Below are 121,896 nucleotides of genomic sequence, written 5' to 3' on the forward strand. Positions count from 1 at the left end.
AAAGGGGGTATAAGATTTCAAGCATGGATTTTCCTGGCATGAAAGTTTTCAAATTGCCCAATTTCCTTCTCCTGTGGACCTGTCAAATCCAAAGCAAGACAACAGTAACCCTGACCTTTCCTGCCATTTCCATGCTGTGGTAGAGGCAGTCCTATCTACAGGTTGTGAGCTGGGAAATCTGGGCTTCAACGACATAAGAGAAAAAATAACCCAAATATCCAAACTGAAATATGGGTACAGAGGGAATCTGTTTCGTGACTGCTTGGTCTTTCTGGCTCAAGGTAACTCCTGTGCTCTTCATTTAGGTTCCTGAGTTACTGCTCTCTGCACAGAACTAAAAACCTCCAAGTTTTACTCCCAGCTGTGATAATTATTGTTTTCATTTTGTGCCATTAATTTTACTTCTATTTCTCTATCCATGAAACTTCACTTAGATTAATTCCCAGTCTCCCAATTATGTTGCACTGACATTTTTCACATCAAGATGTCTGTCAGAAATCTTTTTCTTTAACTATATGAGGTATATTTTTGTAAATAATTGACCTCATGCTCATTTCTAGTATTTTTTTCTTTAACACATGGCAACACATGGATATACTATTCAAAACTTAAGCCTACGTTGCTTTAAGTAGTTATAAAACTATATTTAGTAACTGAATTTTCAATAAATAAAGGAAAATTTTCTAAGATAACATTTTGCCAAAGAAAGAAGCTATTTCAGGTATTATAACAACTCCAAAACCAACGTATCTCACACATTTTGAAATGTTTCTTCTGCAAACACTATTAAGAAGGGTGCAGAGAGATTATACATCTCTAAACATTCTAAAGGTGAAAAATAATTTTTAGAAGTTGAAACATAGCAGCTCCACACAACTCTTATGATAAATGTATACCTTTACTTCATGTATAATCATATAAAATAACTTGCAATTGTGTTAATGTGCTGGCGTTCCTTTCTTTTAGCAGGACAAATTAGTATGCATTTATTTAACCTGTCATTACATCATACTGAACATCAGTCACTATGCAATTACAAAGGTAATGGTTACCATGTAATACTGACAAAGCCACTGTTTGGCTCTTGTAATTGGTAGTCACTAAAATGCATTTTCCATATGATGAATGAAGTAGCCAGCAAAGCAGTCAATGCTGCATGAGATTTGCCAGAACAAAGATTAGTTTTAGAGTCCTGCATGAGCTTGAGCATACAATAGTGTGTCTGTTTCTTGTTTTTTCAGTTCTGTTACAAAACTCTATAGAGTGAGTTCAGCAGGGGAGAGCAGTGAAGGGAAAAAGAGCGTATTTGGGAGAAGAGAGAAGAGGAAAGGGGAGGAAAGAAACTCAGAAGATGAAATTTGCCATGTGTAAAGGTCAGTCCAAGACCCATGTCAGTCTTAAATCACATTATTTTAATTTAAATCCCTTCTCTTTCTGCAACAACTCTGCAGTTCCTTGACTGAGACAGGGATGCTAGGACCAAAGTGAGCCATTAGTAAGCTGCAGCTGATGCTATGCACAGTCAGGATATCTTCCCACAGCTAGACTGATCTCTCTTCCAGACAAATGAAGACATGCTACCTTTAATTGCCAGTTAAACTTGGCTGTCTTCCTTCTGTCACGTCTTATGAATTTGCTCCTGCAAACAGATAAATCCTCTTGGAATCAGTTACTTCAAGCATTTGTGAGGGACACATTCATACCTTTCACACATACCAGTTGACTCATTGGGGAAATATTGTGATGCTGCAGGGAGGGATTTTGTCCTTTGTCTTGAATTACATTAACTTAATTAGTGCAAATTATTGATGGTGCATGTTTTGAAGAGTAATTTGTGTCAAATTTCAGAAGTCTTTAGGAATCTGAATTTTAATTCAAAGTATGCATTGCAAGCCTAGTTGGGTAAGTGTTATTTTTACCTAAAATCCATAGGAGTGAGGCACTTTGTGAACAGTCTCCTGCTGCTCTGTGCCCCGTTGAGCCCAGCCCTTGTGTCAGCTGGTGTGTCATGAACAGGCGGGGTGCTTGGAGACCTTCCGTGGGGTTCCCCTCAGCAGCCCAACCCAGCAGTTTCACCAAGGCACCAGGATGTCAAAGGTTTAAAATAGGAGCATGTTGAAAATGTGGAAGCTGGCATGATAACAAGAGTGGTTCCTACTCCCGTGCTGCAGTGCTGTAAAAGCCTTCACACTCACCTCAGAGGGAAAAAGGCTAGGAAGTGTATTGCTGAGTTGCCTGACAGCATCAGTCACTTCTCACAGAGATGAGCTGTAAGCCATGGAGACTGCTTTTCTAATCCTCAGACTTTCTACAGCATAAAACAGAGGACCAGCTCTAGTCCTAAAGGATCAAAGGGGCAGAGATCAACTTTCCCCATGCAGCAAGTCAAGCCTTCACGGGCTCTGTCAAACAGCAACCTGAGCCCTGTCCTTTGAGCCCCTGGCCACCCATAGCATTTCCCCAATTAGGACCAAACTAAGCAACTAGGAAAAGAGAAACACCTCTCATATGTCCCCCCTCACAGAGCTGGTGGAAGTGCCTGGCTCTACAAGTTCCTTTTAATTGGCTTCTTCTTTCATCTCTCACACTTTGCAGAAAAGCAAAGAATATGAGCAGCTTTGGGGAAGGAGGGAGTTTGGAAGCTTAAAACTCCATGTTTGGATTTTGTCAAGAAGCAGCCCATATGGACAGGGCTTTTTGAATATATATTCAGTGACGTTTCAGTAGTATGCATTAAGACTCCATACTTCCATGCACACCGAAAACAACATGTCTTTAAACAACACCAAACCTAAACTGTAAGCTATTGGCAGTACCTCTTCTGAGCTATTTGCCTGAATTATTTCTGCAGTAAATCTCTAGAAATGTCCACTTAAACAGTAACAGTCATAAATATCTCATGGAAGCCATAAAATACAACAGAATTTTGGAAGTCATAATTTTAATGGATAAAACTGTGCTATAAAAGAAGGGCCTCTGGGACTGAGGCTAAAGTAAAATTTATCTAAGCGAGCTGTGATGCTAATCCGTCTGCATGTGATAAATTATCCTATGTCCCAGGTGTGACATAATATCCAAAGGGTGCATAGTGATTAAGGACACAAAGGTATAGATGTGGCAGGGGTCCAAGAAGCCCCAAGCAATTAGTGGTGACTGGAAATTGTCAACAATTGCTCTGAATGTTTGATAGTTTCCTCTATGCTCCAGTTTGCCAAGGCATACATTCCCCAGTGTATGAGGCTGGGGTCTGAGGCACGGTGGCAGGACCTGTCTGGGCACTCATGTAGCTCTAAGCAGGATGCTTGTAGTCTTTTCAACAAGATACTAAGACATCCTTCCCAGGCTCCTGCTGAAGTCAGAGGGTCAGGCCAACACTTAGGGGAAACAAAAGAAAAAAAAAAGGGAATGCTTATTTAAAATACAATAACTAGAAATATTTCTGTTTGGTCAGAAACAGAAAAAAAACCACCCTTAAAAAAACCCCCAACCTTTCTGTTCTAAAGAAAACAAAAGTAATTCTTGGAAATGCTGAATTGCATTGTGGTATCATTATAAACTGCTGTGATTCTGAGAGGCCTTTTGGAGAGGCCAGCAGAGTCCCCATAAATTTACAGCAATAAAATGTTTAGACAGCAGGCAATCAGAGCGTGTTGGACTGGATACCCAAATGAGTCCATGTTATTATACAAACTGATTATGTTTCAAACAGCAAAAATGGCGAGCTGTTAACGGCAGCAAGAGTGTTTACATAACTTGGTGTCGCTGGAGAAATCGGAGACAAACTCCTCAGATTCCCTTATTTGAAGGGAAGATGAACAGGATCCAGATGAACAGCTCACCCAGCGAAACCCCAGGCGCATGCACTGCGGGAGCCACATGCTCCCAGAGCAGGCTGCCGCTTGGCCAGACAGCCTGGGTGAAAGCTTCATCTGGCTGATGATGCACTCATTTCTGGAAGGGGTTGACTGGATTACCAACTTTATCCAGGGGGAGAGGGTGAGCAACGATATTTGGGGTTGCTTTTGGCAGTTGAGAGCGTGTGGTGTGAAGAAGGATGATACTCAGTGAATAAGAAGAAGCCTTGGATTTGAAACTGCTTTCTGCTTCACACCCAAACCCACACTGCCAAGGGTACACAGCCAGGCCCCACAACAGCTCTGTGAAGCTTTCCCTGTGCACCATGGCCCACAGGAGCCCACTCAGTGACACAGACTGGGAGCAGCACCTCAGTGCTCATTCCTGCTTTTCCCCAGAGCCATTGTCTACTTGTCCCCACTAACTACAGCATGGGAGCGGGACAGCTGCAGCACTGCATGTGTGCATTGGCCCTTGCAGAGAACATTGCAAAGGGGCCTGTCTACAACTGGTCCTTACCACTTACATTCCCAAATCTACCTCTAACTAAGGTGTTTAAATACTACCAGCTGTTTCTGGAACACATGAGGAGGGAATGCTAGAAGAATTTCAGACAGACAGGGCATAGCATATTTTTGTTTTGTTTTGAGAAGTAGTCCAATAGTATGAGTCGGGGTAGAAAGTGACCTATTGCCTTACAGGGAGATAAGCGAGGGTCCGAGAGCGGGAGAAGGGTTATTTTGGCCCAGTCACCATGACTAGGCATTTCTGCCCTTAGGTGACTGCCCGCCAGAGGGGCCTACCAGGCCTCACGGCTGCCACAGCATATGATATTATGAACACAGGAAGAGATAACATTGTTTCACTATATGGCTAGATGGGGAGCTGGGTCCCAAACCAAACTGTGTCAGTTTTGACCCCTGTGACAAGGTATTTTTCACCCTTGCTAAAGAATTCAAAAATCCCAGCAGACTTAGGATAACATAGTCATACTGAAAGACTCGTGACTCTTGAGAGTTTCCCTCCAACTGCCCATCAGCCAGTCACACCTCACAGTCTAGCCTCTCCTCTCCTAAATCCCTGGGCCTCTTCAGACCCTGCCTTACCATGGACAGATATGCTGACAGCCCAGTCAATGTCTGACTTACTGAAAATCTGGCAGCTCCTATTCTTCATATGCTTCTCTGTTTGTTTTTATCTGAAATAAGTTGGTCCCTATTTTCACAGCAGGATGCTATATATCCAGTTGGAAGGGTTTGAGGCTGTTTATCTGCCTCGCTATATTTTCACAAACCACGGCTCTCATTTCCATGCAATTACACATGGGCCCGTTCCCCAAGAAAAATGTTACCTGTGGCATGTTACTTACATTCTGCTCTTACACAAATAAAATTACCTAAAGACCTAAAACTGTTAAATTACTAAAAGGTAATTCTCACAAAGTGGACTTTCCTGGCTGTTTCCCATTCTCCTGAGCTTTGACATCCTTGTTGCTGCTGATTTCCATTGGATTAGTTCACCCCTGGAAAAAATACCAGCATTGGAAAGTTGCTAACCTGGGCTGCATCAAAGATTTGTGACCAGCTGTTTGAGGGAGGTTATTCTCACTCTGCTCTTGTGAGACTCCACCTGTAGTGCTGTATCCAGCTCTGGAGATGCAAACATAAGAGCACAGACTGGTTGGAGCACGTCCAGAGCAAGGCCATGGAGATGATCAGAGGGCTGGAGCACCTCTCTTAAGAAGACAGGCTGAGAGAGTTGGGGTTGTTCAGCCAGGGGAGAGAAGGCTCCAAGGAGACCTTGTAGCAGGCTCCCAGTACTTCCCAGGGCCTACAAGAGAGCTGGAGAGGAAGGGGCATGTAGTTATAGGACAATGGAGAATGGCTTTAAACTGAAAGAAGTTTAAAGAAGGTTTACTTGGGATGTTAGGAAGAAATTCATCACTATGAGGGTGGAGAGACACTGGAACTGGTTGCACACTGAAGGTTGTCCCATCCCTGGAATTGTTCAAGGGCAGGTTGGATGGGGGTCTCAGAAACCAGGTCTAGTGTGAGGTGCCCTTTCCTACAGCAGGGGTGTTGGAACCAGATGATCATTAAGGTCCCTTCCAACTCAAACCATTCTATCATTTTATGATTCTTATTTTATACCATACATTTTAATAAGTTAAACATAATGGTTCATTTCATTTATTTTAATCCAGATGCTGAAAGGCCATGTGTAGACCTGAGTGAATGCATTTTTGACAAATATAAAATTTATCTGCTTTATAATGCAACTACAAACTGATACACTTGCTCCACTCAAAAAGATGAAGATTTAGATATTTCTAAAGTCTAAATGTTTTGTTTCAGCCAGAGAAGAAAGTTTATTTTGCCATTTCAGGATACCAATTTAATTTTGAAGTTGGGCTACATGTTAATTAAATGAGATAGGAGTTTAATTGCCTTAAAGCAGAGTGGGATACTTTTGTGTTCTCACAGATTTTTTTTTTTTGAATTATTGAGGGGCTGATTTGCTTTGGCCAGTAACAGTAAACTTGTGCTATGACTCCAGACCCAAGAAAATTGATTAGCCTTCCCCAGATCCAATCTCTCCCAGTGACCTACACAGGGACTTTTCCTACGTCTCTCCGGCAATTTCTTCTTGCATGGCTGGGCTGAGAGCTCCCTGGGGACAGGCACTGTTGTCAGATACCTACTCATGCAGCTCCTGGCATGCTGGGGTTTCTGCTTGCATACATGCTGCTGCAGCGGTAGCACGTTAATAAATGTCTCCCCTCTCATCTAAATGTTATTATAACTGGTGAGTATTGTAGAAAATCCCACACCTGTCCTCTCCCAAGACTTTGAGAAAGAGAAACACAAACCAGCTGCAACTGGAAACCACAAAAGGTTTGATCAGAGTTCATCTCTGAGGTAGCAATACCAATCATGCTATTATAACCAACATTTGAACCTGCAATGGTAAACAAAGCTGACATTTGTGCCCAGGAGAGGCTGCTAACATGTCATGCACACATGAGCCATGTGGGTGTTCCTGCAGATTCTCACACGCTGTTACAAAAGGCAAGTATCAAATCCAGGCTGATGCCACCTCCCTGCTTCTGTCATGTAGATGTAGCAGGTGGTTGGGTAACGTAGTGTTTGGATGTCTTCAGTCCTCCAAAATTAGCCATGAGGCTTCGCTAAAAGGCTTCCTGAACTGGAACATAAAAATAAAATGTCATGCATATGCCATACAAAAAAGGAAACAAAAGAAAGGCTGTAGTTATAAATGTAATATGAGCTTACTGAGGTCCAGGCTGCCACGAACACCGGTGTTGTAGGTTTTAATGTGCTTTGAAATAGAAACCATTAGCATCTCAGGTATAACAGTTCTAAATATACAGCGATTTTTAATCTCACCACAGAGATCATGGTATAAATCATTAATGTATTTTAGCACATTTTAGAGGCAGTGGAAGAGGGAATGCAATGATCCTGCTCTCTGCCAGAATCCCCATTGCTCCCATGATCCCCATGAACATCACATGACAGAAAGGGACATAAATGGGGCAGAAGAATCCAGTCAAGCAGTTTTCACTCTTTTTTTTGTTTGTTTGTTTGTTTAATTTTTCACAGCCTATGACCCATCTCTCTTCCCAGAACACAAGCACTGACAATAGAGTCAGCAAATGAGGCAAAAGTGTTTGAGGGGTCCCTTTCTCCTTGATACCTCTTCAATTGCCTTTACTATTTCAGCAAGTTGGAATTATGCAGTCAGAGGGCTGTGTTTCACTGCAAACAGTACTCTTGATGCCTGTGTTCCACTTTGCTGCTTCTCTCAAAAGAGAGAAACAGAGCAATTCTTCAGACAGATCGAAAAATGTCCCAGATCTGGTTCAAACTTATGTACTCATCACTAAGAGTCAGACTTCAAATCTATTCCAGAACTGTAGACTGTGAAAAATGTGGTATGATGGTTTGGAGGACTGACTGTCCTGAAACCAGAACTCTCATTCAAATCCCACCTAGATGATAAGGTATCAAGACCGTGGAACATGTCTTTTATTTGGCTACAAGATCTCAGGCAAATTTATTAAAAAATAATTGGTTGTGAGCTCTGCAATACCTGTTTATTGAAGCTCAAATTGGAACCTTTGTCAGAGAAAGTTTGTGTGGTATTACTAACCAAGTGTGTGATATTACATATCCTACATGATGAGAAACAGTGAAATGAGAAAACTTCGCGTGGTTAGTGAACAGTTGTCACAAGAAAGAGGAGAGATTCTGTTTTTTGTATTTTTCCTGTGTTGGACATAAGCAGCCTTCCTCACAGGTGGCATAACATGATGAGGTTTTTCTGAAAAACTCGATCAGTTTTCAGGTTCAGCTTTTTCTATAACCTCTTTCCATTTACTACTCATGAACCCTTTGTCCACTTCTGCCATCACCATTCCCCACAGCTCATCACCATGATGCCATTAGGCTGATCTCCATCAAATCTCCTTCTGTTTCCCCATCACAGTTACAGACCTCATTCCAAGGGCTCCTTTCTCAGCTCTTCCAAATACAGATGCCAGTTCCTTTTCTTTCTGTTCTTTGCACTCCTCACACCTACCCTTCAGTTTTTCTGCCTCTCCTGCTCTGCTCTGGATCTGGACTCCTCCCTTCAGCTGATATCTGTAATTCCTAGGTCCTCTCCAAAAAATTTCAGAGAATCAGTATGGCTTTATGTTGCTCTCCTCCTTGATCATGTCCCTTGGATACCTGTATTCTCCTTTCTATATTCTCCTCTCTGCCCATCCCCTCCTGTCCCTCAGGACAGTCATAGTGGACATGTTCTCTCCTTTGTGGGATGTGGCCCTGTGCTTTACCCTCCATTCAGCAGCACTGCTTTGGTCTGCTTCTCCTCTGCAGCTTCCTTCCACCTGCCCTTTTTCTGGGTGTACATGTCTCCCACCTTCTGACTTCTGGTTCTCCTTTATTCTCTCCAGCCATCCTATGAAAGACACACACAGCATTCTAGAGCGTAATTTCCTTCTGTGATTTCCTATAGTCCTCTGGCCCTGGTTTAAGTTCCTCACTCACTAAGAGCAGCTGACCTACAACTTCTGCTGCACTTTATCAACCAGAACACAAGCTTGGATGCCTTTGAACAGTGCTAGACTACTGCATTGATGATTTCAAAGAGAAATCACTGTTCAGCTCTCCAAATCAGTGCTGTCTGTCTTGGCATGTGATAGCTGAAGACTATTTGGTACAAGCCCATTGCAACTGGCTTCTATTTTGTTTCATGGTGTTGCAGTCAGTGGTGTCATGTAATCACACAGAGGGAAGCAGTAGGGCACACAGTGAGTTTAGCAGTCACGCAGGTAAGTTGCGGGCCAGACTGCTACACATTGCATTAACTGTGCCTACCTGACAACTCTGAATGAGGCGTAAGTAAAAAATACACTCTGACTCTTCCCAGAAAAATTATTTCTGAAATTTGTTAAAATGCATGTGCACGTTAAGTCTGGAGAAGTAAGAATATCTGAATTTAAAGACTTAAATAGAAGATTGCAAGGCAAGAAAAGGTAAAGCTGTCATGTGTAATGAAGATAAAGTGCCTTTGCAGTAAATTTAATTATGCAATAAAGTGCCAGTGTGGTGCGCAAGGCATTTGCTCAAGCTTCCCAAGGTAGGCTTTCATTCATTTTATCTTGCATTCTTGAGCATTAGCAGCCAGACTTACAAGAGAGAAGGTTAAAGAATGTATATTACCTCCCTTCATTATTTGTCTTTTTAAAGTGTACCAGAGACAATATACATGATCTGGCTAAAGCAAACTCTTCAGTTTAAGAATGCAGAAGCCAAGAAGAATTTATTTAAAGTATTTACTTGGTTTCTGCATAACATGTTCAAATATAACATTTCAGCTTCTTCAAATAAAACTATCAGTGGTTTATTTCACTGCACACTTTTCCACAAACATATTGAGCCATGTCTTTTGTACTCTGGTTCAGTAATACAGATCTACCAGATAATTTATCTGTGTGAAAAATATGATTGTAAACTTGGTGATAATTCTTCTGTTTCATGTGTATTCAGTCAGCTGCTATGAACAAGGTACTTGGGGAAGGGCCATGCAGCCTATACAGAAACAAGATCATAACTGAAATGGATGTGATTTTCGCTGGGTGTCTGATTTTTAGCCACAAGTTAACAATAGGTCTTTATACATATTTTGGTATGATGACTAACATTTCATGCTGATATATCATAGAATCATAGAATCAAAGAATAGTTTGGGTTGGCAAGGGCTCTTAAAGGTCATCTAGTCCCACACCCCTGAAACAAGCAGGCTGCTATAAAGTCTCCCTGGAACCTTGTCCCCTCCAGGCTGATCTGCCAGGAAATTCAGCCCACTTTTCATTAGGATGATTTATAAATATTTCCCTGAGAAGGCAGGAATAGTCTCAGTATCTTCCTTGACACAGTCCCTTGAGTTGCAGCCCCTTCTGTTGCCTGTTATGTTGGGCATTCCAGAAGGCAATCAGGTGGTCTGTGGACATCCCACATTTTGTTCTGCATTTGGTCTGCAAACTGTGGTGTTCTGCTGTACAATCTTGTGGCTTGCTATATACAGATTTGGGCTTGGCTTGTACTCACTGTGGTCTAAAGTCATGTAGGAAAGATTAGAACTAGAGTCTCAAGTCAGAAGATGGTTACGAGCCCTATGGAACGTTTCTCATGGAAAGGGAATAAACTGTCCCACACAATCATCTCTAAAGAAGGGATTACCTGTTTTCATTTACCACTGAGACTAATCCAAGCATCTCTGAGATGCTTTTGTGGCTAATATACAGCTGGTATTGTGAGAAATACTGTAAATTGTGGTCAAATTTTCTTCTCAGCGATGCCCTTGTAAGGCTCAAATGACTGCTGTTTGCTGAAGGAGTAATGAGGTTTTACACTGTGATAACTGGGTGCAGAATTTACCCCAGTGGTTGAATGTCTTTGTCCCAATGAAGAAACTAAACACAGTCAAAGCAAAGCAGTAAATGAGTATTCCTCAGAGGTGCACTTATTTATATTGGTTAAAATTGTCCTTCATATTAAGCCATAATTTTGGTCCTTATCCTACACTGGCCTAAGGCAGTAAAGGAGGTAAAACATACTGATTTTCAAGCTGATACCCCTAAAATTGTAATGCTCATAGTGAAGACTTTTGAGGAGTTTCTACCTGTGCTCCAGAGCAACAGAAACCTGGATTGAGCACTGAGGGTCAAAGGGACTGCACGCCTGTGGGAGGCAGCCAGGTCTGCAAGTATGGCAGGATCAGAGGAAGACCCTGGAGGCTGCAAGCAGGGCAGTGGCATGGATCAGTTCTGCATCATGTCTGCAACTGGGAGTGATTTGATTAGGTCCATGGTAAGTTCAGCAGGCTTCACCTGTCTCCTTTAGAAAGTCTACACATGTTCTGTAGTCTCTTCCCAAGGTCCCATCTTCTGGGCACCTGGGAAAATGTTTGCTGCAAAAACATGGTGAAACCAATCTCTTTTTTGGTTTTGTGCCAGACACAGCATTTGACCATATAGTAAGGAAAACCCTATGACATGCAGGATATTTGGAAGATTTTACACTGGCGTGTAGAAATTAGGAACTATACTAAACTGAACACCCAGGCTCCATGGGCCTGTGTTTTGATGCACAGTTGGCCCCAGGTTCTCCCAAGCCCAAATAAAAAGAAGTTATTCATCTATGCTTTTACTTTTGTTGCACATAGAAACTATCCTTCTACTGAGGTATCCAGCTAAGTGTGTTCAGAAAAGAATTGCATCTAAACTAGCATCAGAGTAGGATTTTGGCAATGTTATGTTTCCTGCAAAGCATGACTCAGAGCATGAGTATCATTCAGTGTCCAGCCTCTAAAACTCATTGGCAAAGACCTGTGAACTATAAATATCTGTACAGTTTGGGAGATATGGGTCTTTACAGAGACATAGATTGGACTTTTGGGTGGCTGTGCATCAACAGCTGAAAAAGAGTTTGCTGTCAATAATAGCATGGGTCCTCTGTTCCCTCATCACTAAAAAGTGTTAGTGGGAGATGTAGCACGAGAGTTATGTCTTCCATAGTAGAATATTGGTAGAATCAGGTATTGTGCAGGCTAGAGATTGGAGTGGGTAGGTTATACAATTTTCAAGAGTATATAAAAAATGTCTAAAGTCTTATACTTTACATCAGGAAAAAAACATATATATATATATATATATATATATATATATATATATACACATATAAGGTATGCATTCCCCTGTTTTAAGCTCTTCCTGTTCCAGAAGTGATATACCTCTCTCTTTCTTCAACTGACAACATAGATTTTTAGACAAATTTAATAGTCTTTTTGCATTCCTGCCTGTTTCCCAAAGGTGGATTTGACCCTTGTGGAGATGAGGTACACAGAACTATACTGCTTGCTCTGCAGGCATGCTTCCTATGTAAGCAATGTACTTACTTGAGACTATGCATGTTTTACGTTTCATCACAGGACTTCTAGGGTCAGAGATAAAGCTTGCACACCATGCTGTTTGCAAAACATCTCAGGGTAACTAGAAATGTCCTGGAACAGCCCTATTAAACCCTATGGAGCCACAAAGATTTGCTTCCAGGGAGTTAGCGCTGCTTGGAAAAAGAACTTGTACTGACCACTGTGTAGTAAATTACACATTCTTTTCAGAGTCAACCTCATACTTTGTTTTCCCTTGACACCCCTGAGAATTTCACAGGCCGTGACTTGTTAATGCATCTCATGTAGAGGACTACTTTTATTACAGATGTTAAAATGGCATCATACTGACTAGGAAGTTAAGACACATGCTCTGAAATCAGCCTTTACAACTGATTATGTACCTGTTTTTTTCAGTGGGCACATCCTTGCAGCATGAGACCAGGGATGCTCGTGGGACAGCACAGCATAATGCTCAGCAACCAGCACAAGACAGTCCCTGTTGGGTGTGGTGGCTCTGCTGAAATCCTACCATTTGGCTAAAGCATCCTTTCAAAACCCTTTACAACCTGACCCAAAGTCTGCTGGGAACCTCTTCAAGGTTTTGCATCAGAACACCTCAATCTGATTGTGACTAAATGTGTGTAGGTGAATACACAGTGTGGGACCTTTGAGAAAAGTCAAAGTACCATAAAAGAATATTCTTATCTGTTGAGTAGCAGGCAGGATCAGTGAACTAACTGAATTCCAAGGAGTTGCAGTAAAGCATGATTATATTCACAGGCATGTTTCACGGCTCTGTGTTTCCATACTCCGTTTAAGGCGGAAAAAATGCAGTGTATGAATCCAAACATTTATAATTCAAGGAAATCTCTTTTCAAAATTCCCTGTCAGAAAATTGGCAAAATTCTGCCTGTATGGACTTTTTGTATATAACAAAATGCAATAACATGAAATGTTGCCTTAGGAGCAGAGAGACAGGTTCCATGAAATCTCTTTGCAGAAGTGTAGGTATTTGCATAAAAATCCATTGAATAGGTCTCTTTGGAGCTTTTGTCTTTTTCTTTTTGTCCTGCTTCACTTGATCACATTCTCCCAGTTGCTCAGGGAGTGTTACCATATTGCTTTTACATTATTTTGCATTGAAAGAAAGGAAACATAGTTTGGAGGAACTCAGAACATATTTTGTGCAAAAAATTTTTCTCTTTCCCCTTCACGGTGAGAGAGTGTGTTGAGTTTTGAGGGTGTTTGAACAGCTTTAATGGAGCTGATGTTAAGGCAGAATTAGAGTTTATATATAGCAACTTGGAGCAGTTAGAGAAAGCAGCACATGTGCACTGGAGGGACAAGGACAGAGGTACCTAGAAATATGACATATGAGAAAAAGGCTTACCGTAGTAAGGAGCGAAATTGCTATAAGGATGAGTGTTTATTTTTCGAGTTACAAAAGGTATGTTTTAGAGGCTATTAGTCAAAAAAAAAAAAGGGGGGGGTAGATTTCGTTCAACATCTAACCACATGCTTCTGCCTGCAATGCAGGGAAACAAGGAGAGCATTGGATTTCACAGATAGCACCACAGACAGTTATTAAGGCTTAATCCAGTGTCACATTTCTGCTTAGAGCTGGCTAACTACCAGCCCAATTTGCTGGCTTCTCTCTCCCTGTGTTTCTTCATTGTTTCAAGCCATGCAGAGACTTATCCTAATAATGGGTCAGCCCTCAGCCAAATGTGTTCAATTGAAGGCCACCATGGGAGAATGGCAGGATATTGTCTTTCCAACAGCAAGTGAATTTCAGGCAGCTTAAGGCGGTATCCATTTCACTATAATGCTGGTTTATGTTACAGCCCTTTTCAAAGTTCTAATTGCCCTGTACTGCTGACATTTATAGACATCCCCGACTTTAAATGAAAACACAACACTGAGGTCAGGAGGAGGTTCTGGGACAGCAAAGATCCCAGGTGAGGCCAAAGGAGGAAATTACTTCAAAACTTCCAAATGCCAAACAAGTTGTGGAGAGGGGAGGAGAAAAGAGAGAAGAAAACCCAGAGGTGAGGGACATCCTATTCACAGCCCAAAAGGTATGGATGGATGCCTAATAGTGCCTCTGCTTATCCACACATTCAGCGCCTGGAGCACAGCTAATCCTCTCCTCAGTTTCTCTCCCCTAGGTATAAACGTTTTAAAGTATTTATTCATCTGGATGTTTGTGACTCTATTTTGGCCCAGCTCTTCATTTGTGTCACATTGGGTGAGTTCCAGGGACGTCAGTGTCTTTATGCCAGCTGGGAAAATGGTCTGCCTATTACAGAGACAAAACCCACAGTGCTTCCTTCTTCTGTCCATGTTCCCTCATCTCAGGGAAACTGATTTAGCAGCAGTGATGGTGGGAAATATTGCTACACAGGCTGGCCCTTGCCTTGCAATTCACTGCACAACCTGACAGCCACAATGTGGGATAAAATCAGAGTTAAAAGGACCAGGTGAAGAAACAAGGCACGTCTCTAATTTGTGCAAGGAGTGATCTGTTCAAGTGGTAGACTTTGCTTGCTTTAAATTGCACCACTCCTGTGGTGCAAATGGCTCCATTTTTCCAGGGTAAAAATGTCTTACAAGAAAAAAAGAGAAGTGATTCTGCTGTGGTTTTGTGGACCGTTATTTGTTCCCTTCTTCCTACGACTGTTCTTCCAGATTTCTAAGGACTTTGAAGCCTGGTTTGTGCTCCCAGCTTTTTTGACATCCCTGAGGCCATGGCAGGCATGTTAGGGTGGCAGAAATCAGGGACAGTACTCAGGAATGCAGTTTATTCATCCAGCCTCTTCAAAAGATGTCTATATCTTCAAGATATCACCCCATCCTACACAAGGAAACTTACATCAGTGAGAAATGGTGAGGAAGAAACTCTGCAGAGCTACAGCCTTGGCAGCCAGTGAGAATATATTAAGAATATGTTTAAAGCTTTCAATTTTGTTAATTGAAATATAATCAAGTTTACACTTAATTCTTTATTTCTGCAACAACAGGCTGATATTACTAATGGATATTTATAATGCTTTTTAAATAATGTTTCTTGTAAACATAACTGTGTGCTGATTTTCAGGTCCTATGATTTATGCTGTCCATAGATACTCTCCTACACCTTTTCTGGAGTCTGGCAAACTATCCAGTGGATGTGTGCCAGCCATTATGCAAGATATTCAATTGCTGTATGGTGAGAGTTTAGAGTATTAAGACCAGTTATTTAGGTTGCCAATAATGATAATGATCCAAATCAATCTCCAGTGTCTTTTAGTAGGAGATGAGTGACAAAACACTTTTGAAAATCCTGTGATAAATGTCCTAATGTGTTTGATTCAGTTGCTCATGCATAGATACTTAGTGTCACTCCAGAGACCTTACTGTGTCTGAGAGGAACTCTACTACTAGCAGAGGACTAGCAGAGGATAGGATCTTTGAGAGAATCAGACATTTCTGGACCACAGCATGAATATTTATGATAAGGGCAAGGCAATGGGGGGAATGCTCCCATATGTTTAGGAGAATTGAGCCCTGGATATCTGACAATGCCTATATTTCTGACCTCTCCTGATCACAGCAAGTTTAAATTCAAAATTATCAGACCAAAGGCAGTTTCCGATAACGAAATAAAGCCTGCTGTGTGGAGGAAGAAGATAATTTTATTTTATTTGTTGAAAAGAAACATTGCTGCCACATAGCCAGATAGTAAAATTCAGAGGGGATCTAATCACTTCAGTGGGAATATTTTAATATGCCACACTTAAGCAAAGGGCATTGCAAAATTCCTCTTCCTGAGATGGTTGCAACTACACAGAGTCAAAGAATGGAATATTACTAACTTGTGATGAGAATAGACAATGAGGAGAAACTCACATTCTTCTGACTTGGTGTTTGTCTCAATTTTAACAAATGCAATTCAAGCTTTAAATAACAGCCTGTTAATACAGTGAAGTTTCAGACTTCAGTGACTTTTAGGACCTTGTAAAATAAACCTGGACCTAAAGCAGGTATTTCTCCCTAGGACTCTGTCTGTTTCTATCTCCAGGCACTGACATAAGATACTGAAGTTCCTGTTTACAGAGAGGACAGTGGAGTCCCATGGTACTGGTGTGTTACTTTGTGGACTGGAATATAGGTGTGGAAGTTATTCCTGAGCAGAATGCACAGGACACATCTCCTTCATTCCTGAAACTGCTCCTCACTTACAGAGCTGAGACTTAAAACCTTGCTTTTCTTCCAGCATCCCAGTCTTGTGTCAGGGTTAGCCAAGTAACATTTATGCTGTGTAAAGCTCTTGGTGGCTTTTCTGCTGACACCTTGGGAGGCCTGGGCTGGGGCAATCTTGTCCAGCTTCACTCTGCTTAATCCATCCTTGTCCTACACAGCATGGGAAACTCCAGAGCTGGAGAGAGGAAAAGCAGAGGGAAATCTCTTTCAAGTGTATTCATGCAGTATCCCATTTTTGATTCTTTCCAGAGCTATGGCAAACTGAGTATCTATTATCAATAGATCCAGTGACTACAAACTCATCTACTATTTTATTTTACTTTTGTGAGAGAATATATTTTAATCAAAAATTTTCCAACTCAAATTATTTACCAGACTATGAATAATATTTTCTATCTCCTCTTTCTCCTCTACATTTCTACCAAGTGCCAATACTGTCTTAGGAGGGAAAATGTTGTCCCACTAATATGCTGTGCCAGTTCCCTTAAGCCCTTGGTAGATTTTATTTGAGGCTTTTATTCTAGTTGAATTTGAGGCTGATTCTAGTTGCTCACTAGAAATATGTCTCTTCAAAAATAACTTAAAAATACATAGGATTGGGAAGCCTATTTCAAATACAGCTCCTTGTTGTTACACTATCATTTCTGAGCTGAAATTCTGATCTATGTTTCCACTGGTTTCAGATTTCATCTTTTTAAAGGGAGTATTTTGTATGTAGCACAACATTTAGCCAACACTTCATTACATTTTGGGATCCAATTACTCATGCAGGGTTTTGGTTTTGTTTTTTGTAACTTGGTGTAAGTTTCCTTTTCCTGATGAGGTTTTACTTTAATTTCTTTCAGTCTGCAGTGTCCTGCAAGTATTTTGTGCTATTTTTTAAATTGTGGTGGAGATACAGAATAATTATTTCCTTTTAACAAATCTGGAAAAGAACCAAATCCTGATGAAATGCATCTCCAAGATTTTTGAGTGAAAGCAACATTAAAGGCTATCTAATTGGACCTACAGTAATAACATCACCATCCTTGTTACGGGACATATATGTATATAAAAGCTTGTGATCTGCTGAGTTAGGAAGTTAGCAAGCTGGAGGGTCTACCACAATTTCTGAGTGCCCAATCAGCTACACCACATATTACACACACCATGGAAATTATAACCTACTCCATAGCTTTTGTGTAATCAATTTGGAATGACCAGATTTGGTCTCAAAACAAGACTTCCAGGATGCAAAAACCACAGATCTGAACAAACCCACAACTCTCTATATGCAAACTATCACATTTTTATATAGTACAGTGAATCCAAAGAATTTAAAACAAGATGCAGAAAATCTGAAATGCCAGCAAACTGGTTGTGCTGTTTGCCTATGACCACATAAAATGACTCAATGTCCTACACAGCCTGGAACTTTTAAAAGAACATTTAATGGGTACATAGGAGTTGCCATCTATGAATCCAGGCATATAGCCTCACCAAATCCTAAGATAACATCTCTTCTGCTTGTAGTTGCTCAGCTCCTGAATTCCAACACAATCTTTAAATGGTAAACTTCTTTACTCTCCGAAACACTGATCTGTGCCTATGAATTTGAAGTAACATCTGTTCTTAAGAAATTCAATTATTTTGCTCAGCACCAGTGTAAACTGTTGGGGTTTGGGTAAGCAGCTTGTTTTTAGTTTCCTCCCTCTACTGCATCCATTTGTCATTTTATGCAAGTTCTGATGGTTTTATTAATCTTGGCAAAAGCTACAAAATGGAATATCTTTAATAAGAAAGTCTAGACATTTTGGAATAGCCCAAGGCTGCGAAGCTGGCATGATGGACCAGTTCTGTTCAAATAGAGATACAAGGCAGCATCTTATTTTGTAAAAGCCTCATTTATTTTGCCACTTTTCTGTTGCCTTATCCCATTTGTCATGAATGTGGTGAAGTTAATGAAGTAAAAAAGAACGCCAGAGGATGAATTTATACCATGCATTGCAAAGTCTGCTTTCAAAATATATTCTGAACTATATTTCTGCTTAATACTCATGTCATTCCAGTGAGGGATGGGGCAATAAGGTCTGGTGGGCTTGTTTTAACAAATTGACAGGGCAGCAAACTGATAAACTACTCTAGATAGTTGAATAAAATTATGTCTGTCCATATCCTTGATCCTTCAGGCATAAGTAGGAATTTTGTTCACTTTCCCCTCTAGCACACATTAAGCATGATGATGCCTGCCTGTGGTGACTCTATACTGTAAGAACAGGGACAGTCCTTGCTTCAGAAGAGGTGCATTCCTTTATAGCAACTGGCCTCCACATTTTTGAGGCTAAATTTTCAATATTAAAAATTCACATCATGCTAACAGTAACCCTGATTTTTCAGGCCAGTATGCACAGTCATAAAAATTCCAAGTTTCTTAAGGTCATAAAAATCTAGTCATTTGACACAGCATGTATCAGTCCCTGAGCTGCCCATTTTTGCTTCCCTTTACAGCCTTTTAGGAGGAAAAGAAAGATGTTTACCATGACTTTTTTTAATGACACTTTTTAAAATTGCCCAAATCCCTTTTTCAAGGAAGGACAAGAATATATAGAAGCTATCTGGGAGTTGTCTTCATTTTATTGTTCAAATCTTACCCAAAGAGGCAGCTGGGGTGAGGGTCCTGCAGGAGGAATGCATTTAAGACAGAGGTAGCTGAAGCTCTGATCTGAATGGAGAGGCTGTACAATTGTGTGGCCACAGCTGCTTGATGTAATACAGGGGCACATATTGTCCAGATTGATGGCTCAGAGAACTAAAACTGTCTCCTCTCACCTCTGTGATAAATCCATGCTTGCAAGTGATGGCTGCTTTAGAGCAGAGAAATAAAAGACAGGGAGTTACAAGTATCTGGTTAGAGAAATAGTCGAGTAACCTGAATCAGCTTGCAACACAGACATGTCTGTTTTGACACACAATAGCACAGTAGGTATAGTCCTTTTCTAAGCTCCAGGAAAATGCTCTGCTTTCTTCTGAGCCCAGTGAAATAGATCTGGATTCTCTGCAACCCTTCTGTTATCACTGAAGTATTTAAACACCTTACCTTTTATCTCCATCATGCTGTGAATCAAAATGACAGAGTCAATGATCTGAAAGTTTAAGCCATTAGTCTAGAGTTATTAAAAATTGTTTGCATATAAAGTCAATAAAGAAACAGTTTTACTGCTTTGCAGGAAAACAAGATGAGGGGAATGGCACAAGATTTCCTTTGGTGTGTGATCAATACCGGGGCAAATAATGGTTAAGGCCAAATCATGTCTTTCTCTATCCTGCAGCTTTTTTATAGAAATCAACACATTTCCTGAGCACTAACAGGAGTTTCTGATGGTTCACTGTTCTCAGACAAAAACGATTGCCCAAGGTTGGGAGCCCAATGGTCCTGTCCTTGGGGCAGAGCTGTCAAGATTTAAGAGAATTTGCAGAACACTTCTTTGTTTTACTGGAAGTGTCTCAAATTCATTGCGTTTTCAAGGAAACAAATGCAAACATTCCACAGAGAGGTTCTGTCGTCAGGAAAATATTGACTGGATGCATTCATGGTAAAGAGCAAAAGCATAAATATTAAAAAAAAGAAACCCTGACAAAGAAAGGTATTTAAACATTTTGAAGAATGTGTTCAGAGTAAAACATCTACATAATCACTTGGTCACAAGTGATTCCAAATAAAAAATACAAAATTCATCTCTGATTTTTCCAGAGGTGAAGTTGAACAATGTGGTTCTAGTTTTTGATGTGTCCTGTTGTATCCATCACACAGCTTAATACAGTACAAAAACTCTGTCACAGGAGAACAGAAATTCCCCACACAGAAATTATCAATCCCAGAATACAGTTTTTGCATTATATATATGTACAAAGTCATCTATACATATATATCTAAATGCATTTTCATTACTTCCTAAGCTCTTGCAAGGCATAAGAAATCAACTGAGTCAAATAGCCCACCACAGCACATTCCCCTATCAAACAAAATGTGTTTACCAAACAGAAACATATGTAAAAACTGCAGTGTAGCTTCACGCAGCTTAATCAGATGTATTATTTAGTGGTGAATTTCCTGGGTGGGCTGGTGGGGACCAAAGAAGGTCCTAAAGTTCCTCTTGTACCAGAACCTTGAGTGGTGTTTCCCAGAGTAGCAGCTATACCAATGAGAAGCTTATTTGCTCTCATCATATCTGTTCCCACCACTGTCATTTCTCCTCTTTGCCCAGACAATTCCTTTCACTGTGCATGAAGACCACTCTAGTATAATTTTCAGTCTACAAAAGGAAGTGCTTTAAGGAGATGGTCCGCATGTAACCCAAAAATTTTGAAATTTTTGTATCATGGGTAGCATCTATTCATTGTGGATGGGAAGTGGGGGAGGGAGGGTCTGAATTGTAGCAGCAGATGCTCAATTACACCTTATGTGAGCTACCCTTCTATGGAAATATATGTGGAAAGATGTGAAGGCAATACATGCTACCTTGCCTATGCCTGGAAACAGTTGTGCTTTCACTCATCCCCCCTAACTTTAGACATCTGCCAATGTCAGTGAACTTTTCTCTCTCTGCTGGCAGAAAAAGAAATTTAGAAAGCCTGTAACTTAAGCAGCATTGCCAATGATCCAAAATAGGTGGGATGATTCTAACTTTCTGTGGGGTCCTGCCGTGGTCCATCTCCCCTTAAATGTCTGGAAGCAGCTTCAGCAATGAGACATTTTAATAATTGAAATTGCCCTTGCCGAGCCTAAGATTACACACTGCTCTGTACCCATTTGTTCATGATGGTTAATGCTGAGAATGAGCCTAGCAGGTAGCCGTGCATGGCACTTCATGATCATATACCTTGGACATGTAGCCTAGCTTTCACACTGACACAGTAGCTAATTATAAAAACAAATTGTAAGCCTATCTGTTTGTCCTTGCTGTTGCCAAGTAATGTTTAGTTTGATGTGGGACAATAGTATCAAAATGCCTGAACCAAGGTTGATATATAATAAGAGAATGATGCTAAGAGAAAACAATTGCAATAAGTAACTTTCCTCATAAGGAAAAGAATCAGAAAGCTATAAACTGTTCTACCATTTTACATGCTTTTTAATTTTAGCCTTAGCTTGTATGTCTGAGGATAAATTTCATTTCATGTATTAAAGCTAGGACTATCATTTCAGCTTCTTCAATATTTGTAACAAATGAAAAAATATTAACTCTCTTTATTGACTTACAAAATCTCAATAATTTCTTGACAGTTACATGCCCAACCCTGAGATCAGGTAAACTTTTTTGTTTATAAAAATCACAAAGTTAATATGGTATAGACTGTCCAAGAGAAGTTTGGATCCATGACTCTAGCGCTGTCTGCTTATTTTGTGATTTTGATCCAGCCAATGTCTACAGCTATGCATAATTTTACATATTCTGACCCTCATGTTGTCAGGGAAAAAGATGCAGCTATTGCATAATCGATTGCAGATTTACATCTTAATCATTATCACAACACAAAAGAGATCCTTTTCACCTTCATACATCTTTTCAAGTTGTGATAACCTGACTAAAATTAACACACTTCTTAAGGCATGAGAAGCAAATAAAAATGAAACCTTGCTCAGAATATATGTTTATTTTTCTTCTCTAGGATTTCTGAGTAAAGCTGAATCCACCATATCCAAAATTTCTGATTTTTTTCCAAGTTTAGCCATTTATTTATACATGTGTTGTGTTCATGTTTATATCCTATATCCACAAGTTTTTAAATTGAGCCTCTTAGCATGTGGGAGACTTCAGCTGCCTTTTCTATTAATGCTGCCCCCCTACTGACAAGTTCCTAATGTGCAATCTTTTGCCTCTTAAATTCTATTTGGTTGCCAAAACCCAGGCAAAGATTGGAATTAACTGTCCATAGGTAAAATTCCTAAATTTCTGTTCAGTTGACAGTATCATAGTCTTTTTGAAGTTCTAAGAATTATGAATCCTGTGTATTTCCCTTGCTTAGTAGAAAAAGAAAACCTCTGTGGCTGAGACTCAAGTCACAAGCACCATGGCTTCAAAACAAACAAACAAAAAGCAGGAAAACAGTTATTTTCTGCATTCTCTCCAATTCATAACTTCTCCATCTCTTTAGGGCTTGGTCTTTCCACCCAACCTTCTGGAGGCATTTTTGTTCCTCATGACCCTTCAGCATTTTTTCTGGATGTCTCTGCCTGTAAAGAGAGGTAGGCTTGGCTTTCGATTTGTCAGCTAAGTCTCTGATGAAAATGAAAATGCTTTTCCTGTTGTGGTGGAGAAAGAGTGCTTGCAATGGCTTGGCCTGTCCTGACAGCCCTCTGTGTTTACTAACTTGCCTGAAACTTTTGTTTTGGGATATCAGCCATTAATCTCAATCAATGTTGAATTTTTTATAGAAGACCTCTGGAAAACAGTTTTCTGTTAGAATTGTTCTAGCTTTATAGGAAAATACTTTTATATAGAAAAATCTGAAACAAAATAGTTTATATATGTTAATATTTTGTTAACATTATGTATTGTTGGACTTTGTTTAATCACATCTTTAATTTAAATGAAAATCTGGCTCCTCACTCTGATCAGAAGAAAAAATACATCCACCTCCACCATGTTTTGACCAAAGACACCTTAGCAGGTTAGGGAGACAGTACAGTCTATTTCTGGAGAGCAGATGCTCTGTAGTGTGATCATTATTCATTGGCTGCAGGGATTTTCAGGCAAACTGCCAAACAGCCCATGTGCCTCTGCTTATGGCCACATTTCTTAAAGGCAGGTTTTTAATTGGGAAAGGAAGAGATCATGTGTGATTTGTTATGCAGTTCTTGACAAGTAGTATTTTACATTAAGTTCTATGCCACTTTTTCACATTCAGGGAACTTTGGAGAATGTGATCTCCAAAAAGTACACATTAAACTATAAAGCTCCATAGAACACAAGTGTTCCTAAGATGAGGGGAAAAGTGGGAAATTATTGACACTAGGTTGTAGTTCAGACCCTTAGATAAGTGTGTGCAAAGTGCACATATCCACCATAGAGAGCACGTGGTATGTTCATGAATGCATTCCTTCTCCAAGGTAAAGTACTCTTACCAGGCACTTTTAATCTCTACCCAGACCTGTATTTTCTTCTGTATTTTGTACAATATACCCTGCCCATATGGCAGTGGATAAAACAGAGATTTACAGATGAGTTTAGTTCCAGGATTTGATGGGCAAGACAAACATATGGTTTACATCTTCTAGACTTCATCTAAGATTTTACAGATTTCCAGATCACCAGATCCTTAGGTCTTGATCTATAGATGTAGGATGTAGCCCTATAGGGATAAAACTATATGATTTTGTCTTCGAAAAACTAATATACAGTAAAAAGATGAATGCATTTCTTCACTGCAATCTTGAAAGGTGTAATTTTCACATTTGAATGTCTAGAACAAATAAATCGATTTCTAGATTTTAGCTCACCTCAGGTTTGTAAGACTTGATTTCAACACCTCCAAATGAAAATATCATGTGGGTATATAGATGTCTTAATAGGGACTTAGTTGGGCTTCTTCTTACTTCATGTGTGTGCCAGCAGTGTAGATGTACATCTGAACAGGTCACCCAACTCTTCTTTCAGACAGTTAGAGAAACAGGCTGCTGCAAGGCCCTTATCATGTCTCCCTGAAGCAGAATTTTAAAGTAGACCAGTAAACCACATCCCAAAAAAGTGTCTTTTTTGTTTGTTGTTTGAGTGCTTTTAATTTAATGCATTGGCAGGAAAGAGAAGCCAGGGATTTACTCCTTGTGTAGATATCCGTCTTGTGGATACCACACACACCTTGCGTGCTAACCCACAGAGCTAATGAGAAACAACCAGGTTTAAAAACTAGAAGCAAGAGGGATGTGATATGAGGACAGAGTAGAACTGGTAGGACATTAATGCAGCCTGGTTCTGCTTTTACACAAGCCCTCCTTCATGTCCTTCAGCATCACAAATAACAAGCAAGAAAGAAAATCTTATTTTTCTGATGTGCTGCAGTTGCCCAGCTTTGCCTACATCATCTGACTGGAAGTAAGACTGAGCCTGCTCACAGACTGCTGGGGTGAGCCCATCTCTGAACGTGGGAGGAGTGACACCAGAGGGTACCAGCATCCTACCTGCATTGTAATGCAACCACGGGGCCCTGCAGGAGCTGCTGCCACCTCTTGTGCTGGCACCCACCTCTGAGGGCACCCTTTTCACCATCCTGTAGATATCAGTTTAAATTATATAGACCAACTCTACTAACCTTTCAGATTATATTTTTTGAGTAGGCATCATCCTCCTCCCAACTGGAGAACATTTTGGTTTTCCTTTCCTTTATGCATCCTGATTGTTAAGGTATGGGGGGGGTATGCTTTAACAGAGTTTACTTTGGCCATGTGAAAAATTAGTTGCATAAAGCCTAAAAAAGATGGAGAAAGTCCATTGTAGGATATGATGCTGAACTGGCACAGGACAGGTTAAAGTCATAGTGGCCAAACCTGGGCTACTGGAGGCTGCTGTGTGTTGTCAGTTGGCAGGGATTTTCTCGTGTATATTACCACTGGAAAGCATCCTAGAGAGGGAGAGGAGGGACAGAAGCTCTTTCCCATCCTTCTGGGACCATTAAAGGATACTGCTGCTGTCATGGGAAGGAGAAGGAGAGTGGGTTCATCAGCCAGGAACATCAGGAGTCCAAGCTGCTTGCCCTACTCTCCAGTTCCCCAGATAAACCAGGGGTCTGAGGAAGGCAGGAAGGAAGGAAGGAAAGGAAGGAAAGGAAGGAAAGGAAGGAAAGGAAGGAAAGGAAGGAAAGGAAGGAAAGGAAGGAAAGGAAGGAAAGGAAGGAAAGGAAGGAAAGGAAGGAAAGGAAGGAAAGGAAGGAAAGGAAGGAAAGGAAGGAAGGTCCCTGAAGAAAAGGTGTCTGCAAAAAGTTCTCAGACACCTAACAAGTCTATGAGGATAAAAATAAAAAGGAAAAAATCCCCATAGTTTTATGTCTGGTCTGAATGATTAAGCAGCTTTTTCCGTCTCTGATATCTATGACTTCATATTTGTGTGTCGAAATACAGACTCCACTAGAACTGATGAGGAAACTCCTACTGAATTCCAGGAGCTAGGCTTTTATGTGTAGTGTCTAAGGAGAACTTTTTACTATTTTTAAAAGTGCTAGGTGCCATTTGAGGAATTTCCAGCTGCCATAAAAGCTAGGGTTGTCTTCCTAGTACTGCAAGCACACGACCATTTCAAAAGAGATCTGTACAAATATAAGTATTTCCATCAGTCTTCTTTTCTGCTTCTTATTGTCTTTAACAATAGATATTTTCACTGATCAGCCTAGACTTAAAAACTCATTGTCTTACAGATGGGTAAGTAAAACTTAATGAAATCAAAGATTGGGTCTTCAAGGCTATTTGGTCTGCCTATCACGGTTTTTATGTTGCTATTTCCTGCTACTCACAACTGACAGCCTGACATGGAGATCTCAGGCTCCACTGGTCTACAGCTATAAAGGGAATAAGGGAGAGGGAATCAGGAGAAGCCAATTCATTCCACACAGATGTGTCCATTGCAACTACTATGAAATCTGGAAAGTGGGAGAATTCTTTCATTGTTCTGTCTCCATGCTAAGCTCCCTTCTCAGCACCACCATGGCACAAGTGTCCTTCTGGGTCTCATTTCTTTCCCTACCTGAAAAAAATTATGACATCATTTCTTTTGTGTTCCTACAATTCTTTTTCTTTTATTTGTTTGTTTGTTTTGGTGAGGGGAGAACTAATGAGGGGAATGCATCATTTAACTGGCAACAGTTTAAGTTTTTGGTTCAGTATTAAATATTCACGAACAGGGTAAGAAGAAACTACTGTGGATGCGCCTGTGCAGTTTAGAGCTTTTTCTTCGATGATGAGAAGGGGAATAAGAACCTTCTCAGGACAGGAGAACATTCAATGATGCTCACACTTCTTGAATGCCATTGCACACTGCACATTCTCTGGAGACAGCAAGGACAACTGTTACCACTTCCAGTTGTCATGAGAGGGAATGGCTGAAAACACTGCTTTCCACAGACCTAGTTCATGTAGTCATTTTCTCACCTTTGGGTGAAGAAGGCATAACAATATCCAGCCTGTGGGTTTCAGAATCTCTTAGACCACGAGTTACTTGGGCTTTCTGGACATCATGATTTTCTTGAGATACATACCCTTCTCATAGTTTTTCCCCTTCTACAACTGCAGCAGGCACTGGAGCATTTCCAGTCCATCCTCTAATGATGGAATGTTCAAACGTCCACTCCTGGAAGGACCCAGATATTGCATGGACCATCATCAGTTTCAAAAGACACATATTTCCTCACCATGCTTCCTCATCTGTGTCCAGATTTCCACTTTCACCAATGCTACCTGGTTACTCTTGGGATATAGTCAAACTTGGCTCCCAAGAAATACCAAATGCCTAGAGCAGATCAAAAAGGTTGGGTGTGCTCAGTCATCCTAGTTTGCAATTAAAGAGAACAAAAAATAAATGTGCAACAAGAGTGACAGTTTGTCACAGCACAGCACAGCATGTTTGTGTTTGCTCCTGGTTTCATCCAGAAAATATCATTTGACTGGACCCCTTTCCACATCATCTGTATGGCAATGTCACTTACTGTCCTTTCATCACTATCTGATGTGGTTGATATCTGCACAGTTTCATTCCTACAAAATACTAGTTGCTTTTGCCATTGATTTTTGTGCAAGACACTTTTCCATGTTCTTTCATTTTTAATTCATTCTCTTCTTTGCTTGCCTTGAACAGTCCCATGTGGCTATAATTGCTTTTAGCGAATCTATGCTCCTTAAGAGAAGCATAAAAGTCAGCATGCTGGCACAGCCCACAGCAGACAGATTGTAAAGTTGTGTTTGAGTGTGTTGAGGTTTCTTTCCTTATTGAGAGAACTGAAGAATAAGATCTGAAAAGAGCAAAGCTAACTTCAGAAAATCCTAGTTCTGTCCTGCAAATGCCAATTTAGTCTGCCATTTTTGTAATCTTACATGTGAAATAGGGGGGGAAAAAATACCAAGTCTGATTAAAAATGTGCACACAGCAATATGAACAACAGATAATATGAATATCATTAACAATCTTTCTATAAAAGTGTTGGGAGTTGTTTCCTTTCAGTTTTCCACTTTGTATAAATTATCATTATTATCTGTTTTTTTTCCAACATTGAAGCCTCCTAAAAAACCTTTAAATAATTGTAAACTCTACCAACCCTAAAGCAAAGCACAAATCTTTTGATTAGAGAAGAAACAGTGTTGCAAAGAATCTTCTGTGGTAACCAGCTTTCACCTATATTTCCCAAGATTAACAACTGTAAGACTATGAGGGTTTGGTGCCTCTAAATTTATTCTTGGATCCTTCTTCCTTAGATATTTAGCATGGGATATATGAACTAATCAAAATGATACATACTCGCCAACCTTCCCTGTGTTATAAAATAATTAAACTAAATGCATTAGATTATCACCATACAAATTATCAATAAGTCATTTATCGTCTTGAATGGATTTGTACCAATTTGGGTGTGCTGCAAGTCTGGCCAAACAAGAATAAGTTCCCTTTTCTGGGGAAATTCCTTGGCATCAGTTCTTCCCATATTCTAAGAATAAGAAATTAGTTGTGTGTGTTTAAAAGAGCAAAATAAAAATTCATGGAAGCAAATAGCTCTTCCCCACAAATGCTTACAGAGTGAATATCTTGAGAGAGAATTCTTGAGATACTAACAGTAAAATTGCATGTGACAGAAGAAATATTTTTTTACTAGAAAAAGCAGCAAGAAAAGAACCAAAATGATGTCTGGAAGTAACAGAAAGCAGAACTACTAGGAAAGCTTTTTGCCATATAACAGACTGATTTCTAGCAAGAAGAGAGAGCTAAAGAATTATGATTTATGCATATAAGTCAGGAAACTAGAAAGTAATAAATAAATTGCATTAACACAAAATATAAATAAATGCTATGATTATATTTGGATGCTGGAAAAAAGTACTGGCACTTAAATGAAAAGGTAAGATTTTTTTTCCACTGCTCTGAATACCTCAGTACCTTAGAAAAATGCCTAGAAAACTCTCAAAACAAGAAAGTGAACCCTGCCTGTGCTGAATGGACTCATATTTGTTGGAGAGAACTAAGGTCACACTACTAAACAGAATTATATTTTCTATAGTGGGTTTAGTAGCCAAACAGCAGAGAATACATTGGAAATGTATAGTGTACTTGTCAGTTAGATTGTGGTTTTCTGAATACTTCCAAACTATAGACATGGAAAAAAGCTTCCAGGAAGTAAAATCTCACTATACTTCCCCAAAACCCAGACAAAATACAGAGAGATATTTATGAAAGGCTTAGATTTCACTCTTCTGTGTATTAGTGTTTGGACTCCATACTTATGAGAAAGCTCAAAGAATGTGTATCTTACAAGCTAATGTGCCATCTTTGTTGCAATGAATTATGATATGGAAAAGTTTCTCCAGTCTCTGTGCAGGAAAGTTTGCTGTGGTGGAATCAAGACTGTCTGGGAGAGCACTTAGCTTCATTTACTGTGAGATTATCCCTTCCTTGAGATCTCCTTTTTCACTACAAACTTGTCATATTCTGCTGCAAAGGAACCAGGAATCTCGGTGAATAAAAACTGTGTTCCTGTCACATGACTGTGTTTCAACCTCAGCATAGGTATGAGGGCCTGCTTAAGCTCTTGATCTGGTCTAGCAAAAAGAGGATGAGAGGAAAGGAAAGAGATAAAAATAAAACAATTAAATTAAATTAAAGAGAAATGGTAAATTGGAACATTAGACAGAATTCCCAGTGTCTTCTTTAAAAAGAAGTGTATAAAAAAAAGACCCTAAGATTAGCTCAACTGGTTAAAACATTGTGCTAATAATAACAATGTTTGAGGATTCAATCCCCACAATTATGAGTTGATGTTCTTTGTGGATCCCTTTCAGTTCGTAATATTCTGTGATTCTGTGAAAGCAACCACAATGTCTGTAAAAGTTTTGAGTTTTTCTTTCCTTTTTAAGTAATTTAGTTTTTAAATTGGAATAACATCAGAGTAACTTGATTTATAGTGCAGGTTCAGAAGCACCTTTCCCTAGCCTACCTGAGAGAGTCATGAGCTTCAGAGCAGGAGGACAAGGTACAGTGAGGAAATGAGTGCAGGGAAAGGAAGCAAAGAATGCCTGTCTTTGCCATCAACATTTTTGCTCATGTAATTGTCCTGAGAAAATATGGTATTCTAACTACACATTTTCTGAAAAAGCTGGATTTTGTATTGTTGTTTGGAATTCCATTCTATTGGGCATTTCCAGAGCTACAAGAAAATCCCCACACAACCTTCTATAAGACTTGAGATCACCTATTCTAAATTAATCCATTCTTGCTCTAACCAATAAAGCTGAGAAAAAAAAAAGAGTACTTATCCTTTATAATAAGTGTAGAATTTGTGCTACTAGATTAAATTTAGAACTGCAACAATCTCATTTTTTAATTTCCTACAAATAGCAGTATCATAAAATGTCATGATGCTTATTCTGTCAGCATGTCAAAATGTCACATGAGAAGTGCAAAAGTTTTTGAAACATTTACTAAAACTTGGGATTTAGTACATGACAAACCTCAGTGGCATCTTTAATTTGGGCAAACCTAACAAATCAGTTGTGCCACACAACAAATAGATCTTTCATCAGCTTCAGTGAGACTTCCTGAGCTTCTTCCCTAATTAAAGGGAAGATAGGTACTAAGTTCTGTTCTCAGATATATTTAAACAAATCTAGAATGATTCCAGTTTAAGTCAATCAAATTAGTTTAGTTTCCTAAAGACGCTGCCCTGTGATGTAATTGATATCATCACTCAATTTCCACTCAAGGGAAACATATTAATACTGCCCACAATCTGCAAGCCTCTTCTAAAGAAATTAATTCATACAAATCTATACACAAGTGGAAAAGTGTTTTGAGGCTTGCATGTAATCATTTTGTTCTCTGAATTGTGAAGCTTTCCTGCATTGTATCATGGTCATACTTTGCATACCAAGAGATATTACTAATGGCTGTTAAATTATCCTGTCATTAAAAAAAAATTACAAAACTGATGTGACATTTGACAGGATTACTGTTTGCAAGAAGAGAATTACAAACACAAGAAGCTGAAAGGATGATCGTTTTCTGTATTTCTTCATGTTAACTTTATTGGATATTAATCTTTCTATGCTGTTTCCAACACAGGGAATTATGTGGGAGAGACTGTCAAATGTGTTTTCTGTCTGCTCTTAATTGGCTTCCATTGATGCCCATGAATTTAGACATTCACTTTAATAACAGATTTTGTTGAACATTAGGCATGTTTGGAAATTGCTTCTGCAAGTTACTAGTGATTGGGAAAAAATGTTTTCCTCAGGCTGAGTCCTCCTTTGGTTAAGTATTGCCTCAAAATAGATCCCACAGTGGGACAAATGTGTTTGTTGCTTAGATATGGTCTGCCAGATTTTCATGTGGAATATTTCAAGCCAAGAAGGGAGGATGACCTGTACCGTGCAAGTTCTTCATGGGCGTTTAACACCCACAGTTTGAAACCCTATCTCTGTTTATTTTCTCAAATGAAAACCGAGAGCGTGTTTCTGGGTCCTAGGTTTGGACCAGACCTCCCTGCCAGTGAGGCCTGGCAGGAATGACTGAATAAGCAACCGTTTTGGGTCACGCTGAAGTAACCCCATTTTGCTGGCTGGGAAGAGCAGCCAGAACTGGCAGTTGCTCCTGGGCTGGCTGACAACCGAAGCCTGTTGTTGCTAGCCCTTCCCCTGACCTTCAGCTTGACTTTTGGCTACTGACTTTGTTTTGGTCCCTGAACCCAGATCCTCATACTAAACACTGGTTTGTACTGTGTGTGTCCTATTGCTTAAACAAAGGTCATGTGATAGGCTTTTCAAGTGTGGAGAGTAAATCTTAAGAGTTTCATGTCTTTGCAGAATGTATCAGGACAGGCCACCCCTAGTGAACTTAGTGCAGGTGTTCCCTGGTATCTGGGTTAGCTGAGCATGGATTTGAACAGCTACTGCAGAAAGCCATCCTCTCATCACTGCAACCAGATGTGAACACCTCACATGAGGTTCTAGGACTCATAAGGACAGATCCTGTGGCTCACAGTGCAGAATTAAGTGGCACTACCCTGAATTGTTTTCGTTATGTATTGGAAAAGACCCTGTTCCTTTCCAGATGCCTATGCTGAGTGCTCACAGCCCACCAGCTTAGCAACATTTCCTTCCTATTTGTTATGTTCCATATTTCTGTCTAGGATTTTTTTCTAACAGATGGTAAGACACACACTCTACAGACCTGTTCTAACTGCTGACATTAATCCAGCTTTCATTCCAGAGCCTGTGAGCATATTTTGAGGCTCGAGGTGTACAGCAGGGCAACTGGCATCTGAAAAGGCAGCTTGGTTTTGTTAAGGAGATCACAGGGATTACAAGTGGATACAGCAGATTTTAATAACTATAGCATTTCCTCATGCTGAATGTCAGTATTGGAACAGAGTGCCAGGGCTGCATTGCCATGCTTTCTGGGGTAGGCTTTAAGCAGTTGCATGAGGGGCATGCTCCAACCCAGATAAGGATGCACAAATCAGTAAAAAACCATCAAGCCAGGTTATTTTTAAACAGCTCTCTATAAACTGACCTTCAGATGGCCAAAGCTTTGTGGTTTAAAACAGTTTAATGCTGCCAATTGCAAAAGACTGTAGTAACAGGTAAATCACTGCTGTCATATTGGCACAGTAGAAGACTTCTAAAATTCCTGAAATCCTCACAAAATTCAAATTTCAGAACTTCCATGTGGTTTGCTGAGCTGGATGTTTTAAGAGAAAAGAGACAATAGAGTAATAATCCATAACTAGCCTAAAGTGCTGCCATACTTTGAGTCTCCATTGACACTAGGAGAGCTGACCTTAGCTCAGAGTAGGCCTTTGATAGGAGCATATCTACCTGTTTGTGGGCCTCTTTTAAGCTTTGGTGACAGAGTACAATGAATACTGAGGAAATATGTGTGTTACAAAAAAAAAAAAAAAAAAAAAAAAAAAAAAAAAAAAAAAGCCAGGAGATCATTCTCCAATGCAGTGCCTTGAAATTTCTGCTACAAAGAAATTTGCCCAGCACCACTGTGCCAGCAGGCATCGAAATTTGGGTGTATAAGAACAAGACTCTAAGTGACGTTGAAGAAACTCAGTCCATTGCAAGATGCTGTGAGACCTGTGCACTTTGAAAGTGCTTGGGGCTCAAAGTGATCTCAGGTCAGACAACAGACTAAAGTTAGACACTGAGCTTTCAACCCAAATTCTCTCTGAAACCTCAAGTAAGTTAAAAAAACCCAGAAACATATGGATCAATATACCTATAGTAGTGCATCCTGCAATTTCACTTGCAAAAATTGTGGGATTTCTATCGCTAATGCCTGCATTGTACTCCATTGCATACTGTAAACTATTTCTTAGGAATTTGATGATGTGATGCCTCTACTTAGAGGCTGCCCTGAGTCCCTAGGGACTTGCTAGGGACCAAAAGTGAAACAAAGAAAATGGAGGTCCTACACTCAACTAAAGCTTTATGTAGAAAATCTCAGTTTAGCTCAGGGAATATTTTCTATATGAATAAGTGATTTCTCAGTACTAGGAAAGATTTGGAGCTGTTAATGGCCCCATAGTAAGAATAAGGAATGTGGTCTCTACATTGCTGTGTGGATGGCTTTTCTCCATTGGCCTCTCCAGTCTGGTCTTCCTTCTTATCTGTACAGGGGTCAAAGAATCCTAACTTGGGGTTGTCTTGACTGAAAACTGCTTAATTCCCTCTTTCCCAATGCTGCTAATTGCCATTCCAGCTCTGCTTGTCTTTCTGTCTCTAGCTGAGTTCCAGTGGCTTCCATTTTTCAGAATGAGATGAACTTATGGAAATGGTAATTGGTCCAGCTCATCATAGTATAGACAGGCTCTTAGTGAACTATCAGATCAAAATACAGGTTGGGTTTACAGACACCAGGTACATTAGGTGCAACAGATTTATAGGGAAATTCTGGGGCAATTCCAAGAGCAAGACAGTGCAGACAGATTATTAAGAACAGTTCTGAGGAAGTCTTGAATGAAGTTCAAATTACTGAAATGACTAATGCACTTCAGATTTGGCCAGGAAGCAGCAGTAAGCTGTCATTTCCAACAGAAAGGCACCAACCATTAAACAATGAGTTCTCTTTGACACAACACTTTTTACCAACTTCATTATTGCAGGAATTTAATCATTGGTTACTTTTACTATCAAGGCAAATGGCTATGTGAGGTTTGGGCACAGATAAGATATTTGTTTCTTATGTCTAAAATATCTTTGCTACAGGCTGGATTTGCTGCTAAGTAGACAAACCACATCTGAAGCATTAATGCTCTCATAAACTGACTTCTGCTTTGTGATCATTTCTTTTAAACACAGCTTCTATTCAGCATCAAAAAATATTAGCACTTTTCAGAGAAACTAGATCAGTCAGCTTTGACACATGATTTAGCACCCTGGTCATTACACAACACATGGTTTCAAAGTGTCTTTTGCAGTTTTAAACATGTAATGTTACTTTGACTACACTGTATTTTTCTCAGACTTCCTTGGGAATTTTATTGTACATGTTTTCAATCATGTTCCCTGACATTTGAGTATAGTTTTCTCAAATAGCAGGAACTATTGAAATGCTACATGAAATAGCATTATGCAGTGTGGAGAAAGCAGGTGCCACTTTTCTGGCCTGTACACAGAGGTGTTGTGAAGTCACAAGTATTTTGAAATGGATATCTCTTACCCCATTTTTGACATTTGGAGATAATCTGACAACAAGCAAATGCCACAACTGCTGGGGAGCAAGTTGTTTTCTGCCCTTTTAATTTCCTCCTTTGGTATCCTGAGATATTTATGGGAAGCAAACCCTTCACAGAGACAGATAGAGCACTTGCTTATATCAGTATGGAGTTTTCCATGAGCAAAGGAGTGGGTGAGGGAGTTTAGTAAACCATGGGGAGCCTTCTTTGATCCAGCTCACCACAGGCCCACATAAGTGCTAGTAACACACTGGGGAGGGCTGTGGCAGTGAAAGACTTAGCCCACAGGACAGCATGAGAGCTCCACTCTCAGCAGCAGATTGAACTCCTACCAGATTCAAATGATCCTGGAGGTATGGCATGAGTAATACTCATGGCTGACAGCCACTAGAAAAGCCAAATCAGCACAGCCTGTGCTTATTGCTGAATCAACTCCTTTCTTAGAGCTTCAGAAACACAAAGCTGTGCTGACTGCCAGCAATGAGAAAGAGTAAATATGGATCAGAAACTTCAGCCTGTGAGAGGATGAAGGAACTGAAGCTCTCTGGTCTCCCCTGTGGGAAGAGGAGGCAGGATATAAGCGTTGGTGGGAACAGAGCCCTTTTGTTGATGAGCAGGTGCTGACAAGGATTTCTCCTTGACAGAATGTTCCTGCACTGGCTATCTTGATTGTTCATCCCTCCCAGTGGCAAGATTTGTGGATCCACAGCACTATACATTTTCAAGAAACCTTGAATCCCTGCCTCTGCCCAGTGTGGCACTGCCTCGTGGCACACACCTACCCCTTGGTAAGGGCCTGACTTGAGCTATCTGAAGGCCAGCTGCATACTTCACAGCTGTGAACTGGGACTTTCCAGCAGAAGCTGTGTTTCATGAAGCCATGTGTTCATGTCAGATTTGCTCACTTTGGCCAGACAAAGAAACCGATGAGGCTTCCGAAAAAATCCCTTTTCCTGGGAGTGCATTGTTCCCACCAATTTCAGTAACATAGTCTGGTAAATAAAAGGCAGAATTTATTCTTAACTATCCTAATTTGATCAGGTACCATTTCCAGGGCTACTCCAAAGTAAATAGGTCAGGGGTACCTGCCAAAATATCAACCTCTTTCACCTTGTTACTGCTCCCTGATGTGCCTTTGTTTCAGGAGGAGCAGGTTAATAAGAGTCCACTGCACAACCCTAACCAGCTGAGGTAGGGATATGGTGCCCTGGGGGCTAGCTCCAGTCATCCAAGCTTTCCTGCAGACATTAACACTAATTGGTCATGAAAATGGAAGATGTAACTATTCTGAAATTCAGCACAGTGAGATGAGCAAACCACCATGGGCTGCTTCAAACCCACTGCTGCAGATCTACAGAACAAAAGCAAATCTCACCTTGTGGGTGAAAGGATATAATGGGATCACTGTTAGTGGTATTTTACTAGACCAAGAGTTCTGTGTTGTAAAGACTTGGCTGGAAGACATATGTTTGCTTTTTTGAGAGACTGAAAGGATCTGGTTTAAAATCACACAAGAATAGAAAGCTGCAAAATGCATTAAGCACAAAATTCTAAAACACAGAACAAGGTGTTGTTAGTTTGCAATTATGTGTATAATATGAAGGTCTAATCTCAGCTGGTTTTACCTTTTTCAAGCAAGACATAGACCATGGATCTATGACTGTGAAATTTTGACAAAAATTGGGATTTGAGTCACGACAGTAAACTCTACTTATCAAAATAAGCTCTGGCACTTTTGAAACATGATTGCCTGAGCCGTGGAAATACTTTTTTTTACTTTAAAACTTATTTTCTACCCATGCTGTTTTATCCTCTTCTGCTCTTTGTCAATAAGGCACTTATCACTATCACCAGTATGAATCCAGGTTGACCTGGTGGTTTGTTTCTCAATGGGAGGCCTCTGTCATTGCAGGCAGATGATGTGAGATGAATCATGATAATATAAGATGTTATGGGGTTCATAAGATAGCAGTCAAATCAATGAAATCATCATCTGCCTGAAGCAGAAAGCAAAACACATGTGAAATAAATTTTAAGCCAGCAGAAAAAAAATCCAGTGCTGTCATCACCCCAGTGCTCTATCACCTGTAGAGAAACAGTGCATCTTGCACTGGGGCTTCTTGCCACCCACCTCATAAAATCATGTGCCTGCTGACCAGCGCTATCGTAAAGCAGAATTTAAACATTCTGCAGCAGAATGTGCAGAGAAAATAATCAAAGGCTTTGGAAGGTTTTTGGACTGGATTTCAGGGGCAGCAATAAACCTTCATTCACAAGGGAAGTGTTCTTTGATATAAATAGCTTTATATCTCTTGAGTTTCCTTCCCACCTACATAACTATTTCTCTGCTGTTGGGAACTGTTACTGTTCCATGAGGAATCCAAAATATGGGTAGTGGGTTTTAATTGTGGGAGAAATACCATGTAATACAGTAGCAGCTATTTTTATTATGCTTTGGTGTCATTTTTCTTTTCCCGAGGGGTGTCACAGGATGATAACAAGGCTGGAATTTTCCCAGATAATGTAAAAGCCCTGACAAAATGAGGCAGAGGATCAGCATAGTGAGAAACACTGAGACCCTGACCACAATGTCTGCCTGGAATTGGAGCTAGTTCCTGCTCCTCTGCTTCCTTCCAAGCTCCTTCTGTGCCTGACTATGGGTCCACAATGACAACACCAGATCTCAGTCCTCTCAGGTCATCTAGATATGAACATTTTATCTGGATGAAATGTCTGCAACCCTTCTTCCTGCACATGAACATTTTTTTTTGAGTTTATTAATGTTATCCTTTCAAGGTGGCAACCACAGGATGGACAATGCCAGAGCCACATAAACCTAACTGATGGGAAGATAAGCCAACACATTAATACTACAAAATTCAAACTCAACAAATTAATACTACAAACATGAGTTTATTCACTAGTAGGGCTAATCACTATTTTACATTATGTTTTTCTGGTACCTTTTGATCTGGTAGGAGGAGCCTTAAAGGTGGAGTTATTGTGTTGGTGAACACCAACCTCAAGCAAATTACTGCACTGCTCAAGTCATTAATAAACCTTCTGGACCCCAATATGCCAGGAGTGCAGGACAGAGACCTTTATTTTGTCCCTTCAAGGTATCAGAATTAGCTTGTCAAGATTTATTAGCCTGGATGACATTGAAAAGTGGCTGAGTGATCTTGGAAGAAGCACAGTGAATTACATATCACAAAGCCTGATTTCATTAATACTGCTAGATTAAAAGTAGTGATGCATGGGTCTGCTCTGGGGTTTCTGCAGTCATGGCTGGCTAATTGAAAGTCTAGATAAATGATGTACAGATAAAAGCCAATGAGGTCAGAAATACCCACCTCATTTATCGGCAATCTCTATCTTCCTATTCATCAATTTCTTGATAATTCCTCTCCCTTCTCCAGTTTTGTGCATTTCTAGTGCAGGATTGTGGGGCACAGTGCAATGTCTTTGGCATACTTGAGAAAGAAAGGGAAAAGCCACCCATGCTTCCAGATGTATCTTTCCTTAAAAAAAAAAGGAGAGGATTATTTTTCTACGTGATGTGTTTGATTTGTCTCCATTCTTCTGAAAGGAGAGATAAAACCTACAGGCCAGATGCTTCCTACAAGCCTCTAGTATCCCCATTCCATAAGACAGAGCAGTGTGGAAAGATAAAAACTTACTAAGATTTGGATGTTGAAACAAATCCCTCTGCATCCCACTGTAAAGAATGTTTGAAGTCCTGCTCTGATTTTGCATTGGCAGCAATGAGGGCTTTTTGCTCTACAGTTCTGCCCTGGAAATGGCAGCTATCATCCAGCCAGACCTTATGTCCTTACATTACCTCAGAGCACACTCTCAGTGCTGCATGGCACCGTGCAACACCACGAGTGACAACACCAGAAACAAGATAGGCAGCAGAATGCAGCACTGCAGTGAGACACACCTCCCAGACTCATTTGCTTGGGTCCTGTGCCATACCAATGTGGCAATGCTCTCTCTGTTCCTGGAGAAACCCCTTCCACTGCCAGCCCAGACATCTGGCACCGAATCTCAGATCTGTATGAACTGTGTTATTTATGAATGGTAATTATCAGTCCACATTTCTAATTCCCTTTACTACTTATGTATTGGCTGAGAACTGGGCAGGGTTAACCATAGGTACTGGTAGAAGGGCTGAAGTTGGGCTCACATCTCTGAACCTGGAGTTCAGTGCACACAGTGAAATTTCTTGTCTGCAATTTTCTCTCATATTTCTTCTTCACCCCTTCTTTCTTCTTCCAGAATGTGCAGATCTTCTCATATAGGCAGAAAGCCACCTGCAAGAGACACCAGTGTCAGCTGCTCATGGAGTTTGGAAGGCTGGCTGTTTGATCTGCTTCTAGACACAGCACCAGTCACGAATACAATCACTGAAAACTGGTGTATCCTAGCAGCTCATATTTCTTATCTCCAGGGTTTTCACAGCACACATTCATTTTTACCAAGGCAGATTCTTTTCTCCACAACCACAGAAAATGTGTCTGTGCCCACTGATGCTCAGTGCCATTATACCACTTAACACGCCTCTTAGTGGGGTTTGGCAGCAGTAAAGGCCTCAAAGCTGAAGGAATATACTTAGAACACTGCTTGTGTGAAAGCCCCACTGGTTTACTTTTCTCTGAGGAAATCAATGACCACACAACATGCCCAGATGAAGGAGCAGTCATGAGGAGGACTCTGTCACCAAAGCTTTCTTCCCCCTGATGACAGTAACATGACTCATGTGCCCTTGAACCTGAGAAAAACCAACCTTGTGAAAACCTCTGGGAAATTCAGCAGTGGTGAGTCTTTTGCTGCATTGAATGCCAGCACAGCAAACTCATCTCTGTAAAATGTTCCAACTTCGCAATATTTCAGCTACATGCTACTAGAAGGCATGCCAGATGCCATCACCTCTCTCACCAGAGACAGGCTTCCCATTCCTCTGCTTTTGCAAAGGCAAAAGTGGGTAACTTCATGTGATTTATAGGCAAAACTCATCTAGTTAGAGTGCAGTACATGGCCTGTGCCAGCAGCAGTAAATCCAAACCCTCTGTGCTCTCAAGGGAATGTCTGATGCAGTAGCCTGAAAAATATGTGCAATGTCTTTGAAAATCCTGTTGTTTAGGGTTGGTATTTCTCATCACCATCCTGTATGCCTACCTGCCTGTGCTGAGAGATTACAACAGCAACAACTGCAAAAATTCCATGGAATCAGATTTTACATCAGACTACCCAAATCATTTTTGCATATAGGCAGAAGGTTAAAAAGCTTATTTCTGTATATAACTTTGTTTTTGGTTTTCTTTTTCTCTGTATATCAGAGTTGGGGAGAAAAATAAAGAAAGGTGATTATATCTAGCATTGAAAATAGCACTTCCGTTGCAGGAATGAAATGTTTAAAGTGCCATTCCAGAACTTTGCAAGTAAAATGAGTCTGATGAGCAGGCAGTGGCTAAAGAAGGCAGTGAAAGGTACTCAGGAAAAGGAGGAATTCAACTGCCTGTCATCAATTTTAAATTGTGTCCACTTTTATTTAAGGAAATGGGTTTAAAAACTGTTCAGCCCTGAACAGGAAAAGGAGTTCATCCCTTGCCATCTAAATAACCCCCACAAAGGGCAGAGGAAAACATGGGAGGTGAATTACTTTCCCAAAGTCAAGCTGTGGGATAGCAGAAGAGCTAAGGGGAAAGCAGATCCCCGTTGTGCAGTGTTGAGCATCCTGACCCCCAGCACCTCCAGCAGCCAGGCTACAGCAGGGAAGGTCATCCTGGGGATGAGCAGGCAGCAGAGCAGCTGCCTCCCATCCTCCCCAAACAAAACGTCTGGCCCTGCTGCGTTCAGAGGCTGCTCCCTTTGCTTCTGGGTCAGCAGTGAGAGTTTATTTCTCCCTCTGCACAGAACGGACTCTTCCATGTACAGTCTCCTGGGAAGATAAAATAGATGTCACTTTATAAAGTAATGGCATTTGCCCCCAGCCAAGACAATATAATCACCTCTGCAGAGGAGAAAAATTCAACCCCTCAGAAATCTGGGAGATAGCAGGTGTTAGCCTCTTGAATAGGAGTAATAAAAATAATTACTTCTGTTAATATTAGGTATCTGATTTCCAGTGTTGAACAGGAAAAGTGCAATACCTGCCATTTTAAATTAGTCTGTCATGTTTTCATTCCTTCCTCACCCCTGGGATTTCAAAAATCTTGATGAAATATGTGTTCACTCTTCAAATATTTCCTGAGGCCAGTGAGGTCCATATGTTCTTAGGAACAAGTTTTTCAGTCTTCAGGTTGCTTTTCATGACATTTAAATTTTCTGATTTGTATATATCAGCAGCACAAAGCTAGATGATGATGGGGTTTTCCCCTCACAAATATAATGCTATAGTTATAATGCAGCTTAAAGGCAGCAAGAAAGTAATATAATATTTTATAAAGATTAGGCAGAATACTACAGTGTTCACATTGTGATTGCAGCACTGGCTCCTAAATTGCAGTGTCATTGTCAAGGTAAGAATGATATTTTATTTAAACTGCTGCTGAACATATGGTGTTATTTATGTCCCAGACATGCACAGAAGAAAGAATTTTCTAAGTCTAATTTAAGCTGTTAGAGAGTAGACAGCAAAAAGATGAGACCTCACTGTTTTTACTAGCTAACAGTGCTGGCTTAGATTAAAATAATTAAGGGATGTATTTTTTTAAAGGAAAAAAATTCTGTATGGATTTGTACAGAAACCATGACTAATGAAAATGTAGATCTGTATCCTTCCTCTGCTGTCAGATCTTGCCCATGACATCATCTCGGGTAGTCCTCAGCTACCCACTGTACATCACATCCCGTGACCTTTCCCTCTATCAGTATTTTTTGATGAAAGGACTGTTCGAAGAGGTTGGGGCAGATTATGTGTGACAGGGAACAAACAGGGATTCTCAGCACATCTCTGCATGTGCTAAGAATCATTTGCTCTTTTGCTTACATGGAAGATGAAATTGAGCTGAAGTCAAATTCCAGGTTCACTTTACTCCTAAGTAATGGCAAATGGTACGGGAGGCTTTGATTCAGAGCACTCTGGGGATTATTTTAGTTTCTATGAAAAACAGGAACTGAGAGAGTACTTTAGAAAAGAGGCTTATTCTTTAAAACAATTTGAATATATTTCAGCTCTTAGTCCTCTCTTTTCTTTCCTCACCTTCCCTGTACCAAGTTAGGACAAAGAGGAGAAGATAAAATCCACTGTGCAACTAGAAATCGATGACCTGATTGCCATAACTGAAATTTGGTGGGATAAATCCCATCATGGGATTGCAGCTTTTGACAGCTACAGGTTGTTCGGGAGGGACAGGAGAGGAAGGAGGGGCAAATGGGTTGCCCTCTACATCCAGAAATGGATAGAGTGTGAAGAGCTGCCTCTGAAGAGCAGCAGACTGAAAGCTTATGGGTGAGAGACAGAGACTGACACAACAAAAGAAACCTTGTGTCTGTCTCCCACAGGGCAAGAGTGCAAGAGCTCTCCATCCCCATGCACAAGAAATTGGGCAAGAATGGCAGGGGATTGGCATGGCTGAGTAGAGACCTGCTGGCCAAAACAAAGGGAAAAAAGCAAATGTACAGGCAGGGGAAGCAGGGACAGGCACTCTGGGATAAGTATAGGAATGCTGCTCAGTTGTGCGGGGATGGGGTCAGGGAGGCCTAAGTGCAGCTGAGGTTGAACTTGGAAAGGGATGCAAGGAAGAACAAAAAGGGCTGCTACAGATATGTTAATCAGAAAAGGAAGATCAAAGAAATCGTACCCCCAAGATGGACAAGACCAACAAACTGGTAACAATTGTCAAGGAGAAGGCTGAGGTACAAACCAACATTTTTCCCCAATATCCAGGGACCCCTCAGGGATCCATACTGGGACCAGTACTGTTTAATATCTCCATCAATAACATAGACAATGGGATTGAGTGCACCCTCACCAAGTTTGAGACTACATCAAGCTGAGTGATGTGATTGACATGTCTGGAGGACAGAATACCATCCAGAGGGACCTGGAGAAGCCCAAGGAATGGACCACTGGGAACTCCTTGAGGCTCAACTAAGCCAAGATCCAGGTGCTGCACCTGGGTTGAAACAATCCCAAACAGAAACACAGGCTGGGGATACAATGAATTTAGAGCAACTTTGCTAAGAAGGACTTGGGAATGCTGGTGAACAAAAAGCTGGGCATGACCTGGCAATGTGAGCTTGCATTGCGGAAAGACCAACTGTATCCTGGGCTGCATCCAAAGCAGCATGGCCAGCAGGTCTAGGGAGGTGATTCAGCCTCTCTACTCTGCCCTGGTGAGACCACACCTGGAGTGCTTTGTCCAGCTTTGGAGCCCTCAGCACAGGAAAGACATGGGCTTCTTGGAAAAGATGCAAAGGAGAACCATGAAGATGATCAGAGGGCTGGAACACCTGTCCTACCAAAACAGGCTGATAGAGTTGAGATTATTCAGCCTGGAGAAAAGGGGACTCCAGCCTTTGATTATTTAAAAACAGCTTATAATAAAGATGGAGACAAACTTCATAGCAGGGCCTGATGCAATAGGACATGGGGCAATGCTTTTAAACTAAAAAATGGGTATATTTAGAGAGATATAAAGGTAGCATTTTTTATGATGAGAGAGGTGAAGCATTGGCACAGGTTGCCCAGAGGAGGAGGGGAGGTTCAGGTTGCTCAGAAATCACCAAAATAAGTTCAGGTTGGACATCAAGAAGAATTTCTTCACAGAAATCGTTGTTAAACCTTGTAATATACTGTCCAGGGAGGTAGTGACGTCACCATCCCTGGAGCTGTTCAAGAAACAACTGGACATAGCACTTAGTGCCGTGGTCCAGTTGACAAAGTGGGGATCAGTCAAAGGATTGACTTGATGGTCTAGAGGTCTTTTCCAACCTAAATGATCCTGTGATTCATAGAGGTGGTAGATGCCTCATCCCTGGAAACCATCCTGGAAGGCCAGAGATGGGGCTGGGGCCCTGAGCAAGCTGATCTAGTTGTGTCCATGCTAATTGCAGAGGGGTTAGTCTACATAACCTTTAAAGGTCCTTTCCTACTCAAGTTATTCTGTAATTCTGTGGTTCTAAGACTTGAGCCTGAGTATTTCATCTTAATGCACTTCTTAACTCAGCTTTGTAGGTGGCCTTTAGAGTTACAAAAGTTCACTTCGTTCAAAACTTGATCCAGGTACTTGTTTCCCGGAGAAAACAGATTTAAGTGTTAGCACTTGTTCATATTAAAGAGCTAGGTAGGGATCTGCAACACAAAAGATCCTCTAAAGCTTTATGCAAAATTGTGATATTAATCATTCAAAGGGAGAATGGTGAAAACAGATAGGAATGGACACAGGAATTCTTTTATTCAGACAAAACGTCTAAGGTTTATCTTATTTGCATATTTCTTAGATCTGTAAAAATTACATTACACATGTGTAGATTGGAAAAAGATCTAATTTATGTTTTCCACAATGCTATTCATTTGCATTATTCAGTGGCCACCCCCTGTAGCAGATACAGGCACTGTGCTGAGAGGTCTCCACATCATGCCATGGCATGGCTGGGGAGGAAGGATGGGCAGAAAACACAGCAAAGCAGAGCTCCCTGAGTTGGCCACACTGTCAGAGGTGTCCATGAGACTGCCTTCCTGCGGGACAGTCAAGGGCTGGATTTGGTGCTGTCCCCATGCTCCAAAACCCTCAGATATGACCCAAACTTCCCGAGCAATGGCTTCTAGCCCGTTCTCACTCACAGGCTCACTGGCAGCCTCCTCCTGCCTGTGCACATCCCCATCATGAGCTCAGGGAAGCACTAAGCTTTCGGCAGGGCACTGCCATCTCCCTCCTGGGGCAGTTCAGCCAAAATGACCATCAGGACAGGGTAGCTCAGTGTTTCTAAATTCTGTTTTGCCAAGTGAGACTGTTCATAAAAACTGGCGTAGCATTTCCTTCTGTTGTTAAAAAGTCACATGTTACTGTGGATTATTTCAGCTAATCTTTGCAAAGTGCTTAAGTTTCATGTTCAAAGATGTTAAGCACATGTTTATATCTAATTCAACACCATTATTAAGGATTTTCAACAGGATTTGAGCAAAGGCAATAAATCTGGAAAGCAGCCATTTGACAAGTGCTATGACTGGCAGTGAGGACATCCAGCAATAACACAAACAGGGGCTGTGATGTTTTCAAAGCACTGTATGGCAACACCAGACTGCATGAGTAGGTAGTGTCATTACTCCAGCACCATGTGGGCCAGCACACTATCTCTTTCTCGCAGTGGCTGGAGAAAAGGTCTTTTTTTTTCTCAAATTACACTGTTGAATGAGGGGACTTCCATTTTCACTAAATTCTCCAGTTCACTGGTCAGCAGATCTATCAGAGGTGGTTTTGCTCAGGTACTAGAACCAAGAAAAGAGAGACCTGACATCCCATTACCTGCGAGAATGAATCCAGACCCCATCTTCCTGCTGCTGTTTTGCATGATTTTTTTTTCTTATTTGCTCCCCTGCCCTTGTAAATCTTCTTTGAAGCCTTTAAAAAAGGTATTTTTATTTCTTTAGAGATAATTTGTTCAAAATTGTAGTGCACAGGATGGGCTTTTTGAGTTGTTTATCTTCGAATTCTGTGTGTACAGAGCAAGTGTGAGATGCAGATATGTGCCTGTTACTGACGCAGATGTACACCTGCAGACTTAGGGAGTCTCCCAACTGGTGTTTCACACAGTGCAGTATGTGTGAAATGGTCACATTTCAAGAGAATCTGCAATTTATTTGCGCCAAGTCCACCACTTTTAAAAAGCTTTGATTATTTTAAACCCTACCATGTGATTCTATTATTTTTATCTCTTGTAGACTGGTGGAAACCCCAAATATCTTCACAAATGAGACATCGATGCTGATCTGGGATAGGCTAGGTCTGTCTCTGACAAACCACCTCGGCTCTAGAGCCAGGAGAGAGAATAATGACTTAATTCTGTCATGAACTGGCAGTTCCCCTATTTGTTTGCTTTGTTTTGAGGAGTGAGGGTGAATCTGAGGCTTTGTTCTGACAGTGAAGGGCCGATAGTGTTAAAGCCATTTGCAAAAAGACTCTTGACTTGCAGCCTTAAACACCTGAGCTATTCTCATCCTAAACTTCTCCTCAGCAGATTCTGCCAATCATGACAAACTACGTGAAATTTGTGGTGAATTTGTGATGTGCAGAAAAGTCCACGAGGGACTAATTTGACACCATCAGATGCAATTTTCCTTCATTACCCTAAGGCAAGATTTAAACTAGTTTCCAGGGGTGAGAGGTTATTCCATTAATCCAGGGCGCTTGCCCCAGCAGGCTGCCACCTAGACAGTCTGGGGCATCATTAAGTGGATATATTTCTCCTGATTTCTTGGTCTTTTCTGGGGTTTTTATTTTAGAGTGGCACTTTCATTCTTAGCCTTCAGATAGATGCCTCTTTTCATAGGCAGACCAATCTCTACCAAAGCCTTTCCTGCAGCCTGTTTTTGCAGGAGAAAACCAATATTTAGGCTCAGTCAGCCCAACAAATTCGGTTAACCCTGTGTTGTCTGGAGTGGAGGGTGAGGAGAGCAGGGATCCTCAGTGAAGCTCATATAACACAGGGAGGCAGAGATGAGTGAGAGTATGTGGAACACAGAGGCAACTCAGGCTCTGTAGGGCAGTTCCAGCCATCCCAAAACAAAGCCACCTCTGCACACACTTACTCTGTAAGTATCTGGGCATCTGGGAAGAGATGAGAGCTTTAGCACAAGGCCAGGCTCAGCTAAGCATCTGCCCTCATGTGACCTTGTGCCTGAAGCACTGCATCATCTGGTGTCTTGGCTCAGCACAAGGCTCTCCAAGCAGTCTCCCTGCAGGACCAGCCCCGGTGCAGCAGAGCTTCCCAGCTTTGGAGTCATCCTCAAACAAAGCAGCTGCCTGGCTTCTGGATCCCAGCAGGCACTGGAAGAAGTACAGCCCTGTTCCCATGGGATTATCCCTGAGTGACAAGCCTTTGTCACAGTGTCTCTAACCATGGCACAGCTACCCTGCCAGCCACAGAAACTGCACAACACTAACCAAAGCTGTGCAGATGTTAATGCTGACCAGCACCGGGTGAGACTGCAGAGTCCTGTCCCATACCCATCTTATATTTATTCTGGACCCCGTTCTACCAAAATCCAGCACAAAAAGTTAGTGCCTCAAGGAAGAATGGTATTTGCAATAGCTCAGTCTATTAAGCTTTTTTTCTCCTTCTTTTGGGTTTCTCCTTTAGCTTCAACTTGAAGAAAGTTGAGTTTAGTTTAGTTCTGTGTCTTTGTGCCTCTCCCTTTCGCACATGCCAGGGAACATACTGCTTGTGTGAGATTTTGCAAAGGACAGAAGGAGAGCTCCTCCTCTCTGGTTTTGGTAATGAGCTAGGAAAGCAAGGACAAAAAAACAGAGAACTTTACTCTTTAATCCTGGGTAGGAGACAGGACCTTCTTAAGGTTCTCTGTGTAAGTGGTTTAGTTGAACCAGGGAACTTTTGGAGCAGCAGAGACATAACAACCCTGAATCTGTGAATATTGCAGTGTTTGTCTTTGGCAGTAACTTGGAAAAGGCACTGCAGAGGCAGGAACAAGAATCCCCAAGAGGGCAGATGCAACATAATCTGCCCCAGTACAACATTCTATGCGGTTTTAATAGCTGGCATAAATCCCAACTAGTGAGGTAGTTTCACCTCTTTTAAAATGCCTTTTTAGTTGTCAAGAAGAGCTGTTAAGTGAATTAAAATGAGCTAGTATTAAGAAATGAAATAATATTTATATAGGGCTTGGATGGGTTTGACTTCACCTCTCCAACTAAACTGGGTGAAGGCAAAATGTTGGGAACTGATGATTACTGAAAAATAATCTGGTTGAGGAATGTTTATTAATTTAAAGTTAATTACCTGTCCCTAAAGGGTTTTATATATGGTTTTATATATATGTGAAAATTCTTGTCTTGAGGCAGACAACTCTGCAGTCTGGATCACCTGAGAGTACAAATCTGGGCCACAGTACTTCTGATGACAGCATTGCATTTCTATCGTTAATTAGCATCTCATGGAGCTAATGCTATTCACTGTCTTTCAAAAACTGCTCAACAGACCTGATTTTTGCCACTGGTTCTCTGCCTTTTCAGCCCTCCAAGGCACAATGGGAAGCAGACCCCATTGCCACGTAAGAGTGCTTGTAACACACGCTTCCACAGGAGGAAGAAGACAGGCTTGGATGCATCTGCTTTCAAGATCAGCAATTGATTTGAGGGAAAAAAAGAAGGGGGAAAAAAAAAAAAAGAGGAAAAGCCATTTGAACTGAATTACTGGCACTACTATTTTCACCTCTCCACAACCTAGCTATGACTTCCAGTGCATCCTGAGTTAAGAGTTCATCATTCCAGCTGAACTTAATGGGAGTATTTTCACAAGAGTTGTGTTGCAATACCTAATAAGCTTGGTTGTGGGCAAATGTCTTTTGCTGTGTCTGTACTGATTTTAGTCTAAAGAACATTCCCACTGCTGCAGTTCCACCAATAGGTAGGAATATTTGTAACCGCTGTGACTGATCACTGTTAATTCAACCACCATTTTTGTATCTTCTTTCCATGGCCCAGGGCAGATTGCAGTGTTTGCACATTGGTGGCTGCTGCTGCCTTGTCCATGCCAGATCTCCCACCATCAGTATCACAACAGAAGTTCTGCTGAGAAACAAGTCATAAAGAAAATGAGATTTTCATCAGGTTCTCTCTGTCTCCACTTTCTTCATGGACATGATAAAAAAATTGTTTTTCTTGAGTTCACTGTGAAGACTAACAAGTCAACACTTATAAAGGCCTTTGAAGATGAAAAGTGTGAAATATTCCACTCAGTTATAAAAGCATAGATGAGGTCAAAGCAGCAACCAGTCATCTAATTTGAATAAAATATCCTTTTATAATGTTCTAATATTATAGATGCTGCTTTTTGAATTTGATGGGCAGTAGTCAATCTCTGTGTATAAACAGTGACACCAGAATCTGCACTTCCTCCTTTTGAACTTTGGAAAAACTGATCCATCTCATTTAATAATGAAAAGAAAAAATTGGGAAGAGAGAGAAAGAGAGAAAAACAAGGCAGAGAAGAAAAATATGTTCTTTGAGCCAGTGTGAGGTGGAGGGCAATGTTTCATATTAACCCTGGTTTCCTCTTTATACATCTGATTTCTTTGAAAAACACAACCATAGTTCATCCACCGGTCCTATGGCCCACATTGTTCCTAAGGGAGACTCAATGCTCTGGCTAGAAAGAACTAAAAGGAAATATATTGCTGAGGAATTTAACCAATTTTTTTGAGCTAGCAGCTTAGTAAGAACAGAGGATGCACTGAAGCTAAAGTTTCTTGTGAAAATCATGGTGTGTTCATTGATGCTACCTGGAAAGTTTGAAGTACTTTCAGCCAGGGTCAAACATAAACCATTGGATTGCATTTGGTTGGATTGGGTTAGGTAGGGTAAGGCACCTTCTGGAATATGGAGAACTAGAAATCCAACCCTTGTTCCTCTTCTCTCCAAACACAGATATCAAGGTGGCTCTCCCTTGATGTAACCAGTGATGTCTGATCAATTATTTCCTTTTTCCAAAATAAGCTAGGACTTTTCCATCAGGGAGACTGACACAGAGGAAGGGACATCTTCCAGCCTGCAGTGACAGGGATGCTCAGCAGCTCAGCAGAGAGCTGGACAGTGAGAGGAACCTGGGCAATGTGCTATACCTGGACCTGGAAAGCTGGAAAGAACAAGGACAGTAAGCTGTAGATGATGGGCTAGAAAAGCCTGTGTCCATGTGATGCAAACCATCAGGTAGGATGTTGCTTTCAATTTCTTGCTGTGGAGTCCATAGCAAGTGTAATGGCAAAGAGGGGCATGGGCACGGACTTCCCACAGGACAGACAAGCTTCCTCATCACCCTAGGAGACAAAGGCACGAGAGGAGGGAGGGAGTGGTGCTTTCCAGGGATTTATGCAAAATGCCTCAAGCCTGGGTGAAAAAAAGCTAACAAGAATGATTTTGGAAATCGGAAATGTCAATGAGCTTAGAGTTTATTTCTCATACTCTATCAGTTGCCTGACCTTTCCTCTACACATTTCTTTGTCTATACACAATAGTGCAGAAGGGAACTTATTTCATCTAACTTTGGGCATTCACATATTTTAGGACACTATTCAGGTCAGCTCTTTTAGACATAAATCACAAGATGAATAAATCAGTTATAAAATACCTGTGTCTTTCCACTGACTACAAAAGCAGTTGAGAAAACAACTTCATATACAGATATGTGGTCAGGTCAATTTTAACCCCATGTCTACACCCCCCACATCATTCTCATTTCCCCCATGAAAAAATACAGATCCCCTCATGGCACAGAGCTCAGCACAAGCAGGGCTCTGCTTGCTGAGTTTCACCAGGTTGTGTTCACTGATGAGTGAAACCAGGTTGAAATTCAACTGCTAGCTCTAGCCTCCCACTCATTATCTCTGCTGAGTGTTTAGATCTCAGGGAATTTGTGGAGTTTCTGAGTTTCCAGACACCAGATAGTCTTTTCTGTGAGGCAGTGGGCATAATTCCTTCAATGATTGTGGAGGAATCTCTAGAGGGGAACCTCATGAGCATTGTTCACTCTCTCCTCTAAGGGAAGAAATTGAACTTGGTTTTCTGACAAATGCTTGTTTTCTGCTGTTGTCAGAAAGCCAGGAGACATTTAGCAGCTGTAACAGTGGAAGCTAAATAAAAGCAGAAAATTTCCTGTCTGCTGCTACTCTAGATAACTATGCAAAGTGAGGTTAAAGAGAGGTAGATCTGCTCCAGGAGACACTGTCACCCAAAATAATTTTTGAAGGGGCACAGTCTTCCCTCCCCTTGCCCTTTGATATCGGTTTAATTCCATAAAGCACAGTCCAGTGATCACTGTAAGCTAAGGATAGTTGTATATTCAAACTATATATTAATGTCAAAATGAACTTGTTTTTTAAGTAGAATATGGCCACAGCCTTCCTCCAAGATACCAGTGTGCAATTGATGTGGTATCAGTTTCAGAGTTATGTTTCTACTATAAAGTTCCCATGTTATAGACCTGGTGTCAATAGACACTGTAGTCACACGAATTACAGTAGAAAATTGACTTTGATACAAGCAATAGCACAATTTCTTTGAAATATGAAACTCTTTCATTTTCTTTTCTACTTTTGTCTCCTAGGGCTCTGCTTCCTTCAAAGATAAAACTGATTGCTGGTTTCAAGGGCTTTTTATTGGCATGACAGTGACATGTCACTCTGAGTATTGCCTCTTAAGTGCTATTAGCACCTACCTGATCTGAAAAAGTACAAACATTCAACGAAAATTGCTGTATTAATAGACAAGCTTAAAATAAATAAACACGAAACAAACAGAACCTTTTAAAAGAAGGAACTGCAATTGAAATACTTTAAAGATAAATAAACTTTTAGATTTGACTCCCTCTAGAGTATATTTAAGGAAAAGCTTGAATCAGGAGATCCCTTTTTTGTTGCAGAAACTCACTGCAGTCCCACCGAAGTTCTCTCCAAGTGCAAGAATCCCTCTGTGCCCAGCAGCCTCTCACCAACAGAGCTCTCTGCCAGTTACAGCCAAGCCCCTGCAGCACTCAGACAAGAGCACGGCAGTGCCTCACTGGCACCAGAAAACAAAGGTTTATCTTCTTTTTCAGTAAGAGGTGATAGAGCTGTAACTGTGCATGCCTATATTTTCCAAAAAGGAGACCAAAGCCTTCTTGTCTTCATCAACTAAATGCAGTAAGAGGTCTCTCATTTGGTCTGCAGTGATGAGTCAGAGGAGACCCAAATCTCTGGGGAAGGTGTGGAACAGGACCTTCATTCACTTTGGCCTCTGGGAATTCAAACAAACTCAACACGGTGTTGCAACATCAGAAGATCCCAAATGTCTTTTTTTTTTTTTTTTTTTCCTAAAATGAGAATCAGTTGCCCATTTCAAAATGAGCAGAGCCAGTGTAGACACTTAGGTCATTACAAGCCTTTTGGTGAAACTCACTCAGTCCTGTTGTGAGGACAGGAGACACCAATTTACCCTCTCTCTGTATCTGCTGCCACTCTGGGGAGCTGCACAGGTTTGTTTACAGGTGATAGCGAGATACTGAACAGAAGAAAAGGTAGCACAGAATAAACAACTGAATTTTTGAGAAAGAACCCAGTGGTAACAAGGCACAGAATCTCTCAAAGCATTTATGTCTATGTTTCTAATGAAAAACAAGCAGAACATCAAACACATTCCATAAGTTTCATATGTAATAATGAAGAGGCAATACAGAACAGGCACAATTTTCCTTCTCTCTTTGCCAGAAAGTAAGATGAAAAAATACTTGGGTAAGAAAAAGAAAAAAAGACAAAAAAGCGAAAAAGCAAAAAAGAAAAAAAAGAAAAAAAGAAAAAAAAAGAAAAAAAGAAAAGAAAAAAGAAAAAAAAAAAAAAAAAAGAAAAAAAAAAAAAAGAAAAAAAGAAAAGTGTGAACTTACTGAGCTGCCTGGATGTGAAAATAGAGAAACTGGATTTCTTACTAACCAGGTCCATTACTTTCCAGCATGTGATGGATTCTCAATTGCTAGGGCTTTTTAAGCCACAAAAGAAAGGGAAGAAGAAACCCAAAGTTTGCCATCTCTTGCTGCATCAATGCATAGATAAATTCAGTCTGATTACAAGACATATACTGTACAGCAGTACCTCCAGGAATAAATTTGGATCACTATGCCATAGACTCCAGAGAGTCAACATGATATATTGCATCACATCCCCCTACACAAAGAGAATTCACTAACAAACATCACTTCCAAAAGTACCCCTTTATTCCACTTTTACATTATAGTTTCTTATGAGATATCTCAGTGGATGACTTTGGTGCTTTGCCACATTTCCCTCAATCTATTTATATATGTTTGGTTGGAAAGAAAGTAAACATTGCAGGACAAACACTTTATGAACCTTTGCTATTTTCATTTAATACTTGAACTGGAATTAGTTTTGCTTAAAATAAATAATAGTCCTGGAGTGGTCTGCAGAATGACACAAAATCTCCAAAGTTTGTTAAAATAAAAATAAAAAAGAAAAGAAAACAGAAAATAAGAAGGCATAAACCAGTGATTTATTTCTCATCAGAGAACACAGAAAATTATGTCTGTTATGAGGGGGGAAAAAAACCAAAAACCAGCCTGCCAGGTAGACTTTATCCTGCACAATATGTCGCTGGTAACAGCCTTCGGGGCAATTACTGCTCTTTGATTATAAATCGAATTGACTAACATGCCACCAGAAAAGCGGCAGCGTCGATGACTGTGTGATTCCCCTGCGCCCCAATAATGGATTAAACAAATGTTTCACACCTAAAGACTCTGGTTGCTTTTGGGAAAGCACAACTGGTTTCTCACAGGCAGAAAAGTGCTGGCTCACAGAGCATGTTGCTGCTGCCTGCTGCTCCCTTCCCACCTCACACACCCAGCGACTTGCTGCTTGTTTATTTAAATGACACTGTTGTTTGAAATGATGGGGGCTTCTTATCCTCTTGAGTCATGCATTCTCTGTCTGCGATCCTCTGTTTAGGCACTTTTAGCACCTCATTAATTACTAACTGCAACAAAGTCATGCTGTTTTGCAACTCTATTGCCTTTGTTAAGAAATCTCAATCCTGTGTTAGAATGTGAAAGGGGACTGTTATCTACCATATGCCCTGCTTGACTCCATACCACAAAATTAGCTTTCTAGTTCCTGAAAAACCTATACATGTGCTCCTTATTGCATACCCCATGGTTAAAGCCTGGATTCTGCTAAGTAGCCTGCCAGGACCAACTGTAGAAGCTACTGTTGCAGATAAAGCCCCTTCTTAACTCCACACACTATAAATAAATGTTTCATCGAAGAATAAACCATTTCTTAACAATGCCCTTAAAAAGTCTTAATAATGTCCTTATTAAGCCTTATTAATAAGTCCTGTTTCAAAGTGCTATCCTAGATGCCTTTCTATGAGTCTGTGGGTACTAAAACCCTCTCAGTTAACTATTAAAGATAAGTAACTAACAGATTAGGCAGTCGGAGATACTATTTCACACTTAGATGGAAGGTTGGGGGGACAATATCATGTAAGGCCGATGAAAGTCTTCCTTGTGATGCTCTGAATGTTATCACTGTATGTAAACTCTGCAGGCACATTGCAGCAGATTGATGCGAGAGGTAAGATCCAAAAGGGATTTTGATAGCTGTGCCGAAAGCTGTGATTTAAGAATCATCTTCAGCAGCAGCTGAGGCTGGAAGAACCTAATTAAATTCACAATGTCCTTCCTTGTTTGGGGTGAATGCTCCTCAGAGTACAGCTCCTGCAGAGATCCAGAGCCAGCACAGGCAGGACTCTTGCGTGAGCAGATTGTCGGCCAAACAGAGCTAAATTCACTGAGGATCTAGACCCAGCTACCAGGGGAACCAGGCCCCTCTCAGCAAGCAGTGTGTAAAAACTTGTTTACAAAACAGGGACAGAGAAATAGAAATGGTAACAATAGCAACTTTTCTTTGTGGTTCGGGTATATGCAGCCAGAAGACACCAGTTTCTGCTCATAAATTTCCATTTAATGTGAAATGTGCAAGCATACTTTCAAAAAAGAGACAGAAAATAAGATCTCCCTTCATGTGCTTTAAAATCAATTCCTCCTTATCATCTGACACCAAGAATGTTTATGGTGGCACAGATGCAGCAAAGCAGCCTGTGAAGCAACCTCAGCCAAAGAATCGCATAACTGAGAGCTCAGGGTGTGGGGTGCAATTGCACCCTGAATCATACTCCCATGGAAGGTACTCATGGAGTGTGGGTCCACATAGCAGCCAAGTTTCATTGCCATTGGGCTAAAGGGAACTCCAGAAAAAGACACAGCTGACCCTTTTTTTTGAAAGAAAGGATCTCAATTTCTCCCCTGATGGAGGAGGCTGGCTGACTCAGGCATGAATGGATATTTAGAAAATCCTAACTGGTCTGAGTGTTTCCTTATTGCTAGCTCCTGCTTGCTCTCAATTCAGGATGAGTGTTGATTCTGAGCAGATTGGAAAGAACACCTATTGCGACAGTTTATTTGGAGAGTTTAGACATCTAAATACTGAATGTTGGATGTCACTTGCAAAGCCATATACCTACAAGATAGGATTTGCTCTCCTAAATTGAAGAGGTTTCCCTGTTTCATGAGATCTTGGCTTTCAAGTTGTAGCTATCTGATGCCTGATTTGTAATTTGTTCAATGTAGCAGATGTAGATATTAGCTTAGCAGAAGATCCACATCACTAAATCCTTGTTATTCAGTGACCAGTCATCAGCCTCATGCAAAAAGAGAACTAAGTTCAGAAGTAAAACACAGTGTGGTTCTTTCCATTCATGCACAGTGGTCAGAAATATGCTGGAAGGTACACAAAAAAGGGTAAGGCTCTCACTAGGGAATGTCTGTCTCTTCAGAAAAGTACAAGGGCTTTTTTCAGTTCAGATGAACTGAATGCAAAATATGAACTGATGCAACATATCCAATTGCTTCAAGCTCTCCAGGCATAGTGATGTACATCAGCTTAAAACTCCTTCTGAAGAGTATCATGTCACTGATGCACCAGAGTCAAGCAGAGAATAATATTCTTCAGGATTGTCATTTTGCAATATTCCAGAATTTCGGTTTACGCCTTGAAATAAGCAACAAGAGCATCTGGGTACAGAAGTGTTCCAGGCTACTCAGCACTATCTGCCTAATACTGAAACATCCCATAGAATAAGTATCAGTGGCACTTTTACCAATGTCTAGTGAAGGACAGGGCAGGGTAACCCATGGCTGCACATTCCGTTCCTCATGTGGAGACAGTGGCTGCCCAGTTCCTTAGCTACACCTCCTACAACCCCGTAATACCTCTTATGACTTCAGGCCACTGGAGCTGAACTGCTTCAGTATATTCTGGCACTGGGATGGCCTTGTTGAGGACAGCTGGAACTGCAGCACTGTTGATGAGCTTCATCAACACTGCACCATCATCCTTCTTCATGCCCACCTGCTCCTCAGTATGAACACCAGGCAACAACCCACGCCATGTCAGGATGAGCACACACATACAGAAATGGGCTTGTTCCCTTGTCCCTGCCTTTCCAAGGAACCCGACATTTGTAATTTCAAATACAGTAGTGAGATTGCTTCACTGACCTATTTGACACACTCCCTGCCCTTACTGTTTTCCATGTCAGGTTTTTCATTTCCTCATAGTCTATCAGACCAGGAAACTGAGTATGCTGAAAAAATTCTTTTTTGTGTTTCATTTTTTAGCTGGATGTTTCCCAAACCCTTGGTCCAACAGAGCCCAGGAAGTGGGAATGAGCAAGTCACTTGGGCAAGCGTGGAATCTACTTAGACGGACATTAATACCAAAGAAATTCACAGGAAACACTTCCAAAGTGAGAAAACAGCTCCTCCCAAATACTGAAATCATAGAGAAATCAATGCCTAGACAAATGGATGTGTCAGACTGTGAACCTTTGTTGCTTGTTACTCACATCCTCCAGCTTTACCCAGTGATAGTTCCACCCTGTGGGCTGTCACCACAGGAGAAGCAGACTTGGGCAAACTGATGCATGAATTTAAGCCAGTACAGTTATTCTAGTATTGCCTTCTGGGTGGTTAAAGTTAGCCTACATCAAAAGTTTGGTTTAGTTTTTTTTTCAATTTAGCATGCATTAGAAAAACATTTATGTTAATTGCTTCTGTTCTAGAATGGGTATTTACACCCAAAATACACAGATACTCCCATGGCAATGCTGAGATTTTTTCCTTGCAGACACAGTTGCTGTAGGCACAGAGTCTGCAAACACAGAACAAAAAGTTGGTCTGCATCCCAAGAGTTTTACAATCGGATCACAAGTCCAAGAGACGACCAACTGATAGATGAATACAGGGAAACAATGACTTAGCATGGTTTGATCATCCTCATATTAACTGCTAAAACTTCCTCTGTGCCAAAAACTTCTCATTTTGAGGCCTTCCTGTTGGGCTTTCTTAACTTAACTGCATCTGGAAGGTTTGTGCTGCAGAATTTGTTTGTGTGTTTTTCCTACAAATACGCCTTTTTTTCCCCCCACATACAATGAAACAACAATTCAGCCCTCCACCAGTGTGATCCCGAAGACCAGATCCAAACCTCTCTCACACTGATAAAAGGTCAAGCTGACAGCAGCAGGCTTTGGACCTGACCCAGACAGAGGGGTAGTCCAGATCGACATGCTAATTTAGGACCTGATCCTGTAAACTTTGATTACACTGGGATTTTATTACAATGACAGAATTGCACAAGTCGGAGATGGGAAAAATCAATTAGGTCATCTGGTCTATTTGTTGCCAGTGTAGGATTGTTCTCTGCTGCACATGTTGTTAGTGTTCTGCCATTAGATATTTTAAATATCTGAAACATAAAGACATGATTAAGGATATTGGGACTGGATCTTTAGAATCTGTTTCTTTTTTAAAAAGTATAGTTAAGTTTAAATTGTTGTGAGTAAAGCATTTTTCACCACTCACTTTTTTTCAGTATACTCAGACTATTCAAATACAATCTTTTGTTTGTGATATTAACAGCTTTTGAGAATACTCATGATGTTACAGGAGATTAACCTCCTAAACTGAACATGGCTAAATAACAAATGGGTTATGTTAGGAAACACAGAGAAATGTAGCAACTGTCAGATTGAGAAGTATGGAAAAGAATAGTAATACACACACACAGAAACACAAATACTTACAGATATGTGTGTGTGTGTTCTGGGTAATTTCTTAAATATTGGTGTCTTTCTGTGTGTCTTGCCAACTATGCTTGCCCTTAGTTTGTACAGGAAAAGAGAAATCTAGAACAAAGACTGTCATGATTTGGGGTCCTGCGTGGTGCCAAGAGTATTATGGGTGTTTAACAAATAGTAGACATGACAGGTTGTGCAACCATTACTCAGGACTCCTGCTCCAGTCCTCCAGCTGTTCTCCCTTCTCAGACCCAGATCTGTGGGGAAGCTACCAGGGATGACTCCTTGGTGGTGAAGTCTGACCTATGCCATCTACATCCTGATCAGCACCTGAAAAAGAAGGATATGTATCGGACACAGTATGCTTCATTTTCAAGTTATAAATCAGAAGTAATCCAAGGCCTTTATTCCTTTACTGTGTTTCCCAAGTTGAAAAGGCAAATTAGTGACTCTTTTGTTCACTTACACAAACTATTTCCAGTCTAGAGAAGAATGACAAAGGGTGAGCATTCAGCTGTCCTGTTCACATGGCTAGTTTTTATGACTAGAGTGCCATTTTAAACAAACACAATATCAGCTATTAATTGAATATTAATATTTTATTTGGGATATAATCTGAGGATCATGAGGCTGCCTTTTTTCTAATACAATCTATTAGCTATTTGGAAAACTGAAATCCACATTTTCTAGCTGTGGGAGTTTGCATGGAGAAACCGACAGGCAGGAATTACAATAGTAAAACCACCACACACTATTACTCTTTGACTAAAGGTTACTCTCCTTAAAAAAAAAAAAAAAACAACAAAAAAGAACCAAACAAAACCCAAACCAATACCTAGCTGATTTTATAGACTCCTGCTGCTGGCTTTGTTGCAGCTCAGTAAAACAGACACATTTGACTTTCCAGCAACACACAGACCATCAGCCATTCTTTCTCTCCCCACCTCTTTAATAAACCCCAAGGAAGAGAGGCACATAAAACCACCCTGGGAACTGTTTCCAATTCATCTGTTTCACTTGCAAGGAAACCCTACATCCACCTCCCTCCACACAGTGTGTGCTGCTGCTGGCTCCTCACATCTCCTGGCCTGATGAGGGGAGGCTTCTTGCATGCTGGATTCCCCAAAACTGACCATCCACCGGCCGCAGGCCCAGGCGCAGCTGTGCAGCCCCACGCAGCCCAGCCCGGTCGCTGGCTCTGCCTCCCCAGGGCTGATGTCAGCCTGAACTTTGCCGCTGATATCTCATCCATCGGGATGAGCGACATAAACAGAGAACTGCACGCCAGAGTTTTGCTCTGGAACAAGCTCCTTCCACACATTTCAACGATATAAATCTTCCCCTTTTATCGCAGAATGGCAGTAACTGTTTATGGGTTCAGCTTGTTATTGTTGTTGGGTGGTTTTCTTCCCCCCTAATGGGGCTGGTTTGTGGAGGCAACCAGGCTCCTGGCGTCCTCTCGCCCTGCCGCTTTTTGGATCCGGTCTTGAGTCAAGGCACAGCTTTTGTTTTCTCCTCAGTCTATGTCTCTGCCCCTCTTCCATGGCAAATAAACCACCTCTCCTCCCCGCTGCTGGCCACTCATGCGCACCCTGCCCTACTGCTTGGCCCTCGGCTGGCGCATACTCCACAAGTCGGTGTTGCTGAGGCTCTTGGGTGACCCATGCAGTCCCCGGGGTTGTCACCCGACACATCTGTCCCACGCATCTTTGCTGGAGCAGGGACACAGCGGAGGGAAGAGGCTGGAGACAGTGAGCAGAGTTTCTCAGTCATGCTTTGTCAGGGCAAGGAGAGGGAGTGCATTCTGCATTTGTTTAATGTTTTCCTTATGTTTCTCGTGGAGCGTTTATTTTTTGACATACTTTCTCTGCCCACTGGTGCTAATGCTGCTCGAGTGAGTTGGCTGGCTAGCTGCAGGTTGGCTCACATACATGTCCCATCCTTTCTTCACTGCCTTGTTTATTTATGCCACTCATGTGGCTCGCTCAGCTATTTATACACACACACACCAGCACACAAGAGGTTTCAATCTCCAACGAAACAAAACATCGAGAGAAATGCACTTTCTACATGTCAGGGTAGCCCCTAGTTTTGTCTGCTGAATGATTTTTATTTTATGCATCTCTGGCAATCCAAACCCATCCGGCTCAAGTATCCTGGATTAGAAAGACTTTCCCCAGAGTCCTTTTCAAAGGGAGCCTCCCACAGACCTTTAAATCCCCCACATTTTATGGTGCCGATATTTAACAGCTCTGAGAGGGATAGCGGGGGGAGATAGTGGGGAAAACAGTTACAAATAAGAGTGGCCGCTCCTCACACCATTGAGTTCTTGATGCGATCAGCGCCGGTTTACGCGGCTCACTCTCTCATCCCTGCGATAGGCACCGAGATAAGGAGGCAAGCAAGAAAGCGCTCAGTGAAGTCGCCAGTTTTACACTGAATCAACCTCACCACCCCCCTTGTAGCCTACCCCTTCACTCCAAAAGGAAACCCTTGCCGGAGAAAAGAAACGCGATACCCTTCTGTCAAGCAGGCGGCCTCGCTTCGCCGAGGTGCAGCTGAGCTGTGCCCTTGCTGCCGGCGCTCTGCTGAGGGTCCCGGCGGCACGGGCGGGAGGCGGCTGTGTTCACCCCCGGGCTCACGGCTCCGCTGACCCCAGCCCGGGGCCAGCCCCGTGTCTCTCCTGCCGCCAGCCGGCCGTGGGGACGGTCCCTGGCCCCGGCAGGACACGCGGGTTTGCCCTGTCCCGTCCCGCCGCACAAGCCAGCCCGGAAAACCCCTGCCCAGTGGGGAAAGGCAGCAAGGGAGAAAATTCCGAGAGTCTGGAGACCCCTCAGCGCCCCAGTCCCATCTCCCCACCTCCACTGCGAGCCGGGATGTAAAGGGCAAGTTCGGGGAAGGGAGGGTGCCACGCTGCGTCCCCTTCCTCGGGGAAGGGGCTGAGCACCCCGCCCCGTCCCCCGGGGAGTGGGGGGCCCCTCCCCACGGCGGGGCCGGGGCGCGGGGGGCAGCGGCATCTCCGCGGTGACCCCGGGAAGGCCGGCGGCGAGGGGAGCCCGGCGGAGACCTGTGGGCGCGGGCTGCCAGCGGGGCTGCAGATCCCTGCCGCCCCCGGGCCCCGCTGCCGGAGGATGCTCGGGCGCCCATGCCCCGAGGGGGCTCTGCCGGGAGCGGGTAGCCTCCTCCCGCCGTGCCGGGGCGCTGGGCTCGCCTCCTCCCGGCCCGCCCCGCCCCGGGGCCTCTCCCCCGGAGCCCCGCTCAGGAGCAGCTCCTGCATGAAGGCCGGGGGCTCCTGGTCGGCGGGCGGGAGAGCCGGGGGGGCCCGGCCCACCTGCGCCCGGCGGCTGGCGGTGCCCGCGGCGCAGAGCGCGGCTGCTCCGGATCGGCGCGGCGGGGCTGGGTCCTCCCTCTGCCCCCCCGCCGCTCCCGCCCTCGCACACTCCTCTCCCACCGCCATCCATCCATCCGTCCTGTCGGCACCTCGCCCGCCCGGCGCACACACGGGCGCGCACAGCCGCACGCACCCCGGCACCCTCACAACATGCTGCCGGCCGCCGGCCCGGCATGGACCCCGGCGGCGGCTGCTCGGCTCCTCTCCGCTGCTGACTGCCCTCTGAGGTTTGCGGCAGGTAGCGGGGCAGACTGCTGGAAAGTGCAATAGGAAAAGCGAAGGGGAAGGGAAGGGAAAAAAAAAAAAAAAAAAAAAAAAAGGAGAAGAAAAAAAAAAAAAAAAGGAGAAGGAAAAAAAAAAAAAAAAAGGCAAAAGCCATCAAGCCGGCCAAGCCCAGCTTTGGATCTCAGTGCAGGTATTTCTGCTGCTGTGTTCATCCCTTGCCGCCTTGCCACCCCGGTTTATTATTTCTTTTTTTAAGGAAAGAAAAAAAGGACGAAAAGGAGAAGTCGAACTCTTAAAGGGTTACTATGCAATTGCGACTGATTTCTTGGTTTTTTATCACTTTGAACTTTATGGAATACATTGGCAGCCAGCACGCCTCCAGGGTACGGCGACAGGGAAGAAGTAAGTGCGAAGAGATTTATACTTTGATAACTTCTGCTTCCTCTCGTTGTGCTGTTCACCTGTCCAGGGGGTTCCGTGCCCCCGGTGCCCGGGCTAGTGCCCTGGGAACCAAATCCCGCGTCAGCGGCGCGGCCGAGCGGATTTGCAGGCAGTTTCATTCAATTGGAGGGATGAAGGTTATTTCTGACCTCTCTCTGCTCGTCTTTCTCACCTCGCCGGGATGAGCAGCGCGGGCTCTGGGAAGACCTGCTCCTGGTGCTTTACATTTTTATGTCTAGTAAAAGGGAACGTCCTTTCCTAGGTCTTTTCTCTTTCTGGAGGGAAAGGGCGATGACAGGAGAGGTAACTTTTTGCCGGTATGCCTTAAGCGCCTTTCTCCATCCCGGTCAAGAAGTTCCCTTCCCAAGAACGGGCAGTACAGATTATCGCTGTAGGTTAAGCCTGGCGCTCGGCGGTGCGGAGGGGGGCTGGGGTGTCGCGGCTCTGTCCGGCCCGTTTGCTCTCAGCCTCCGCTGGCCACTAGTCACCCATTGCCACCGTCCTGGGACTGCTGCCCCTGAATTTTTTAATTTAATCCATTTAACCGGTCCCGGTCCATTTCCGCCCGGGTCCGGGCCAGAGGCAGGAGGCAGGCGGGGGGCGAGGGGCAGTACCCAGGGTGTTGGCAGAAGCTCCCTGCCCCCGTGAGGGTTAGCCCCCAGTTGGGAGTGCCCCCCTTCATCGGGGAGGAAAGAACAGGGAGGCAGCAGCGAGTCGCCCCCCTGGGAAGTCGCTGTCCAGGTCGCGGGGCGCTGCCACGGTCAGGCAGTCTCTGGCTCCGACGTCGGGGTGCGGAGTGGGCTCTAATCGGCGGTGGCACCTCCGGCAGCTCCGCCGGTCGGAGCTGTGCCGTGACCCTGCCGCAAGGAGCCGTGGATGAGGCGGGATGCGGCAGCCGAGGCCGCCGGGACGTGCCCCCGGCCCGGCCTCGCCACCCCGCCTGAACGGGACCCGCCGCTGTCCTGGGGAGGAGGCATTTCCTGCACACCCACCGCGGAGGGGCTGCCCATGCCTACCCGCTCTCCCTGACAGCTGCAGACACCGAGGAAATGTCATAAAACACGGCAGCCTGCATTTCATCAGCAAGAAGTAACTGAGTTACTTCCTCAGGGAGGGGAGGTACTATTATTTTAATTTTCTCCTGCTCAGCCTTCGCTCCCTTGCCCTGCTTGGCACGGCTGGCCCTTGAAAGCCTCCTTTGTATGGTTTGCCTCCTGCAAACAAGGTTTGATTCACCTAAAGTGCCCCTAAAGCGAAGCTGAGGACGAGAGAGACCGGGGCTCCAGCCCTCCGATCCCCACGGCCTCGCAGCGAGGGAGCACTAAGGGCTAAGTAAAACATGTCAGGGCATCCGATTTATTATCCTTGGCAAGGGAGGGCTCCGCAGCCTCCATCACTCCCACCCACTCCTTTAACCCCTGGCAGGCTGCGGCTGCCCCCCACTCCAGCCGTTCAGCCCGGGCTGGGGGCACGGCCGGGCTCGGGGGGCAGGAAGGCCCCGCGGGGCGAGGGTGGCGGAGCGGGACCCTGGCTCCTCCCGGGCTCGCCCCGGCACCTGGAGCGCGGCGCTCCGGGCCAGCGCCGGGCCGGCGGCGACCTCTGCTGTCCCGTGCCGCGGCGGGCAGGTGCTGGGCTCCCCCCGCACGGCTCGGCTCGGCACGGCCCGGGAGCTGCCCCGCTCTCGGCAGGGGAAGGCGGGTCTGCCTCCTGCCCGCGGCCGCTCGCAGTGCTGGGCGCAGGGCAGCCGGCGCTTCCAAGCGTCGGGGCAGACGCGGTGCACTCTCCGGGGAGCGCCGTCCCACCTCGCTCGTCCTCAGGCAACCTGCACAGCAGGGTAACTTTCGGGAAACAGAGGGGGAAGTGTTGGCCGCGAATGTTTAGCTGGTTGGTATAGCGTGGAGAAGATACCGCGCACTCGCCCAAAGTTTTATGGTTAAAATGCAAGAACTAAGATAAATTCAGAGCAGAACAAGTGGCTGGAAAACCACAGCTAGAGGATCAGAATGAAATTCTGGCTCGTTGTTTTGGCAGTGAAGGTAAAAAGTCTTTCAGAACACATCACCTGGATGTGGTATACATTGTCTACTGGCCGAGGTCTTCAAATCCAGCCGGTTGTAAACCATGATTTGGTATAGATAGTGGTTAGTTGGCTTGAAGCAATTTAGAAAGTGTTTATGAAAGTTATTACAAAAGTGGTTACGATCACTTGCACTAATCACTTTGGCTTTAAAACCTATGAATCGCTGCTAGTGAATAGTGCAACTTGAAATAAATTGTAGTGCGCAGATAAGGAAGACACCTGTCAAATTCATCTACTGTGTGGATGACTTTCCCCAGATTTCTGATACATGATTTCCTTTAATCATATATCATACTCATATTCCCAGGGAAATGTTTTTAAATTTCCCTTTAAACTACTTATTTTTAAATATAGTACAAATAACTTCCCACCAAGGATTCAGCGACCCCATGTTACTTTGTTTTGTTTATTATCAGAGTCCTCCATTCCATGTATTGCAGTGTAGACTTACATATTTTAACATAAAGAAATTATAAAATCTGAACTAATTCAGAATAGGCCATGCCAGGCTCTCAGCTGGTATAAATTGAAGTTCTTTTGTTAAATTACCCCACCAGAAGGGTCTGATCCTGAAGCATTACTTATTTTGTACCTATTGCCAAAGTAATCCTTACTATGAGAAATGTCTAGTTTGCAATCCTTTTACTCTCCAAACTCCTGAATTTTCTGGCTGGGGAATCCTAAATTTCTGTCCATGATCAGTAGTAAAGATATAGTTGGCTGTGGAGAGAGAAAAGTCCTCTGAAGTCAACAAAGTGCAGACAGATGATCAGGTCCAGAATTAGACATAGAACACGATCAATAAAAGTTTAAAAGCAACATACCATTAGCAGAGAAATTTGTGGTTTTATTCTGATAAGAGCAAGTTAGATTTACAAAGTTTCTTGTTTGTGTCTTACAAGTCAGAGTAATACGTGGCTGAACGTAGACTAGAGCATCAATAAATAAGACTTTCTGTGTGTTGGCCAGTGAGTGCAGTTTACTTAGGAAAAAAAGAGGATCAAGTCAATAGTTCCAAAATATTCTGGGTCTGCAGGCCACTACCAACCCCAAAACTTAGTACTGACAGTCAGGTACATCTCTCACTGACCTTCTAATAGCCAGAAATAAAGTATTATTTGTTCCTGGTCTGTGAGTGACTGTCAGACCATTTGCCATGACCCTGTGGACTAGCAGTGAGCCATGTACTAAATTTGGAAATCTAGAATAAGCAAAGTGATAGAAAATCCTGCATTTCTACCACACTCCTACATTTGTGAGTAAAATAATCTGTGTGACTTTATGGAAATGCAGTTTGGATGTAGAGCTCCCACGTAGCCCATCAGATTGCCTCCTGCCTTTCACTATGACAGCATGTCCAGAATACTTGGTGTTCCTTCCTTCCTTCCTTCCTTCCTTCCTTCCTTCCTTCCTTCCTTCCTTCCTGCCTGCCTGCCTGCCTGCCTGCCTGCCAGACTTCCTTTGCTCCTCTGTCCATGCCTCTGCTGATGCAGGACTGCAGGTCTTCCAGCATCTGCTTCTGGTCACAATTACTAGTGGAGGGCTCCAGTCTGTAAACACTTTGCATCTCTGGCTTGGTTTGCATTCAGCTACTTACAAACTCAAAATTAGGGATGTATGTAACAGCCCATTTGTAAACATAGCTATATTAATTAATATATATAAAGAAAACCAAACCAGGAAAATACTGATAAAATACCAACTGGTAAAATTATATCTTCAGTCTTTTTATAGTCTTGTGCAGGATGTAATTCATATGGAGGTAGAATATCAGCAAGAAAAAAGGATTAGGGTTATTATTAGCTAAAATAACACTTAATTGTAGAAACAATTCTTTTAATAGTTCACCACCTATATATATTTTTGGTATCTATACGTATGTTTAGGGTTGGCACGTCATAGATGTCAGTACTACAGGGCTGGTATGCAATATAGGTGTTGTTACCAATTTTTTAAAAATAGAAATAATTTTGTTTCTCAGTGCAACAGTTTAAAGCAGAAGTTAGCCAAGCAAGCAGCCATCAAGCAACCCCCCTTGGGCAGGATTGAATCACTGTTAGCTTTCTTTCAAAAAGTGTTGGTATGCTGCTGACAATTTTTTTCTGTAATGTCTTCATATTATGACTGTGAGGGTAAATACTTTGCTGGTGACAAGTGTGTATTTTTTTTTTCTTCAACGAAACTACACTTCTCATTTTTTGGATGAGAATCTGTCCATGCAAATAATCCAGTCATTGGAAGCAGAAGCTGTTCCTTTGTGTTGTCATAAACTGTGAACATTCTCACTGTAGGGATATCTTAAAAAATTAAATATCAGGAAATCACTACCAATCGCTGAAATCTTTAGAAGTGTGATAGAGATAGACTGTTCATGTTGTTATATTTTTTAAATAACTCTATATGTATGAAAATCTGTGCCTGATCATACTAGCATATGTGGAATTAAAAATGTCATCCCAGGAGACTAAAGAGTATTGCTGACCAGATCCTATTTCATATCTGACATCTGAAAGGGTGATAATTTCAATTTTTTTTCTATGACCTGCTGAAGACATTTCTTATACTATATAAAATTCATGTTAGACTTTAAATACGCATATTACCACAACTTCTCAAAGACATTGATGTAGGATGGTATACTTGAAAATACGTGAAAAGTCTTATTTCTCTCTGCAGACAGAATAAAATATTGTTATTATTAGTGAGATGGTTTTAGAGCTTGAACCTACCTCCTTTGCTTTCAGTGGAGGAAGTCCTATGGACTACGTTGAAGCTGAAACGAGCTTTTTCTGCAGACCTCAGGATACATTTTGAGTTTAGAAGAAATCTCATACTAAAATATTTGGGAAATTGCATGATTCAAATATGTACAGTCCCTAAAGAGAATAAAGCAATGCCTCTTACCTTTCAAAACTATGATACTTAAGCTGCTTGGGGGGCAGACTCTTTCTTAATCATATGAAAAGTACAACTATTTGTACTATTATATTTAGTACTATTTCCATCTATTGAGTCAGCTGAAGCCAAACAAGTTAACTGGGTCTAATTTCTTCTTTTGAGCTTTGCCCTTAGTGTACTAAGCCTTTGACAATCCCCATTCTGCTGTTTCTTCTTGCTATAAATTTTTCACTGGGGACAATGGGAGTTATACCTGATAAGATCTGAACTAGAACTCAAAAATCAGATTTACTCACTTTCTCTTGCCTAGCATGCTCATTTTGCTTTCTGGTTTGCAAAGCAAGTGTGCTGGCTTGACCACTGCACTTTATCACTAACATTAACAAGCTGTCTGTCATTTCATACTCAATCATTTATAGACAGTGACTACTAGCAACACTCCTCCATTAAAATTATGGATGTTCTTAAGAATGATTTTTCCCCTGAAGTGAATTGTCCCTTTTGCTTGAAATTAAATTTGAAGTTGCAAAAGCTTGGTGGAAGAGATATAAAAGCTTATAAAAAAATATTTTTGTCTCACTTCTAATTTTGGAGTCTGAAGTACTCAAAATCTCTTTGCCAATTTTTTTACCAAAATAATTCTAACAAAGCAGTCTTATCAGATGACAAAAGGCAGCTGAAACCATGGATGTTTTTATACAAAAGTCTGTCTGTCTGCTATTACCACAAACAATGCTTCAGAAAAAAGTACTCAGAGAACATTTATTCATGCAAAAAGTGCTATGACTCTCAAAAAAAAAAAAAAAAAAAAAAAAAAAAACAACACAAGAGCTCCAACTTTTTTATAAATAATTGAATAACTGGGTTTTTGGCCACAGCAGAATGATTACAATTAGATGTTTTGTCATAATAAAATCTAACAGATTTTATTAATGAGTACTTTAACCTTCTTTTTGTTGCTAGTACAGAGCAGTGCAATGAGCAATGCTCCTTAAGGAATGACTGAAGTTCAGTTGTATGACAGCTGACTAATAAATATTTTTGTGTGTTTCAGTTTCTTGATTATGAGCTCTCGACCTTGCATTTTAAAATGTTATAAAATGTTAGTGTTACTTACTCCTGTGATCAAAAATAGGAGCCACTGAAGTAAAGCAGCCACAAACCAGATCTTGCTCCAGTGCTCCTAGGCAAGAGCTCACCTATGGGGATTAGAGCTGAACCAGGAGAGCCTTTGGCTGTAGCAGTGGCACTGAGCAGCTTAAAGCAGCACCCCAGCCTTGCACTGATATTTTGGCTCCAGACAACAGGATAATTGGGAGGAAGAACATAAAGGAATGCTTATAGTAGTACTTTTTATTTAAAGTAAAACCCCAAACCACAGGTTTACACCAAGTTCTCGTAGTGCTGCTGTAAACTTTATCCTTTCAAACTTGTTAATGTGTGTCAGTACTACATCCTGACAGGTTTCGTGTTTAAAATTCCAAGGTCCTAGACGGGATTTCAGATATTTAATATTTTCTGCAGGGTAAAAAAGATTTTGGGGCACTATAAAATTAAACAGGATGTCATTGATAGATGTTGGGATAGTAACGATGTGTGATTCCTGTGGCTTCCTGTAATGTGCAAGGGCAAACACAGGCTCACATCCAAGAACAGGACACAAGGTGCCTAAGGTGTGTCTAGGACAGGATTTAAACATGAGTCCCTCACCTTCAATAATGCTTAATTTCCACCTCACCCTTGACACACGGACATTTCTCAGATGCTCTGTCATTTCTAACGTGATGTTTTATCTTACTGGCATTGAGCATCTATCTGAGCTCAGGTCCTTTCATGCAGAGACTTTGAGATTTTCTCTTAAAGAAATCCTGTGTTAAAAAAATGCAGTGAATAAATAGCGACAAATAATAAATCTATCAATGCCAAGTTCCTCCACACGGAGCACACAGTATTGCAGATGATTGCTTACTGACACTGGAATAAAGTCACACGCACTCCTGCTCCATACACAGCCCTCAAGCCAATGACTTTCCTGTGCAAACTAAAAGCAGTGCGAGCAGCTACCTGAGATTACATGCAAATCCAGGTGAAAAAACATCAGTTTACTAGAGCATATCAACACAGATATGCTAGAGTCATGCTATATGGAAAAATTAATTTAGCTGAGATTTTCAGTTCTTGGCTGAATGTTTTAGCATCTAAGCTTTTGGATACATTAAGGGGCAGCAAGACTGCTGCTCCCTTCTTGGTGTGTTTCAGAAGAAAAGAGTGAATTCTTCTTTTTTCTATTAAAGAATGTACTGTTTTGCAGTGCTGTGTAGTAATGCAGGGCACCTAAATTCCCTGGACACTCAGGATTTGGTACAGTTTCTGACCTCATCTTTTCAGACCAGGTTAAGACTGCTTTGTTCCGCGTGCTGGATTTTGTCCCTTTAGTAGGCACCCAACTCTTGTCACCTACTAAAAGGCAACTGAAATATCTTGCTCAGAGCTGCCAGCTGTGCTTTAATAGAGATGTCAAGGGAGTACATCATGACACAAAGCAGGGATGTTCAGAACAGCATAAATCCTCTACCAAGCACCAGCTCATCCACCCCACTTCTCCCCAAATAATTCCCTGGGTGCACAGCTTCACTGGTGACAGTGTTTTCATGGAAGTCACAGCAGAGGTAGAGGTCGAGATATTTTAACTCGGCTTCTCTACAGGGTGAGGCTCTGTTTCAAGGGGAAGGAAGACAAAGTTCTCACACGAACCAGAATTGTAGGAGCAACCAGCTGGTAGACCAAGATTTCCGTTGCATTCCTTGAAAAACTTTTATGAATATCCACATGAACCAGAGCTACTAAAACCTGACACTTTAATGTGTTTACAAAGTTTATGTATGTTATCAGCACATGCAATACTCCCATTAGGATTTATTACAGGTTTCTTTAGCAACAACATTTTTTATCATAACAGCTCAACTGGTCAGAGAGAGGAAAACAGCCCATTTCTCCAGAGTGAGCCTCCCACGCACACTTGCCCAGCATTATTGAGTTGCTTATTCATGAAGATTACACAAACCAGTGTCGGCAAGCATTTCATAACCTTGTTTCCTTTTCCTAGAATGTTCATAATTAATTTCACTTTTTCTATGCCGCTGAATAATGAGTTGCTGGTGTTATTTTACTTGATGTTACTGCGGAGTGAAGAACAAGCCCTCCAAAATAGAAAAGTGGGAGCAAAGGCTATTTATTCAATATGGGAGTCAGAAGATGTTAAGTGCAAGTATTTCGCAAACACATGGGGATGGATGAAAATTCCAGAAAGTTTTAGTATAACACAGAACTAAAAATAATCAGCTGAAATGAGAGAGCCTTGTGCTGGGCACGCTGGCTGCCGACATCTAATAGACAAGATCCTGAAGGCCTGGAAGGCAAATAAATGACATGGTTTTGTGTTTTGCTGAAAAAAAAAACCCACAACAGTTTCTGTTTTGCAGTCCAAAATGAAATCACACATTTGTCTCTTGTGTTTATGTCTTATGAAAAGTTGGGCAATTGACAAGTTTCAGAGTTGAGGGCATATTAAAAGGGAAAGTAGAATTCTGTATGAGAGTGTGGGATTTATAACTTCTGCTATGTCCTAGACAAGTATTTTTTAACATCGAGGCCCTGACTTTAGCAACAAAACTACTTAAATGTTTTTTTTAAGCTACCAATTGAGGAGAAGTTTCAGATGTGTAAAAATCTGCCAGTAGGATTCAATTTCAAGTGACTGTCATCAAAAGGACATCCTCATCACTGCTTAGGTGATATATTATTTCTGAAGAATAGACCAAAGTAATTTTAAGGAACAGATAAACATAAAAAGCAAGCTCCCCTAGACATCTTGTGGACAAAAATATTGCATTTTTTCTCCATTGGCATAATTTATTTCTGCTAAAATCTACAAAATCAATATGATTTGAAAGTGCTTATTCTCTTCCATGACTGGCCATCATGTTCTTTCATCTGAGTAATTAACTAAGATACTAATCCTGCTTTAAAGTCGCAGCTTCTTTCAAACATATGCCTTAGAACATGTGAGCTGCCACATTACTAACTCTGAGTTCAGTATATCTAACAAACAGTGACATATATTATGCTTGTGTGATCTAAATCACTTTATGAATTGAAAATTATTGTGGAAGTTTCAAACAGGCTTTCATTTTTGAGGTATCTATGTATTGTACCTGGATATTCTGCTAAACACAAGTCTTCCCAAGCTTTATGGAGGTTAGAAGCACTGAGGGGGAGAACCTTACTACTTGTTGCCAGGATGTGGCTGGCCACAGAGGAAACTGTGAACTGTACCCTTTCCAGATGAGGACAGGCTGCTATTCACCTCTTTCTGAAATCACATCATTTCCATCTGCCCAGTGAGCAGAGAAGTTCATTTCTCTCTCAGGACAAATCACACCTGAGTCCGAATAAAAGAGATTAATCAAAAGAGTAGCCTTCTCTTGCATTTCCATACTTTCTTGATTATGTGAGAGAGGAGGATTCTAACCATAGCTACCACTAAAAGACCACCAAGCATTATGAAAGTAAATCTGTAATCCTTTCTGAAGCCTTGCATAATTTCTTGAAAAGTAAGTTATTCATCTATGAAACTTGCTGGTTGAGCCTTCTAGTCTGGTTCCATGATTGGCTGTGGTTACTTCTGGGAACAGGAAAAAGGGCCTGCGTTTTTCATCTGGAAGTATACAGAGACCTTGGACACATCTTATTCAAAAGAGATCAGTCACAGGAATTGCAGTACTGCATATAAGAGAGTTTATTCAGAAGTAGAATCTTCCATCTCCCTAGACTCTTACAGAAACATTTTCTGACTTATATAGTTAATTCCTTGGAAAACTCTGACCCTACAGCTGTTGTCCTAGAATTGGAAAAACTCATGCTCATGCACTGTCATCTCTCCCTTCCCCCCTACACATTAATATCTCTGTCTGTATATATGCATTTCCATACATACACAAAACTTCACATCAACACAAGCAAGAATTAAAGTATTTTCACTTTGAGATTGTCTTAAAATATAGGTGAAATGCATGCTGATAACCTCTGTTAGAGGGTTTTGACTCCACGTGAAGTTATTTGGTTTGTCTGAAAACTCCATCTCTTCTCCCTCTGTTCTTATTTTCTGTTTGGTCACGGAAAACAAAATAATTCGTTTTATGTGGGTTAAACAAAATGCTAAATTGAAGGACAACAAAAAATTGCCTGGGAAGCTTGTTAGGTGACCCTCTTTTCTTCCTGATGAGCTCAGCATGTTTTAAACTGTACCAGAAAGTTATATGGATCCTTCCCCTTCTGGTTCTGAAACCATTCTTGCTTTTCAAATGACCTGTATCACTAGGCTAGGAATTTTACTTAGCCACTTGGAAGGAAGATGATGCTCCAGAGGTTATGCTCTGGGCAGGGAAATTGGTGGTGCCAGTGAAAAAGAGTCTTTCCTTGCCACTGTGACAATTCAGCAGAGCTGCACTGGGGTTCCTGGGGTTGGCTGTGCACATGGGTACACTTCTGTAACTGCACCTGTGCATGTGCAAGGAAAGACAATATTCCTCTCCTTTACCAGCAAACAGAATGTCAGGATCATAAGGCACATGCCATACTAACCCGAGGTTTTGAGTTAGAGCTCTGCATTGTTGTTAATGGGAGGTGGTTTAGGAAGAATAAACATGTCACAAAGGTTAAGGGACTGATTCTGCTTCTAGTTACTGCTCGTGTCAGGAGGCAAATATCTCACAGAGCCCTGCCAGCATGAAATTTGCATGTGCACAGAATCCAGCCTAGATGTTTATACAGGCTACTAAAAAAACATGGTACGTGGGAGGTTTTTCTTGCCAATCACCAAGAAAAGGGGCAGAAATGCTCCTTTGTGAATTGCTGGTACAGGACATGAGGGTATTCCACTGTCTTTTGTCAGAGAACAGCTGCAATTCGCCACTTAAAAGTGTAGGAGAGATATTTTTGTGGCTTCCCCATGCTGTACTTATTCACCCTGCCCAGCACTGTGTATTCCTGAGCATTTTCCTTCTTTGCCTTCCCTCTCTTCCTACAGATATTGAACCTGAGCACTACGTCTCAAAGTAGTGCCTGAAGTAATTTACAGAATGAGCACCAGACCAGACTAGCTAAATAAGTGAGCACAGAAATTGATACAAAATATTGCATTTTCTGAAGTAGCAAGTGGTAGAGGAATAAGTCTAGATCAGCTCCATTAGCCTGCCAGATTTAATACATGTATGATCCATATCCTTCTCATAATCCATCCAACACATGAATCCAGCCCAAACCTACTGGAAATGAGAACTAGCAGGTGAAGGCATTGAACCAGTACAGACACACCAGAATTCACATGTGATCGTACATCCAACATAGAGGATGTACAACATGTGCCTTTTGCCAAATCAACATTTTTAATATTTATTTTCTCATAGTCTTAGCAATTTCTATTTTTCCTTAGTGTCACACCAAAGAAACATGTTTTTGGTGTTCTCTCTCCCCCACTCCCTTGTTTGTATCTACAAGCAAGTTTCTTCCTCAACAAAATTTTCCCTTTCAATTACAAATTATTGCAACTTATGCTGATGAGACCAGGGTTTTGGGGAGAAATGGTGGAAAGGGAAAGGATGCCCTTGAACTGTGGTGTGATGACTTGATGATAGCAGTGGGTTTCTTGGTGAGAGAAAAGAAGCAGTGAACAATTTCTTTGATTTACAGAGACAGATTGTAAAAACAAGCCATGAATCTCTGCATATACAGAAAGAAGTGAATCCCTGGAGCCTGTGTCAGACATAAGGAAGGATGACTATCAGACTAACAGAGAAGGTAGCCCTGAGGTCTTATCAAATACAAGAATATGAAGTGGGGACTTTGTAAAGTGGTGAACAATTCTGAATGCGTCAGCTAACTTCAAACATGTCTATGGCTGTTTGACCAAGCTCAGACACCAAACGCTGCATCCAGTCTGTCTACTGCTCTCCCCTTCAGGGACCAGCAGAAAAACTGCACTATTTGCAAAAATATTGAAGAGGGGAGGAAAGTCCCCTCCACAACGTTGTGCTTTTCCCCACCGCTTTTTCAGGGATAGTCAACTTATGTGGCAGGGCAGTTGGCGTCAACTCAGTACAACTTACAAATAGGAGTTTGTTCAGAAGTAGAATCCTCCTCCTCAGCTGCATTGTGCACATGATGGGCAGCAGAGTTCCTCAGCTGAGCTGCAATGTGCAGCTCTGCTCACTGTACTCTATAAGCAATTCTCATTCTCTATGCTACAATTCTCTAGTAACGCCTGATGGTCCCAACTTTCCCTGTGCCAAAGCCTTTCTCCAACGCATTTAATTCCTCAAAGCTCTGCACATCTCTATTCTTTCTTGTGACAGGAATTGAATAATGTCCACAAATGGAAATATCTACTCCTCCTCTTGGCTTGCTGTGGAGCCATAATCCCCCTTCCCCAATATATTCAGTCTAAGTGGATTTACAGAGTTAGTCTGACAGTTTCTGAAACAAAAATTCTCTGGTTCACAGCAGAGTGCAAGCACTGCTGTCTCTGCAGGCAGGCCAGTGCTTCTCGCTTCTCTTTAAGATGGACTCCCTCTGATGACGCAGGGGCAGAGGAGGTACCACACCCTGTCCAGCTGTCGGCCTCGTGTTCAGACAGCTCTCTCAGCTGCCAGTTCTTCTATAAGGCTTTACAATGAAAAAGTTTCAAACAAACATCAGATGAAAGCGATTTTGTGTCTAAACCAAGCATGGCCAGGTTTGCATTGGTGATTTATTGGTGCAAGTCATCAGCTCCTATTACCATTTTCTTGAGCCATGCAATTCTCTGGCTTCCAGACATTTCTAAGGCCTGATTCTTTTCCTATTGAAACTAATGGGAGGTTTTGCCACTGATTTCAATAGGAGGCCTCTAACTTTCCAACCTTCTGCCTATAGAGACTTGAAGTGCTTCCAGGTTTCCATCATAGTCTGCGGTTCCCCTCTTAAAGTCAATTGGACATTAACAGATTGCCTGGGTCCACACCTTTGGATAGAGAAAAGCTCCAGATCTGATTCAGTGCTCACTCACACACCAGCTTTATACCCCAGCGGAGTTCCTCCTGATTTATATTGGCAGGACAGTAAGGTCCAATGTTACTTATGCCTGGGTCATTGCCAGCGGAACACGGAGAGAATTCAAGTCACTTGTTATCCCCTTCCCCACACCTCTCAATCACAGCATAAATGTATGCACATATATGTGGATATATTAGAATCATCTGGACTCTTTTAAACTATTTGCCATTGAAACTGACTTCAAGTCTTAAAGTTGAAATAACAAAAAAGGAAAAAAGAGTCAGAAGGGAGCCAGCTGCAAGGGTATTCAAAATTTTCATCAGTCTATGGGACACTCCTAATAACATATTTTACTACTTTGTAGTGAACTTTCTTTGCTTCTGCCATAAATATATTCCCTATGCTGTAAATGAATAGCTTGCAAGCTCAGTAAAGTTAATATAGAAGAATAAATCTTAACTACCTAATGTCAGGTCAGAAATATAAATCTTATCTAATATGCCAGGTCAGAAGGAAAGAATACTTTTCGCTGAAAATAGCAAATACTTTCCAGTGCAGAGTCGGAACTTATTTTTCTCTTTCAAAAAATGTGCTGCCCCTAATAAGATGGGCTGAACAGTCTCTTTTTAGAATCTCCAAAAGAAAAATAAACACATAGAGCAGAGTTAATTTATAAAATGCTCCAAAGTTTATCTTGGCAGAACAGTTGTAGGCAGTGAGAGTTCTCTCCCTCTCACACATGCATTCATACACACACACATAGAGACACACACATATCTCAAAATTAGGACAGGCCTTTACAATAGTAAATGCTACAGAAAACTTATATATCTGTGTAAATTCATAGATTTTTATTCATGCAAAGCTCTGTTTCTAAAGTCAATTGAAATTTTTCCAAAGAAAGACAACAATCTTTGGGGCCTTTTTGTGTAAGCACAGACCCGCTGTGTCGCAGTGGGGCATAGCAAGACACACAAGTGCCTCGTGTCTCAGGCCCCCCTCCCATGTACCAGCACCTCTGCCAGCTGTAAAGCAGCAATGCAGCCACCGTCCCCTCCTCCTGCCTGCCCAAGACCTCACCTGTCAGACACAGCTGGACAGCCTGGTGGGTGATCTGCTAGCCAGCAGCTGCTGGCACATAGGTCCCTCCCAGTAGCCACAGGCTCCTACTGCTGCCTTCTCTTGTTCCTCCTCCACACCTGCTTCACACCACACACCCTGTTCTCATCAGAGCCAAGCTAACTTCAGAGGCTGAGGAGATGAGGCCCACCAAGGGCTTTCTTTCAACCTCACAGTATTAGCTTTATTTATTTTAAAGTCCATACCAACCTGTTTCAGGGAGCCACAACAACAGGGAAATACTGCAGGCTGCAAATCTACCAGCCAAGAGATTGTCCAAGAGAACAGCAGGTGCTATGCTGACACCCCCAAACAATTTGGAGCTCCTCCACCTCTTGTAGCAGCCACTGGCCTTTCATACAGTTTATTTACTTCAGTGCCTGCAAAGCAAACAGTCAAACAGTCATTTCCCCCAAGATAAACAAGAACAGAGGCAGCTTTACATGACTGAAGCTCAACTTGAAGCTGGGGTGTGCACAATCCTCTGGACAATTCCTGCTCAGTGCCACCAAGCTACTCAATGCAGAACTTGTTTCACTAAATGCCCACAGAAGAATACAAGAATATAAGTAGGTTCTCCTCTCCTCTCCTCTCCTCTCCTCTCCTCTCCTCTCCTCTCCTCTCCTCTCCTCTCCTCTCCTCTCCTCTCCTCTCCTCTCCTCTCCTCTCCTCTCCTCTCCTCTCCTCTCCTCTCCTCTCCTCTCCTCTCCTCTCCTCTCCTCTCCTCTCCTCTCCTCTCCTCTCCTCTCCTCTCCTCTCCTCTCCTCTCCTCTCCTCTCCTCTCCTCTCCTCTCCTCTCCTCTCCTCTCCTCTCCTCTTTCCTTTTTGACTGCTGGGAAGTTGCCAGTAATGTCCAGCATTTGGTCTGACAACTGTTCTACTGTAAATATTTAGAAGAATCCATTAGACATTAAACAAAGTGTAAGTAACTGCTCCTAAGTGATAGCTCTTATTAATGTTTCCAGCTATAGACTCCTCACAAATGCATATGAAATTCCTGCCTCCAGACTGCTTGTAAGGGAGGGCAAGCCAGAAGGCAGCCACCAGAACACAGTGTAATTTGAGTATTAGTGTGTTATCTCTACAAATATCAGCTCAGAGACAGCGTTCTGTAGAGCGTGTACCATGCTTGCAAGGCTTCCAGACAGCAGTGGGCAGAGTGTGATACGCTGACCTGTGTCTTTTAAGGGATCCACAAGAGTACTCAGAGTCTCTGTTAAGACATCTTTGCTTTTCTCTGGTCTGCCCCAAAAATACAACCTCTCCCCTCCTCTCACAAAAACCCCAAACCACCAAGTCCCCTTCCACCTCAAAATGTATCAAGAATTGTCATGTGTTACAGGGGAAAAGACAAGCACTGGTCTGGTGGATTTTTTAAACTCTTAATGTATTCCAAAATTATCCTGTTTACCCAGTATCTTAAATGTTCTCTGTGCTGTAGGATATTAGTAGCAGAGTAAGGATGAACACTAACACTGTTCTGGACTTATTATGAAATACTTAAGAAGTAATTCTAGCAGAAGTCCAGTAGACATAATTTTGAGAATAAAAAATGCTGCTTTTGCAACCGAGATGAATGAAGATCAATAAACACATCTACATGTTAGCCAATTTCTTTGCTTAAAAAATTACTTATGTTCTAAGAACACAGTGAAGAGTAGGTATATGTATGTACATACCATAGCAGACTTTTCTGTCATAACAGAGGTTGGTGATACAGATTTCTAAAATTTTAATAACTCTATTTATTGTCAGTGATCAGTGAGTAGAGTGTCCTAGTTCTTATAAAGAAGGGGTAAAAATTAGATGTAACATTTGACTCCGGTGTCCACATTGAAATGGTTAAGTACTGCTAGAAAAAGGCCTGGAGGTTATCCAGACCACTTATGATGCTTTCCCAGGGTGGAAATGTCTGATATCCAAAATTAATGCATGTAAGGTAGACTTCTTAGCATCACATCGAATTTTTGAAGCTACCAGTCTCCTTCTCATTTCTTGTCCCCTTACCTTAAATAAAATGTCTGGATAGTGTTTCCAGGTGATCCTAGACATCAGCCTGTGCTCATCCTTTCGACTCAGTTTCACAGTCATATCCAACCTTTCAAAATTAGTCATCACTTTCTGTAAGTGACTTCAGATCTTAGCTGGAGAAATCAACAAAAGCCGCCTGGACAACGGGGAGGATCGGGTATGAGCTACTGAGCAGGAATGTGCTGACCTGGTGGGTACTCCCATCTCTGATGATGGTGACTTTCAGAGTTGGAGGCTTCTGTGTCACAGCAGGGAAGCCAATTTATCTTCTTCTGTACCTCTGTGTGTGCATATACAGGAGTTTCAGAAGGCCAAGCAGAAGAGATACTCATGCTCTAGAAAAGCTGTAGAGGGGCAGACTCAGTGGTGTCAACAAGAAAGAGGAACATTAGTAAACTAGTGGATTAGACAAATGGCTAAGACACAAGAGAAAATTATGTGAAATCAAAAGCCTACTATCCTGATATTCTCCCATTCTCCATCCTGCACAAATACATAACAGTAAAATTAACAAGTCTCCCATCTGTGTGTTTACACTGATGCCTCATTCAGCAGATATGCTACATAGAAACCTTACGAGACATAAAATTCCAATTTTCTTCATAAGGCAACAATGTGGAGCTTATTATAAGGAAATTAAAGTTTGTTTAATTTCTGAAATTCTCTGTGAAAGAAGTAGTTCTCAAATCACAAAGAAAATATTGGATCATCACCTTATATTAGAAATATTGCACTTTTATTTGCTTTTATCCACTATAATTTCATTCTCTTTATTTTCTTTTTAATAATTAGAATTAGGTTGATAAGCATAATACAACCCCCTATGAGTAAGAAAACTGTGATATTGCTGATACTGTCTTAAGGCAAAATGCTAACAAAAGGCTATCTTGGCAGCATGTGTCCCTAGACAGGGCCACAATGGCAAGGGATGTCAGAAGGTGTCCAGCATAAACTGCTTGATCCACTCAACGATTCCTTTCCCAGGCACAATAATTTATAGCTAAGCTACAACATGCTTTTAAAAAGATATCTCACCTCTGATTTGAAACATACATGTGACTGAGATTATACTGCCTCCCTGAGACTGCTGCAATAATTTTATCTACCAAGGCTTTCTGATTTTATCTTAATTAATGCAGTTGAATCTCACTAATGCCTATTTCCAACCATCGATTGGTTATATCTTTACTTCCAGTGGTAGATATCATTATAGCATAGATATTTTAGGGGCAATGCTTTGTTACAGACTGCCTTTTTTTTTTTCTCACTGCCTAGACAAAGGACTGCTGTTGTGAAGTGTACTTAGACAAGGCTGGTTTTGGAGAAAACATTCCCCTAACTTTGTTGCAGATTTTAGTAGGCTCTTTTATGTCTAAGAGCAGGCTTGACTGAGGCCTCAGCAAGTCTGAGTCCAGACCTGCTCTATACCAGTGAAAGCCTTCTGGTGACAAATGATTATGTATTTGTTCTTTGCTTACAAAGTTATTACAGGAGAATTGGGGCAGGGTCTAGCACAGCGTTGTCCCTATGTTGTGACCAAGAAACTGTGTTCCTGCTGCAAGTGAAGGCATGAGGACATCCCAATTTCCCTCACTGCCATGCCCTGCCTGCCACCAGCAGCTCTCGAGCATTATGAAGCAACAAGACACTTCAAAGCTTAGAGATTTTCATAGGTGAAAAAGTAGCAGTGAGGCGATGCACTGTCCCATGTTAATCCCTGCTACTGAACTATTGCTTTGGGATGGGCTTTGGGATGGCTGTGCCTCCTTCTTGCAATACAAAGCAGAATAAGATCAATAACAACCAACCTGGATTTGCTGGCAAGAATCTCAGCTTCAGCCCAAGAGGTTCCCCAAATGTCTCAGTTCAGGCTGATTTTAGCAGCCATTAGACAGGCAGTGCATTTCCCATTCTTCTCCAAACATGTGTTGTTAAAGGTGATATGGCCCCTAAAGCATTTACTTACATCATGGAGCTGCATCTCATTTGATTGCTATAAGGTTCTTTGCGGACCACAAGGTGAAAAGTCCTACAGAACTGCACATATATTTGGAGTCTTACTGCTGCTGTTGCTATGTGATTATATAATTTTCTCAGGGGTTTTAAGGATGGTTGAAATCACAATAGTTTTCATTAATTACTCTTTTTCCCCATGTACTTGATAAACATTGTAAATGTTTTCCCTGATCATTTGGCCTCCTCTTTGTTTAGCTTGCCTTTGAACACGTCTTTCTAATTTTCTGTGAGAACACCTTTGTGGTACTGGCTTCTTTCCACATGGAGAGTGTTACATATGATGTTGGTATGGAAAGTATTATAAGGCAAACAACAGATTTAAGCTGAAAAAGATACTTTAGAGATTAATGAACAGGCTTTGAATCTCTCCTTTTATAGGACACTGGTTTGAGTCTTACTGAAATCAATGCAATCTGTTTACCTTCGTGTGAGGATATAGCTTAGTAGCCCCTTCTAAAACTATTTAGTAAACTAAAAGTCAAACACCTTTATATTTAAAAAGTACTGAAACTATTATCTTTATTGAGTCTTTTGCTGAGCCACAAAGGAAAAGGGCTGCTGACTCCAAGCACTATAGGAATCTTACTCCCAAATATAATGGCAATGATTTAAAATGCATGAACATTAATTTTAAAAAGTTAATAAAGTAGTGCTAGAAGCCTTTCATAAGTCCTTTGAATTCACAGTTATGCTTTTCTCTGCAGTATTGGGGAAGAGAATTTTTTTTCAGTCTTCTAAAAATAAGGAGAAAAGAATAATGGTTTTGCTCTCTGGAACACCATGAAAACATAGTCATTATGTTGAAAATACTAGATTTTTTTTTTTCACCAATGCAAAATCACCCAAAACTTTTGTGAAGCTAAAAAATAGAAATGTTTAAACTTTGAATTAGTTAATGACTGAGAAGTTCAAGGCAATATTTTCAAAGTTAGTATGTTAGGAGTTAGGCTTTTGCCTAATACAGGAAGATAAGTGTCTGCTCCAAGCACAAGAGTCTCCATTCAAGAACGAGTCCTTAATTTTAATCAGGTATTTAAGTCTAATTGAAGTCAAGGGGTCTGTAACATATGTATGTAGGTAACCATATGCTGATGTGCTTTTTTGAATGGGGAGGAATTTAATCATGGGATTACATGGTAATTGTATGGGGGTTTTTTCCCAATTTGGTCTGGGTAGGCAGAAAGCAGCATAAAAGGGATCAAGAAACTTTAAAGCTTGTTAACTTAGTGTAGAGGAGAAAAAGAGCCTTTTATTTTCCTGAAATTTCTGACCTTTTTTGTTATTTTTCTTCTCCCTGTTGCTCTTTGCTCACCAACCACAGCTCTCGTTTGCTGTGGACAATTCCCAAAGGGAACATTCCTCGCTGGAGTAACTTACCCAGCTCTTTTCCTTAATTTACAGTGAGTACAGCACCCCTTGCAGAATCCATAGCAGACCCTTTGGCTGCAAGCCAGTGCTAATAGCATGTTTTCCAATAATCTAATCTCTTCAGTCACAGAACAGAAATCAGAAAGTTAAAAGAACTGGCTTCTCAACTTGTCTCAGTCTGCCTTTGAAATCTGTGCATGGAAATGTTGTGTGAATAACTACAATAAATTGTTACCACACTTGCACCCATGACTCAATAGTTGTGCCCATAACAATCTGATGTATATGAGAGAACCCTCTATAAAGCAAGGTTTAATGTGGTGCCAGGAACAGACTCTCTCATGAAGGCTTTTGTGTGCAAAAAAGCCAGAAATTTCAGCCAAAGCTGAGGACATATTGTAAATATCCATGAATTAAACACCTCAAAATCCTAAGAGATAGGTATCATTTCTCCTTTGCAGATGAAAAAAATTGAAGGTCAAAGATGATAAAGCCAAAATGTCTAAGTTTGGCTCTAGAAGTGAAGTAGCAATTCTTTGATTTGACTTCTGAATAAATAGCTTCATTTTCAGACCTCTGACCACTTCCATCTTCTGCAGCCATTCTGAAAATGAAGGTATTTACACAGGAATGAAGCAGGAGATTAGTTGTCTCACTGGACACCCTAGATTGAAAATGTAGATTGTAATACTTTACAATGCTAGAAAGGGACCTTAACCAGCCAACTTTATCGACCTTCAAACCCAAGAACCCCTAACTTTCTTCAAAGGCACATAACTCAGTGGTATTGTTAGTGAAAGACAAAGAAACTAGATGCTGAAAGTTAATCTATACTTTTCACCTTTTTTTTTTTTTTGCATGAATTCTTTTTCATGTGTGCTGCACTGTGTATAATTATGCTTTGGAGGTGCAAAACTGACACCATCACAATAATTTTTACTGATTTCTAACACCATGCAGAGCTCTGTTGGTCTACAGATTACAAGTTGATAACTGGGTCCATCATTCCACCCCGGGACTGGATCCCTTCACATGTGATTTTGATTGCTGTCACCAGGAGCATATGCTTGTTGGGCACTTGGGGTAGCAGTTTGCCACCTCTGTGAGAAAAATGGCTTGACTTACTTTGTGCAAGTCCAGGAGGTCAAGGAGCCAGTGAAGGAGGATGTTCTCATTCTAGGGCACAGCTCAGTCTTCCTTTTCACTTATTCCATTTCGGCATATGCTTGTGACATTTTTTAGCACCATTTTCTTGCAGCAGCCCAGCATTTTGAGTGGTGTTGTTGCGGTCACCTCACATCCGAGCCCTGTCTCATGGCAGCCCAACGCGGTGGCAAGCCACTAGCCACCAGCTGAGCTGCCAAATATTCATCATATTGGATGCTTTAAAAATAACTGCTGTGAGTTCGTGTTTTTCTAATATCCAGGGGATGTTGGGTTTTCACTGAAGCCTAACTGATTGTTGGTATGACATATATTATGCAGTTCTATTTGCAATAATAGATTCTATTTCTATCATTCATTCTGCATCAGCTTAATTAAGTTACAGTGTGACAAAACAGAAATGAACAGTCCTCTCTTCCTTATTATTGGAGTTATTAGAAAAATGTTCTTCAACAGAGCACACTGCAAAGTGCTAAGGACATTTTGCAAGCTGGCCAAGGCATCCGACACCTGAAAAAGCAGCTCTCTTAGGCCACAAAATAGTAAATGGATCATTTTCTTGTTCAAGAGCTTGCTTAGGAAGAGGTGTCTTACAAATTTGTACTTGAATGTGCAGAGCAAGGTTAAATATGCACCCTCAGGATGCTGCTCTGATCTAGCCTAAATGATGTGACTCCTACCATTGTTACCAGTGAAATACTTCAACAAAAATATACTTTTACGACCACTTCTTCAATTGTGCATAAAAAGTGTCAGATGTCACTTTTGATGTGCAGCAGTGATATTAAATAACATATTAGACAAGTAAAAAAGTAATCCTAAAAATTTACAGTTCATAGTTTGCCCATTAATTTTTCCAAATGTGAGGGCTTTTTTTCTGTTTAGGCTAGAGACAAATTTTAAAGACAATTAGATTTTTTTTTTTTGCTATTGTATAGAAACATTAAAATAGCTTCAAAATCATTGATTTTGCAGCTCTTACTATAAAATGTTTAATAAGACTCATAACACTAACCCAAAGTTTCCAAGATTCCTCGTGATTTTATATATAATTATTGGGCTATGAGGTTTTGTTTTTCTTTACCTAATATTGTCAATAGGTGGCCTCAGTTAATTTTTTTTTACCGTAGAATTTCTTTTTGCTTTTAAATTGAAATTCTAAATCTTATCATTCCTCATCACCTTTACAATGGTGCTATTGTTATTTTAAATTGAAGTCACTCAGACAATTATGAATGGAATAAAATTCCATTAGACTATGATACTCTTCAAAAAATAGAAATATTTTGTCAAATATTTTGACAAGGTTTGGTGTGTCAGCTTTGTATTGTTAATTGGATTGGGGATAACAAATATATTATTACAGATGTTATGCCAATTAAAAACAAACAAATAAACAACAAAACAAACCGAAAACAAAAACCAAACAGAAGTTTTAATTTATTTCAATTAATTTTCTCTTCCAATCAACTGACCTGATTGGTGTGTAAATCCTCAGGGAAGTGGTGGTGTACCACCACAAAGAAAATGAACTGTTTCTCTGCCTTAGCACAAAATGCTTGATAGCCTTGATTTCGTCACCAGCACCCCAATAATTCAGCTCAAATACTTTGTAGCACAGCTGTAGCTGAACAGTAAACTGCCTGCTGTGTGTCACTGCAGTGATGTCAGATGCATTACAGTTTTGGGGAAGTGAATGATGCTTGGTGTGAGCGCTAAATTTCTTTCATGTGGGTCAGGGTGTGCGGCAGCGAAGCTGGTTGGGAGGGAAAGACTCAGACTTCAAAGGGAGGGCAGCACGCAGAAGGGGTGATAAAGCAAGCCCTAACTACGTGCCATTCATAGCTACTTCACTAGAAAATCCAGGCACACAGAGCTGTTGAACTGAGTCAGTTCTTCAGGAATTGGATGCCTGCTTAAATCTCACCCATCCTATTAGTTAACCCCAATCTAAACAGGCCATCCAATCACACTGCCCTCTAAAAACTAGATAACTATGCTCCAAACCATGGACTACAGTAATGTTGGTTAACAAATTATCCTCACCCCATTTTCTTCACAGGAGTTCTACCATCGACTTTATGGGCCCAGGACTTTTGTCAGTGAGTCCAAGCTGACCGGTGATGATGACTCTTGTCTGTTTTTTCACCAGAGCTGAATTTGATTTCACATCATACTGTTCATGTTTTGCAGTCAGAAACTTTTGACTTCTTTCTCTTTTAGACTAGCAAGAGTCCCAGTGACATGAGGGAAAGGTGAAAACAGTTGGATCATCATTTGCTGAGTGTTGCTACACAGCACTGCAGCAGAGAAGTGGTTGCTAGACCTAGCATTTCAATCATTATTTCAACCTGGAATTTTGGACAGTATTTTGTGTCACTGGCAGATGGATGGTCCAGTTAGCCTGGAGAAGTTAGCCTTTTTCCTTCATAAAAATGTAAGATCAGATTTTTTCCTTGCTACAAGTTGTAGAACACAATTTTTAGAGATTTTCCAGCACTGTGATACTCCTTGATACCTATACTATGATTTGAAATCATGATGTGAGTCTTGAATTTAAAGAGACCTGTTCCACTTCAATGTTTGCAGGCGACAGTCCAGAACAGTTCCACTGCAAGCAACATACTTGGGGCTTCCAGTTAGCTCCAGTATGGTATGAATTTAATCATTACACAGAAAGAAATAATTTCATTCAGTACAAACTTTTGATCAGTTCCACTTAGGAAAATACATTAAATTGAGAGGATATTAAGTAATTGACCAAAGGCAGATCTGAGCACCGCCAAGGCAGTGGGCTGGCTTGCTGTCTGGCTTATTAATTTTTTAATGCTGTAAACATGGTAGTAGAAAATCATAGTTTCAACATGGGATTACAGGCTTTTGCTGTCTAAACCCTTCTCCCTAGTCCCCGGCATGGAAAGTAAAATCTGTTACATCCTGCTGTTCTTTCTGTGGTTTCTGAAACAAAACTTTGAGAGAAAAACTCTGGTCTCAAAAGACCCTGTGGGAAATGAGAAACTTGCAAATGCTACTGTAGTTGTGTAATGTTGACAGTATGAGCTGAATGATCCTTATACAGATTGGAAATGCACAAGCATCTGTGTAATACGCAACAATAAAAGTCTCCAGTATTTTAGGAGAACAAAACAGGAGAAGCAAATGGGGTGTGGGGGGTAAAGGCTCTGCTGCCACCAGGATAGCCTAAGCATTCACAACCTTTGCTAGAAACACAAAAATAGGAGATGGAAAGTTATCATCAAGCAGAAAGAAAACATATTTCAAAGAATGAGCCTGTACACTACAAGTTTTCTCTTTACTCAGTAAAGCATGTATCTCTTGTAGGGAAGAGATTGGTGAGTCAAGGGAATCACAGTGGCACTGTCTGTGTCCATATGAAGAGTACAAAATCAGCTGGGGATCTTCAAGACAGCACTTGCAGGACTAGAGTATTAAAATACTGTCTGTCTGTGCATCAAATATAACCTCTTTCCAAAAGTCACAGCTCCTTTTCATCTGAGCACAGATGCTTTATTTGCAAGTAGCTGAATCTAACAACTATCATAACACAGTTGGTCATAGAATTATTACATTACTACAATTAGTAGGTTACTACTTTTAATAGATCAATTACCCTTCTATAACAGCTTTTTTAATCTAGACAATAAGATGGAGATTATGTAATTGAGTATACAATTTAGAAAAAATTCATAATGTATAGTCTTGAAGGCTGGGTGTGTGGAAACAATTACAGCTGACTCTAAAGGGAATGTCTGTATTTGCTTATAGGATTTAGAGCTTGATGTGAGAAGGTATTGCATGACCTGGTCTACCTTCATCATCACTACCAGAGTGTTTAAGGCAATTTTTTCAAGGATCCTCTTTGGTTCCTATACTGGTTAAACTTCCTGGATCCTTGAATGTTGGTGGTGCTCCATAGTATGTGGAAAAAAAATTCAATTTCCCTTCTCTCTCCACGAAAAGAATTTTTCAGTTTATTTACAAAACTCTCTGGAATGACAAGGAGCCATTTGTGGTTGTTGTGGCTGATTTCTATTGTGCTGAAGATGCTAGGAGACTGCATAAAACTCTGCACCCCTGGTGAGATTTTTCAGCCTGTTGATGCTCTTTCTAACAGAATTCAGGGGAAATGTTTTCTGGCTGCCAGTATTCTTAATTTTCAGGATCACTCTGCCAGACATGTGTTTAATAATGATGAGGCAATCCCCAGTGAGGTCTTGGCCATTTGGGCCAAGGGCCTCTTGCTCATAGACACCACTGCAAAACAGTTACGGATACTCCCTGAGACTGTGGAACAGTCCCATACCCACGTTTCTGTTGCTTTTTAGATGTCCTGACACTTGGTGAATAAAATAGGTTGGTTTCTTTTCCCTCAGGTATGAAGTGCCTCTTGAAGAGAAAAATATCCTCAAGTCAGGCAGATGTTTGGAGAATTATTTTTGTTTCGTGTAAGATCTTTTTCCTTCAAAACATAGGAAGACACTTGGTAATCCTCTTTGCTACACGTTTTGTATCAGAAGGCAGCCCTACTCTGAAGTAAAATAGAAGTCAGGTAAATCTCTGGAGAAGCTACCACCCGCTCAGAAAGAGGTCCTAAAATATTTGTGAAGATCAAATCACAAAGAGAAGCAGAAGACATTAACCTTTTAACAGCTGACTTTTAGACTGATTTTTCCTTTTTCATGGGCACCTCAGATTCCCATAGATCCAGAGGAGGCTGAACAGAGAGTCCACATTCCTCAGCTATCACCACTGTTTCAGCTGCATCCCAGAAAACTTATTGCCAATCCAACTCAGTAATTGCCATGTACAGCTTTATCTTCCCCAGCTGCTTCCCCATCGCAGCACAGCCAGTCCCTTGCCTCCCTGCAGGTAATCTAAGGCCTAGTGATCAAGCAGAGCTTAACCTGCAAGTCTGAACTCAGCTTTCACCTTGGCCCAGGCTGGCAATCTATTTAACATTGACAACACAAATTTATCAAGCCCGTGCACACTGGCTCTCCCAGAGCTGTCCTGCTACCCCTGGGCTTGGTCCTTGCTCCCCACTGCTGATTGCCTACACGACAGTGCAGCGTTTCTGCCCCGCCATTGCGCGCCCCACCTCTAACGCGTTTCCACACAAAGAAACACTGTCCAAGAGAGAGTCTGAGGAAATACGCTGTGGTTTGCAAACTGAATTCCTTAATGACTTTCTCATTAGGAGAGCTGACTGCCAAATGCTCTTTGCGCTTGCCTAAAGGATGGTCTGCATGATTGAGAGTGACTCTGCTTTACATGGAGTATTGTTCTCAGGCCACTACCACAGGCAGCTGCACTCACTAGCAAGGGAAAGAGGAAGGAACGCAAGTGAGCGCACAAAGCAGTCGGATGACATGAGAACCCATGGGATTTCCCATCCCAAATCCCCACCACCACAAGGGCTAATGTCCGTGCGGGTGCTACATGGTGGTAAAAGCTGGGGTGGGGTCTGGCTGTCCCAGCAAGGGGCAGCCCAGCTGGGAAGGCTGAATTCCAGAGCAGCTCTGCTGAGAAAATATTTCCTGTGAGAACGTGCAAGCCTGAGAAACCAGGAGCAGCAGCAGGGATGGTTTTCTTTTGCCTAGCACATCCATTTCAAGAGCAAACCTCTAAATGGACATATTGTTGGAGAGCAGTGATGAGACAGAGCACCTCAGCTGTGGCAAATGGGCAAAGAATATTCTTCCACCCTGTGCCTTCCCCCAGCTGTCAGAATGTATTTCCAGCTGAATTTCTCCTGCATGTTCTTATTTCCACTTTTTTTGAATTCCATAAATTTTAATCTATGCATGAAGTAAAACTGATTGAAAAATGTAATTGCAAAGGTTTAGAATTTATTTGATGCACATGGTCAAAGTCTAGCTTCTTGTACACAAAAGTTCAGATTCAAACTCAGCTCCTTATCCATAACTTTCTATTTTTAACAGAGACCACAACTCATTGTTTCCAGAGTAGGGCTTTGGAAAATATTCTGAGATTTCATTTGCTAATGAGACTTAAAACTAATATCTGGACAAACGGCTTGCACAAAAAGAGGCCTCTGGGAAAAAAGGGGACTTAAAGCCAGACAGGAGAAGGGAATAGTTCAACGTTCATTTGGGTTCTTCTCCAATCTCCAGTATTTCGGTTTTACAAAGAGAAAAAAGAAGGGATAGATTTCGGACCAATAGCCAGTCATGAGTCTGTAAATGAGTAGTTTGTATCACTTCTAGTTGATGTTTGTGTAAGAGCTGAGAAAGAACTTCTCTGTTTGTCTCTGTGCTCCCACCATTTGCTTTATCCACTGCTGCATTTTCCATCCCTGAGAGTCTGTGATTTCACTGTGCTCAAAAAGTGTTTGGATACAAGAGGGTGGAGCACTCAATGGTTACTAGGGTCATGCCTAGATTATTTCATCCTCATTGAGTCAGTTCTGAATGGTGTTGAGAATTTTTTATATTTCATTTTTTTGATCTTTATAATGGAGCAGACTGTACCAAAGACCAAGTGGTTTAAAGCTAGTGTATTTAGCAAGAGCATTTCTTGGACATATTTGCAAAGCTACAGTCCACACCTCCTAGTTCTGCAGCCGGTGCCCAACGCACAAGGCCACAGTGCCCGACCCTCTGACAAGGCACTGAATCTCTCTCATCCCTCTTACCACATCTATAATTTGTGGCTAACAGGAGTGGTCTGTGCTCTCCTATTTTCCTAGGAGTCTCCAGGTTTATCACCTGCTTTTTCACTTCAAAGCATTTCTTAATGTGGATATACATTACCTACCCATTTCTACTGTTGACCTAAGTGTAGAACTTTGAAGCAATGCTTACTCCTGGTGTACCGTGACTGGATTTCACCATATGGAGTTTGTGTTTCCAGTCTCTTGTGGCACATCACTTAAACTGTGAGCTCAGTGTCTGATATGGGAGAAAAAAAAGAGGTAAAGCTTCCTTGGGGTTATGGTTGCAGTTGCTGAAGCACTTGAGATCTGCAGGTACTAACAACTTGCTGCAATGAGAGAGGAAGAGTAAGCCAGTTCTGTACCCAGAAGACTGAATGGATTCTGGAATCCCTTCAATCCCACTCAGTCTTTGCAGCAGGGGAAGGATTGGTCCATACATTGCAAAGATATAGCAAGCATCTGGACCTGAACCAGAGAGGGAGGAGGCTGAGGAGTAACAAGAACAAGATCTTCAGCTGGAAATTGGAGATGCCTAATTTCAAACATGATATCTCATTCTCTAGGCACAAATATTTTTGCTCCAAAATTTTTTTTCTCCCAGGTTCAATGACAAAGCCCAGTGCTCTCAAAGCATTCTGGAGCATGCAGCTTGTCCCTCCCTGCTTTGATTCTTGCCTGGGCCAGAATAAGGGTCTACCCTTATTGCAAGAAAAATGAGAAACTGTTTTATTGCACAGATACAAGACTCAAAGAAATGCCAGATGCAGTAAGAGACAATCAAAAAACCACATCTCTTTAATAGTTTTTAAGAGAAAAAAAATGTGATTAATTTAAAATGTTAATTCTAACTTTTCAGTTATATTTTTCTTTAAGAATTTCCAAGAACTGGAGCTTATTTTTCTTCACAGAGTTCGTTATAACATGACATCAAATCAGTGGAGCTTGACTTGCGAATTTTATTCTTGTCATGGGTTGGCACTGGCCAGATGTTAATGCACCCATGAATATGGTTTTTCTAACAACTCCTGTGGGATGTGATCAGGAACAGAGCAGAGCAGGCTTAAATCTTGAAAACAAAAAAACACTAAAACTTTATTACATTACATAAGAACAGCGACAGAAAAAAACTCTTAAACACACACAGAGACAGAAATAAAAACTTCCCAAGACATTTTTTCTCTTCTCCCAGTTTCCATCCCCCACACATTACTCTTCACAGACCAAACCTTTGGGTTTTAGATCAAACAATCACCACTCAAAAAAAACCAAACCAATCTTCAGTTCAGCAAGGGAGAGAGGAGTCTCTCTCGCACCACAGACTGTTCTCCAGAACACACAGGTCTACTCCTTATGTGTTCCCATGTCACCCGTGGCACCGCCCAGAGAAGTCTGCCAGGGTGACTCTCTCTTTTTCCTATGTCCAGCGCTCTCACCGCTGTCTCATAGGCCAAAACTACATACAGGGCTTTTTAAGGATGCTGCATGCCGAGCTCTCCCCTTTTTACCCAGGGGCCGGGGTTCCAGGAGCAGGTCTGCCCTGAGGGCAGAGGGTGCCACCTCACCCTCCCCCTCTTTTCTCTGCTCGCTCCACTCTTCAAGTGCCAGTCACTGTAGCAAAAGCAGGGCAGCTGCATCCACCCAAAAATGCAGTTTATGTTCAAAAGAGACTTAAGTTCAGTCCATGGCTGACATTATGCAAGAAAAGTCTAGCTCCAAAGGCTACTCCTCTCATTCTTTGCCCATCAGGTTCCTTCCAATCGTGCTTTATCACCTTGGTCCCAGGCCGCTTCCTTCTCCTTTTTTTCCAAAATCACCAGTCATGAGAATCAATGTCTAAGAAAAGTTTCTTTCTGCCAAGCAAGGGTTAACAGTTTCTATCTCTGGGCAGGCTGCAGGCTCAGGCACTCCCAGGCTCGGCAACTCCCACGTGGCTGGGCACCTTCTCCCGGAGTTTGGTGGCGGGGAGGGGGTGAGCACACACAGAAGGCACTTCCACAGTTTTCCACCCCTCCATCCTGGATGGGGCAGCTCAGTTCCAGTCCTGTCCACTCTCTTCTCCCCCTTTGGGCTCTGGCTTACCTGAGCCCGACCACGTGTTTTCCCCTCCCCCACCCAGCCTCGTGGCTGGGCAGGCGAAGGAGGCCAGAGATGTCTCTCTGCTGAAACTGGGATCCAAAAAGAGGCCGAACCCCCTTGGGGTCCTGCTTTTAACTCTTTGTGTCCTCAGAGGCGTGTCCAAACCTCCGAGTGACCAATCCAGGTGCCAGCAGAAAAGCTGATCACTGATTGGACTGCCCACATCCCCCTGGAAAAATTCACCTCCCCCGCAACCACGACAATTCTATTCCTTGGTCCATAACACTAGCAATAACATTCTCCATTTGGAACTTTTTTGCTGTGTTATTTGTATGAGATGTATCTGGAATGCATGAAAAGAGACAGAAATTGTGAAAATGGTTAGGAGTACATTTTATTTTATACTTAGTACTTCTGGAGTTAAAGGGGAGATGGAAATTTGCCGTGTAATGGATCTTAGTTATAGAGAATTATCATATTTCAATAGTAAAGTATTGCCTGTCTCAGCTCACACACACATCTTGACCTCAGAGCAGTTGCACATAATGTTTTTTCTGTCAAGAGAATCTATTCATAATGATGTGTCACAGGTGCTCACACATAATATGTTTCCCGTCAAAAGTGATCATCCATATTTTATATAGCAGCTTTGATGACAAATATTTTATACTTCAGCTGCTTTTTCATCTAACTGTCAGACTTAATGAAGGAAAGTCACAGATAGTTTTTAAATAATGTCAGCTTCTTAGATCACATTACTGTGTCTGCCTTTTAAATAAAGTAGTTCTATACAAGGGCCACAAGACAGAGGGGAGAGAGACAAGGACGTTTTCATTTTCTTAACTTCAAAAAGAAAAAAATTTCCAGGCTCTTAATTTCAAAATCAAGAAGCTCTGTACCTCTGGAATATTTTCAGAAAAAAAGTGTTATATTTATTAAGTACTCAATATTTTGAGAGTCTGGTGAAAGCAAATATGATAACTGAATTTGGGTTGCAACTTCTCACCATGCTTCTCACCATTTATTCTCATGGTAGCGTTGTGTCCTCATTGTAAGCGCACTTTCCTCTGGGTTGTGCTACAAAACAAGTGCCTCAGTATGCACAGAGAATTGAGTCCTTGTATTCTTACTGAAACTGTTTGTGTACAACAAGGCCAAAGTTTGTACATCTCATCTATGTCCAGCCCTACTGAGAGAAATAACCCTCATTCCTCATTTTCCCATGTGTGCTTTTCCCATTCATGGGACACGTCTTTTCTGCTGACAGTGTAAGTGAACAAAAACCAGGGGTGTTCCTGAACTTCCCTGCCAGGCAACCCTACCCTGGGCAGTTGGCAGTGGTGGCTCTCAACATGTCAGCCATGGATTCATTTGGATTCCTGGTCTGCCTCCAAGGGCTCCACAGAAGGAGTTGAAAAAAACAAATTAATTGTATGTGCAAGCTATTTAGCAGTGTCTGCAGATCCAAATAAAATCAAAGCACTAAAATAGGCAATCACACCATGGCACGTGCATATGTATAAAATTATCACTGGCCTGAGGAGAAGGCAGAACAGGAAGCCAATAGTATTTATAAGTACAAGTTACAAATGTAAATGAGGACTATATTTCTTCTATATGTGAAATACAACCAGATGTGTTAGGCTGAGAGATTAAAGCTTGCATTTTAAAAAATGACCCTTTTTTTCATGGAAGACAAGGCCAAAAAAAAAGAGGGGACACAGGGTCCAGAGTTACTTGATGCTTTGTTATTTTCTTAGTTTCAATTTATTTAATAAAGCAAGCAAGAAGGAATTAACGTAGTTACAACTTCTGAAAATTAAACTAGTAACAACTTCTGAAGAACAAGAGGATACAAAACTTTATTCCCTACCACTGAGAAGTAATACATGTCAGGCTATCACACAGCAGATTAATGTCTGCTACTGAAAAGATAGTCTGCAACAGCATCCTCTTTCCTGCTATCCCAGAGCCCCAAAAGAAGTTGGGTAGTGAGCGTAATAAATTTTGCTTTCCTTGCCTGAAGAATTAGAACAATTCAATTGAAAGGCAAATATAATCCTACCTGTGTTACATGCTGAGACTGGAGCAGAGTAAATGCCACAGTTAAGTCTAAACATCAGGTTGTAATTGTTAGAGATTAAAAACATGCCAGAGAGAACATTCCAGGGAATGAAGGAGGGTGAGAAGGATGGCTCTCCTGTGTCTTTTTTTTGAGGCAAAGTATCATCAGATTTTACACAGATCTTACAAGATCTCATTCCTGCACAGCAGAACTCAAATAAAATGCCATTTAGTCAATGAAGGAAATTATACACTAGACTGATTTTTAATCATCCAACTAGGAAAAGCAAGAGCAAGTGAACATAAATTTATCTGCTGAGCCAAGTGCACACAAGGCAGAAAACCCCTGAAAATAAGGAAAAGAAAAATGAATGTTCTTTAGAATGCTGCTGTTCCATATAACCTATTTCAAAGATAATTTGCTGTTGGCTATTTCTGCAAGATGTGAAGATATCAGCTGAGCTTCTCATTTTTATGTAGATTAAATAATTTCTGAAATGGCAACTCAGGTCATAAGAGACACAAGAAAAAATGAAGCAATCTTTAGAGCTGTCAGAGAGATGGATGGTCCACCCTTCCAAGTGCAGAGGAACCATTATTTCATGGTCTTGTTTAATGTATTGTTCTCTCACAGCTTGTTTTTTTTTTAATTCTTTTCTTCTCAGTGCATCCTAATGTGAGCCAGGGTTGCCAAGGAGGGTGTGCTACATGCTCTGACTACAACGGATGCCTGTCATGTAAGCCCAGGCTCTTTTTTGTTCTGGAGAGGATTGGCATGAAACAGATTGGAGTATGTCTTTCCTCGTGTCCAAGCGGATATTATGGGACACGGTATCCCGACATTAATAAGTGTGCAAGTAAGTGCTGCGGAAAGGGGAAGCACGTGGATTTGTTTGTTCTCTCTTGAATGTTGTGTCTCCTTAGGAGTCAAGTCAACAGAGAAGGAGATGGAGAGGCTGTGTCCTTATTAGTTCAGTTCTTTGTAGTATTGCGGTAAGCATTAACCCAAGCAAGAAGTTAAAGACCACAAAATGGCCCCACAAAAAGCTCAGGGATCCTGGTCCTGCATGAATGACCTGCCTAGAACCCAGGTGATGACCTCCTCCTCTACTTTCCAATGTGAAGAGGAAGCCCTGGTGGGCAGCAGGCACTGCTCTCCTGGTGGTGCAAGAGAAGCAAGAGAACACCGGCAGCTCTGAAGAGAGAGGACTGAGGAATGCTGAATCTTGGCGGCTGGAGCTGTTTATCCCACTGCCCTTACCCACCTGACCCCTGTGATAAGGAGAGAAGATGGCAGGTGGCACTCTTTGGAGATGTGGTTTGCCCTGGTCTGTTTATAGCCTGTCTCACACCCATTGTAGTCCTCTGAATGCCTGTAGAAGATGGCCAGGCTTCAGCTGGCCAGGTTTCAGCCTGATCTGGGGGAATTTACCGATTTCTGTTGTCTCTGGGCTGAAGGACAGAAAAGCCAACTCTATTCTTTACTGCTCAGGCAACATTTTGACCCCACTATGGATTTTTGAACCATAAATTAACTGGAAAAGATTGCAGTGTCCTCCCTACTTCTCTTTTTGTTGTTGATTTCACTGTTTTTAATCCCACAGGTGATATAAAAACATAACAGTGATGGCCAAGAAACTCTCCCAGTTTTTACCTGGTAATAAAAGTTATTTAATGAGCGGACCCCAGAGTAAAGTCTTACAGAGTAACTTGATATTGCAAAGTATTTGCTCACTTTTTAGCAGTGTGTGGCCTTCCATATCAAACATGAGCTGTGTCATACATAAGGTTTAATGCATTTCTCGTAAAATTTTCTGAGAACTGGGAAATACATCAGCAATGCCAACTTGGGTAGTCATACAGAGAATACATTAAATACTACAGAACATCTGATTGAACATCAGGGAACCATTTAAAGAAAAAGAAAGATATGTTGATCAAAACCACTCCTAAGCAGATTCTAAATTCTGGCATATTCTTTTTCTCCTGGATGAATATTTTTATCTCCTGGAGATAAGTAGTGTGGACCCAGCACTTGTGCCCCAAGGAGTTGATTAGTACCTCTGTGGTGGGTGCCAGTGTAGGGCAGAAGCAGCACAGTGTTATTCTCATGTGCTCTGCTCTGCCTGACATTTGCATAGGTCTCCAAGAAAACTAGCAAAGTGAGGCTGTTCAGCATCAGGCCATCCTTTCTAAATTCTCACCCATGCCAGAGTCACTTGTGGCTGGCCTCACCATGGGTACTGGCCAGGAAGAAGACCTAACATAATTTGATTCCTTTGAAGATTGTCTGACATTGCTAGAATTGTGTGATTCTGGTGTATGTGAGAGAGCCCATGGCAGTTCATAGCAAAGAGCAACAGCACTGTTATTTACTGTTTGCATTTCAGAATGTAAAGCTGACTGTGACACCTGCTTCACCAGAAACTTCTGCACAAAGTGTAAAAGTGGGTTTTACTTATACAGTGGAAAGTGCCTTGAAAAGTGCCCTGATGGGCTGGAAGCCAACAACCACACGATGGAGTGCACTAGCATCGGTGAGTCTGGTCCCCATGTCCTGCCTCCTTTTCTCAGAGGGGATGTGGGGTCTAAGGAAGGAATGATCAGTTACAACACCAGGGAAGTGCAACTTAAAATGAAAATGTTCTTTATAACAAGACAAATTCCCCAGAACAAAAAACTTAGGATATTTTCCAAGTGTGTCACTTCACAAGAGGCACAAACTTGGTTGTCTCCCACAAACACAGCCTTGATGCTAAGGGCAATTCTGCCAGAGGAAAACTGCCCTAAGGCAGCAAGAAACACATCTCCTGCTCAGTTTCAGTGTTATGAAGCACCACTAACATCAAAGTTTCAAAAACCCTGAGTCAGATCCCACACATAGTTTAAAGAAGATGAAAATGCTAATGGCTTTACTTTAACTCCCCTATACTACCTGAGCCATCAAAGCATGCATACAACAACATTTTGAAGCGTACCTTTCCAAAGATGAAGACTAGAAACTAATACAGTAAGGAAACATCGCCCCCAAAACTCTCCAATCTCCAAAATGGTATATGTGCATAATCACCTGACTTTAGAAAATGAGAATTAAAATAAAACACCAAACAAGGTGTCACTGACAGTGAAGGAGTGAGATTGACATCACTGTGACTCACTGGCTGTGGAGAAGAGACCTGCTTTGGTACCTTCAGCCTCTGACTAAGAAGCTCCAGTTATTCACATAAGGGCAATTTCGGAGGTCACCTAACTGTCTGCCACCCCTCCAAATGAAAGAAGAACAAGTGATGTGTTTGCCTGTGAATAGCTGCAGTTAGCATCTCCCAGCATGGGCACACTGCAGCCATGGCAGGGTTCAGCTTATTTTAGTACATTGGCTGTGCATGCTGGTGGCTGAGGGCTGTGAGCTGCAGTGCAAGCAGTAACCTCTCCAGGCACCAGCAACGAGGGAGCCCTTAGGCACAGTCTGGCCATGAGGGAAATCTTCCCCACAGTATCATGCACATAGCTCTCTCTGGCATCGAGTGTTTTGGAGGAGAAGTAATGCAGGAATAAAAGTCATGTGCAGAAGTTTGTCGTTTCCCTTCTCAAATATATATTAGTTCAGGTGTTAGTGTAGGCTTTTATGATTTTATTTTCAAGCAAAGACTTTCATTTAGAAAGAAATTCAATTTTGTTTCTTGATGGCTCTTTCCAACTGCTGTAGATTCAGCTGCTTTAACAATGAGTCAGTCTCAGACAGCAAAAACCATTTAAAGCTATGGAGTAAAAACAGAACCTTTTTGTGCACAAGAAAGCAAATTATTTTAATAGAAGAACTCCAGTGTAACATGAAAGAAATGACCACTGGAGGAAGGCTCAGAGATTGCCTGAAGTCTGTTATATTTCTAGGTTTCAGAAAATTCAGAAGTAAATTCTGGATCTGGAAAAATGTTGACTTACTTACTCCTCCTTATAGAGGGACTGGAAGTCTTTCCTTCTTCAGTGGTGATTTATAATCTTAAGCATGCAGTTGGACTTCAAGTAAATATATTATTTACTATCTTTCTTCAAGAGAAAGATAGTGACATGGTATAAGAGAAGGACAGCTATTAAAAAAATATTGTTAACCTTCCAAGGTTATTCCCATTTTCTGTTTACACTCTTTGGAAAAGTGTGAAATGACACACCTTCTGGCTTCCAAACAGTACAGGATGTACATTCACATCACTCTGGTTTAGAAAGGGTAACCTGTACCATTCTGAAAAGCTTGAAACCTCACACGGACCCAAATTCTCCTCTGCTTTGCCTGTTTCCAGCTTGTATGTGCTACAGATGATGGCTCTTTAGATGGCCAAAGACACTTGACTTCTAATATAACATCTTTTAATATCAGTAGGTCCTTTATAAATATCAATTTCCAAATTTCCATCTTTGAGACAAGCTGCAGCAGCTTGACCCAATGACTTCACTCACCTTTCACGCAGGCATGACCAAAGTTTATTCCACTGAAGTTAAAAGGATTTATATCTCCATCAAATGAAGGAAAAGTCAGAACAAACCTCAGTAACTGATTTCATTTAGACCAGTTGTGCTGTTATTGCCTTGTTTTAGGAATGGAGTTACAAAACAGACAGTAGAATACAGTAACTGACATAATTGTTTGACATTATTTTGTGCTGTATATCCTTAATAGTCCGATTTCTGTCAATTCATTGCTGCAACTCAGTACTAATTAATTCCATTCATTTTTGCCTTTTGGCTGATGCAGAATGAAAATAATGTACCATGTGTATTCTGTATATAAAAATATATTGCTCAGGCTCAGTTTGTTCTATGTTTATTGCAGTGCACTGTGAAACTAGTGACTGGAGTCCATGGAGCCCTTGCATGAAGAAAGGAAAAACTTGTGGCTTCAAAAGAGGAAATGAAGTAAGAGTCAGAGAGATCATACAGCATCCGTCAGCAAGGGGAAATCCTTGCCCAGCTACAACCGAGAGCAGAAAATGTATTGTACAAAGAAAGAGATGTCAGAAGGAAGGAAAAGGTACCAAGCTATCATCATCATAATATGAGATTGATATTGTGTTTATTTAATAATTGACACCTGAATTCTTAGGCCTCAATGTCAGGCTTCACCAAAGCTGCCACTGATGTGGTGGTTTTCGGGCTGGAGAGAATTGTGCTTTTGCCTGCAGTAAATAAAATCCTAACACTGCTCAAATAATGTGCTTTGTGTGATCTAGAGAAGACAAGGTGGGCTGGAAGGGAAGGCACTTTGTCTCCCAATTCTGTCTGCTGTAAGAGTTGCCAAGATGAAATGTTTCATTGTAGAGCTTAGAACAAAAAGATCCATCATAAAACATGTTGTGCTGGGTGTTGTCTGTTGGGTATTAGACAGCCAAGTTTCATGCTTTAACAGAGGGATTCCTTCAAACAAATTCCTATTTCATGCTTCCCTACAGTAAGATTTTAACTCTTGTAAATGCAGTGCTATGGCCTCTCTCCCAGCCTGAACTCTTTCTGCTAGCTCTGGCTAGTAGAACAGCACAGCCTGATCCTGCCATCTGCATCTGGGTTGTTGAGTTCCAGCATGGGAGAAAGACCACAGCGTTGCATGGCAGACAAGGCAAACTCCACCTGGTTTCACCAAAGAAGCAAGACTGACAGAACTGTCCCTCCATGCAAAGCAGCTTGTTGGACATACTCTCCAGCGTGGCAGTGAGGGAATGGCATCACACGTGTTAAGACTGGGAGATGCTTAAGAAGTCTATGAAATAACAATTTACACAAATTCCACCCAGTAGATACTGCTGTTTGACTATTCTCCCCTTCTTGCAGAGGGGAAGTTACTTGATCTGTTCTCAGTGAAGTTACTCTGGTTGACATAGGAGAAACTATGGAATATTTCCTTGTCTCCATTCCTCCTATTTTCTCTGTTCTTCCCATTTCCCCATCTCATCTATTTCACTTTCCTCCCACCCCTTCTGAGGTTGAGTGGAAGAGGTGGAGCAGCTTCCCCTCCATGTGAACATCTGTGAGGCAGCAGCAGCTGCTGGTACCAACTAATAACCCCCTGTTCCACTGTTAAATGATGGCCAGGGTTGCTGCAGATGACTTATGGAAACGCTCAAGGGGCTTGGATCTTGTAACCTTTTTGAAGGTTAGCTCATTCCCTGGGGATGTACCTCATGAGAAGGACAATAATGTCATTAGAGAGTCCAAATGAGGGCTACAAAGATGGTGAAGGGCCTTGAGGGGAAGTTGTATGGGGAGCAGCTGAGGTCACTTGATCTGCTCAGCCTGGAGAAGGGGAAATTGAGGGGAGACCTCATTGCTGTCTACAACATCCTTGTGAAGGGAAGGGGCAGACTCTGATCTCTTCTCTGTGCTGAACAGTGACAGGATCAAAGGGAATGGCCTGAAATTGTGTCTGGGGAGGTTTAGGTTGGATATCAGGGAAAGGTTCTTCACCCAGAGGGTGACTGGAACAGGCTCTCCAGGGAAGTGGTCACAGCAGCAAGCCTGACAGAATTCAAGAAGCATTTGGACAGTGCTTTCAGGCACATGGTGTGACTGTTGGGGGTGTGCTGTGCAGGGCCAGAAGCTGGACTTGATGATCCTTGAGGGTCCCTTCCAGCCCAGCGTATTCTCCAATTCTGTGATTCTATGGTTAGGAGGATCTTATGGACCAGATAGCTATGGGTGACCAAGAACTGGGTAGATCAGTAGATGTACTGATCTACAGTACAGTACATACTGTAAGGGCGTAGATGTTACTTCCTCCTCTTTGTGTATACCTCCTGAAGAGGCAGAGAGGTGTACCTGCATCAAGGTCACAGTCAAAACAACCTATTCACAGATTCCCTTTAGAAATCCTACAGATTTCTATGTTCAAAATTTCCATGCTTGCTTCTGTTCCTACACAGTGGCACTACTTGAAACAGCCTCTCATTAGCCTGCTGTAACTGAGGAAAGAGTCCATTGTATTTTCCCTACCAAAGCCTAATCTTGACAGAGATGAAAATATAGGACTAAACTGTAATTTTTGACTATGAAACTGGGTTTTTGAGGCGTTGACTTTGTGTGTTTGCTTATAGCAATTTGGCAAACACTTCAGATTGGACAAGACATTTCTCTTTGAGAAATGCCTGCTGTTCCTGCGTAATAAGAACTTTAGAAGAAACTACTCACGTATTTTGCTATCCATTCTTATTTTATGGGATTTGAGCCAAACCATACTTGAAAAATACTGTGCACCACAAGAATTCGTTCACAATCATGAATCTTTTTCTTTCCTTCTTTTCTCAATATGCATAAAGGTGGGCTTTTTTCCTTCTTTTGAGCAAATCACAGTCTATATTCTAGCCTGTTTTATGCTCAGTAGAAAATTCCTTCAAAAGAGGAACCTGTGTTCCCACTCTGTCTGTGCCCTTGGGATTTGTATGCCTGCGTTTGAGAGCTTTTATTCTTTTTTTGTTCTGACATTCACCTTCTCAGTATTCACAGAAGTCTTTCCCATTCATATTCATCTCTTCAGGGAGATGAACTTATTTTATGTTTTTTTAAGGAATACAATTCTTAATAAAACTGAGGAATATCACATGTGAAACATCAGGTTAAAAGAGTTTCAAGGGATGAATTATGGTGACAAGCTAGGAAGGTAAGAATTAAGCTATAAGTTTTCCTTTTATTCCTACTGAAATGGGGAAACAAAGCTTTCCAACTTAATCTCGAGGCAACATATCTTCTCTACTGCTACTGTCCCTTATTGCACAAAAAGAAACTTCTATTCCCCTTTGAACAATAGAATAATTACCCAGGAATGCAAGCCAGGCTCTGTTCTTAAGGCTGGCTGTGCCCTGTCAGTGAGTGCACAAGGAGGTGACAACAGAAACACTTGAAAGGAAAGGGAAAGTCAGTAAGTTTGTATTTACTGTTGAGAAATATTGCAAAGGGTCTTTCTTACAACTCCCTGTGGCCACTCAGGCATTGCTTTAGAGTTGAACTTCCGTGGCACTGGCTTTTGAAGTGTTGCAGCAGACTCGGCAGTGACCATCAGTGCTGCTAATCTTTTCTCCACGACCATGAAGAGCGGGTCAGCTCGGTCACTCTCAGCCATTTCCATGTTGGATAGATGTCTGTGGCTGAGGGATTTAGGGCAAAGACCACTTGATGACGGGGTGTGCTCGTCACAGATGCCTCAATGACTTTGCTCGAGACGTTGAGGTCAGCAACAGGATGTTACTCAGTGAAGGCGCTGCTATCGCTCAGCACCAAAGGACATGCCTCTGGAACAACCACACAAAACGAGATAAAGCAGATGAAGAGGACTTTTTTTCTTTGTTTGATTCCATCTGCTGGCATGTCATTGAAGCTGATGAGATGTCTTGCAACCCTTTTTTTCCCCTCACTGGATATGCAATGATGTTTTACTGTGAGAAGATGCTATTATTTTCAGAATGGATGCAAACAAATGGGAATAATGAGGATATAAATAACTCAATTAGCCTAAAAGGTTCTTTTTACTTATTGTAGCACTAAATTGGTTGATGCCAGTGTGATCTGACACGGTAATTCCCATGTGTTTCACATACTCCTTTTGTAGTTCAGGCCCATCCAAACCTCACTGCAATTTATTTCATCATTCTCCTCTTTTAGTCTCATGATGGTGTGTTCCTTTTAGTCTGCATGACTATATGATATTAAGTTCCATTTTTTTCTTTTTCCTTTCTTTCCCTCACATTTTTTGTTTTGTTCACCCAATACAGTATACTGTAACTTTTACCTTCTCACACTGAACACATTCTTGGCTCTTACCCTTCACTGACAGATAAAAATTGAGACACGTTTCTTTAGCCATGTCCGTTAATAGCAAATGGCAAATAGATGTACTGGAAAAGTAAAACTTTCAGAGCTCCTCAAACACTGCAAAGTATCCATCAATATTATTTTTTTGCCTTAATAAATGTGCTCTGGCTTAACACAAGTCCCTTTGGACTGCTGTCTGCAAATGTATGAGATTGACTTTTATTGGACGAAAGACAAATACACTGAAATTCCAATATTATGCATACAAAAGTATTTGTGGGAAAGGAATTGCATGTTTTCATGACTAATTCTGCCAAGAAGAGAATATTCACCATATGACTTTTTGTTGAGTCCCAACTAAACCCCCCCAGAGATCAGACAATTTCATGTACTTTCAGAGAATCTGTTTTCATCAGTTTGAAGAGAATAAAAGCCCTCACCAAAATTAGTATCAGTTATGAACAAGGAAGACACCTTAGAAATCTGGGTATTATGCAAGCCAATAGATAGATGACATTGGTTACACAGCTGCATCATTGTAAGCAAATAAATACATTTCAATTGTTTCTTGTTCTTATATTGAATGTTTGCATGCTGGTGGTGTTCAGATGTTCAGAGGACAGAAGCAATATTAATTTGTGTCCCATTCTGTGCAAATACAGACCAAGGAAAGTGCCTGTTCCTGACAGGCAAAATTTCAAGCATTAGACATGAAGACGTGGGTGGGTGAATGTAGAATAGCATGCTTCTTTTTCTCTGTGGAATATAGCAAGTGTCATCTTGTACAGTCTGAAAGCAGGATACTGCTATGAGAGGAAGAGGGATAATTTTAGTCAAAATTCAAAAGACTATAACTTCCTGGAGGTGAGGTAGCTTGTCAGTTAATGGTTTAAGCTCTAAGGAGAATAGAGATACCATGCTATGATTTTCTTTTTTTAAGTTTACAGCAGGAGTAAGAGAGAGAGAAATGCCTTTGAGAAGAGGAGATGAATTCTAGATGCAGACTGGTGAACAGAAGGGAACTAAGGGAACAGGATTTGTTGCTAAGGAGTTTTAATGAGGAAATATATAAATTTTGGATAAACAAATTAAAATAACTCCTACACTGTACAGCATACCTGTGAATATAAAACTGCAGGTTTCAGTAAATAGCCTAGAGAACTGAGACTCAGCTCATTTCTGTTATTTGTTCTTCCACCTCTTACAGGTCCACATAATACTTCCAAACATACTAATCAGATCATGTCTCAAGAAGTCTTCAATTGGCTGTGGTGTGAGGAGGGATCCAAGCAGGATGAGTGTATTTCAGGGGAACCACAGTTCAGCCACAGTAAAACAAAAATTGGACTTGAAAAATACTCATGTCCAATACTAATTTTACCTAGTCTTGGCAAAATCAGTATAGAGCAGCATTTTGTTGTGTTGATAAATGTATAGTAATGGCTGTACCTCTTCTTATTCAAATGAATAGTCTGTCCCTATACATTCCATACTCCAAAGATAAAAATCACTTCCCAAGTCAATGGAGGTCCATACCACTTCAGTAATTCCTCAGAGCACTACTTTTGAACAAATATTTTTCTGATAAAAAAAAAATTTAAAAAATTCGATGACAATTCTAGATATTTCTGGTATTGAGTACTTTTACTTAATCACATTTAAGTCCTAAGCATGGCTATGTGGGAAAATAAGATGTTCCTATCACGGCCCATTCCACAAGTCACATCCTCTCACTCATGTATAGCTCAGTGTCATTTAAAACAAGAGGGCTGGAGCATGTGAGCCGAGGAGACATCCCAGTACACAGTTCACTCGTGTAACTGTAAGAGATGGGGTGTCCTGTGTGAAGGTCACTAGTGCGGTTTTGGTTAATGACCTTACTCCATGGCTGGTCATAGGACTTCTGAAACCTCAAAATGAACACAAAGCTAATTACTGCATCCTTGTGTTTACATATCGCATATGCCAATGGGTCCTAACTCTGGCCTTTGCGAGCCCGAGTTACTATAATTGAGGAATCTGTCTTGTGAAGAGTTTGGTTGTTTATTTTCCGTTTGTTGCTGCCAAGAGGGCTTCTCATTTCCTTTCCTTGCAAGGGTTTTGACTCTTTAACTTTAACACATTTCCAGCCTCCAATAGTAGGGCTGCTGAGACCAGGAATCCACTAGCTGCAACAGAAGGGAAATGGTATCCTGGGGATACCCCAAGCAAGGCAGAGCATGGCCAGCACCCAGCTGCCACTGGCTGGCAAACACGGGCACAGCCTAGAGAAGAGATCTGGGTGAATAGGCTTCAGAGGGAAAAATAGGGCCAAAATGAGTCAAAATGATTTGTGAATACAAAACAGCTAATAGCAGAGGATGTACTGACTAGAAATCAAGGGCTGAAAAGGCTGGAAAAAGCTATTTGTAACCTTGCAGCATTTTCAAGATTTGATCATAGACAGTGTTAAAAGTTTTACTAATTTACTACCTGCAAACAGAGAAATTAGAATCTGAACTAATTATTAGTAATGTTTTATTTCACTTCAAGTTATTTTTTGTGCTACTGTGAACATTAAATTCTCATCAAACTTCCCAGACAGAGACACATGAACCACACAGGCAGGTAGTACATCCATGCTGTGTGCCTCTGTGTATATGGTACTACACATGAATGCATCACCTCTGTACGCGTGCACCACACCATGGCCTCTGAACAATATACATCTTGATGAACAGGCAGGTGAAAATGATTGTGCCCTGAGATATCAAAATTAGTTAAAGCCCTGCAGGGTGCTGGGCTGACACTGTGTCTATGCTCCTTGGAAGATATTCTCCTTTCCTTTGCTGCTAGCTCCTCTCTTGCCACATTCTGCCTCCTCCCTGTCCTGGGGAGACTGGAAGCAGTGGGGAGGTGACTCGGATGCCCTGAGGTCCTCTGGAGCAAACTATAAAAAATGTGCTGGGCATGCTGATGATAAAAAGCATCAACCTCATACTAACAGGAATAGTGTCAAAGCTGAGACAGAAGTATGTGGTCAATTGTTCTTGTAAGGGAAGTGAATGAGAAAAAAAGCTGATTGCATTCTTTTATTAAAATGTGAACAATGTGAGAGCTGTCCTCCTCAGATCACTACACCAAATAAGGGATAGAAATTAGCTCTTTTTCTCTTCTGATCTTCCCTTTTGGTGCCTCCTTGTGCTCCAGAATTGGCTAGCTGACTATATTTTAGATGCCTGAGCTTTGTAGGAAAGACAAAGGGAATACAAGCTCCTCAAGAACCCTTCTTCCTCCCCCTTCTAAAGTATCCATCAGGTATTCATTCAGCACTAAATTTCCAGCACCTGCCTAAACTCTTCCCTCTTGAATAAAAATGCTTGGGATTGAAAGCTCCAGCTTCAGAAAGTGAAATCCACATCTGTGTCTATTCTGCAAAAGAAAAGAAGGCAGAGGTCTGCTCCTTGCCCACAAAGTCCAGGTCTACCTTTTGGCTTGCCACCAAACCAGCTGAGGCTATTCCCTCCACAGCAGCTATGACTGGGGAAGAGGGCAGGTCAAACAGTGTCCTTAAACAATCCCACCTAAGCTATGCAGACATGCAGGAGTCTGCCTAGTCTCTGATCTTCCTCCCCGGCTCAGCTGGGAACAGCTGTGGCATAACTTATTCATGGCACCTTTACCTTCAGCGAGTTCCCATTGTATCAGAGAGAGGCGCACAGGAAACTGTGACCACTCTCCCCTCTCAATGCCACAGGGCAGAGACCATGTGCAAAAGAGCAGCATGCGGTTCTCCCTTACACCTCACGCCTTCCTTCCTCTGCCATACCAGTCTTTCTCCTCACATTGCTCTTCTATCACAACTCAAAGTTAAGGCTTCCAAAGTCCTTCCCCTAACTCCTAGTGATGTAAGGAGCTCTTTCTGAGGAAGGGACACGTTTGTCACTGCTGAAAGAGGAAATGAGGCTCTTCCAGGATGTGTACCGTAGTGATATACCCTGACAACTTCTTTTCGTTGACACCTCAGCAGATGCTGCATCAAGCTGTTTTCTCACTTTTGGTCAATATCGCTACAAAGTAAATGTGAAGGGACATGGCTGCTGGGAGCAGGGCCCACCTGGATCTCACCACCTGGATACCTAAACCCCTCACTGTTTTGACCTGAGTGTCCTGGAAAGAGGAACAAATGCAAGAGAGAATTTTGATGGCGCATCTATCAAATTTAGTACAAGAATGCAAAACATTTGGGGTATGTGAGCTACAGAGTAAATCAGGCTGTGGATGTTTCAAGTCTAATGGCGACACATCCAGCACTGTTTAATCAGCTAAATCCTGGGCTATGGAACACTTCCATGTATAGCAATGCTGTTGTAACACTGCAGTGATGGGCAGCATGGCACTCATTCATTATTGTGCTACAGATGCCCTTATTTTAAAGGGCCTGGTCCAAGACCCACTGAAATCCCATTGACTTAAGAGTACTGTGGATCTAATCATAAAGCAGGGATTTTCAGCATTCCTTTGTAACAAAGTGAAAACAAAGGAGCACTCTTTTGGCCGCTGTTTCTCCTCATCTCTCTGGATATTTGCCTGTTCTTCCCCACCCAGGCAGCTCTGTTTGTTTTTCCCCACCCAGGTCTCTGCATCTCCAGTCTCATTGTCTCTTCTCAGCTCACTCTGCCTGCCAGCTCTGACACCTGATGTAGCCTTTGGTCTGCCTCGGCTGCCACCTCCCAGCTCTCTTTCACCTTCATAACTCTGAAAAGGGTATGAAGTTATGAAGTTAAGCACTTGCTGCCATAACCTTATGTTATAAAGGTCCAAGAAAGCTTCAGAACATTCCCAATGAGATGATAACATCCAGTGTTATTCTCAAAGATCCTAAAGATCGGGAGAGAGGTTGTGGGAACCTCTATGGAAGATTTTTAGAGGAGGTTAGACAAACAATCATCAGAGGCAGCCTAAGTATAGCAGCTCAGATTCATAGAAAAGTAAGGGACTAGATAATTCTTTGAGAAGCATTTATAAAATGGCTACAAAATTTCCACAACACTTTCTCTTGCCTGCTGCCTTCTGCAAAACTCCCACAAAAAACCAGCATACTGCCCATCTACAGAGCACAAATCCAAGTATCTCTGTCCACTGACATCAGTGTAAGGCCTCCTGCTGTCATTTACCAAGCTCAGACTTTTATTTTGGCCTGAGTCAAAGAACTGAAATCAACTTTTCATTCTTTTTGTCCAGTTTAGTAATTTGTATGGCAGAGATATCTGTTCATGTTTCTCTTTGCATTCACCAGCTTTGCATAATTGTTACAGGAAGAGGACAGGGCTGGATTTTCTTGCTAATTTACCAGACATATAAGGTAGCATCTCTCTGTCAATGAAAATGTGTCTACTTTAAGAACCGATGCAGATATGATCCATGAGGGGCATATTGCTGTATGATTAGGCCTGGAAAAAAATAATATAAGGACAGATGCAAACAAATATTATTTTTCAATAATTTCTGTTGAAGCAAATTTGCAGCGACAAAAAAATATTGGAAGAAAAATGTCAATGTTCTTCATTCAAAAATGTGATGGCCATGAAAAATTCAGAAAAAGCATTTTCTAAATTTTCTAATTTTGGTTCCTTTAAATTCAAAATGGTAGCAAAAGAATTAACTGGTGTTCCATGAGTTAAATGTATACAGCTGACAGTAAGGTTAGAATTTGACAACTAACTGTGGGGATTTTCTATTGTTGTTTTGTTTTACACGCAAAATGACCTAGTAATGAAATTTCTCAATTATAATGTAATCCTCCCCAATATCTACAGCAAACAGTAGCCCCAGTGTAAAGATTTACAGCTACAGTTATGTCTCTGCTTTGTTCTTGAGCGTGTATTTACTTCTGCCCATTTGCTTTCTGAAATTCTCTCTCATTTGTCATCTGAAGATCTCCATTTAAAAGGAAAACAGGCTTCAGACATGAAACACAGCTACATTCCTGAAACATGAGATGAACAACCTTTAATTCATGCAACCTTTCATTTACAGTAATGTTTAATGGATGGGCTGGTTTCATTATGGACAATGCCTCTCCCTGTCATTAGCCTGCAGAAAGGTCTAAAACTCTTAAACATTTAAAGGAGCTCCATTTCAGGCTCTGTATTCCCTCCTCCCTCCCTCCCCCACTCCCCACCACCCCTTGTGACTGCCCTTTTTCTAAGTGCATAATCTAAATGCTGTACTCTGCAAAATGCACTTATTGCTGTCTTCAAGCTTCGAAGAACCCTTCTGAACACTTTTTATACAAAACCTAACAAGGTCAAAGTTGGAAAAATCTCAGCTGGTGGACTTGGATCCCATGAGCTAGAGACCATTTATAATTAATATTAATGAATGGCAGATGACAGATGTTTATTGCCTAAGCAGAAATGTGCATTGCTAAACCAGAAGGACTTAGTTTAAATCCAGAGGAACTGACTTTATTTTTTGTACGGATGTGGGGTGGTGGTGGGGAATGCCAGTGGGTGATCCAGCCCCTACTACCTTTAAGCATGAGTATGGAAACAGTAATTCTGTAAAAAAGAATCCTGAGCTCTCTATTTGAAGTACGACATTTGGTCCTTCTAAACATTAACTGAGGTAAGGAGGACTCTCTGTGCACTCTGACAGCTCTGATTTGCAGCAGTAGCAGGGTTTATCCATAGAGCCCATATACATCCAACCAAAATTAAGGAACTCATCTCTCTTTTACGCTTGTGTAACCTGAGGAAGTCATATAAAGATGGTATTATAAAGAAAAAAGTCTTTGTCACTGAAACAAAGGATTGCATTCCCAGACACAGTATATTTTTTTGTTGCTGGATATTTTTTTCCCACAGTGGTTTTAAATTAAACTAAATCTATGATGCATAAATCTCTCAAGTTTAAATGTGACAAATCGAAGATATAACATGGAGATGGAAGACTCTTGCCTCTGTAAATACCTGTGAATACTTAAGGCTGATGGAATCTCTGGTTTCTATCTGAAAGAAACTCTTTCACAGCACATAAATTAACTTCCTGGACACAGAGACATCTTGGGTAACATATTCAAAAGTACAAGAACAATTTTAAGTAACTTCTTAGAGTTTCTGGTTGAGTTTGGAGTAGGAATCTGTTTGTTCTGAATCTTTTGGACAAGGTATCCTGCTCCTTATAGTATCTTGCCACAGTATGTGTGCACCAAGTATTTGCTGTTTTCTTGCCTCTGAGATTTCTACACTTCTGTATTACACTGTCGGTAAACTGTTTCTGAGTATGCCATTCCAGACCCCTGCAAAAATATTATTTGGTTTAATGGCTACAGGGTTGGTCTCAGGTCTTATTAAAGAGTGCCAAAGGTGTTGCTAACAAAAGCAGGTGGTGCTCAAATCTGTAGAAATAGTGAGCAGTTTCTGGTTTTGGCTAAAGCAGAAGTTCTTGGAGAAGGCAAGAAAATAATTCATTACTCAGTTTGAAAGAGAAGCATGAATCTATTTGGGGACTAGTGTACAGTGGGCTTCTCCAGCTGGAGGCAGGAGACAGCTGGAGAGAGAGGCTGCTGATCCCTGTAGTCCCATTTTTTCCCAGAGAGGCTAGAGAGGATCCTGACTTGTTGCAATACATCGTTGTACTGAAAATATCACTTGCTGAACTTTTGCATCAGGTTCCTTAGAACCTTTCTGGCATTCCAACAGTTCAGCTCCTGTAACCAGCCCTGCTATATGGGCTGCACACACACCACAGGAACACCTAGGGGTGTTACCATTTTACCAACACTGCTGTAACATCCTTAAGGCACCAGCCAAGTAGAAAAATACAACATGCAAATTGTGCTGAACAGCCGTTGTGCACTGCTGGCAGGATCTGTGTGAGACAGGACACAGGGCAGATCTCCTGGTAGAGGTGGATGAGGGGTTGCAGATCTTCTTTTGAATTTGGGGGTGCCCTGTCATGAGAGGCTGCTTTTTCATCTCAGTGGGGGCTGCATCTCCTCCAGCCTCGCCTGCATCCATCTCAAGAGCATAGCAGTCAGTTTGTGAAGTACCCTAAGTGAAGTGGGCTCTGGTGATGCACTGTCACATGGCAAAATCATTCTTCACATTCCACTTCCAGCTACTCATAAAGTTGGCTGCTCACTTCAGTGTGCAAAGCTGTGTTACTACAAAAAGCTCTAAATGCACAGTTCATCCTCAGAGGGATTTAAAAAGAATAAACTTATCACATTCTTGGGGAAGAGAAAAAAATAAAAGAAGGCAAGACAGCCTGGATAAAATTCACATGGACAATTCCTATCTGTGATTCATGTTAAATTGAAGACTTAAGGGCAATGTTAAAATATTTGCATTCCTTTTGTGCATATCCACCATGACCCCTACTTAGAAATCTACTTTTTTAATATTTTATAAGCATGATTTTGCAAAAAAATTGGAAAATACCAGATTACCAGAGTCATCACATTTCCCAGAAACTTGCTGATTTCAATGAAGTCCCAGTGAAAAGTAGGCAGCTTTTTGAAACAACCTTGCCTTTGTGTTAGGTTTCTGCCTAGTATCCTTCCAGCCTGTCCATTGGGTAAGCCTCTGGCAACACTCGTGGCAGGCTGACAAACACTCAACAGCCTGAAAACCTGAGATCCCTTTGGCAACTTGGCCCAAGATTCCCAAGCTTCCTTGGGCTAAATTCTGAATTCTTTTGGCATATGAATTCCCTGAGCCTTTTTCAGAGGCAGCCCAAGAGTCTTGTTCATTCCAATGTCCTTCTCCATAAGCTCCTCTCCACCTGGTAAACTGCCAGGTATTCTCTCCATAGGTGAGAAAAAACCTTCAGAAACATACGGAGATGGCCAAAGTTAAATCTCGTGTCACCCTTTTAGAGAGGGAACTTTTGAAGTCTCTGATCCCTATGAACTTTAGAAGCCTGACCTGTCATTTTAATCAATGTGAAAATGTATTTGGAAATATTGCCACTACTTAGAGAGGGGAGGATCAATGCTTTGGCCAGCTGAAATAGTACACACACATTGGAGACACAAAACAGAGAGAGACAGTCAATTTTCAACACCTTGATTTGAAAAGTATCCTTGAAAGCAATTCTCCCTTCAATTACACCAAACACCAACCTTGGTGATCTCTCCCTATTTGATCAAGTACAACACAGAGGTCAGAATCAGGCCTCTGGTGAATTTAGGTAATAACATCCTGCTCCTGTGCTGATGGTTTTGCTGAGAGGATCCATCAGGAGCTGCTGTCCCCCTGTATGTTACCTGCTGCTGACAGGCTGATCCAGCTGGCCTGGGGTGCACAGAGACTCCTGTCTACCTGTCAGCACAGGTGTCACCCCAGGCAGAAATGCAAACAAATGATGCTCAGAGTGGAGGGGACAAGTGAACCGTGCCGAGAGGGGCCAGAGGTGCATCCTGTTGACTCCTCATCTTTCTTTATCTTCCTGGCATATCAGAAAACTTAAGAAAATGTAAGGAGGGGGCTCCAAGGAGAGGGTGTAAGTGGATCTATACCATCAAATGAAATGGTGGAAGATGTCCAGGCTCCCTGGTCCTAGTGTGTAGTACCAGGGCAGGAACTGCTGGCCTGATCCAAGTGTTGGAGTCAGTATTTGCAAAATGCCTCCAGGATCTGTCCTCAGTCACCAATATAGCTCAGCTCTGAGCCATGGTCAATAACAGAGAAAGGCATTCTTCAGGATGCACCCAGACATTGGGGTCATATAAGTATCATCTGAATTACCAGGTTCCATTGAGGCAATCAGTTTAAGTAAAGCCAGGGAAAACATCTTTTCTCACTTAGCCCTCCCTTCAGAGCACACCGAGCACAAATTTGAGTTCTAAAGAAACAAGTTTCTTTGGGGGTTTTCTCCATTTTACTATTCTACTAGAAGGAGTTTAAACATTTGCTGAGGCACTAGCATCTGTCTCTTATCATGTATAACTTTTCTTGATTATTTCTAGAGCGGCAGACTAAACATGCAGCTCTGACATAATGCAGCATCACATTTTTATTTCTGGTTTCTTCAAAAGCCTGCACCAGCTGAAGTAAGTCTCTAAAAAGGACTATATTTATGACCTCAATCCAAGGTAAAGGAAGGGCTTGGATTATTGGTGACTAAAAGGAAAACAAGCTATTAGAGATTTCTCCCAGTATCTTGATGCTCTAACAACAGGGTAAGGGCTTTTGGTACCAATCACTATTATTCCCAGTCTTTGTACTGGTTCCTAATTCTCCTAGTTCTTAAAAGAGGCCTGTCAAGTGGATTTGGACACATAGACCTTCTAGCTTTTTTTAGTACAGCTATAAAAATCCAATCCCATTCACAAGTCACCATTAAAAGTCTCAAAGGAAGAAAATGCCAGTTTCATAAATACTAGCATGGTCTATGTCACTTCCTGTCCTAAGGAATGGGGAGTGATTTTCTGGTCTGCTGAATTGCCATTACTTTCCTGTCTTTGGAAACTCTGTTCAGACATTATAGGCTGTGGGTTCTTATAAGATGAAAACTGTTATGTAATTGCAAAATTGGTGTTGTTAGCATATTAGTCCTGATTAAAACAAGGCTGCTAACATAATTCCCTTAGTCCCAACAGACAAGCATGAAGGGAATAAATCCCACAAGCATTTGTTTGAAGAGGCAGCAGTAAATGTCTACACAAACAGCAAACAGAACTCATTATAGGAATCCTCCTTCTCTGGCTGCTTCTTTGACTGAAGGATATTCTATTTTCAGGCACTGGCAATAACTTTTCTATGGCACAGGAAAGGCACATCCAACCAGTTTCTATTGCAAGAGGTCATCACAAGCCAGGGACTTTCCATAAGCCTTGCTTATGAGCTCATGAGTGTAGAAGTGTTGTTTCCCAACCATCCACAGAAGAAATTATATCTCCTGACTTCCCATACACCTAACAGGATACAACTGTCTCCTTATCTCCTACAGCAGTGAAAAACTCAACATCTCCTCTCTTGGCATAACTAATCCGGTCAGCCTCCTCCCATTCCTCTCTGCCTGCTTTATGCAAACGGCTGTGGTGCAAGCCTGAGCTATTTCTGTATTTGGAAACAACACTCCCATTCCCGCTAATAGGCCTCTTTCAGCACTGTTCTTGCAAGGACAAGCTAGCACACACAATTTAAATAAGAATATTTTTCAAGAGAAAGCAATCTAGTAGTCCAGATCCTATTTTCAGAGGCAAATGAACCTTAAGGATCCTCATACAAAGACATCTAAAGTCTACATCTAGAGAAGTATTTTCACTCTTAAGAGGAGATAGGACACGTAAGTACAAGTTAGTCACCAAGTCCCATAATACAGTTGCTCAACCATAAGTATCAAGAGCTTTTGAGGTATAGCATCATCATAGAATCACAGGATGGGTTGGATCAGAATGGGCCTTAAAGATCATCTAATTCCAACCCCCTGCCATGGGCAGGGACACCTTTCACTGGACCAAGTTTTTTGAAGCTCTATGCAACCTGGTCTTAAACATTTCCAGGAATGGGGTAGCTACAGCTTCTATGGGTAACCTGTTCTAGAATTTCTTTCTGAGATCTAACCTAAATCTACTGTCTTTCATTTTAAAGACATCTTTCCTTGTTCTGTCACTACCTGCCTTTGTCAAAAGCCCCTTACCATTTTTCTTGTAGGTTCTCTTCAGGTACTGTAAGGCCACTATTAGGTCACACCAAAGCTATCTCTTTTCCAGGCTGAACAATCCCAATTCTCTCAGTCTTTCCTCATAGGAGAGGGGCTCCATCCCTCTAATCACCCTGGCGTCCCTCCCCTGGGCTTGCTCCAAAAAGTCAGTGTCCTTCTTGTGCCTGGGACCCCAGACCTGGATGCAGTATTCCAGGTGGGGTCTTATGAGAGAGGAGGGGCAGAATCCCCTCCCTCGTCCTGCTGGTCACGTTGCTTTGGATGCAGTCCATTACATCACTGGCTTTCTGAGCTGCAGAAGCACATTTCTGGGTCATGTCCAGCCTCATCCACCAGCACACCCAAGTCCTTTTCGGCAGGGCTGCTCTCCATCTCTTCACCCCCCAGCCTGTACTGACACTGTGAGTTGTCCTGACCCAGGTGCATCACCTTGTACTTGGTCTTGTGAAACCTCATTAGATTCCCATGGGGCCACTTTTTGGGTTTGTTCTGGTATCTTTGATTACCTAAGATCACACAGAACTATGGATATGACACGTGCCTTAAGATCTGTATCCATCTGGACTGGTATGGAAACCAGGCAGGCTATCGTCATGCATCTCAGCAGGAGAACATCGGTTTGGCCAAGTTGCTCCTTGAATGTCTTTGGACCTTAGCTCTGTTAAAACATTTACCTACATTCTCTTCTGCATTTGGAACATCTTCAGCAGTAAGGCAGGTCAGGAAATTCACTAAGTCATGCAGTATCTAGATTGTTCTGAAGTTGTTGACCCTCACACTGTGGTTACCTGGAAATCTAGTGATTATAAAACAGGGCCACAACAGCTATGGGAAAAAAAAAAAGAGAGAAAAAAAAAAAAAAAAAAAAGGGAAAAAAACGGAGAAGACTGCTGTGAAAAAAAGGTTATGCAGTTATGCTGTTTAAACTTCAAAAACTCATACCAGATGAATCAGCCACTTGTGGCTTGGGAATGAAAGGAGAAAGTCCATTGCATCACTGGGCAGCTGGGGGATTGGAGGATTGTTATCTTGGCAAGAAGTGCGAGTACATGCTACAGGCTATGTTCCAGAAAAAAATGTGTCACTTTTCTTGAAAATGACAATGATCTGCTCATTTGCATAATATGGCATGAGTGCATTGTTGACAGAGATAGAGTAAGGGAGTTCAGAGCGTGGGGCATTCTCCTCTTCCTGGTTTCTTTGCTCAGCAGGGTTTCTTTGCGTCATGCTGTTGCTCCCCAGGCCACATCATGAGGAAAGTGTGAGAGACTTATAGTCTAAGAGGACTAAAAATGCCTCTGAGAAGGGTGCAGACAGGTGGGAAGGAGAGCAACACAGTTTGGTGGAACTTAACCTTTGGGTTTTGTCCCTGTACCTCATGGGGTACAGCGGGATTTGGGCTCTGGCACTGCAGCACCAGTGCAGACAGTGATCCAGTAGTCAGGAAAGTGCCAAGAGGTCATACAAGGCTGTGAGGGGTGTGAAAGAACACTGTGGCATGTTACAGCAATGGCTTGTGGTCTCTTATTGTAGCTCTTCAGCTTATTACAGTGTAGTGGGGAGGATTTGTGGTCCATGGTGACAGTCACAGTAGAAGCAGTGGGACTCTTCCAGAGAGGGGCCTGTTACATCAGTGCCTGCAATCCCAACAGGAGAAGTTCCATGACTCCTCTTGTTCCTTTTTCTCTCCCATGGTAAATGTCTTCATGAGAGCAATGAAAGAAATACAATCATTAAAAATATTGCATGCCAGATTCTCATCCCTTTGGGATTTCCAAGAGGCCTACCCTGTAATACTTCCCCCTCTCCCCCCATCAAAGTGAAGCAGTTTGCCCAATCAGATTTTATGTTTTCCTATGGTGTTTTGGGATTTCAGCACCTAAGTCCGCTGTAATAATTACAGCTGAATATAATAGGTGGGACTAAGTGACAGTGCTTAAAGCATAAGAAGTCTGTCACCTGTGGTAGTTAATCCATGTCAGCCGTGATTTTCTAAGTAACTGTCTGTCATACACTGCTTTTGAGTACCAAGGCCTCCCAAGCCATGGCCAATGCTTCCTCCTGCTAATCCATAAAATACAACTATAGATCTAGTGGAAATACCACATCTGATGAGATAATCCAATGCCTTCTCTGAAATACCCTGGCTTGTTTAAATAGATGTATTCAGACATGAATTGCATAAATACAGACACAGGAATTTCTTTGATCCAGGGTTATAAAATATATTAAAAAGAACTCAGCACCTTGAATCTGATTAGACACGTAATTATATTGTTATCCAAACTAATTTCATGTCTGCATTTAATTTGAACTACTGCACTTCTCAAAATTATAGGAATTTGCTAATATTAGAAGTAGCAAGGTATCTCCTGTGTACCAGGAAACTCACAGTGCCTGAAGATCAAATCTTCCAGTACAGTTGTCTGTACAAAGCTTTAGTTCCAAAGTAAAAGATACTTTAACACCAATTAATTGCTTTATTGTAATATATATTGCAGGTATTATACATTCGTAACATGATAGTTGTAATATATAATATCAGAGATGCATTAGATTCTCATGAATACTTCTCTGATACTATATATATTCTCTTCATAAGCAAAACACTGTACTGGAAAATGCTTCATCTCCTGTCTAAAAATACTCTTTTTTTTTTTTTTTTTTTTTTTTTTTTTTTTTTTTTAATTTTGAACGGTTGTATTGAACCTATAAGAAGAAATAAATGTTTGTAAAGTTAGTGCATCATAGTAAGACTTCCGTGACCCATGGGGAAAGCTCACCCGCAGGCAAAGTGAAGCAAAGACGGACGGCAGAGCGGCAGGAAGGGCACGGGCGGGATCTTTAGGAGGGGACGGGGAAGGGAACCTGCGGCTGCCGAGCCGCCCCCGCCCCGCGCCGCGCCTGGCGCGGAACCGCGGCGCCCCCGCGCGGGCGGCACCGGCACTGCAGCACTGCCCGGGAGCGGGCAGCCACACGCAGCCACACGGGCAGAAAGTGTTACAGGCTTCAGCCCGGGAGGCCTTTCTAACAAGAACATTCTTCGTAAATGAAATAGAAATTCCAGGAGACTATATTCTCCCAGGGCATGTTATTGCATCGTTTGCTTCTTTGCTGAGTCCCAGTTTCAATGATGGCCTTGTCTTGTCATCTTCTTCAAAGGCAAAGTAGGTCATAGAAATACACAATGGTTTGGGTTGGAAGGGGCCTTAAACGTCATCTAGTTCCAGCATCCCTGCCGTGGGCAGGAGCACCTTCCACAAGACCAGATTGCTCCAAGCCCCATCCAAACTGGCCACAAACATTTCCAAGGATGGGCCATCCACAGCTTCTCTGGACTACTTCTTTCAGTGTCTCAGCACACTCACAATAAAGAATTTCCTCCTAACAGCTAATCTAAATCTCTTCTCTTTCAGTTTAAAACCTCTCTGCCTTGTCCTATCACTGTCTGTCCATATAAAAGAATAGTTCTTCATATTTTCATAAAAGCTCTCTTTAAGTATTGAAAGGCCATCTCTTATTCAGAGATGAACTTGTAAGCATAAGGGCCCATGTATTTTTTGCATTCTTCATTTCACAGATAGCCAAATGCTCAAATTTCCAATGAATTTCCACAATAGCCTGTACCCAGTTCAATGTGCTGCTATGAAGTGCGTTTCATCAAGTAGAAGAAAAAAGAAAAAATATTCAGGAATGAATCTCTGGGAAGAAGAGAGAAAGGAAATTAACAGAGAGGGTGACGTACACAAGAATGGGGCTCCAGCTATATCCCAATGCTAGCAGAGAACTGCTGGTAGAATCTTCTCTTGGGTCTAAACTGAAACATGGACAACTAGGAGTAACCTTACACTGTCATATAAAAAATTCCCGTTTTTAAAAATAGTAGTGAAAGGAACTCACAAACTAACAAAGATGACCCTTCTATGCTATGCTGCTTTACAGGTCTAGAGGGCAGATCTTTTCACAAATGGCAGCAGAATGGATGTGGTAACATTAAATCATGTACAAAACTGCACACCGGACTCCAAACTAGTTATCCTCGAAGTAGAAGAGAACTAGGACTCAGTTTTAAGTATTTTCAGAGATCAGTTTTCCTTGTCATTTGTAAAGATACCAGTGTGATTAAAACAGAAACAGCAAAGCCGTGCCTAGATAAGTCTCTAGCCAGACAAAGATATCTTATTCTTAGTATATCCACACACATATAAATACATATATCCTGGCCCATGACTGAAGGGGAAACCATTACATGTCATTCCAACATATTTAAAGAACTGTGGCTGGGAAGTCACAGCTGAATGATTTTGGCTAATCACCAAGTGAGTAATGTCAAACACTGAATGTCTGGACAGTTTCCATTCAAATAACATTTCATCTTGGGCCAACACTATTTACAAACCACTGGAATGAAATCCCATACTGTAATTTATCCATTAGTAAGAGACAGCATTACAGCTGGGTAAGATGCAGCCCTGTTTCTGCATGGAGGTCTCCCAGTTCTCCCAGTGGTGGTAGCTCTTTCCGAGCCTCCCACGCCAGTTCTGCAGGTCATCCCTGCTCACCTCTACACATCTTAGATGGCATGTACAAATTCAGAGAGAGTTTCTGTAGATATGTGAGTGTATATTCAGGTAATCTCTGACTGGTTCCCTGAAATTTAAGGTGTCATTTTACATTTAAAATTTTACTGTTTCAGAAACAACAAATTATAAAGGCAGATATTGGTCCCTACTTGACCTAATGTGTGTATCTAAACCTTCCCTTGCTCTCCAATCCCAGGCAGTGGTAGTAAAGAATGGAGAAGCTGTAAAATATAGAACTACAATGAGAAAAATATACACATTCTCACATCTTCATCTTGCTCCTTGCTTTCTGCATTCTCTTCACCTCCTCTGAATCTCTCTTCCTTTGTCTGACCAGCACCCTGCACTTCCTTGGGTGGTTATCTGTTCTCAGAACAAAGCCACTTCCCCTGCACCTTCTCCCTCATTGTGACATACTCCCACAGAGTTCAGTGAGGCATCAAAACCCACTGTCTTTGGTTTTGAGGCAGGAATGGGCAAAACTGATAAAAATTTAGCACCCTCAACAGCAAGAGCTGCTTCCAGGTTTGTGTAACTCCCCCTACACTACTGTAAAAAAGCTTGGATTATCTCCATTAAAATTTAAAACCAAAAAGTATTCTCTCTGTGACAGATTGACTATTTTCACTAGTATCATTATTGGGATGTCATAAAAGAGAGTTTAGCTAGGTGTTTTTCAATACTTGTCCAGAAATTTCTCCATGCAAGAAGGCATATAGGTCAGTATGACATTCTATCAGGAAAGTCTCCAGAGAGGTTGCCTTTGAAGATATCATTTGGATTCATCTAACTACAGATGAATTTCAGCTGCATAGTTCAGTAGTTTTACACAGACAAAAAATCTCATCTGTTTTAGGCTTGTGTGTTCACAAGTTCAAGCCAATGTCATTCCTGCACTGGTTTGTAAAGCTAATAGAAGAAATAGAATCACAGAATCACAGAAATGTTTTGGTTGGAAGGGATCTTTGAAGATCATCTCTGCCATGGGTAGTGACATCTTTCACCAGATCTGGTTGCTCAGAGCCCCATCCAGCCTGACCTTGAACAATTCCAGCTTCTGTGGGTAGCCTGTTCCAGTGTTGCATCACACTCAGCTTAAAGAATTTCTTCTTCATGTGAAAGCATAAATGCACTCTATTATATCATCTCTATAGCCAATATACAACGTTTTAATGTTCCTAAGGGGACGGGATGCTTTACTGGAGAGGTCTGTAGCAGCAACAAATTCCTCAACATCTTACCTTATTTAAAGCAATAAAGTAGGGGAATACATAATTTTGTGACAGTGGTCTAGAGTTTGATTTAAGACACATTTTAGTCTGAAGACCATCTCACACACCTGTGCTGGAGCAGACACTGCCATGGGATCCCCTGGGATATGGGTGTGGTGATTGGACATTTCCAAATACTAGTATTAATACTAATGTCCAGCTCCTAATGGGAGATGCTAATCCAGGGCTGGTTTCATAGGTTGTGGCAGAGTGAGGGACTCAGAAATTGCAATAGTCTGAGCAAATCTTCTAATGTGCCGTCATTTTTTTTCAGGGAAAAAAAATAGGGAGGAGAAAAGAAAAAAATCCAACAAAGATGAAAGCAAGGAGACAAGACAGGAAAGCAAAGGGAGAGCAGCTCGAAGACAAAACCGAGAACAGAGGGAAAACAACAACAAAACGCAGCCGAAGAAGAGGAAAGCTCCAAACAAAGAGCAGGACCTGGCACCCATTGACACTGCACATTAATGGCCCTCCATGATTGTTTAAGTGTTATGATGCTGCTAAACCTACCAGATCGCCCTGACAGGTGTTCCAACCATTCAGGCCACAAATGGACAATGCTACCAGTTATTATTAAACTTTAAACAACATTCCAAATACTTCCTATATTCTCCAAGCTACCATAGTTTATTAAAGAGATTGACATGAGCCAAGGAAAAAAATGTAAAGATGGGATACTTTAAAACTGTTATATTATATGCTTCCATGCATCTGTAAAAGGCAATTAAGAAATTTTGTATATATTAATAATAGGGTATAAAATATAGCAATATAATAATGAATGACATTCAGATGAACAATGTTCTTTTTCTTTGTAAAATATTTTTCAAGTTATTAAGTATGAGGCAAGAGATAAGTCTAAATCAAAGACAAAAATTGTATCCCTTCATATATTGTACATAATTAAGAGAAGGAGGAAAACATTTCTGAAGAGCCAGTAGGAGCCCAAGGTTTTACAGCCTCTGGTGGAGCAAGATGGGATTGCCCTGTATTTTCCTGGTCCATGCTCCAGATATGGGTGAGAAACATCAGGAGAAAGCCAGCTGGGCTTCCGCTGCTGAGGTATAAGAAGCAGAAGCATCTGCAGCTTTGAAGACTGAATCCCTGAGGCAGAAGGAAACTCAGCTGAGCTTGAATAATGCTCTTATCTGTGGACAGCACAATGTTTTCTGGTCTAAACAGTGGTACCGTGTGCTGTTTTATGCTTTTTATACCTATGTGTAACTTAAGTCTACATTTCAAATCTTCTGGTGAATGACAAATCGTATTTGTAGGAGACAACGTTGAGTTAATAAAAACCAGAAAAACAGATCATGTAAGTATGTGTTTTTCACAGTGATAGTGTCACTTTTTCTGCTGGGGAAGGGAAACACTTTATAACTTCACAGACAGGAGAGAACATAACTTACATCCACACTGTGCATCTAGCAAAAAAATATCCATGAAAATAAATTTACAAACATATACAAATTACAAACTTCTGTCCAATTTTGCTTAAATTCCTCTTCTGATTCTTCTCTCTGACACAGTAGAAGTGAAAATCTCCACTGCTCAGAGGACAAACCAAATCCTATGGTACCATTCTGGGCATATTAGAGGATAGAACAGCTCATCAGTGAAGCACAGATTATGCTACACACTGAGTTACTGCTCAGAAATGGACTTACCCTTTACAGAAACATGCTGAGGAACCAACATACCTCATGGTATGTGTTCTGTTTTGCCATGACAGCTGTCATGGAGGTAGCAGCCCACCCACTGTGGAGCGTGGACTAGAACAGGTGGCAGGAGTCAGTTCCCCTCCTCGTTCACTATTTCTGTTTCTTACAGTGAGTTTGACCTTAAAAAAGATGCTGTCCAACACTGAAGCCTGTCTCTCAGGTTGAGGACACCTGAATGACAGACCTCAGTGACTTTCCAAGGAATATCCTAATTAACCAGACAGCAATGTAGGATGGTCTCCTACAGTTTGCTTTATAAGAGCTTTGTCTCTAATGATACATGTAGATGCAGCAGCCTAACCACATAGTATTTAAGGTTTCCACAGTTTGCCTCCTACATTCATGAGAATGAATTAAAACTTTCTGTAACCAGTCCATGATTTTATGCATTTATTATATTTTTGCTATTGAGAAGACCGAAAGGCTGAATTTTAGAGATGAGCATCATACACAAGTAACACTTCTCACACATGGTGGAGCCTGAATGGGTGAGAGAGCAAAGCAGGGTGTGCTGAGTGCCTGTGAGGAGCACCTAGCAGTGGGAGACTGGAGTGGGGGTGACTATTGGTGAGCTCCCTGCTCCATTGCATAACTTGTTTACACCCCCCTCCAGGGTAATCTGGTCTGTCTCCCACTGCTGATCCAAGAAGCAGAATTCAAATGCCTCCACCATTTTCCCACCTTGTTGGCAGCAGCAGCTCAGGAGGAGCTGGTCTTAGAGCAGTAGAGGGTGCAGAACCTATGTGCAGCACTGAGGCTGCAGGTGATGCTGATGTGGAGAGAGGAAAGGAGAAATCCTGATCTGCCAGACTCAGAAGCTGGCACCGAAAGATGAGGTGCAAGTAGCAGTTCTGGGATAAGA

The 121,896-nt window shown here is 41.6% G+C and overlaps 2 protein-coding genes across 2 annotated transcripts; one reads left to right on the top strand and one right to left on the bottom strand.

Moving 5' to 3' along the window:
* Positions 1–57,296: 57,296 nt before the first annotated feature.
* LOC134546818 (acetylcholinesterase collagenic tail peptide-like) lies at positions 57,297–60,497 on the bottom strand. Its single transcript, XM_063389969.1, has 2 exons — positions 59,869–60,497; positions 57,297–57,680 (listed from the first exon to the last, which is right to left on the bottom strand). The coding sequence occupies exons 1-2, from the start codon at positions 60,495–60,497 to the stop codon at positions 57,674–57,676; spliced, it is 636 nt and encodes a 211-aa protein (XP_063246039.1). The 3' UTR covers positions 57,297–57,673.
* A 97-nt stretch (positions 60,498–60,594) lies between these two features.
* Positions 60,595–120,624, top strand: RSPO3 (R-spondin 3). The gene is made up of 6 exons (XM_063389968.1): positions 60,595–60,968; positions 61,223–61,368; positions 93,677–93,868; positions 95,402–95,548; positions 97,840–98,037; positions 119,585–120,624. The coding sequence occupies exons 2-6, from the start codon at positions 61,272–61,274 to the stop codon at positions 119,776–119,778; spliced, it is 828 nt and encodes a 275-aa protein (XP_063246038.1). The 5' UTR covers positions 60,595–60,968; positions 61,223–61,271; the 3' UTR covers positions 119,779–120,624.
* Positions 120,625–121,896: the final 1,272 nt, after the last annotated feature.

This window comes from Prinia subflava, chromosome 2 (assembly GCF_021018805.1).
Source record: "Prinia subflava isolate CZ2003 ecotype Zambia chromosome 2, Cam_Psub_1.2, whole genome shotgun sequence".
Lineage (NCBI taxonomy): Eukaryota > Metazoa > Chordata > Aves > Passeriformes > Cisticolidae > Prinia > Prinia subflava.

Excerpts from the sequence above, each read along its gene's own strand:
- LOC134546818 (XM_063389969.1), bottom strand. The coding sequence starts at position 60,497 with ATGGGCGCCCGAGCATCCTCCGGCAGCGGGGCCCGGGGGCGGCAGGGA.
- RSPO3 (XM_063389968.1), top strand. The coding sequence starts at position 61,272 with ATGCAATTGCGACTGATTTCTTGGTTTTTTATCACTTTGAACTTTATG. Across the intron at positions 95,549-97,839 it reads GATGGAGTGCACTAGCATCG|TGCACTGTGAAACTAGTGAC; the intron begins GTGAGTCTGGTC and ends TGTTTATTGCAG. Across the intron at positions 98,038-119,584 it reads ATGTCAGAAGGAAGGAAAAG|GGAAAAAAAATAGGGAGGAG; the intron begins GTACCAAGCTAT and ends ATTTTTTTTCAG.